The sequence below is a fragment of the Pogoniulus pusillus genome, chromosome 24, assembly GCF_015220805.1.
Source record: "Pogoniulus pusillus isolate bPogPus1 chromosome 24, bPogPus1.pri, whole genome shotgun sequence".
NCBI lineage: Eukaryota > Metazoa > Chordata > Aves > Piciformes > Lybiidae > Pogoniulus > Pogoniulus pusillus.
In genome coordinates this window covers 2,984,216-3,106,111 of record NC_087287.1, presented here as the reverse complement: position 1 = coordinate 3,106,111, position 121,896 = coordinate 2,984,216, and the positions used below count along the sequence as shown (strand labels likewise).

The 121,896-nt window shown below is 44.9% G+C and overlaps 2 long non-coding RNA genes across 2 annotated transcripts; both read right to left on the bottom strand.

Moving 5' to 3' along the window:
• Positions 1 to 540: 540 nt before the first annotated feature.
• Positions 541 to 60,301, bottom strand: LOC135185899 (uncharacterized). Its single transcript, XR_010306681.1, has 4 exons — positions 60,259 to 60,301; positions 59,351 to 59,755; positions 13,001 to 13,153; positions 541 to 678 (listed from the first exon to the last, which is right to left on the bottom strand). It is a non-coding gene; the product is annotated as an uncharacterized LOC135185899 (long non-coding RNA).
• A 6,139-nt stretch (positions 60,302 to 66,440) lies between these two features.
• On the bottom strand, positions 66,441 to 84,734 carry LOC135186299 (uncharacterized). The gene is made up of 7 exons (XR_010306813.1): positions 84,601 to 84,734; positions 80,591 to 80,651; positions 80,438 to 80,506; positions 75,970 to 76,094; positions 72,855 to 72,905; positions 67,261 to 67,360; positions 66,441 to 66,613 (listed from the first exon to the last, which is right to left on the bottom strand). It is a non-coding gene; the product is annotated as an uncharacterized LOC135186299 (long non-coding RNA).
• Between the last annotated feature and the right edge of the window lie 37,162 nt (positions 84,735 to 121,896).

The window sequence follows — 121,896 nt, the reverse complement described above, 5'->3', positions numbered from 1 at the left end:
ATCTGCAAGGAGCAGCAGCAGAATGAGTAACCCAGCACTATGAGGCAGACCACTTCACAGTATCACAGTATCATCAGGGTTGGAAGAGACCTCACAGATCATCAAGTCCAACCCTTAACCACAGAGCTCAAGGCTAGACCATGGCACCAAGTGCCACATCCAGTCCTGCCTTGAACTGCCCCAGGGACGGCGACTCCACCACCTCCCTGGGCAGCCCATTCCAGTGCCCAATGACTCTCTCAGGGAAGAACTTTCTCCTCACCTCCAGCCTAAATTTCCCCTGGCACAGCCTGAGGCTGTGTCCTCTTGTTCTGGCGCTGGCCACCTGAGAGAAGAGAGCAACCTCCTCCTGGCCACAACCACCCCTCAGGTAGTTGTAGACAGCACTTGGATCCCAGTACACAATAAAGCTACAGCCACCACCGTGCTCCCTGTGCAGGTTACGTTACAAACTCCTAACAACTGTGCTGAAATGATGGCTAAAACAGCAGGGGGTTTATTTTTAAGGACTCTAAGGGATGCAATGCAATTATCCAGTAGTTTGCCACAGTGGACTCACCTAAACAGTTCCCAAACATTAAGAGTGCACACAGAACCCACCCCCACCCACACACATTGATGCCTTTTCTGCCCGCAGCAGTTTGCCCAAATCTTATTTGCTTGCAGAGAGCTGATCACCTGCAAGAGTGGATGCAAAGGAGTCGATCAGGTTTTATCAGTTTGCTCACTTGCTAAGGTGGAGAATATATCTGCTAGCTCCAGCCCCACAGCTATCAGCCTTCTTACTTAATGGAGGCTACGAGGCTGTGCCCTTAAAATGTATCAGTTTAGCTGAGGGGAGCTAAAAGCCAGCCAAGGAATGATTAGGTGAAAGAAGTGGCTGGGGTTATTAAACTAAATAGGCTGTCTGAAACTTCACATCTGCTCTACAAAGACCTCAAAAGTTGCAAGAAGCTCTTTGATGTTCTTTCTCTTCGCTGCAGAAGTGCTGCACTGAATAGCTACAGCCACCTCCCGCAGTATCGTGACAAGCAGCTCCTTTCAGGGGTCACCCTTGCAGACGAGCACTGGATTTTAGCCTTCAGGACTGCCATTCCAAACGTATTTTGAGATCAACTTCTAAGTTATGTCACTGCAACATCTTCTACATAGAGACAATGTTAAATAACATTCCTATGTTCAGGTTTGAGTTGCCTTTAAAACTACCTACAGTAACTCCCAGGGCTGTTTTCATGCTTATCACATCCTGCAACCTGGACTCTTTAAATAACAACCACACTAAACCCCAGAGCTCTACCATACTCTTGCAACCCCCTGCATTATAGAATCATAGAAGCAACCAGGTTGGAAGAGACCTCCAAGATCATCCACTCCAATCTATCCCCCAGCCCTAGCCAGTCAACCAGACCATGGCACTAAGTGCCTCAGCCAGGCTTTTCTTGAACACCCTCAGGGATGGTGACTCCACCACCCCCCTGGGCAGCCCATCCCAATGCCAATCACTCTCTGCCAACAACTTTCTCCTAACATCCAGCCTGTACTTCCTCACATTGCTGTAGGTCACCACAGTTACAGGTACTGAGCATCCTTTGACCTCTTTTCTTTTAAAGCATGTTTGAAGTATTTCTCCCCACTGAGAGGAGAAAAAAACAACAACCAAACAGACTTTCTGCTGCCCATTTACAGAAAACTGAAGTAGCCATTCTTTCAGCCAGCTCCTGCTCTTCGCTGGCTCAATTTTCTCAGTATTGCTGACAAATCTACGACTAGGACAAGTATCTAATTTGAAAGACAGAGCAAAACACAAAAGGCTCTCATTTACAGACAGATTTTCTGTTAACGATGCACATTCAAAGCAGAGAAGCAAGTAACAGCCATCAGAACCAGTGACCTACTTTTGCGCAAGAAATAAGGCAGAACAGCTTCCTTCTTCCCCTCCCAAACATCCATCCAGCTAACAAGCAACCCACAGTGGGAGCAGGCATGCCAGGTGCTTTCCATCTAAACCGGGGGTGAACTGGAAAGCTTTACTTAGGGCACGCTGTAAAAGCAGCTTCTCTGCAGGATACATTCAAGAGAGGCAGCAGCCCATTCAACTACGACTACTTTACACAGCTGTTTGCTTCCAAAGCTTTTGTTTATTGTGTGTAGGAGTACTTGATAAAAGGATTTCTTCCTTGGTGTTATTTCTTCAGTTGTTAGACTGTGCTAAATCCTTTTTTCCTCTATTCAGAACTAGGAAATTTAGGTGCAAGTAGCAGATAAATGCAAAGCAATTCTCCTAACACAAGGAAGCCCAAGAGCTCAAGTTGTTTGTGTGGCTCACTGAAAACTCACATGTAGGTTTGCTTCTTCAAAAAGTAAAGAGTACTTTTCCTTGCACTGCAGCAAAACTTCATGTTCCAGGCTGCAGACTGTTCGCAGGCAGAACCAACGTGATTATAGGGAGAGTGACAGAGCCAGCCGAAGCCGGGACAGAAGCTACAAGAGCTCTCAAAACGTGACCTGCAGATGTTAAAGTGCTAACGCTAGCAGTGCACTAGTAAAACACACCAGCGTTTGCTTGAGCAGAAGAATCCTGCAATTACAAGTCTATAAAACCCAATCAACTCAGGGCAAATGGTAACAAAGCAGAAACGGGCATCTGAGAAGCAGTTCACACAGCAGCCCAGCATGGGCAATGCTCAGCCCCTTCCCTACCTGCCTTTCCCTAATAAAAGCATCAAGAAGGGAAATTGTAGCCAGGTGGGGTTGGTCTCTTCTCCCAGACAACCAGCAATAGAACAAGGGGACACGGTCTCAAGTTGTGCCAGGGGATGTCTAGGCTGGATGTTAGGAGGAAGTTGTTGGCAGAGAGAGCGATTGGCATTGCAATGGGCTGCCCAGGGAGGTGGTGGAGTCACCATCCCTGGGGGAGTTCAAGAGAAGCCTGGATGAGGCACTTGGTGCCATGGTCTAGTTGACTGGCTAGGGCTGGGTGCTAGGTTGGACTGGATGAGCTTGGAGGTCTCTTCCAAGATGGTTGATTCCATGATTCCAGAAGGCACATCCCTGTTCCTCAGAAGACAATTTGGTTTACTTTTTATACAGAAATCAGCAACAGCATTTCAGTGAACACAAGGAGGGAAAATCTGTTGACTCACTTTGCAGTATCATTTAAATGCCATTTCAAGCATACAGCTTTTCCAGTTCTGGGATATGCAGAAGGATTAGGGACTCGATTAGCACTTTAGTCCTGATGCAGTGAAGTACTTAACTCATATTTAACTTTAAACACACCAAGAGTCACAGTAATTTATTCGGATCTACTGAAGTGAAATAAGCTAATGACATGCTTAAGCATCTAGTGTCACTCAGAGCTGAACTCTTCTGCTCCTGGTGGGATCAAGCTTCATATCCTTGTCACCTTAAAGATTTCAGAGCTCTCAAAAATGGAAGAGGTGTAGTTTGCACCACTTCTGTGCTGCCTGTAGCAAACTGCTGCTTGCCTATAAAGGTAGCAGGTCTCATGGCTTATTTACAAATGAAGAAACAGGATCTATAGTAATGTTCACACAATGCAGAGCTGTAGAGAACCTGATGCTAAACTGCATTCTCCATAAATAGAAACTACAAGAGCCATTCAGGTAAAAAACAAAAGAACCAGTTTAACCTGGTGGAATTATCATAATTGTATCTTCAACTAGGAGAAAAGGAGACAGATCATCAAGATCTAATGGACATCCACTCACATTTCCTCAAGGAGGTTGCACTCTCAGGTAAAAATCTTTATTTGGGACCAAATTCAATGCTGCTGCAGCAACATTTGGTCTGCTGTGCCTCTGTGTGAGAATGCAGGTGGGAAAAAAATGGCAGGAGGAAACATTTCTGTGTGACACAAAGATGGGCTAGAATAAACCAACTTAAAGATTTTAGTTACCTCATGAAGCAAACATCATGGAATCAACCAGGTTGGAAGAGACCTTCAAGATCATCCAGTCCAACCTAGCACCCAGCCCTAGCCAGTCGTCTAGACCACAACACTAAGTGTCTCATCCAGTCTGTTTTTGAACACCTTCAGGGACAGAGACTCCATCACCTCCCTGGGCAGCCCATTCCAATGCCAATCACTCTCTCTGGCAAGAATTTCCTCCTAACATCCAGCCTAGAACTCCCCCAGCAGAAGTACCTTGATTTGATGCTACAGAACCCATATATTTGCTGATAGAGATGCATTTGTGTTAATGTAATTAGCCAAACTTGATTATATAACAACTTAATGAATGCTGCTGATTTTCCTTGCTGTTTTTCCAACCATAAGTGCAATGATATCACCTTGAGATGAAATACCACCTCTGTGACATGATTTCTGACCCTGCTCTGCTACTGCTGCTGCAATAACTAAACCAGACAAAATCAATGCATGAGGTCAGCTCCTAGTCTCATGACTTTTCTTTAAAAGCTAAGATTTTAACAATTTAACTAAGAAGAATTTAAGGTCCTAAAATTAAGAGTTTTGGGACCTGAAGTGAGACATGGGGAAACTTTATTAGTGTTCCTAGGGGTTCCAAGCAAGCCAGGCAGGCTGATTTCCCTAACTTGAAAGTAACTTGTGGAAAAGTTAATGAAGCAAAAGGGAAAAAAACCAACAAAACCAAAACCTCCTCAAGACCACTTAGCATCTTGGTATGGATTCACACCGAGTCTGCAGGATTTGCAACACAGACTGTGTGAATCATAGAATCAACCAGGTTGGAAGAGACCTCCAAGGTCATCCAGGCCAACCTAGCACCCAGCCCTAGCCAGTCAACCAGACCATGGCACCAAGTGCCTCATCCAGGCTTTTCTTCAACACCTCCAGGGACGGTGACTCCACCACCTCCCTGGGCAGCCCATTCCAATGCCAATCACTCTCTCTGCCAACAACTTCCTCCTAACATCCAGCCTAGACCTCCCCTGGCACAACTTGAGACCATGTCCCCTTGTTCTGTTGCTGGTTTTCTGGAAGAAGAGACCAACCCCACCTGGCTACAACCTCCCTTCAGGTATTTGTAGACAGCAATGAGGTCACCCCTGAGCCTCCTCTTCTCCAGGCTAAACACCCCCAGCTCCCTCAGCCTCTCCTTATAGGGTTTGTGTTCCAGGCCCCTCACCAGCTTTGTTGCCGTTCTCTGGACACTTTCCAGCACCTCAACATCTCTCTTGAATTGAGTGGCCCAGAACTGGACACAGCACTCAAGGTGTGGTCTGAGCAGTGCTGAGTACAGAGGAAGAATAAACCTCTCTCGTCCTACTGGCCACACTGCTCCTGATCCAGGCCAGGATGCCATTGGCTCTCTTGGCTACCTGAGAATTCAGAGGCAGCCTTCCCTGAAAGAGGCAATTCTAGCCACATAGTCACTGCTGAAGACGAGGAGTAACATGATGGCATGTGCAGACTTCCCACTTTTAGAGGGGCATTTATGAGTTTTTCCCCTTGGTTCACACTGGTCTCGAACCTGCTGTTATCGTTACACTGATGATAAGAAATTAGTGACCCCTGGAACGGTGCAGTGGATCAGAATCTAGAAGAGAACAGAAAAACACATAGCCTGCCCTGCTGGTGTGTGCTCAGTTACAGATTTTAGTTTAAGATAGATAAAAGCAAGAGTATTCTTCTAGCAATTAACGAACAGCTGGACCTTCCTGTCACAGGAGGATGCAGAGACACTATCAGGGAACTGAAAAAGGGATTAAGCAAATTCTTGGGCAACCAGATCCAAAAATTGTGAATGCTGTGAAAGCACAAGGGAATGAACCACATAAAATGGTGTTGCTTGCACACTAAATATCCTCTCTCTCTCTTATCTGCTGTTTCCACTGCTGGAGATGTTGTATTAGACTAGAAGGACCATTTTGGTCTCACAGACAGTCAGAGAGAGAATAAACACCATCCTAAACATCAGTTTATTAACATAACAGGGATTTCTGTAGGTGAGGATTTTGAAAGCCATTCATAAGTCATGCATTGTACAGAAAGTCTTTTAAAACAGCAACAATTGCTAACCCAAATTCATTAATTATTGTGAAAAATAAGGGCAGATCACTAATCAAAATATGAATATAGTCAAGGATTTGAGAATATATGAACTTATGCACCTTGAACACTGGAAATTGACCCTGACACTGAAATTCAGAGTAATATCTTTAGTATGCCTGTTCCCCACGACATGCACTTCCCATTTTCTACTCACAATAGCTATTTATATTCCTTCTCCTCCTGTTTGCCTGGCCCTCTTTCCTGGGAATAATAACATGCTAAGACCACAAAAGAAAAGCCAGTTTACAGTGCCTCTCAATCACAGGCTCTGCAGTAATTTCACAGCAAAACTGATCTCAAAATTCATGTGCTCCGCAGAACGACAGAGCCGAGAGAGGTTTTATACCCAGCCAAAGCTCATGAATTCCTCATTCATAAAAAAGGGCTTCTTTACACCCAGTTACCTCGATCTAAGGCTTCCTTGGCTCTTTGTAATCTTCAAAACATGCTGGGGTTTCTGTAAGTAAGCAGTGATTCTTATTACCAAGAGAGCCAGGCACATAGTCCAGCTCTTACCGAGCTCTAGTGCCACAAACTCAACTGATTCTTTTCTCCCCTAGGAATTATCTCTCTACTACTTCATTAAGAATGAAGTACACAGGACCAACATCATCATTTATTGTGGCTGATTGGCTTTTGAGATGGCAAAGCAAACTCAGGTGCCCAGATAATAGAAAAAGGAGCAGATCCTTCAGTAGTTACTGTCCATTTTTGTGTTAGGCAAAGGATGGATTGTTCTCTCTGCCTACATTGTGCTGCACAGATGACACAAAGTGAATTAATTCCAGCCACAGAGCATCTCTCTTTCTCCGGGGACTATGCCAAAAGGTGGGCTGATGCTGAAGACATCATCTCTACAGATTACTTTAAGGAGAATATCTGTCAGAGAGAGAGGCCAGGTATGCTTTCACTGGGGGGATTGTATGCCTTTACCCATTAGTAGGCATATGAAGGGAGGTTGTAGCCAGGTGGGGGTTGGTCTCTTCTGCCAGACAACCAGCAACAGAACAGGGGGACACAGTCTCAAGTTGTGCTGGGGGAAGTGCTGGATGTTAGGAGGAAGTTGTTGGCATAGAGAGAGTGATTGGCATTGGAATGGGCTGCCCAGGGAGGTGGTGGAGTCACCATCCCTGGAGGTGTTCAAGAAAAGACTGGATGAGGCACTTGGTGCCATGGTCCAATTGACTGGCTAGGGCTGGGTGCTGGGTTGGACTGGATGACCTTGGAGGTCTCTTCTAACTTGGTTGATTCTATGATTCTATCTGTATTCTTTCTACGAGCTGCTATGGTGAGTGGATATATCACAGTGCATTGGTCTGATTTAAGCTTCCCAGAGACTCAGATACCAAACAGAACAATGCATTAATAGGATGCTTCCCCCTCTCCTCCTCTTGGGAAGAAAGGAATCAGATGCAGAGAGGAAAAAGGGATAAACCACCCAAAGAATAGCCTTGCTTCCACTTGGAAGTTCAAGGAAAAAACTTTAATAATAAATAAAAGGCATTTAAGGTAGGGGAGTTAAAAAGGTGTAGGGAAGGGAAACAAGATAGGAAAATATATCTACAACCAGACTGATGGCAATGGATGGAGGTAGATTCAGGAAATGGTGGTCCCACCATGTGGTAAGGTGGCCATGTGGCACAAGAGGAGCAGCAGGAACAAAGGTGGTGCTGGCAGGCAGGCAGGGAGGTGAAAAAGAAAGAGGAAGAGGAAGTTCCTCTGTTTTTATGGATGGTCTAGATAGGAAGTGGGCTGTGGGCAAACCACTACACCTGGGGTCAGGTCCAGACCACCCCCAGGGAGGAGTCAGGAAGACCTGGGTTCAGATTCAGATCAGACCATCCCCATGAGGGTTAACTCTTTACACATAGAAAAGTGCCTACTTTTATTAGATACCAGATCTGGTTATATATAAGATATGTATATTTATACTTCTAACATTTACCTTTCATTTTAGCCACATAAATATAATCTCTCCTTAAAAAGAGAGTGTTTTTATCTTCAAGCACAACATATCATTTTTGGAAGCCAGAGGCAAATTGCCAGAGGTGCTCATTTACAGTAATTAAGAAACTGTCTACACACTTAGAGTGAGCAGTAGACTGATTGGTGCCTTGCAGTTTTGCATTCTACCAAGCCCGAGTTCTTAGCCTAAGTTTTGTCAGAAATCCTCCACATTTATTGCAGTAATTATTTGCCCTCTCTAAATGGGACCTTACCAGTTGATATTATCAACAGCACTTAGGATCAACAGCTCTGAAGGTCAGGAGCTTTCTGTCCTGATCAACACCAGAGTTCTGCTTGTACAATCAGCAGCTTTCTCTATCATGTTTGATTAAAAACAAACCTGTTTAGCACAGAGAAGAGGAGGCTCAGGGCAGACCTCACTGCTGTCTAAAACTACCTGGAAGGAAGTTATAGCCAGGTGGAGTTGGTGTCTTCTGCCAGGCAACCAGCAACAGAGCAAGAGGACACAGTCTGAAGTTGTGCCAGGGGAGGTCTAGGCTGGATGTCAGGAGGAAGTTGCTGGCAAAGAGAGTGATTGGCATTGGAATGGGCTGCCCAGGGAGGTGGTGGAGTTGCAGTCCCTGGAGGTGTTCAAGGAAAGCCTGGATGGGGCACTTGGAAAGAGAATGGATTTACATTTTTATCTGGCATTTATTGTTATAATAAAATCAAATGATCAGTGTTCTCATTATCTTACAACTTGTTTTATTGTTTACCACTGGTTGTATGATCGGGACCTTACTTGTATGATTGGGATCTTAATTTCTGCAGCCTTTGATACATTAATTGCAAACATAGAAAAAGTTCAGGTCTTGCAGAATGTATTGAAGCTTTCAAGTTAAGTAGAAGGAAAGAAGCATATTTTGGTTAACTCCTCCCTCTTTATGACTGTATTGTGATGGAGAAAAAGAACCCCCAATTCAAAGACAGAAATGATATAACAGAGAATCATAGAATCAACCAGGTTGGAAGAGACCTCCAAGATCATCCAGCCCAACCTATCCCCCAGCCCTAGCCAGTCAACCAGACCATGGCACTAAGTGCCTCATCCAGGCTTTTTCTGAACACCTCCAGGGATGGTGACTCCACCACCTCCCTGGGCAGCCCATTCCAATGCCAATCACTCTCTTTGGGAAGAACTTCCTCCTACCATCCAGCCGATGCTTCCCCCAGCACAACTTGAGACTGGTTTGCTTAGCAAAATATGAGTAGTGAAAGGGTAAAATCTGCTGACACTCATATTAAAGATTCATAAAGAGAGTGGAACTTCAGATTTTATTAAACATCTCTCAGCATGTGAAATAAAAACCCTTGTATAAGCCTCCAGCTGAAAAATGGGTGATTTACAAATCTTTGTAATATAGGATGTTTACTGTGATCATGATGGCATGAAATTTCATAACAAAGTGAATCTGAACATCCCCTATACAATTTAAAGGAAGAATATTAAAAGAAAAAAGAACCCACAAAATCACCCAAACATTTCTACTTATCCCTTCCAAGAACTCTAGAGGAGAAAGCTAATCATCAATACATATTGTCATTTCAGATTGTGGGCAGATCTCAAAGCCTAATGGTTAAAATTAATAAAGCCAATATTCTTTTCTGCTTGAGGAGAGGAGAGCAATACCAGAAAGGCATCAGGCAAAGCAAGTGACCTTTTACATTTCCTACCTTGGCAAACCATCTAATAACACAGCAGAGCACTTCTCCTCTGTGGCACATATCTGAGATTTTGTTTGAGGTTCACCCTGATTTGATATGCTCAAGGGTATGAATTCCCACTGAGGAAATGGATGTGGCAGAGGCCATGTCTGCCTTCCTTCCTAAAAGTCCCTGAGAGAGAGCCTTTCAGCCTGCAAGAGGCCTTCCCCAGCATCTCTTCCTGGAAGCATTGTTCCCTCTGGCTCCCATTTAGGACTGGTACCTCCAATTTACATTACTATTTGTCCATGGCTGAGAACAGAAATGTGCCTCTGAACGTCAAAGGATGATGACAGCTGAAAAAGCAGCTGCTGCCAGAAATCCTATCTAGAAGTCTGCTGTAGAATCAGCACAATAACTTGTCCTGACAAAAGCACCTCACATGGTATTTTCAGCCCATTTTCAGGTCGGTTGCTTTCCCTAGGGCAATTCTGGAGATGACAGCCACATCCTTTCTGCCTATGGCATCTGGTGCGACGGAGTGACTGTGTGCACAAAACATCTGACACTTGCCAGAAAGGCCTGGATAGCTGAAGGCTGGCTGAACTGAGCACACACTCTAAGGCTGGTCATGTTAGAATCACAGAATCATTTTGGTGGGAAGAGACCTTGCAGATCACAGAGTCCAATCAGGCTCTAACTCTGCCAAGGCTGGGGCCAACTCATGTCCCTTGGCACCACATCTCTCTAAAACACCTCCAGGGATGGGGATTCAACCACCTCCCTGGGCAGCCTGTGCCAGCCTTTGACAACCCTTCCAGAGAAGTTTCTTCTAATGCAACTTGAGGCTATTTCTTATCAGCCTGTCACTTGTTATTTGGGAGAAGAGAGCAACACCTACCTCTCTCCAGCCTCCTTTCAGAGAGCTGTAGAGAGCAATGAGGTCTTTCCTCAGCCTCCTGTTCTCCAGACTAAACCACCCCAGTTCCCTCAGCTGCTCCTCACCAGACTCCTTCACATGGATACAAAGGAATTGGTGGCAGCACCACCCAAGAGCAGCTTCCTGGGCAGATAAACCTCTTCAGCTGTTCAAATATGCTTCCCATCTAGCCAAACTACCTCATTCACTTCGAATAAGTGAAAAGGCTGGGGGAAAACATTCAGATGACAACTCCTTGGCACTGGCATTTAGCTCATTATAAGCTACTAATACTTATCATCATGTAGAAAACACTGCCATTACTGTCACATCTGCTCTCAGTAGGGAGCTAAGATGAAACGAACATGAAAATTGGGATGTGTTTTCTTTTTTTATCATTGCTTTCTTTTAATTATAGTATCTGAATGCTGAACAGTTGCAAAATACTGACAAGCAAGATTATACTCCTACTGCTAAAGGATACCTATTTATAGGGGGATAGCAAATTTCCCAGTTAAATTGAAGAGATTTTCAAGTGGCAGCTTCTGCTGAAAAAGTTTTGCCATAAAACCCAGCAGTAAATAAGTCTGTAAAGGAGAAGTGAAATGCATGCATTGTGTTGTCTTAAAAACTGCAGAGTTTGGAGAGCTAGCAGGGGGGGAAAGTTTGCAACAGGTTGTGTCTGAATTCCTCTACTTTGCATCAGTGAATTGATTCCATTGACCATTAGATCAAGTTGGTTCTTAGTGACCTGTAGCTATTGCCCGTGGTTCTCAAAGTAATACTTAAATGGATCTTTTCTTAAGCTGTGTGGAAAAGTAACAGGATGGGATTCAGTCTTCCAAGGGTTGTTTACAGGAAGAAAGTAGTCTAGATTAAAATGTTAAAGAAGCAAGGCATGAAACAAGACTCTTATGCTTACTAGTACATATTTCAACTGATTCCAGATAATTGCTCTACTCACAGAACTATTTGTAAGCAAGATTATAAGGACAACAAGCTCCTGGCCAAGCTGGCAGCTCCTGACTTGGGTAGATTCACTCTGATATGGGTCAAGAACTGGCTGAAGGGCTGGCCCCAGAGAGTGGTGGTGAATCATGCATCCAGTTGGCAGCAGTCACTAATAGTGTGCCCCAGGGATCAGTGCTGGGCACAGTCCTGTTCAGTACCTTTATTGATGATCTGGAGCATGGGATTGAGTCCAGCATCAGTAGGTTTGCAGGTGACACCAAGGAAAGAGCAGGTGTGGATGTGTTGGAGGGTAGGAGATCCCTGCAGAGGGACCTGGCCAGGCTGGATGGGTGGGCAGAGGCCAATGGGATGAGGTTGAACAAGGCCAAGTGCAGGTATCTACATTTTAGCCACAACAACACCAAGCAGTGCTACAGGCTGGGGCCAGAGTGGCTGAGAGCAGGCAGGCAGAGAGGGAGCTGGGGGTGCTGGGAGAGAGGAGCTGAAGGTGAGGCAGCAGTGTGCCCAGGTGGGCAGGAGAGCCAATGGCATCCTGGGCTGGCTCAGGAGCAGTGTGGCCAGTAGGACGAGGGAGGTTCTTGTGCCCCTGTGCTCAGCACTGCTCAGGCCACACCCTGAGTGCTGTGTCCAGTGCTGGGCCCCTCAATTCAAGAGAGATGTTGAAGTGCTGGAAGGTGTCCAGAGAAGGGTGACGAAGCTGGTGAGGGGCCTGGAGCCCAGCCCTGTGAGAAGAGGCTAAGGGAGCTGGGGGTGTGAGTCCTGGAGCAGAGAAGGCTCAGGGGTCACCTCATTGCTGTCTACAACTACCTGAAGGGAGGCTGTAGCCAGGTGAGGGTCAGCCTCTTCTCCCAGGCACCCAGCAACAGAACAAGGGGACACAGTCTCAAGTTGTGCTGGGGGAAGTATAGGCTGGATGTTGGGAGGAAGTTGTTGGCAGAGAGAGTGATTGGCATTGGAATGGGCTGCCCAGGGAGGTGGTGGAGTCACCATCCCTGGAGATGTTGAAGAAAAGCCTGGATGAGGCACTCAGTGCCATGGTCTGGTTGACTGGCTAGGGCTGGGTGCTAGGTTGGACTGGATGAGCTTGGAGGTCTCTTCCAACATGGCTGATTCTATGATTCTATTCTATGACATGGAAGGAAAAAAAAATGACAATATACCTCCTAAGAGAGGAGTCAGAGCATCAGCACTTAACTGTCTGGGTGAACTTGCTAATTTTTGAAACCCTGTATGCTAATAGGAAGGGAGAAAAGTAGAAATATTAGTGAGCAGGTTAGAAATATTGATGGGATCCCCTCCTAAGCAGAGAAAATTATCAAAGGAGACTTATGTAATGTACATGACAACCTTGGTGGTTACTGGAAAATAATTATAGGAGAGGCAACCATTGCCATACATACCAGGTCAGATGAAAGTCTCTTCTGAGGTTTCCTCAGCCAAGTGTGCCAGGTCAATGTGCCAAAAAGCTGGTCAGTTTTGATCACTGGAACATTCTCCCACTGGCATAAGCTCTCTGTTAAGTCCCATCACTTAGTAGTTGATACATATTCCTCCTGAAATGATATGTATTTCTTGAAGTCAATGCAAATACAGAAGCAGGGATGCATTTCACTCTCATTTTCTAAATGCAGCAGTTTAATGGTGTAAAATACTGACCAGGACTGTAATTTCCACCAGGGACTGCGTGCCCAAAGCTTTTGCAAGTCTACCTGATTTCAGCTCCCTGTAAAATCCAAACTACAGAGTGCAGTGGTGGACTGACACATAAAGCATTATTATACCACCACTATAAAACTTGACAGAAATAATAACCCTATTGTAAAGTATTCTTCTCAATGAGTGGAATGAGAGAGGCCTCAGGGATAGCAGGGACATAGAACAAGCAAAATTGAAAGGTTCCTCTCTGTGTGTCTCTATCCATTACAGAAGATTCACAGATTGCATTGAGTGAGGTTGGAAGGGACCCTCAAAGGTCATCCTGTCCAACTGCCCTGCACTCAGCACAGACATCTCCAACTGGATCAGATTGCCCAGGGCCACATGGAGTCTGATCTTGAATGTCTCCAAGGACAGAGACTCAACCACATCCCTGGGCAACCTGTTGCTGCAATTTACCAGTCTCATTGTGCAGAACTTCCTCCTGATGTCCATCCTAAATCTTCCCTGCTCCAGTGTAAAGCCATTGCCCCTGGTCCTATCTCTACAAGCCTTCTAAACAGAATCACAGAATTTCTTAGATTGGAAAAGACTTCCAAGCTCATCAAGTCCAATTATTAGTTTCACACTGACAAGTCCTAGACCAAACCAAATCCCTCAGCACAACATCTAATCACTATGAATCATTATGGTTGGAAAGACTGGATGAGGCACTTAGTGCCATGGTCCAGTTGACTGGCCAGGGCTGGGTGCTAGGTTGGACTGGATGATCTTGGAGGTCTCTTCCAACATGCTTGATTCTATGATTCTATGAAAGGACCACCAGGATCAGCCAGTCCAACCTTCATCCCAGTCCTTCCTCAGAAGATCCTAGCAGCAAGATATGGGTAGATATTTTTGTGGGATGAATGCTAACCTGTGCTTCACTTCCAAAAGTGACTTAAAGAAAATCCTAGGTAGAAATGAATCCTACACATTAAAGCACCTAAGTTATTACTGGAAACGTAAAGGGAGCTCTTAAATGTCTTAGCCATTGCAACTCAGCATGAAGCAATACCTAAAATCACTTTAACTTCCTGAAGAAAAGTGCAAAAGTGGTAATGCTGTGCTTCAGGTAGCCACCAGAGGATCCACTTTATGAAATGAATCAAGATTTTTCACTTCTGGAATACGTTCTTACAGAAGCTTATGAAGTAGTTTGTTAGAATAATCCCAGTGGCAGCAGTACACAAAGGTTAGCAGTATTTGTTTTGCTCCATGGCTGAATAAACTGACAATACAGTTCTTTAACAGAACTATGCTCAGGTTTCCTACTAACATCTTTCCCATCTCTCTGCAATGGAACAGGTTAAAAGAGGTTTGTCTTGATAAACTCTGTTGACTGACCAGAGACAACCCTCAAAGGCTGGAAATTGCATTTGGACCAAAGTAAGTAGGTTAGAATCATAGAATCAAGCAGGTTGGAAGAGACCTCCAAGATCAGCCAGGCCAACCTAGCACCCAGCCCTAGCCAGTCAACCAGACCATGGCACTAAGTGCCTCATCCAGGCTTTGCTTCAACACCTCCAGAGATGGTGACTCCACCACCTCCCTGGGCAGCCCATTCCAATGCCAATCAGTCTCTCTGGGAAGAACTTCCTCCTAACATCCAGCCTAGACATCCTCTGGCACAACTTGAGACTGTGTCCCCTTCTTCTATTGCTGGCTGTCTGGGTGAAGAGACCAACCCCATCTGGCTCCAACCTCCCTTCAGGTAGTTGTAGACAGCAATGAGGTGACCTCTGAGCCTCCTCTTCTCCAGGCTAAACAATCCCAGCTCCGTCAGCCACTCCTCATAGGGTTTGTCTTCCAGGCCCTTCACCAGCCTTGTTACCCTTTCTGGACACCTTCCAGCACCTCAACATCTCTCTTGAATTGAGCAGCCCAGAACTGGACACAGCACTCAAGGTTAGCAGTAGGGTTGGACTGGATGATCTCCAGAGGTCCGTTCCAACACCTACCATTCTCTGATTCTGTGATTCTATGATTCACTGAACTCTAGAAATCAGTTGAACAAACTCTTATCTCTATTTAGGAAAGAGAAAAAAAAACCACAACCAAAAAAACCCATTCTCTCTGAGTTTCAGGAAGGAATATTACCCTCAATATTTCTCTTCTTTTGAATTTTCCTTCTCTGAACCTAAGTCAAATAGCCCTGGAGCTTTCTTAGACCCCTGGGGGGGTTTCATGGCTTCACTTGCTGACTTCTTGTCCATCAGCTCTGTTGAGTGTTTGTTATGATGCCTTACATTTCTCACATTTTTGAAGCCTTCCATATCAATCTGTGTAGATGGGAAGGGATAAAGTTAATCCCGAGCTGCTTTCTCAGTATGTTTCCTGTGAAATACACCTCTTTAAAGCACAGCTTTAAATCTTTCTGTTCTCTTCAGCATTTAATTAACTCCTTCTGCATATAAGATTATCTTTATGAAGGGCTCTATAGGAAAATCAATAGTGTTCATTTGTCATACAAAATGCAGTTGTAATGCATGCCTGCAGAATCCACTGTGTTTTCCATTTGGCTGTTCTGTAAACACAACCTCCATAGATTAGACAAAGCAAAATGTTTCATTTCATGGAATTATTTCATTTCTTAATAAAAAAAGGTGGAGAAAGAGAATTCTTTGATCTCTAGCTGGAAAAATACTACACAGACATGCCAGTTTGAGGCAAATTGGAATATTTTAAAGAGAAAAAATAGATTAAAGGCTGTGAAAAGGAAAGAGTGGTGCTGTCTACTTCACTCATAGGCTTGCTGAGATGTGTAAAAGCAAAGACACAAACATAAGTAAGACAGTGTGAGAGCCTCTGTCACAGTTGGTGCCTGTGCTGTTCTCCCTGGCCTTTTGCTGTGTAACCCAACTCATCATTCTGCTTCTAACCCCCCCTGCTGATCCTCCCAGCTCATCTTGCTGTATTACCTTTAACTTGTATATTGCTGTATATAGCTGTAAATATTTGTGATACATTGTAAATCTCTGCTTGTAAACTGTGCTAAACTGTGAATAGAAAGCTTCATGCCTTAACTTCCAGCTGGCTGAGTCTAGTCTGGGTGATTTCACAGGAGTAGGGAGGCAGGTGACTCCCAAACCATCACAACAGAATAGGAATTTAACCTTTCAGCACTGCCTCATGGAACCCCTTCAAAGGTAGCAATTGCATAACCAATAAAGTAGAAAAAAAATCACAAAGAACCATTTTTAAAATGAAGTTTTCCAACAACAATAAAACAAAGAAACAAATGAACCCCTCAACCCCCAGAAAACACAACACAACAAGTATATGCAACGACTGAGAAATGGTTTTGTGCAAAATCAGAGCATGCTCCAAGCTGGCCTGTAAGAAAGGCAGACTCTGAAGTTCATTTTGCACTTCAAACAACATATTACAGGGGAAAAAGAAGCCATTATTACATAAAAAGGCTGCATGTGTGCATTAGATGCTTGTGAAAAATGCACAGAGATGACAGAATTTTCATAAATATATATCCTATAGGCTAACAATCAGCCATAATTATCTGGGGAGAAAAAAAACCAACTAAACAAAAAAACCCAACTGCCAAAATACCACCTCCCAACCCAAAAGATAAAGCAACAACAACAAAGGGAATGCCTGTGAGTGGCTGATAGGTTTTGGAGAGACGAAGATAAACTTTGTTCAGCATTAAATTGAGGGATAGTGACAGGAATGGGGGAAATGGAGCAAAGCTGGAGGAGGGGAGATTCAGACTGGATGTGAGGAGGAAGTTGTTGAGCATGAGAGTGGTGAGAGGCTGGAATGGGTTGCCCAGGGAGGTGGTTGAGGCTCCATGGCTGGAGATGTTTGAGGCCAGGCTGGCTGAGGCTGTGTGCAGCCTGCTCTAGGGTAGGGTGTCCCTGGGCATGGCAGGGGGGTTGGAACTGGCTGATCCTTGTGCTCCCTTCCAACCCTGACTGATTCTATGATTCTATGATAGATGCAAAGAGTGCTACAAACAATGAAAAGTGTCTGGAATTAAATGTTTGAAGTTAATTATGTTAATCCCTGTCTGTAGATACATACATGTGTGTGTGTGGGGTGTAAGTGTCTATATATACACATACACACACACATACACAGGTATATATGCATGTCTATATGCACATGTACAAACTGCAGATATTGTCTACACCCTAGACAAAGGGGAAGAAAAAAGGAAAGTATCATCTGGTAGAAGTCTTTGTCTTACTGAAGGCTTTCAGTACCTCTTTTTTCACCCTGGAAAGGTTCTGGTAGTGCCTTTCAGTCCTACCTCTGCAGGGAATTGAGTATAACTGCAGAAGACACATCCCTGCCAACATAGTGGCGCTATGAGGCTAACACCTGGGTTATCATTGCCCACCAGTCCTTCAAGGAAATGGAAATGAGAGAAATTAAGAGATTGGTTTCCTGGAATCATCCTATGAAATACAGCTTTTGAAAGGAGAGAAGTGTTCTTTAAGGGTTTATTTTATCACTCACTATGGAATAGCAAAAAGTTGTTTCAATATGAGCCAATCACATTGACATGGAAGAAATTTCACACTTCTGAAGCATATATCTGCTGGGTAATGAAGTCTCATCCAGACAGAAAAATCTGTGTGGAAAAATACAGGTAAATCAGGTGCTCAGAGACCAAAATACCCAGCTATAAATACTATTAAAGACTGTGATTAGAGATCACAGAATCAGTCAGGGTTGGAAAGAATCATTAGGATCAAACTTCTGACTTCTGAATCACAGGAACATGCAGGTTAGCAAAGCCCCTCAGGAGCACCAAGCCCAACCTAGAACCCTAATCTACAGGGTTCACCTTGAAACATAGCCCTAAGCACCACATCTGAACCACCCTTAAACACATCCAGGCTGGGGGACTCCACCACTTTCTTGCACAGTTCATTCCAGTCTCTGATCATTTTCTCCATCAAAACTTTTTTCCTAATGTCCCATCTAAACCTCTCCAGCCTCAGCTTGAGGCCATTCCCCCATGTTCTGTCTCCAAATACCTGTGAGAAGAGCCCAGCAGCAGCCTCTCCACAATGTCCCTTCAGCTAGCTGTAGACAGCAATGAGGTCTGCCCTCAGCCTCCTCTTCCTCAAACTAAACAGTCCCAGCTCCTATTTCAGTCTGGGGGTAAACTGAAAACCAGAAGTGCTGCAACATTTGACATTGGAATGGGCTGCCCAGGGAGGTGGTGGAGTCACCATCTCTGGAGGTGTTCAAGAAGAAAAGCCTTAGTGCCATGGTCTGGTTGATTGGCCAGGGCTGGGTGCTAGGTTGGACTGGATGAGCTTGGAGATCTCTTCCAGCCTGGTTGATTCTATGATTCTCTGATTTTGCTGCCATCAAGAACATAAGCTGAAAATCTGGGAGAAATTAATTGGATAATCTGTACTGAAATGAACATTTTGCATCCCTGAGGATCTTGAGTCTGAGAGGAGGCTGAGTGCATCCCTGGAGGAATAAAAGACTTCGAATTGCTTCACTGGAAAGAGCACTCAGCATAAGTTATTAAATTCATTACAATCCCTAAGAGATTGTGGTGGTGGAAGTGACCACACCAGTTGGCAAAAGAAATTTCCACTAACAGGAAGTGAAGTTAAATTCCCTGGAAAGTAAGCCCAGGCCTGCAGGGAAATTAAGAAGTTATTTTACACACCATCTATTTTTATATCAGTAGTTTAACATGTTTAATTATTGCTTATGAAAGCAGGAATCTAAGAAGAATGGAGATTGATTTCCTTCATGAACCTACTCAATAGCAAGGAGCTCTGACAGGAGCACTCAGTCTCAAAGGTGCTGAAACAAAGCAAAGAATTAGAAATGAATCAGGCAAACGACCCAAAATGCCTTCATACTCGTCCCTAACATGTGTAATGTGTGTCTGAGTGCACACATCCAAACAACAGAGTTACAGACTGTAACTGTAATTCTTTTGTGAGATCTTGTGCCCCTTGCTGTTGGTTTTCCTGTAAGCCTCAGTAAATTAAGGACTAGTCATTTCCAGTGGGAAATTCCACAGCTCCCAGTGACAACTGTGAAAGGATCCTACATTACTGCAGGTGCTAATTATAGACATAACGATATGATACTGCATCTTTTCCCTTGCAATCTCATTCCCCCTGGGCTTGCCTTGGAGATCAGCTGCTTGCATAAGCTGTAGGAACAGGTCATCTGGAAAGAACACAAGATGGGGGAAAGCAAAAGCCCTTTCTTGACAGCAGGAAATTCTAGCAGGTCTGTCTTCAGTTGCACTCTTATGGTCTCCCAGACACTATTAGAAAAGGTTTTTTTGGTTCCCTCATGGAAAGTCTAAGATGCCATCATAGTCTGCTGACTTCCAGAGGGAACATCACTGATCTTGAGCAGAGAGGCAGCCACATCCAAATGTGAAAGGCAGAAAAAGAGGGGAAATGCAAAAAGTCATAGGGCTGCTTTGCAGGAAATATAGATTTGTGTGCATATATATATATATGTGCGTCAATCATAGAATGGTTTAGGTTGGAGGGCACCTCAAAGCTCAGCCAGTTCCAACCCCCCTGCTATAGGCCTGGACACCTCCCACAAGCCCAGGCTGCTCAAAACTTCATCCAGCCTGGCCTTGAATACCTCCAGGGAGGTTGTGGGGCCTCAACCACTTCCCTGGGCAACCCATTCCAGCCTCTCACCACCCTCATGCTCAACAACTTCCTCCTCATATCCAGCTTTGCACCACTCCCCCTAGTCCTGTCACCCCCTGATATCCTAAAAAGTCCCTCCCCAGCTTTTCTGTAGGCCCCCTTTAGATACTGGAAAGCCAAAATAAGGTCACCTCACAGCCTCCTCTTAGAGTATCCACACTGCAGGCAGGCAGCAAAACAGTGCAACCACCAGCACTTGGCTGAGATAATATTGGAACTGCATTATTGTTACATCTGTTGCTCTAAATGTCATAATAGAATGAATAATAATAACAACAAAAAAGGCAACAACAACAACAAAAAAAAACCCAAACTAAATATGAATGTCACATGGTATTAGCAGTAGCAGCAATTAAAACCTGCTCAGATTGGACTCTTGTATTTATTTTTCCTTCTTTGACATTTTTGACAGCTTGGTTTGTATTGGATGCTGCACAGGACGGTGAGGAAAGGTTAAGTGTGCATCACTTCACTAAAAATCAGTTAGATAACATCCTGAGTGTTTCTAAGCATCTTCAGCCCTCCTCTTGTAAAGTGCCAGCTACTTTTCACATTAGTTTCAGGTGATTCATACAGCTGACACGAACTGGTCTGGGTTGCATTGAGTTTTCCTATGAAATCCCTCTCATTAGAATCATAGAATCAACCAGGTTGGAAGAGACCTCCAAGATCATCCAGCCCAACCTAGCACCCAACCCTGTCCAGTCAACTAAACCATGGCACTAAGTGCCTCATCCAGGCTTTGCTTCAACACCTCCAGGGATGGTGACTCCACCACCTCCCTGGGCAGCCCATTCCAATGCCAATCACTCTCTCTGACAACAACTTCCTCCTAACATCCAGCCTAGACATCCCCTGGCACAACTTGAGACTGTGTCCCCTTGTTCTGTTGCTGATTGTCTGGCAGAAGAGACCAACCCCCACCTGGCTACAACCTCCCTTCAGGTAGTTGTAGACAGCAATGAGCTCTGCCCTGAGCCTCCTCGTCTGCAGGCTGCACACCCCCAGCTCCCTCAGCCTCTCCTCATAGGGTTTGTGTTCCAGGCCCCTCCTCAGCTTTGTTGCCCTTCTCTGGACACCTTCCAGCACCTCAACATCTCTCTTGAATGAAGGAGCCCAGAACTGGACACAGCACTCAAGGTGTGGCCTGAGCAGTGCTGAGTACAGGGGCAGAATAACCTCCCTTGTCCTGCTGGCCACACTGCTCCTGATGCAGGCCAGGATGCCACTGGCTCTCTTGGCCACCTGGGCACACTGCTGCCTCATCTTCAGCTACTATCTATCAGTAGCCCCAGGTCTCTTTCTTCGTGGCTGTTTTTTGGTGTGTGGATTCGATGTACTTGGCTGTGGAAATATCAGTTTATCACCAGTTCACTGAAGGTTCAGGGATATCTCTTGGGGAATTGAGGGCTGTTTTTATAACAAATATAACATATGCAAAACCATTTTGAAATGTTAAAACCGGAGCTGTTCGAGCAATGTGGTTTATGTTTAGTTAAAGGAAAAGTTGATGTCCTTCTTTCTGTCCAGAAGGACAAGTCTTAACAAAAAAACAGGCATTCCAAAGCAAGGAACAGATCCAAAAAACCAGCTCCAGAATACTAAATGTGAAAAAAGTGTTACACAAAGTGACAATGCCAATGGTTTGCACTACAAGAAAAGATTGGATGAGGCACTTAGTGCCATGGTCTAGTTGACTGGATAGGGCTGGGTGCTAGGTTGGACTGGATGATCTTGGAGGTCTCTTCCAACTTTCTTGATTCTATAATTCTATGATACATGGGAGCAGCAACAAAAGCAGACGATAGTTGATGACCACTTCCCCCTGCCAGCATACACAGCTCTGAATTAAGCAGCTCACAGCTCTGCTTTGGTGCAAGAAGCCAAGCATTCTGAATTGAATGCCTTAGAGGAGAACAGGGTTTTTTCTTTCCCCCTCCTTATTTATGTCCCTGGATTTGTGTGGTTGGTTTGATTTATTAAACATGCTGCTGATTATAATCATACCTGACTTGATCTACTATTGATAGGTTTAACTCATTAAAGCTATGGCTGGAACTGGGTCCAAATTCATCTTTGTTGAGGGCAGTTCAGGTATCATTTTTGCTAACAAATAGAGACTAAAACTGTAATGATCCTGGGAAAAAAAAAAGATTGATCTAATTCTACTACTTATAAAAATCATAAGGAAGTTCTTCAGGGAAAAAGCAGAGTTACTACCATGTTAAGTATATCTGAACCCCCCCACACCCAATACCAACTACAGGATGTTTTCTGTAGTCAGTGCACATCATCCTTGCAGAGAATACATAAGGTGAACCTTTGGATACAAATTCCATGTGGCCTTTTCTTTGTCAAAAGGAGAAGTTTATAAGCTAGCAAGCAAGGCAATTACTAAGGTAAAAATCTGTAGCAGTAGGGGAGGATGCAAAGCAAAAGCCCAAGGCCAGGGCAGGGTGAGAGGGGCACTCACATCACCCCTGACACTGCTCCAGCTGCTCCTGAAACCACCTTCTGATAAATCCACCCTCTGTGGTAGAGGATTCTCACTCACATCCCCAGACCTGGGTTATATAGAGAACATGCTACCCATTCAGAGCTCTTCTTATGCTACCATACAATTCCTAAACCAAAGGGGCTTATGCTCAGCTCACCTGGGCACAGGGATGAGGCTGCTGGCTCCACTTGCCCTTCTCCACGAATCCAGGTTCTACACTGCTGTTCTGTTTATCTGAACCCTGTACCCATCTGAGGATTCACTCTGCTTTTTCCAGGCTTTTATCAGTGGCTATTTCTCCATGGATGACTGCTAAATCAGTTACTATTTGCAGTAGGCTGCTTCAGACACATTTTTCTACTCTCCAGACAGAATTCAAGCTGTCCTTTCTCTTCCCTGTCACTCCTACATGTGCTCAGCTCTGTGATCTTCCTCTAAGATATTCAAGGATACAAATTTGACTTTGTAAATTAGTGTACCACAAAGATAAGACTCATCTATGCATAATGCACAGTCCCTGTGCTTCAGCTCACAGATCAAAGGAAAGCTACTCTCTGCATGGCCCTGAGCAATACATCAGGCCCAAAAGAGACCAAACTAAAACCAAACAAAATTCCAGGAAGGGTAGCAGGTCACAAGTACAGAAAATGACAGAAAATGAGCATAATGTCCTGACAGCACTGAGGGTAAAGCTGTGCCTGAAAAATCTGTGTTAAAAAAAAAGGACTGAAATATATGCTTAGAGCTACCAGCATTACCAAATGCCTTCTGGAGTCATGACCATCATAGAAGGATTTGGGTCAGAAGGGACCTCCAAAGGTCATTCAGCCAAACCTCCCTTCAGTCAGCAGGGACATCCTCCATTGCCCAGTGCTTTGTCAAGCCTGATCTTGAATATCTCCAGGCATGGGACCTCAGCTACCTCTCTGGGCAACCTGTTCCAGTGTTCCACCATCGTCATGGTGCAGGACTTGTTCCTAACATCCAATCTAAATCTTGTCTTCTCTCATTTCAAACCATTACCCTCGTCCTATCTCTGCAAGCCTTTGCAAACAGTCCCTCTGCAGCCTTCTGGCAGGCCCCCTTCAGGTACTGGAAGGCTGCTCTTAGGTCTCCACAGATCATATTTAGCATTTTGGGGAGTTTTGACCAATTAATATGAAAACCTAAGTAGGATTTCTCATTTTTTCTACCAAGAGTAACAAAAAAAACCCAAAACAAAACAACCAAACTAAAGTTATTTAGAGGAATGACATTTACTCTCCCCCACAGCTCTGTGTTTCTCTTTTGTGTGAGAAGTGAGACCAAGGAGAGTGTCAGCAGTAAAAAGCAAACTAAGTAAATACAGCTCTGATGGAGGTGGAAGGAACTCTGTCTGAAATAAGTGAGCCACCTGACTGCTGCTATTTCGACTGCAACAGGCTCTTAGTTTCTGTGCTTAACTGTTTCTAGCCATAAAATAACAAACTCTGTATTTCATGGGGTTGCGCAGCCTGGAGAAGAGGAGGCTCAGGGCAGAGCTCATTGCTGTCTACAACTACCTGAAGGGAGGCTGTAGCCAAGTGGAGGTTGGTCTCTTCTGCCAGGCAACCAGCAACAGCAGAAGGGGACACAGCACCAAGTGCCTCATCCAGGCTTTTCTTGAACACCTCCAGGGATGGTGACTCCATCATATTTAAAGTGCATACTTTTTTGTGTGTGAATAAATCCAGTAGCCTCAGAAAGCTGCCATAATAAACACAAGCTATGAATACAAGTGTACAACATCAAGTCTTTAAGAGAAAAACACAAGAACTAAGTTGCAAGTATGTAAAATTGCATGCAAGAGCTCTGGGAATGGTCAGCATTTTGATAGCTAAATGCTTTCAGTATACAAGCAATTAGATTCAAACTTAAAGAGGGAAAGCAGTGCAAGATTTCCTTAGGCAAAAAGAAGGAGGGAAAGTTCAAGGTTTTTAAATGATAATAACTTCATAGTTTGTTGTGAAAAAGTGCCTCACAAACCAGGCTCTCTTTTTTCTGCCCTTTGCAGAGACTTGTCCCTGTAAGCAATGATTAAAAACACTCAGAGAAGCTCTTCTCAGCACCCACTACTGATTTGAATTTACTGTCTGAAGTGTTCTCTCCTTGACAAATAGTCCACCCTTGCTGCTTCTTTCTTTCTAGCAGCATAAGATGACATCTTGTTAAAAGCAATAAGGCATCCTTAAAGGGCTTGAAGACTTAAACGAAAAGGGTTGGAACACAAACCCTACGAAGAGAGGCTGAGGGAGCTGGGGGTGTGCAGCCTAGAGAAGAGGAAGCTCAGGGCAGAGCTCATTGCTGTCTACAACTACCTGAAGGGAGGCTGTAGCCAGGTGGGGGTTGGTCTCTTCTGCCAGACAACCCACAATAGAACAAGGGGGGATAGTCTCAAGTTGCGCTGGGGGAAGTATAGGCTGGATATGAAGAGGAAGTTTTTCCCAGAGAGAGTGATTGGCATTGGAATGGGCTGCCCAGGGAGGTGGTGGAGTCGCTGTCCTTGGAGGTGTTCAAGAAAAGCCTGGCTGAGGCACTTAGTGCCATGCTCTGGTTGATTGGCTAGGGCTGGGTACTAGGTTGGACTGGATGACCTTGAAGGTCTCTTCCAACCTGGTTGATTCTACGATTCTACTTCTACATGCTCACTTCATCATCATTACTTTGATGTGTATCAAGTAATACAAGGCATATGAGGTCAAATTTCTCCCTGATGTGACATTCATTACTTCACTGAATTGCATCCAGAGTTAAATCTAGGAGAGGGAATCAGGGGAAAAAGAAAATAGAGGGGGGTGTGGGGGGGGGAAGGAGATGGAAAAAGAAGAAAAAAGAGAAGTGGTTATATAAAAAAACAAGAGAAAAAAAATCTTTGAAGTAAAGGTTCACCTTGGCTATGAGACTGACAAAAACAAACCTGTGACAAATCAGTGACAGAAAGAGGATTTAAGAAAGAGGATTACTTTGTCAGCATGCTGCGGCACGCTAGGTACAGCCTTCAAATGAGGTTAGAGTACATTTTGGAGCTGATAATATTCTGCTCATTATTTAATTTGGAAAAAAAAGAAAAAGAAAAAAAAGAACTAATTTTTTGCCTCAAGATAATTACACTGATCAAAGGTTTATGCTAATAATCGTCTGCCAGGCCTCCTCTTTTATTTTAATGGAAAGGGGAAGCACTCTAGCAGTGGTAGTTGAGCAAATTCCTAAGTGGGCACAGTCTTTTTATTACAGAAACATAATAACTTCCTATGGTCAATTCCCAGTTCTCTTCAGGAGCTACAAAGATCATCTCTCCTTCAGGAAAGGGGCACAGCATCATTAATAAAACCCAACCAAAGCCAAACCAAATCTATTTGCCAAACACCTGATGACTGTTTTAAACATGAATGCTTCCTTCAGCCAGCCTCAGCTGAGCAGAGCAAGCTGACCTTCTGAAAAGCTGATGGTCCTGTCAAAAATGTGGAAAGCAATGTGACTACATCTTTCTGCAGACAGCTCAGCTGAGCCCAGCAACGTGTTGGTCTGAGGGAGGTTTGAGCTCTCTAGACAAATTCTGCAAGAGGGAGTAAGAGCAAACAGTTACATCTTACATCCATGCAGCTGACAGCTCAACTGTCACTCTCTTCCCCATTCAAGTTCTTCAAGTAGCTGTGGCTTAGAAGAATTAGCACTCAAGCAGCTTTCCTCCATTAATGCCAAGCCCTATGAGGAGAGGCTGAGGGAGCTGGGGGTGTGTGCAGCCTAGAGAAGAGGAGGCTCAGGGCAGACCTCATTGCTGTCTACAACTACCTGAAGGGAGGTTGTAGCCAGGTAGGGGTTGGTCTCTTCTCCCAGGCAACCAGCAACAGAACAAGGGGACACATTCTCAAGTTGTGCCAGGGGATGTCTAGGCTGGATGTTAGGAGGAAGTTGTTGGCAGAGAGAGTGATTGGCATTGGAATGGGCTGCCCAGGGAGGTGGTGGAGTCACTGTCCTTGGAGGCGTTCAAGAAAAGCCTGGATGGGGCACTTAGTGCCGTGGTTTAGTTGACTGGCCAGGGCTGGGTGCTAGGTTGGACTGGATGATCTTGGAGGTCTCTTCCAACCTGGTTGATTCTGTGATTCTATGACTGTTCCCTGCAGAATGCCAAGAATGTGGCTGTCCCTCCTTGTTTTCCCTGAAACGCCAACATCAGCGCACACTGAATCAGAGAGAAAGTCACCTTGTCGATGTGGTTTGCTCAGTGCTAAACCTGCCTGGTGCTCAGATCGATGCTTTAGTAAAGTTGGGCAGCTAAACAAAACAATCTTCATTAAAATGGAAACGCTGCTCAGCACTCTGAGCCTTCCTCCCTCTTCAACGCTGAAGTCTCTCATCCACTCGAGTGGATTTACATCAGATGTCTACAGGAGCAGCTTTACAGGATTAGGCTTCTGGCAGAAAGGTTCGTTTCCTGCTCAGCTTGAACTGCAGAATGGCAATGCCTGGCTGGGGAGGTTCATGCAGAACAGGTCTCCAAGTGATTGTTCCCAGGCTTAAACGGTCCATTGCGGCAGGCCACTGAACTCAGGCCAGCCATTTGCAGGCAGGTTTTGCACACTCTGCAAGGTTCTCTGGACCACACTCCATTAGACACCGAAGCCTACCTTTAGATAATTCCCATCTGGATGCTTAGCAATTTCCTCAGCTTTAAATAGCCATAGAGCTGGTTTTATTAGTCTCTATCAGAATCTCATTTATCACCCAGAGTTACAGTGACCTCTTTCAGCCCAGAAAATTCCCTCTCGCTTGCTGCATTTAAAAACGGTGTGCATGGCCTTCCCTGCCTGAATTCTCACATCTGAAAGACCAAACTGAGCCTAGGAGGCAGGACTGCTCTGTACAACCCATTTTGTGTCGACAGTGCTTTGTCCTGTTAATTACCTTCTTAATCATTTTGAGATGCAAAATATCCAAGATCTTGAAGTTCAGCTGCTATTGTTCTTTCCTACTAATAGCTGGCAAGTTTCAGAGAGCTCTGCTCACCAGTTATGACAGATGATCTCACTTTTGTTTCTCAAGATTACACTACTTCATAAATGCACTCATTTAATTTTAAGGTTTAGCAGCTTGACTGACAGTTTAAGACAATAATGAACTGCAGGGAAATTTTCCTTTAGAGAAAACTCAACGCTAAGTTGCTACTAAGAGGTTCCAATATTTAATTCCTAGCAGTTTCTCAAGCAATAATGTAGCAAAGCAAAAACTGAAAGGTATGCAGGCATGAGAGTTCATCATCAATTCTGATTGTTTCCATAGAGATGTAAAGTGCTTTCAGGAAGGGTTACACTGCAAAGGGGGAAGGCTTTTCTTTATTATTATTGTTATTTTTGCTTGTTAATGCATTATCATTGTGACTACAGTTCAGGAAACACTGTATCCCACCCCAGCTGGAAATGCAGACTGCCTTAAAGGGACATTTAGAATCATAGAATCAGTCAGGGTTAGAAGGGACCACAAGGATCATGTAGTTCACAGAATTGCAGAATTAACCAGGTTGGAAAAGACCTTTGAGATCATCACATCCAAACTATTACCCAAATTATAGAATCACAGAATCAACCAGGTCGGAAGAGACCTCCAAGATCACCCAGTCCAACCTAGCACCCAGTTCTGTCCAATCAATCAGACCATGGCTTTTCTTGAACACCTCCAGGGACAGCAACTCCACCACCTCCCTGGGCAGCCCACTCCAATGCCAATCTCTCTCTCTGCCAGGAACTTCCTAACAACATCCAGCCTGTACTTCGCCTTCAGAAATTAAGGAGGCAATTGTTCCAGGTGTGGTTGATGTTCTGGCAGTCCCACAAATATCAAGACATTGGATCATACATTCTGCCTTCTCCCTTGGGGCAGTATCACTATCAAACAGGAGCTTTGGAAAAGAGACAAAGGAACAGAAGACCAGAGATGCCTGTGGTCAAGATAGATTGTTCCATCTTGGTGAAAGGAAACTGCCATGTGTTAAGGCAAGAAAAGAAAATCAATAATATAAGATGAGGATGGCTCCAAGCTTTATTTACTTAGGAACCTGTGCAATTTAAAGTACCCTCAAAAACCCAAGCAGATAATCAGAACTGTCCATGAGCTTGTACACTTAGATGTGTTGACACAAATGACAGCAGATTGTTATTAATGTCTTCAGTTAGAGTTCATGTTAGCCCCTACTGGGCTCTTTCCTTAGTTATAACTAATTTGTCTCACATTGTGGCTGGCTCTATTTCCTCCCCTCTCTCCTCATTCTATTTACTAAGGCTTCAGGGAGCTGCTTGCCAGGCATATGAATTCTCCTGAGTTAGGGTACATTTAGGAATCTACCTTTTTCTTTGCTTTTACTTTACTTCTTCATCTCTTCTATTTAAAAAGAGCTACCAGCAGTGTGCTGCAATGAATACAGCAGAGGAAAACATGAAATATATATGAAAAGGTGACAGATTCATAGGACTGTACCTATGAATCTTGCACAACTATTGCAAGAAGGCTGTGATTAATCCACCAGTGTTCCTGCCTGGTTTTAGCAGTTGTTGCCTCCTTGCTTTCTTTCTCTCCTATTTAAGCACCTCCAGCTGAGCTAAAGCTCTTCCAAAACAACTAGAAATAAACTGAAACACAGAGATAGCAAAGACCTTAAAGCTTCATCCTGCTACAGCTGAGGGAAAACAAATCAGCTAGTTTAAGGAATTGCACAGTTAGAGCAAGGTAAGGATTTAAGTGAAACTTTTGTTGAGTTTGAAGAACAAAAGCTCACAATTTGGCTCTGCTTTGGCTAGGCACCAAGTCACAGCCCTGACCTGTCTCTCTGCATCCTCAGCTCCATGATAGGCACAGGCAGGAAGCAAAGGTGCTGGAAAATATCCATGTCACACCACTAGGAAGTGCACTCTGTAACAACATAGAAAAAAAAACTAACAACAACAATTCTAAGAGTAACTTGTGAATATTTAATCTCTCCCATTCTAAAAAGACAAGTGGCAAGCCCAGGAGCATTTTAAAGTAGGGACAGAATCAGACTCGTAACGTCACAGCATCAGCTGCTGCCCTGCCAGTTCTAGAGCCTCATCCAGTCAAAGTCTGCACACATATTCAAGAGATTTGACTCCAAACCTCAAGCTCAATCATTTCAATGCAAGTCCTTGTGGATATAAACCCTGGGTTGAGCAAGGCCTCTATCACCCAGGTATCAGAATCAGAATTAATCAGGTTGGATAAGATCTTCAAGATCGAGTCCAACCTATCACCTAACACCTCCTAATTAACTAACCCATGACACTCAGTGCCTCATACAGCCTTCTCTTAAACACCTCCAGGGATGGGGACTCCACCACCTCCCCAGGCAGCCCATTCCAATGCCAATCATTCTTTCTCTGTGATTCAGCCTAGATCTGCCCTGGCACAGCTTGAGGCTTTGTCCCCTTGTTCTGTCACTGTGTGCACGGCAGCAGAGCCCAATCCCTACCTGGCTACAGCCTCCCTTCAGGTAGTTGCAAACAGCAATGAGCTCTGCCCTGAGCCTCCTCTTCTCCAGGCTGCACACCCCCAGCTTCCTCAGCCTCTCCTCACAGGGCTGTGCTCCAGGCCCCTCACCAGCTTTGTCACCCTCCTGTGGACACCTTCCAGCACCTCAACACCTCTCTTGATTTGAGGGGCCCAGAACTGGACACAGCACTCAAGGGGTGGCCTGACCAGTGCTGAGTACAAGGGCAGAAAGGACTTCCCTTGCCCTGCTGGCCACACTCTTCCTGACCAGGCCAGGATGCCATCAGCCTTCTTGGCCACCTGGGCACTCTGCTGCCTCATGTTCAGGCACCTGTCAACCAGTACCCCCATGTCCCAGGCCAGAAAGAGCACAGAGATCCTTCATTCCAAAAATTAGAATCCTCATTTTTTATGGGAAAAGCAGGAGCTTCATCCAAAGCTTACCCACTGAACTAAACATTTCTTCTTCAATTTTAAAGGGCTTTGGCACAAATCTGTTAACGTGGCAGAACGTTAAGAGGATTGAAGGGAGGCTGAGTGACTTCACAAGATCCCTGTCCTAACCAAGAAGGAAAGGTGGAGCAGAGCTTCACGATGGCAGCCTGAAACTAAGAGAAAACATTGGAAAGGAGAAGACAACATGAAAAAGACAGTAGGAAGAACATACTAATGGTGTGCTGCCACCACTCAGCTTGCAACGTGAAACATTTAAGATGAAAACAAAGCCAATCTGTCCAACATGCTGTTAGCATGGCAGGATATCAGGTCCTCATTCTGCACCACTGAGATGAGTGAGTACTTTGGTTCAGAGCACAGAGAACTAAAGGTTTGATTTCACTCTGCTTTGCTGTTAAATGAGTAATGTATACATGAATCTATCAAGAAATGATGTATATATTATTTATGCCACTTAACACATGCGATAGCTGTGAGGAATTAGGACTACTCAAATGCTTCATCTTGCACATATTTAGTCCTTCCCTCGATGAAGCTTTTGTAAATCACTTAAAGTATTGCAGAAATAAGTAGACCACGTAAACAAACTTGGTACTCAGCTAGCTAGAGTAGTCACATTTCACTGTTAATCACAGCATCTAAGCACTTGGGATCAGCTCTGATTGCTACAGGGCAGCAGAACTCTTTCTAGCTGTAAAACTTGGGATTTCTTGATAAGGATCCTGTCCCAGGTACATAATAGAGCAATACAGAAGTAAACAGCGTCAGGCTCAATTCATCTGAGAGTTTCCAAGTAGCATCTAACAATTGTTTCCTAGCTGAAGGGAGGCTGTAGCCAGGGGGGTTGGTCTCTTCTCCCAGGCAACCACCAATAGAACAAGGGGGACACAGTCTCAAGCTGTGTCAGGGGAGGTGTAGGCTGGATGTCAGGAGGAAGTTGTTGGCAGAGAGAGTGATTGGCATTGGAATGGGCTGCTCAGGGAGGTGGTGGAGTCACCATCCCTGGAGGTGTTCAAGAAAAGACTGGATGAGGCACTTGGTGCCATGGTCTGGTTGACTGGCTAGGGCTGGGTGCTAGGTTGGACTGGATGATCTTGGAGGTCTCTTCCAACCTGCTTGATTCTACAATTCTATGATTCTATGCTTAGTTTGTCACAGTGTGCTCCAGCTGTTTTTCTGGCAATTCAGTTTTTGAGAGGAGCTCCTTAGCAGAGGTGTTGTTACAGGCCATCCCAAAACTTCATGCTTCAGATCAAAACAAAGCTATGCGCTTTAAACCTTTAGCCCCTTCTGAGCCCAGTCACAGCAGTGTAGAATTCTGTGTTTTCACACATCATTAAAAAGGTAAAGCTCTGCTCAAGGCCAGGGCAAGAAAATTAGGTCAATCAGAGATCAAACTGGCCTTGCTGGAAAACAAGATTTTGCCAAGAACAAGCTCTCAGTTTGTGATTAGCAAGATTTCATGCTGCCCAAATTCATTTACAGTTGCAATTCTGCATTGGATATCTGGAATGAAATTTAAAGGCTCCGTTTGCAGTCATTCTCGTGGCCAGATGCACTATGAAGCAACAGAAAGATCCCTCACAGCTCCCTCACTTGCTGGTATTTCCACTTTGTGTTTTTTTAATAAAGAACAATTTAGCCACTTCTCCTGCCCCAGGGACAAGTTCTGCTGTGTTTCTCCACTTCTCTTTTGTCAGTCTCCCAAACACATTCATTCCCCAGCAGCCTGTACATCTCTTATTTATCGTAGAAGCTGAACTCTATTAGAATGATATACAAGCTATGGAGCCGAAGAGCAAACGTTAAGGTTTTGGAGGAAATTAGATTGACCTCCTACTAAATCTTTTTGCACAAACATTGCATCCAAATTAAGTGTTTGTGGGAACCATCACTGCTTCATAGCAGCCATGTTGTTAAAGCCACCTGAAGCTTCCCGGGTCCTAGCTGTAACTTGAAGGGTTTAAGGTTTGGGTTAGGAGCTTGGTGAAGCAGCATCACTACTGTGGCATCATTCCCATTAGACAATTGCAAACTCCAGTCTGAAGCATTAATTAGCTAGTTAAAAAAAAAAAAGAAATATTCTGCCTCCTTCTAAAGCACTGAGAGATAGGAGGTGCCATGTGAACCTGAGGAGGAAATTTTTCCCTGTGAGGGTGACAGAGCACTGGAACAGGCTGCCCAGGGAGGTTGTGGAGTCTCCCTCTCTGGAGGCATTCAAGAACCATTTGGATGTATTCCATTGTGATTCGCTCTAGGTGATCCTGCTCTGGCAGGGGGACTGGACCAGATGATCTTTTAAGGTCCCTTCCAGCCCCTGACATTCTATGATAGGAAAGTGATTCAATTTTTTTTTCATCCTATGCATTGATATTTTAGGGCTAGATTCAGCACCACTGATACCAGCAGGAACTGTGAACAGTGAAAGCATCACAGTAGGATTCAGTTGGGGGTTGGTCTCTTCTCCCAGACAACCAGCAACAGAAGAAGGGGACACAGTCTCAAGCTGTGCCAGGGGAAGTATAGGCTAGATGTTAAGAGGAAGTTGTTGGCAGAGAGAGTGATTGGCATTGGAATGGGCTGCCCAGGGAGGTGGTGGAGTCGCCATGCCTGGAGGTGTTCAAGAAAAGCCTGGATGAGGCACTTAGTGCCATGGTCTGGTTGACTGGATAGGTCTGGGTGCTAGGTTGGACTGGAAGATCTTGGAGGTCTTGGTTAATTCTATGATTCTAAAGTGTGGTAATTTCTCAGTTTGAGCTGAGGTCCCAGGCCAACACAGCATACTCATTCAGATAGAACTTGAATGAGTAGAACATGGAGATCATTGATTTAACCTAGAAGGTAGAAGTGAGGAGCTTATGATGACAGTTACAGGAATGAGGGAAGAACCCTTATTAGGGTGTCAGGTTTTAAGCCATAGGAGAAGCTTTAATAAGGGTTTCCTGCTTTAGATGGCCTGCGCCACATCAGCGTTTAATGAAAGGCATCCACGGTAGGTAGGAGTAACAGAAGAAACTCTGTCCTTTGCCTGCAGCTCCACTTAACATGTAGCTTGCATAACTACTTTCAAAAGCCCAGCTGCACGATCACATATGATTACAACAATCTGAGGCATTTTCCATTTGATCCATTTGCCTCTCATAGCTTGAACTATTACTTTCCTGACGTTCCTCATTACTTTCCCATAGTGTTTACCAAGCAACGAACAGAATGTGTTACAGACACCACTCCATCCCATAACTTACACAGAAAAGTATCCTTTTAAATTGTGTTATAACTCATGCTTATGGTAAAGATTTAAAGAGAGTAGCAGAGGGGACAATTTCATCTATTTTTCTATCAGAGGCTTAGGTGAAGAATGATTTCAGGAGAGAGTAATGTTTCTAGGACTCAAAGATATTCAGGGGGAAAAAACACCCTAAAATCTATTGAACTAAATTGCCCAGGGATATCCAAAGATTACTAAATCAAAACTTCACAAACATCTCAGTACTGCAAGATGTCTAAGTCAGCTGCACTCTTCTAATTCTCATTAATCCAACTGAAATTGGGTACCTAAATATCTCCAGATCGAAGCTCAGCATTCTGACTGAATAAAGGAAAGCATCTAATTTGTGAGCAGTCCCACTGATTTTTAACCCTCTGACATTCTGATCTGTCAATAGTGTTAATCTTTGTCAATATCCTCCAGGAACAGTTTAGCTGAACATTCACAGCTTCAGCAGCAAAGTGGTTTGGGTTTTATCACGGTAATTTTTTGTCATTCATGAAGGGATTAAGGTTTTTTTGCCTGTTAAAAGCAGCAAGCGATGCCATGGATTGATCTGAAATGAAGCACTTGGTAAAGCACACCACAGAGTCCCTTCATGCAAATGGGTGAAAGCTAACACATGGAAATTCTGCTCACAAGGACTTGTCTGGGATTGTTTCAATTCATAGAACGGTTTAAGGTTAGAAGGGACCTCAAGGATCATCCAGTTCCAACCCCCAACCATAGGCAGGGACACCTCCACTAGGAACGGGTCACTCAATGCCTCATCCAATCTGGCCTTGAACACCTCCAGAGAGGGAGCAGCCACAACCTCCCTGGGCAACCTGTGCCAGTGTCTCACCACCCTCACTGCAAACAACTTCTTCCTAAATTCCTTCTACTTTGAATCTCCCCTCTGCCAGTTTAAACCCCTTAAGGCAGAAAGCCTCTCCTCACAGGGCTGTGCTCCAGACCCCTCACCAGCTTCATCACCCTGCTCTGGACACATTCCAGTACCTCAACATCACTCTTGAATTGAGGAGTCCAGAACTGGACACAGCACTCAAGCTGTGGCCTGAGCAGTGCTGAGCACAGGGACACAAGAACCTCCCTTGTCCTGCTGCCCACACTGCTCCTGAGCCAGCCCAGGATGCCATTGGCTCTCTTGGCCACCTGGGCACTGCTGCCTCATCTGCAGCTCCTCTCTCCCAGCACCTCCAGCTCCCTCTCTGCCTGGCTGCTCTCAGCCATTCTGTCCCCAGCCTGTAGTGCTGCTTGGGGTTGTTGAGGCCAAAGTATAGAATATATTTCCAGTTGGTTGGTATTTTGTTGTTGTTGGGAGTTTTGGGTGTTTGCTGTTGGATGTTGAGGGATTTGTTTCATTTTGATTTGCTTGTTTCTTTGTGGTTTGCTTCTTTGTTTTTTTTTCCCCCTTGTTTTCCTGTTCTTCTTGGGTTTGGAGTTTGTTTGATTACGTATTTCTTTTCCTTTTTGTTTGTCTGGGTGTTTGTTTTTTGGGCTTTTGTTTTGTGGGTTTGGTTTGGTTTATTTTTAGAGGAAAAGAACCCATTACAAATGAGCTTGACTAGATTGACTAGATCTTAACAAAACTTATTGTTCCTACTGGCAGTAAAAATGTAGTCACTTTGTGTAGAAGTCAAGCATAAGGCATTAAAGACATGAGATTTAATTATCCCTTTCTAGGTAATGTAATTGTGCATTTCTATGTTAATTACCCCTTAGTACACAAACTATGTTTTTGCACACAATTACCATGTAAAGAAAGACAGTTATTCTTACTGCTTCTAATTAGCAGGGCTTTGTCCCAGCTTCCACAGTGTATTACTCTGCTCTTGTGGACCCCCACCTGCAGTACTGCATCCCATTCTGGTGTCCCCACCAAAACAAGGGCACAGGGCTGCTGAGTCATAGAATCAACCAGATTGGAAGAGACCTCCAAGATCAGCCAGTCCAATCTATCCAACCAAGATCATCCAGCCTAGCCATGTCCAATCAACCAGATCATGGCACTAAGTGCCGCATCCAAGTTATTCTTGAACACCTTCAGGCACAGCTTACTCCACCACCATTCTGGGCAGCCTGTGTTCAAGAAAAGCCTGGATGGGGCACTTAGGGCCATGGTCTGGTTGACTGGCTGGGGCTGGGTGCTAGGTTGGACTAGATGATCTTGGAGGTCTCTTCCAACCTGCTTGATTCTATATATATACATATATTTTTTTTTTCCCCTGGGAAACCTTATTTCCATGCAGTTAAGATTCGAGGACACAGCAGCCTGCTTGCAAATATTCCACAGCACGATAAACAGCCAAATTAGTAACCTGAATTATTCATTGCCAATTATTTGCTCTTTTTTTTTTTTTCCCCTTTCCAGGATACACTGCACACCACCTGTAATTGCCATTACACAATTCTCCTCCTAACATTGTTTTTGTGTCTGGGCTTTATTTTTCACTCAGTTTTCCATCCTACCTCATCTCCTCCCTGTATTGCGATGCTATTCCGCTAAAATATCTTTTCACAAGCAAATTCCAAATTGCTTCTGTGTGAAACATAATAGCCACTTTCTCCCACTGTCCAAAAAGGCTCTTTAAATTAAAAAGAAGCGACAGTCACCGTGATCTAACAGAGAAAGACGTGACAAAGGTAATAATGTTGGGCAGTATTCACTGTGAAGGCAAAGAATGAAGGCGCAAAACTAGGCAAAGGAGTCCAAAACTGGAGACTGCAATGAACAGATACAATAGAACAGCATCACTTCACCCATTTGGAAATGCTAATGAAGCTGTGAAGACAAAGCTATATGAGGGTTTCACATTGTATAATGACAAGGCTGTAACAGCTCTATTGGAATGGGAAGAGGCAAACCTACTGTTTCTGCACAGATGAGCAACAGCTTCTGAAAGTGCTTCTCAGTTTTCATTCCAATTGTGGTTTTGCTCTAATTGTCTCTCTGTCTGCATACGTAGTGCTTAATTGACAAAGCCACGTGAAACTGGCCAAATAACTTCTGCCCTCACACTTCCCATCTCACTGAATCACACAGCAGTGGGAGTTAGAAGGGACCTCTAGAGATCAACTTGTCCAACCCCCCCGTAAAAGCAGGTTCACCTCGATCAGGTTGTACTGGAACACATCCAGGTGTGTATAGAGACACCACAATCTCTCTGGGCAGCCTGCTCCAGTGCTCTGTTACCTTCAATGTAAAGAAATTTGTCCTCAGCTCTGGTGTGTACCTGTTACCCTTTGCCCTATCACTGGCCACCAGCCTTATCCTCATAACCTTTAGATACTTCTATGCATTGGTAAGGTCCCCTCTCAATCTTCTCTTTTCCAGGCTAAAGAGCCCCGAGTCTCTCAATCTCTTGGCCTCTCCTTGCAAAAGAGATGCTCCAGTCCCTCGGCATCTCTGCCATCCTCCTTTGTACTCTCTCCAGTAGTTCCCTATCCCTCCTCCTCTGGGGAGCCCAGAACTGGGAACAGTCCTGCAGGTGCAACCTCACCAGGGAAGAATAAATGGGAGGGAGAACCTCCCTCAGCCTGCTCGACACGATCTTCTCAATGCACCCCAGAATACCACTGGCCTTCTCAGCCCCAAGGGCACACCTCCTGATGGCTGAACCTGCCACGACCATTTGCAAGCAATGAGGCTGTCGTGGCCAGCTACTGAGAGGAAAGGGCAAGCCAGAGAGACCACGGAGGAGATGGAGTAAGGCACCTAAATGTGCCAGGTTCATCTCTGTAGCCAGATGAGGTAGCTTTTTTGGGCCAACGGGAAATACTGATCTGTAAATAAAGGTCAAAATATTTTGGTTAAAGCAAATGCCCCCTAATGTTAGCTATAACCTCAGAATTAATAGCTGCTATTACAGCCTCTCTCAATTCTCTCTTCATGCTTTTCCTCCCAGGTTTATCTGTTCACCGCCACAGAAGTAGAAATTAGCATTTTAGGCAAGGAATGAGGTGGAGGAAAGTAGCAGGAGAATATGTAAAAGAACTCCCAAATGGAAAATACTCTGTGATGGAAAAGATTATATCAGTACTTACATTTCCTAGTTTCCCCAGATTTCTTCACGTTTAATTTCTTATTTGATTTTGTCCCTGAAAAGACCTGCTGCCTTTTAAATGAGAGAGAATGATTCTTCACTGCCTGAAACATCATTATTCAGTGCTATTAACAGAGGTGAGGTCCATAGTGCAGAAATGTATTTCTCAACATTTAGATTAATTAGAAAAATCAGATTTATCACATTGGTATGTCCTTTCCCTCCCTTTGCTTTGTATTACTGCTTAGATAAATTATATTTTGTTCATACAGAAGCACAGAGAAAATTAAGCTTGAATTCTAATTACCTCCCTCTATTTTTTTTTCCAAGCAGGGGATTGTATTTTTTTCCCTCCCAAGGCTCTATGCAAAAGGAGAAATAGTAATGCATAGCTCCCAGACCTCACTGTGATTCTCTTCCCACAGGTTTTTCTTTTCCTTTCTTTAGGAGGGTTAAAACTCCACTGGTTATTACTGATCACCCCACATTTTATAGTTCTAAACATCCAAATTGGAGAAGAAAAATGATGTCATTCAGGTGACTGATCATAAAGAGATAATGATGAATAATGAGCAGAGCCCACAGCATGAAACCTGCTTTGACAATCATTATGAATTTTTTAGCTTGCTCACAATCAGAATGGGTCAAAGTGCACCCAAAAGGTACAAAGCCAAAAGCAAAAGTCTAACACAAATTGCTTTAAGGTCTCTTAAACTATATGGTGAGAATTGCAACCAATTAAAGTCAGCACTGAGCAACACAAAAGTGCAAAAGATCATTTTGGAGACCTTGTGACTGAACTGTGTCAGATGCAATGCTCTGAACTCACAGGCCATCCAGCTATCTGACTTGATGGAAAATGAAGAGTACTTAAGTCAGGTACTAAAGCTGTATGGAAGGAAGGAAAAAAACATTGCTTCCCAATGCAAAGGAGGTGTCACTAATCATCACAGGATGTTAGGGGCTGGAAGGCACCCAAAGACATCACTGAGTCCAACTCCCCTGCCAGAGCAGGACCATACAATCTAGCTCAGGTCACGCAGGAATGCATCCAGACAAGCCTTAGAAGTCTCCAGAGAAGGAGACCTCACAACCTCTCCAGGCAGCCTGTGCCAGTGCTCTGGGACCTCTACAGTAAAGAAATCCCCCCTTGTATTGAGTCCCTTGCATTGTTTTATCTCTCCAAGAGTAATGTCCATTGCCCTGGAACATGTCTAGCAGTAAACAGGTTTGCAGCTATCAGATGTCTCAGCTCTCTCCAGCATTTGACCAATATCTAACACATTAATGCTGTGGGTTCAGGATCATAGAGCCCATTCCCTTCCAATGCAAAGTGTTTAGAAATGCCTATGCTTTATTAACTACTCTTGATGATCCTGTTAAAAGCAATGGAAAACCCCTACAACTTTAGCACTGTTTTAATGTGGTTGCTCATGCAATGTAGTGATGCTTGATGGGAGTTGTTAGTTGCACAAGGCTCAGACAGTTCCTTCTCTCACGCTCCCAAGTGACTTCATTTTAGCTTTACCTTACAGAACACAGATTGAATGCCAGAGAGGACCTTACAGACTGCCAACTTCCTTCGTCTGAGAGACACACACACACAAAAACTAATCTGAGCTTGTGGAGTTTTGGCAGTTTAGCTCCCCTGGTTCAACTACAGTTTATTAATAATACCATCTCTAAAAACTCAGATCAGCAACAGCTTTATTACTTGGCAGAGAATGGCAGTATGCAGATGCATCCTCTAATACATAATTTACAAAGCCAGTTATACTCTCCTCATTAATAAGGGGGATGGTAAGCTGTTGGTAACTACACCTGGCATCACAAGGATTATTTAGAACACCTCCTGAGAGTTCTTTCTGGGTTTGATGGTCTCTGCAGTGACCCACACATGTCTACTTTTGCGCTTCAGAATCCAATTTCCAGATCCAAAGCCAGATAAATCTCACAATCTGTTCAGTCATTTCCATTTTCATTCCTTTTGCCATTTTTCAGTTGTAATGAGGAAAAGTTACTGATCATTATTAAACTGCTTTCTTTCCTACCATTTTAAGCAAATGGAATGCTTTGTTTTGATTTCATTTTCCCCTTGCGGTAGTAAATAGATGCTCACAGCAGGGATGGAGATGTTTTGGGGAAGCAGTGACTTCAGCACTTTTTCTAGCCACCCAGGAAGTTAATTTTATAGGTGTAACTGAAAGTGTTATGGTGCTGATGAAAAGCAACTGAAGGGTCAGAAGCCAGTGAGTGACTAACACCAATCATATTTAGCTATCCTAAGGCAAACTGCTCAAGTGACTGCAAACTCAACTGAACTTCAGCTCTGCAATGGCCACATGAGATAGCCCTGTAATAGGAGAGCTGAACTAGTTAACACTAAGCTCATGACTAAACAGTGGGGAAAACACCAGGATGCAGACAGTCTTCCCTGTGGGAATAAGAATGTCAGGCATTTCAGAGATCCTAACCAATGAGCAAAGATGAGTTACTCAGGGAAGGTGGTCATTGTATTTCAAAACTCAGGGCTGCTACCTCTGATGTGTACTAGGCAGTGACTAACCTGCCTAATTTAGCCTGACCTTGTGAAATCCTGATCTGTCCTCTGCCGGACAGGAAGGGAAAACAGTGGTTAGACTTGGTGATCCTAAGGGTCTTTTCCAATCTGAATGTCTCTGGGATTCTGTGATATGCCATCAGCCTCCAATTACAGATTACAGGCAAACCTGAGAGCAGCACAGGGTGTCCTGTAACAGAAATGGGCACTAGAGACTTGCAGTCCTACAGTTACTGTCTGTGACTGCAAAGCCTGATCTTCACTCCAAATCCCAAGAGGTAGGAGGCAGGCATGGAGTGAGAGAATGGCCATTTCATTTTAAAACACAAAAGGAATAAGAGGGAAGAGTTTTCTTTGCTCAGCTCTTTAGAAGAAAGCTCATGGACATCTAGCCTCATATAAGGACTCCAGTCTGTAAATCCAAATTTAAAGAGGTAGAAATCCTACAGGTGCTGACCCTTGACCCCTCAGAAAAGAGCCTGGGAGCAGCAGAGTCTCACAACATGTTTTTTTAAAACTTATTCTCAATTTCTTCCCCTGATTTTGCTCTGCAAAGGGACTCAGGCATCCCAGTTACATTCTAGAGCCAAGTAACTAAAATGCAGGCACTGCAGCAGATAATGCTTACCCATCTAAGTTTGATTGACAACAGCTTTTGATCCCTTCCCAAGCAATCTGAATCATTTACAGCCTTTTCTTGACCTTCATTTAAGCACATGTAAATTTTATGCAGTATCTACCCTACCTAAATCACAGGTATCATCAATATCATAAAAACCCTCAAATGTTGGCAGGGTGCTCTGAGCTCCACCAGTGAATAGTTTCACATAGCGGGGAGGGGGGAGAAATTTATATCCAGGGCTTTAAATTGCTTTGCCAAAAGCAAGCCACATTAAATCTCAGATGCAAAGAGGATCATGTGGATATGGAGAGTGTTAAAGGAAAGCATAAAGTGTCTTCTCTGGAACTGAGAAGTGTACATGCATCTAAAAAGACTCCCTGTGATATAAAGGAGAGGGTGAGAAAGATTCCTAGAGACTATCCCTTGTCTGTGTAGAAGTGTCAGCAATTCTTTCTACTGACATATCATTTATTTCCAACCTATCCACACATGTCACCAGCAAAAAAGCTATGCTGCAAGCCAGACCCAAGGGAAAGCAAAGAAAGAGTAATTAATTCTCAAGAACTTCCTCAACCTGCCTGCAGTAGATCCATCAGAGCTCCTGCTCCAGCTGTCTAAGCTCGAGGCAGAGACAGCAGAAAGGGCCCTGGCTGCACAACCTTTCCCTTAGTAACAGCACTGCCTCTCAGCTGGCTGGCAAAGCATTTCTCTGGTTCTCCCCATCACTGTTATTCACAGCCACACACCAGATGGGAAGCTCAAAAGAGAAAATTAATGCAGCTTTTTGGATGGGGTAAGACAAAGAAAACGCTCCTTAAGGACCCAACCTTTTCCTCAGGCTCCCTTTGCAAGGAAATCAACAATTTCCACATTGATACCAGAGTGCAGCCAGTGGTGTAGCACATCTCCCACACCAGGTTTTATCCTTGAGGAGCATATGGCAGCTGAAGTGTTTGTTTCCACTCACTGCTACATACTGACTTCTCTTGGACCAAAAGATTCAGCACTTTTTTGTGTGTTTGAAGTCCACTCTGATGTAGGAATTTGTGCTGGAAATTTCACCAAGCAGAAGGGACTATTGATATGAGTCTCATACACTGACCTGCTTGAGTTGTCATTAAAAAAACCCACAACTCACAAAACTATTAGCCCCTGGGCTAACATGCTGGAGATTTGTGTCCTGTCAGTTTGGCCATTCTGTACCCTTTTGATTCATGACTGTCCAAGCACGGTCAGTGCAGAAGTCTAAAGAAAAAAGCAAAGAAAACAAAGATTCTGTCCTTGAGATATCAGCTCTTCTCTTTCTCACTCATTTTCACATCATGAGTCTCCACAACTCTAAGTCCACCTTTGTACTACTGAACCAATGGATGAATAAATAAGCAGATACATTTACATGCTGAGAGGAGAGATATCTGCATAAAAGAAGTCACAAAGCAGTGACAGGGGGAAGAATGGGAAGAATGAAATATGATGATAGGAGACTCTGTCAAACCTTGAGTCTAGATTTAAAGGCAACATATCAGGGAGAAAGAGTAGACTTCAAAATACTCGGCACCAAGTGATAAAGCAAGTGGAAATGGCCTGGAATTGCACCAGGAGAGGTTCAGACTGGATGTTAGGAAAAGTACATGCACTGAAAAAGTAGCAAGGCATTGAAATAGGATGCCCAAGAGAGTGATGAAGTCACCTCCATCACGTGGACTTGGCACTTTGGGACACTGTTTAAAGGTCACAGCGGTGTTAGGTCAAATGGTTGAACTTGATGACCTCAGAGGGCTTTCCCAACTGAAACAATTCTATGATTGTTTGAATAAGAGCATCAAGTTTAGCAATGGAGGCAATGCAGTCTGGAGGACTGCATAATCAATATCTAATTAACCAAGATCAAATTTTAACCTGTGTTTACAATCCTGGGCAAGCACTCCAGTTTCTGCATGCTGACCACTGTCCACACAGAGTTAGCATGGCAGAACAGAGAAGCTATGGAGGTTTGGGGATGGCAGCAGAATATAGGTATAGGCTGGATGTTAGGAGGAAGTTCTTCATAGAGAGAGTGATTGGCATTGGAATGGGCTGCCCAGGGAGGTGGTGGAGTCACCATCCCTGGAGGTGTTCAAGAAAAGCCTGGATGAGGCACTTGGTGCCATGGTCTGGTTGACTGGCTAGGGCTGGGTGCTAGGTTGGACTGGATGATCTTGGAGGTGTCTTCCAACCTGCTTGATTCTATGATTCTCCCATTACCTGACTAAGGTGAGAAATAAATAAAAAGGAGACACAAGACAGAAGAGAAGAAAAAACAAGAGAGAAAAACCTAAAATAAGTTTTGTTTCTTTCCAGCTTCACTCTTGTATCCTAAATGTTTACTTTCAGAGAAGACACTGAAATAAGAATGAAGCAGACAGCATAGGAAGTAAGCACATACTCCTAATTAGGAAATAGTATTTTATTCCCAAGACAGGTGACTTTTTGGGGTATTTAATAAAGGGAAACCAAGCAAATGGTTTCAACCATTAATGAGAGCTCCTGGGAAATTAAAAATCATGAAAGAAACAAAATCCCATGTAGGGACAAAACAGAGAAGCTGTCGTGATGGCTAAACAGTTGACAGATTATAATGCAATGCTTTGGCACAAAGTTGCAAGAGAATTTCTAGCAGCAACACATCCTTTGGAGACCCCCTCAGAACTAGCTGCCTCTGCTTATTTTCTGACTTTCACTCTAAATTTCCCGTGTTGAAACAAGAAATTTTGCAGTGGTTAAGAATTAAAGCTCAGGCTAAAAGCAAGTGTTGCAATTTGACTTGCTGCAGGATTTACACCTGGTGTAAAATTTGGTTTTGAGATTCTTGTTCCTGTTGAGCTGTTTCTTAGCCCAAAAGCATTCTTACTGAAAGTAGTGGGGCCAGAGAAAAGGCAGGACCTGTTGTGTCAGCTGAAGGCCAACTTCTGTGTCATCAAAGAGGTTTAGGGTGGTATAAAATAGCAACTCATCCTACTGTATCACTCTTGACTTGAAGCCATATGGCCACAGTGTTTCTTTCTTGAGCTGCACATCCAAAACTGTGACCACTTAGAAACTACAAAAGTAGACCCATTCCTTTTTCTCTTCTCTCTCCAATGGAAAACAACTCCAGAGCTAAAAATTAAATTACAGATTCCTTGAAACGTTTTGATTTACTTTCTGGAGACCATTTGGGTACTTCGTATCCAGCCTCAAGATTCTGAAATAAACCCTGAGCACATTGAACACTTTGGGAATTAGACTGAAGGTCTGATTAAGGATCTCTGGTGCACTCTTGAATTTATCAATGCTTCTCTTTCTGCAGCATGAAAAGCCACATTTCTTCCACTATGTCCTGCCAATGACCTTGCTGAAAACATACAATCTGCTTACAGAGGGAGGCAATGTTTGTCTCCACCTTAACAATATTATTCTCCCTGCCTTTCAGACATCTCACTGCCCTTATTTCTGCATGTGTATATTGACATACATAAACATACAGATACACTTCAGAATGGCTTCTTAATTGCCTGCACTTTCACACAACTTCTACTTTCTTTCCAATTTCATGGCAATTTCCCCCAAAGCTTCCAATTTCCACATTGTTAGTTCTCTCGCTCTTCCTAGAGCAAAACACTGCACAGTCTCCCTTAATTTTGATTGCTCTTTGCACTTCTGAAACCAGTTTCCTTGCCCTTCTCTGAGAATGCTACATTCCCCCCACACACACACACCCAACCTTATTTTACTCAACCACAGCCTTTAGATGAACAATTCCTCCTGCTCACTTTCATTTCTTTCTACACTCTTTCAGCCTATTGCCTACTTGCAGGATCTCTCTCTAGGACCTAGCCTACCTCTTCCCACCTGTGTGGCCTGAAATTCAAAGTTCTGCTTGATTATTTTCCATTCTTTCCCTTGCCCATTATTTCCATTGCCCATTCTTTCCCAGCCTTGCCCTGAATGAAGACTTCAGCAGAGTGCCTACTACCACTCTCAAATCTAGTTCTAAAGTTGTTCAGAACTAACAATTAAGCTTTCTCCTTTATTTACCAGGCAATGAAAGCAGCTTCTTGCAGTCTGGCTGAGCAGTGAGAAGCAGCAGCAGCGCTGTGGTAGGCCTGATGGGTCCAAAATAGGCTTATCCATGTCCTGCCTTGCCTAGGCATGTTTTTCTGCTCTACCAGAGAGGCAAGCACAGGAAACTAACACAAAAGAATCTGGAGCCATTGAGTCTGGTCTGCCAGGGTCCTGTGGTAAACAAGGTGCACACACTTAGCTTGTGCCTGCCTAGTGCAAGGCCTGTGCTCTTCCAAATTTGGGTGAAAGTGAGCCTATGGCTTTGCCTAATATGCTAAGGTTTGGCTAACTGCCACCCTGACTGGCTACTCTGTGTCCAGAGGGCAATTAATCTCAGCCCACACTGGTAAAAGGAGACATGCAGGTATACAACATGTTCGGTCACCTGCTCCTCTGCTGCGCTCAGCCGTGCTCTGCCATTGCCTGCTGCTACTGCACACTGCCTTATTGCTTGCTGCTAAACTCCACTGCTGCAAGTAACCAGGAGCAGACCCTGGATGCCTGCATGCGGTTGGCCTGTGCGACATCGTGCTGAGATCCCACAACATCCTGCCTCTACACCTGAAAGTCCTGCTTAGCAGTCCTGGACACAGAGATCATCCAGAGAAGCCAGGAGTCAAGGTCAGAGATCGTCTGTCTCTTTCCCCAGAATATATCCTGGGAAGAATGAAGTCTCAACATCCAACAAGATAGAGACCCCTGAAAGCATTTGGACACTGTCTGGACTGTGGCTAGCCCCTGCAGGTCAGGTAGTAATAATTTGTGAGAAAATGCTTAGAAGTCTCTTGGTAATTCTCCATTGCCTTCTGCCACAGAGCAGAAAGAGTCTGAGCCCATCTACTGGACAAGAGGCATACTGACCGCAAGCGGCATATTGACTGCAGGAACCTTCTCTTCCAGTTCAATTAATGTTCATCTCTTTTGCTGGTTATTACTAGATCTAGATATTATCCATGGAATGTTTCCATGACCGTGCAAGAACCAAAATATCATTAAAATTAGTGGTGGGGGGGTGGTGAGAGTTCAGCATAGCAAAACTAATAAACAAGATTAGTTTTGGGAGAACATCATCTGGCATCGATTAATTTCCCCTCTGCAACCAGCAGCAGGTCTGCCTTTCTCACGTCTCTTTGTTTTTTGGCCTCTTAGATTGAGGTAGAAATTTAATTTCCCCATCACTGGTTGCTTGTACTCACTATAAGTCTTGGCATGGAGCCATGAAGCAAACACAGAAGTCAAAAGTCAGAACTCTGTTCAGAGGAACTACAAAACTAGAGACACAGATCTGCCCTTCAGCCAAATTTAATGCACTTCTTGCACCAGAGACTGTAAAAACATCAGGACTGTACCAGAGTGTTATGAATTTGACACACTGCTCATGTCCAGTCCTAAGAGCAAACCCCACAAGGGCACTTAGAGCACTCTGTTACAGTGCAGCTTAGAGCTTCAGGTGAAGAAGTACATAAAGACAAAGTACATATAAATGTTCTCCAAAAATTTAGGAATTAAGAAAGGTCTCCTAGAGTCTGGGTCCAAGGTAGATCAATCTTTCTTCTTTTCCTTCAGCTAGACTGCCAGTTGATTCATTCATTTTGAGCAGGACAGAATGAGCATGTTTGTTTTGTGGTGTGTCTCTGGTTTAAGTCCTGAGTAATCTGGTAGATTCATAGAAAGACAGCAGAAAAGAGGCAGATCACTAAATATCTACGTTTTCTTACTCCTTACCCACTGGACAAATTAGTGTCTAGGAACATCTGAACTGGATAAGTGCTCTGCTTCCTCCCCCATCCCACCCTTTGCTGCTGTTTGTCATCTTTGCCCTTCAGCTCTCTCCTCTTCCAAAATGCCTGGAGCAGGAAACAAATCACTGCCCAAAGATACAGATCTGGGTTTACTAACAGGTTGCTTCTTATCTACTAAGTGAAACTAAGCAAAATAAACTCCAGGCAGTTCTCATATGACAGGATACAGATCTGGTTTTACTAACAGGTTGCTTCTTACCTACTAAGTGAAACTAAGCAAAATAAACTCCAGATAGCTCTCATATGACAAGATACAGATCTGGTTTTACTAACAGGTTGCTTCTTACCTACTGAGTAAGTGAAACTAAGCAAAATAAACTCCAGGCAGTTCTCATATGACAAGATACAGATCTGGTTTTACTAACAGGTTGCTTCTTACCTACTGAGTAAGTGAAACTAAGCAAAATAAACTCCAGGCAGCTCTCAAATGACAAAAGGTCTTCTTGCCTTCCTTTCTCACTCAGTTCATTAAGTGTGGTAGCTGATAAGGAGAAGGATTTTTGTCTTCCAAGAGAAGGCAGTGAAGCAACTGCTGTTGCATCTCTGCTGTTTCTTTTTCCCTTCCTATGACCTGCTGCTGCTACACCTCAGTCATTACTATCCCCTGGAGCTTTTTGAAACGTTCTGGAAGGAAGCGTTTCTTGTTCCCTTTACCCTTTCATTCTGCAGTGATGATTTTGGTGTGGGGTCTGTCAGGGATGCTGCAGCACAGCCTGAGACACTGTTTTGAATGCTCTAGGACTTGCCTTTTTCAGGCCAAGGCTTCGTGTTCCCTAAAGAAAGGGCCATGCTTGTGATGATGTGACACTGGCATGCCTTTGGAAAGTGCCATTCCCTGCTCATATCTGTATAATATCTGAAAATTAAAGGCTCAAAAGGAAAAAAATACATCCACAAGTATCACATCTGACACTCATCATAGCAACAGACCTATGGTTTCCTAGCCATAATACCTCTCTTATGTGCATTTTAAATCAAGAGACTGCCTTTTGCACCTGGGAAGCTATCGCTATCCAAGATAAAATATAGAGCCAAGTAGCTGGCAGCATGAATTTAATCGGGAGAGCCTGCAGATTTGTCTCCTGTTGTTCACAGAAGCATTGTAAAAGCTCAGAGAGTTAGAAATAAGCTTACTCCTAGCCAAAGTACAGCAAAGAGGAAACCTTCTTCTTAAGTCATTTCACACAGAGAAATAATTTACCAACTCAAAGAGGTTTGCTACTATTGCGGAAGTAGCAATAACATATGGCTTGTTCTTCTTAGTTGATCTGCTGTCTATGCTCCATTTTAGCCCTGTATCTGCTAAAAGCACCTGTAGGCTTGCCAGCAATGTAGGAATTAAAGCAATGACCATTTCTGATCAAGAGAAAAAAATGTATGTTTAAAAAAATAAATCCATTTCTTTATTATTAGCACATTGCTGCTCCTGTGCCTGGATTCCTGAGAGCTTCCAAATAAGAACAGATATGGAAAAGGCAAACTGAGAAAGAGCTCCAGAGCAGAGCAAAGAGGAGCAGAGGAATAGCTGCAGCAACATGAAAGGTGACTATCCATGATCCTGCTCATGTCTGCCTTTTGTAAACACATCTAAGCTGTTCTAGGAAAGTGTTGACAAATCCCAGGCTGACCTGACCCCACATTCCCCCTGTTCCTCAGCAAGTCTCCACACTGATAGTTATGGAAATGTATTCAAGATTGAATCCAACATTTCTGAATCAACGAGGCTTCAATTCTGTCATGCAAACTGTCATGTTATGGAGGTGGGAGAGGAGAGAGACAGACAGAGTGAACAAGAGAGAGTTAAAAAACATTAAGGGAGGTTGTAGCCAGGTGAGGGTTGGTCTCTTCTCCCACGCAACCAGCAATAGAACAAGGGGACACAGTCTCAAGTTGTGCTGGGGGAAGTATAGGCTGGATGTTAGGAGGAAGTTGTTGTCAGAGAGAGTGATTGGCGTTGGAATGGGCTGCCCAGGGAAGTGGTGGAGTCACCATCCCTGGAGGCGTTCAAGAAAAAACTGGATGGGGCATTTGGTGCCATGGTCTGTTTGACTGGATAGGGCTGGGTGCTAGGTTGGACTGGATGAGCTTGGAGGTTTCTTCCAACCTGGCTGATTCTATGATCTTTCAAGGTCCCTTCCAGCCCCTGACACTCTGCAATTCAATGATCTTTAACTACTTTAGGTCACTCGGAGCACCATCGAGTGTTACCTGGAATGTTTCCAAGGAAGGGGCATCTACCACCTCTCTGGGCAACCTGGGCCAGCATTTCACCACCCTCATCACAAAACACTGTTTCCATTGGATCTAATCTAATTCATGCAGTGCTTACACCCTAAGACTGAAGCTGGCACTACAGAGCCATTGTCCCATCAATTATGCCCAGTTGTACAGCAAATATTGAATGATGCACCCAACCATAAATGATCAAAAGCTTCCAGTGATCCATTTTCCTGAATGGAAGCTGGCATTGTCCCAGAGAAGAGATGGAATAATTGAAACTGACTTCTGCATTTTCCTGGAGCAAAGCCAGGTCTCTCCATAGAATCAGCCAGATTGGAAGAGACCTCCAAGATCATCCAGTGCAACCTATCCTCCAGCTCTATCTAATCAACTAAACCATGGCACTAAGTGTTCATCTGTTCCCATTTTAATTATTTTTTCAAGTCATGCTCACTCTCCACCAGACTTTAATCATCATAGAGGACACCTCTCTAATTGAGAGACTCCAAAGCATAAATAAAAGCAATAAAATCATATTTACTCTTAAATTACTGCCCTTAAGACTTTAATCAATCAATTACCACTGACACAGAACATAATAGACATTGCAAGTCAATGACAGATTAATTGTTTTCGTCTGAGTGCAGGAGCTGCTGTACAGGCATTGCTCTTTCAGAACTTGGGATGTGTGGCATTTGTCTTGATTATGAAAACATATCCCTAGTGTGGTCTGCAGAGAGTATGGAAAAGTAATTGCAAAGTATATGCAATTCAGAGGAAAAAAAAGCACCAAACATAGCTAAAACAAAAAAGACTAAGCTTAAGCTGGTGACAGGTTGAGTTCTGCCCTAGGAAACTGAACGAAACAGTAACTGAACACTTTCAGGCCCTATCCAGCATCCTTCCCAGGTGATTTTGTTATGGACTAAGGCAAGTTGGCTGACAAGGAAGGAACCAGGACCTGTATGATTACTTTACTCAAATACAGAAAGCCAAACCACACTCCAAATCCAACAATTTATCATTAGGATAATGTTCTATCTTCTCAGTTCACACAAAGTGGCGCCACAAGTGGCAAAGGAACAGGTAGGAATTATGTTACATGCCAAGAAAATTTAGAAGTGTGTGGCAGCATTCCCAGATACATATTGCCTTCAAAGAGCCAGTTTAAGTGATACATCCTTACACAGCAGCTTGCACACATATGCACTTCCTATTTTAATGTAAAATGTCTCATTAATTAACACAGAGTAACTGGCCCTCATCAATACCCATGTGCAAATCAACACATGGGTAACAGTACTTGCAGCTGCCAGGACAGATGAGGCACTTAGTGCCATGGTCTAGTGGATTGGCTAGGGCTGGGTGCTAGGTTGGACTGGACGAGCTTGGAGGTCTCTTCCAACCTGGTTGATTCTACGATTTGGGTAATAGGTTGGATGTGATGATCTCAAAGGTCTTTTCTAACCTGGTTAACTCTGCCATTCTGTGAACTAGATGATCCTCGTGGTCTCTTCGAACCCTGACTTATTCTAGGATTCCTAATGTCTGCTTTTTGGTCCTCTCATGGGGAAATCCTCAGTCCCTGGGCAGTGCTGAATGCTCCAAGCAGACTACCCATACCCTTACAGATTCTTCCCTACATCTGGTGCCTCAAGTATTTTCTCCTAGGAGAGACTTTTATGACATCTCCTATATCGTCTTGGTGGCTGCTTTAAGAAAACACTCTCTTGCTAAGGTTTGTGAGCATTTCTGAGGTGCAAGACTGCACAATGCTGTAGGTCTGATTAATTTTCTCTTTAACTGTGTGGCTTCATTAAAAGCAAACAAAATTCCAAGCCTGATGAAACCCAAAGGACATTTACATCTGCCTCTCTGTGCTTTAGAGCGAGCTCCCCAAAACTGATGTTAGCCTCCTTGTTGGTCTCCTTTTGGTGTCTTTTTTTTTTGAACTGCTGCTATTGTGATTGTGCCATTTTTCTACCTCACCCTGCTGCATGTGTTTTTCTCAACTTTCACATGCTTTAAAGTCACTAAGTCAAAATTGTGTTTTACTTCTTCTGTAATGACAAGGCATGCACATGACATGCAAAGCCTGTGAGGTATCAATCACTATTTACCTCTTTCCTCTAAAAGAATTCACCTTGTTCATTCAAAAAACACCCAACAGACTTCAAAGTTGATGCCTTGAACTGAGCAGCTGATGAAATGAATGTCTCTAATACTAATGGATTTAACTAACTAAACAACCAGGGTGGTGTTTAGCCTCCTTAATGTGTTTCTATATCGGATGTCACTAATGGAATTTAGTGGATTTAATTCTCTCCTGCTTAAAAGCTTTTATTTATAATAGGTTTTTGGGGTATTAATGTGGTAAATTTAAATTACAGTAATTAGGGAAGTTTACTTTAATGTCTCATGAGTTCTATTGCTGGTTTTAGTAAAGCAACTACTTTTAAAGTAGGGCTTGAAACGCTGTATAACTGTCAAGACACGAAGCACGGTGGGAGAATGAGCTATCCAAACCCATTACATATCTATTAGACACCACCAGATCGCAAAGGTTACCCAAGGCAGGGAAGAGCTTGTCACCCTCTGTTTGGCAGGTGCAAACAGCCTGGGTGACTTGATAAAACTGAAAAAAGTGTTGAGGGGTTGGCTGATGGAGAACAGAACTGCAGTGGAGAAGCTTAAGCCTTGGACCACTAGGGAAATTACTGGAAAATGTCAACAGTTGTTGAAATCAAGCATTTATCACAAGCAAATACATGTGCTCTTTAGAAACATCTACCCCAGCCACAGCAAATTTGTCTGCACACTGGTCTCAGAGGGACCTACTCTTTCAAAGCAGCTTGTTGAGGACTGGGTAACAGCAAAAAGCAGACCAAAGCAAGCATGGTGCCCCTGCACTCCCTTATTCCTGCTGTGTTGCAGAAACATTCAGCTTTTCTTAGTCTAACTGAAGCACTCAGGATAATGTTCTGGTGCACATAGGCTTGAAAACAAAATTGAAACACATTTCCATTTTCTGATTCATTCCAACCTCTTAAAACAACATGGCTCTTGGCACCTGCTCTGGTGTGTGCCTTTCCCTGTCACCATCTTTGTGACAACACTGCTGCAGGAAAGGGAATACAGCTAACTTAATTGCTCTTGCTTAGATGTTTCTTAGAAAATAGAAGAGCTCTCATTACAAGCATTATATTATATATAGGTTCAAAAAACCCACCCAGCTGATAAATTCTTCCAAAATAGCATAACAAAGCAACACAGAGCTGAGCTGCATGCTTAAAGCATTTCACTACAGCTAAGGAAACACCCAGAGAATTCAGCTCAGACATCCACAAGCAGGATTTGTTTTACCTGAGAGACATTGCCACGCAGGTATTTCAACCTTCTGCTGTATTAAGAAACAACTCAGCTATGTGCTTAGAGCTTTACACAACAATTGCAGCTGACAAAGAATGCTACCTTAATTTTGTATGACCTGCAAAGGTTCGCTCCTGCTTCACAGCATCCTTCCACCATGCCACAACCAGAACAGTTTCTCAGCCACCGCTATTTATTGACCAACAGCTGAGGCATCTCAGTGCCAATTAGCTCAACATGCCAACTTAAGAGTTCATTCTGCTCTCAGCCAAACAAGGGCTACAGCTTAGGAGCTTGCTCTGTCGCTAGCCAGCCAAAGGCTACATCTCCAATTCCCACAACAACCAGCTGCAGGTTCACCCCAGCACATACAGCTCTCATTTTCCTATTTCATTAAGTCACATAAAGAAAAACCAGTTAACTTACTCTGGTGAGTTCCTTGTCATTAGTGGTAGTATCTTCTCTGAGTACTCTGTGTGTGTGTTATCAGTGCAAAATTATCTCTTGAATTAGAGGTCCAGGAAAGAGATGGTTCAGATTAATCTTTTGCCTATGTTCCTGCTCTAGCAGTGTGAGCAGCACAAGGAACACCACACAGCTGTTCCAGTCCCCTTAAGCTCTTGACACATTGAGTTCACCTGAGCATTAGCTGCTTTTGTTGGCAATTCCCTTCACTAACATCTGTGAGATCTGAACTTTCTTTTAGTAGTGGGAAAAACCAACATTTCAACAGAGTTTCCTTAATGAGGCTTTGACCCACATAGTGATTAAGCAGAAATTATAGGTTGTCTTGCCCAAGTGAGAATGGATGTGAGTTTTTGTGAAGGAAGAAAACAATGAACCTCCTGAATTTATGGCTATGTAGGTAACTCCTCTCACATCAGCCTAACAAAGTAAATGTGTGGTACTGTACTAGTTAACCTCATTGGCTAAAGTAGGGCTCAAAATAGAGCTCAGGATTGAATAAGCTTTCTTTATAGGTTTCACCCACAGAGACAATTATAGTGTTCTGTTTTTGGAAAGGGATAAGCAATTTATAGTCTAACAAACCTCCCTTCCTAGGATTCCAGCTCCTTAATTCATTGGGAGCTTGATCTTCTTTATGGTCACCTACCCAGTGCTGCATTTCACACACAGATGAGCCCAGTTCCTCCCTGAGCAAGTTCTAACAGCACTCAGCCCTAAAACAAGCTGTCCTGCAGCCACCTCAGGAAGGCAAAAGGGAGAAGTTATGCTGCCAGGGAGCAGATCCACTCGGGGAGCTTCCAAGAGGGAAGTGTAAAAGCTGATTTCTGCGTACGCAAAGAGCTCTGTCAAATCTGCCTTTTAGGGAATGTGCTGCTGAATGTAATCAAGAGAATATCACACAGAGAAGTCAAACCTAGCATATGGCAAAAAAAAAAAAAATCAGACAATGCACAGGCTGTTCCCACATAAGAAAACAGCCTTTAGGCACAGGTAACAAAATAAACATGCAGCAAACCCAGTCAGAAGCAGAAAGGCAAAGGAGCTCTGAGTAAGTTAGAAGACACTCCTCAAGTATGCAAGGCAAGAAATCAAAGGAGCAAAATGAGTTATCAGTCACCACAGAATAGCAGCTTTTAGCCTAGGATGAAAAAAAAAATTAATCACAAACCTCACAAATAACAATTCACCACAAAACAGAGGGCTTATTGACTTGCTAAATTAAAATCCTTTTATCTGACAGCTCAGGAGATTTAAATGAAGCAAAAAGAGAGAAAGAAACAACAACAAAATCCACCCTAGGACACACTCTGTTTATTTAGTGTGTTTGTGGTAGCTTCTAATTTAAATGAGTTTCCTTGGCAGTTCTGTGGTAGCAATCTCCTCCTGGTATTCATCAAAGTAACAGAGGGAAAATAGGGCTGCAGTGATAGGATGAGGGCAATCATAGAGTCAGACAGTCGGAAGAGAGCTCCAAGTGCATCCAGTCCAACCCAGCACCCAGCCCTGGCCAACCAACCAGACCATGGCACTAAGTGCCCCAGCCAGGCTTTGCCTAAACACCCCCAGGGACTGAGACTCCACCACCTCCCTGGGCAGCCCATTCCAATGCCAATCACTCTCTCTGGCAGGAACATCCTCCTAACATCCAGCCTAGATCTGTCCTGGCACAACTTGAGGCTGTGTCCCCTTGTTCTGTTGCTGGCTGCCTGGCAGAAGAGCCCAACCCCACCTGGCTACAACCTCTCTTCAGGTAGCTGCAGCCAGCAATGAGCTCTGCCCTGAGCCTCCTCTGCTGCAGGCTGCACACCCCCAGCTCCCTCAGCCTCTCCTCACAGGGCTGTGCTCCAGGCCCCTCACCAGCTTTGTCGCCCTCTTGTGGACACATTCCAGTGTCTCAACATCTCTCTTGAATTGAGGAGTCCAGAACTGGACACAGCCAAGGGGTGGCCTGAGCAGTGCTGAGCACAGGGGCAGAATAACCTCCCTTGTCTTGCTGACCACACTGCTCCTGAGCCAGCCCAGGATGCCATTGGCTCTGCTGCCCACTTGAGCACACTGCTGCCTCATCTTCAGGTACTATCCACCAGGAAATTTAGATTGGATGTTAGCAACAAGTTCTGCACCACAAGGGTGCTGGAAAAATGCAACAGGTTGCCCAGGCAGGCAGTTGAGGCTCCATGCCTGGAGATATTCAAGGTCAGGATCGATAGGGCTCTGAGCAAGCTGCTCTAGTGGAAGATGTCCCTGCTCACTGCAGGGGGGTTGGGCTGGATGACCCTTGGGGGTCACTTCCAACTCAGACCATTCTATGATTCCATGACTGGGTTCGAAACATAACCTTATTGCTATTGCAAACAAAGGTTTTGGCTTAGGTTATTCACACTGAGTCTATGTTCATGTGGAAAAAAACAACCATTCAGCTCCACTGCTCATGTGCCATGAAACTTAACTAAGCTGAAATGATTACTTCTGATGATTGGTAAATAAATAAAGCATGCAAAGTAATATGCCAGCTTAACACTCTCCTTTGAAAAGGATTTTATTTCTGGCTCTAGCAAGGTTGATGCAGTTCACCTAGAAGACCTGAAGCCTCTTTAAGACAAGTTCTTTTTAAGGGTCTGGAATTCTAACAGGTTTGAATTAAATTTTCCCTGCTCCCTAGACTGAAATTACTGATCAAAAACGTTCACAACACTAGCTGATGTCTGCCTATCAATTTTTCCTCTATCAGTTTTTCTTCCTGGAAAAATCAAACTTATTTCTACTAGAGCATGCATAATGCCATCTTCAGAAGCAAATTGGAAAGTTAATAGGAATGTGAAAATGTTAAACTGCACACAGTGCTGGGGAAGAAAGCTGATAAAATGGTCAGTTTGCAGCTGTCTTTTTGCAGGCTGGAATAAACCATAACCTCTTTATAATCTTGATAATTTTACTTCAGTATGGTCTTGGAAAAATGGGATTCTTGGCAAAGTGCAATTCAGCCATAATCATGCATTTCAAAAGCCCAGCAAGGCAGTGTTTGAAGCCTCCCAAGCAAGAAAAGGATTACACATTCAGATAGATCATACTGCCCCACTTTCATCAGTCACAATGATGAGAAAAGCAATGGTTGGGCTCCTAAATAGAGCTCATTACAGTTTTCTTTTCGTTCTGCTTTGAAGTTATCCATTACAGTGCTTACTGCCCTCCCGATGAGAAATTAAGTGTAGATGCATTCATCATGCTCAGAGCTAGAAATCAAGGTAAATACTATGCCATGGAGGAACCAGCAAGCTGCAAGAACATCAAAGGTGTTCACATTCTTTGACAGAAGATCAGATATTGTGTGATTTTTATCCAGCCCCTTGTCCTGCAATCAAATTCTTCAGCAGTGGAATATCTAGCACTGACCCTGTGAAGTCTCAACACAAGAACAGAGCTGTAATTAAGGAAGAGGAAACTGCTTATCAGCAGCTAATCAGGTACTGTGCAGCATGGCAGTAAACAGCACTCCAGAACTGACTTCTGCTTCTGCCACAAAATCAAAACTTACGACACTACAGGGTCACAGAATGGCTTGTGCTGAAAAGGACTTTAGGGACCATCTGCTCCAACCTCTCTTCTACAGGGATACCTCTCAACTAGAAGCTGCTCCAGTCCTCATTCAACCCAGCCTTATAAACCCCCAGGGAGGAGGCATCCACAACCTTCCTGGGCAACCTATTCCAGAGTCTCACCACCCTCGTACTGAAGAACTTCTTCCTAAGATCGAGTCTAAAGCTACTCTGTCTCAGCTCTAAACCTATTGCTAGACTCCCTCATGAAAAGTCACTCTCCAGCCCTCCTGTAGGAACCCTTCAGGTATCGGAAAGCAGCTATTGGGTCTCCCTGGAGTCCTCTCCAGGCTGAACAACCCCAGCTCCTCCAGCCTGTCCTCATAGCAGAGGTATTCCAGCCCTATCTGTACAAAGCGGTGCCATACCCACAGGGTGCAGCAACCATGCTGCTATTTTACTTACTGAACTAATCTACTTAGAATAGGCTGCTTCCAGGGTTGCTGGAGACTCAGAATCAAACACAGGTCAAATTCAGATGCTGAAGTCTTCTTATTGCCAAGACACCAGACGGAAGACTGTTGGAGGGATAGAGAGAATGTTAAGCTACATATATTGCTGAAGCTGTTTTGCATGGACTTGTTCTGCTATGTAACTTTACAGACAAAAACTTATCTTACTTCAAGTTCACTAGAAATGAGAAATAATAACTGTAATATCTCTTGTATTAATGCTTTTTTCATAACTATGCCATTGTGTTCCTTTGGGGAGCACAGGATGGATAATGTGATCTGCAATTATTTTAGGTGATTTACTCTTTCAGCCCAAAAAATACAATAAATAATAATGGTTTAAAAAATGTCCTTCAATATTTCCTTTCCAATTTAAATGCAGTAACTGTTAGTGCCTCCTTCCATCAGCTGCATTCAGCATTTCTGGATTGCATGCACAAGTAGGTACCCTTTTTTTTGGATAAAGATTTGCAGGAGATGGAAATATTAATGCCTGCATCTTTATGACATTTTCTAAGTGGAGGAGCTCTAATAGCTTATGCTAGCAGACAGCTGGAAAAGAGCTGCCAAACGTTGCCCTGGAGCTGCTGTAGAACAGCAACTAGCAACAAACTTGATCCACCATCAACTACTGACTTCAGCCACTTAAATATAAACACCAGGGTATGAGTGCCATCACGATTTTGACCCAAAATTAAGAGTAATTGTGTTAAATCAACTCTGCATTTGACAATAGGCCAAAGAAATCTCTGGAATGGAGAATTAATTAACTAATTGTGTCCCTGTCTGAACTTCTCAGAACTTCTTTCCCTAACTTTTTCTACTCTGGGAAAAAAATTAAATGTTGACTCTAATTGTTTTAGTAATTCCAGGTGCTCACTTCAGTACTCTACTAAGCAGAACTATGAGTTGGAGCTTTGAGGTCCCTCCCGACCTAAACCATTCTGTGATCCTGTATTAATTACATAAAAACTACATAGCTACATAAAAAAAGTAAGAGGAAAGCTTTGATTAACTGGTCTGTGCTTTTCTGGGCTGTCCTGGCTGAATTTTAGGCTATCAGGTAGTGACAGGAATAGGGAGGATGGAGCAAAGCTGGAGGTGGGGAGATTAGACTGGATGTGAGGAGGAAGTTGTTCAGCATGAGAGTGGTGAGAGGCTGGAATGGGTTGCCCAGGGAGGTGGTTGAGGCTCCATCCCGGGAGGTGTTTAAGGCCAGGCTGGATAAGGCTGTGGGCAGCCTGCTCTAGGGTAGGGTGTCCCTGCCCATGGCAGGGGGGCTGGAACTAGATGATCCTTGTGGTCCCTTCCAACCCTGACTGATTCTATGAGTCTATGATAATTAATCAAGCCCCTAATTCCTCCTCATTGTTTTGTTGTGTTGGTTTATATGCATTTATTTTTCCACCAGCTCTTTGTCACTTTGGTATGAGATGCTTTTGCTAAATGATTTACAACCATATATGTTATTGCAGGTCAGTAATGCAAGCACACTGACAAGCAGAAATCCTGCAACTCTCTCCTGCACCCATCTCTACTTTTCCCTTCATAAAAAACAAAGTCAAGTCTCCTTATTAAGGAGAAGAGAGTGGAGGTAAATTTAGCTCTTCATGTTCCCATGTTGCTGGCATAGCAGAATGCACAAACCTTACCTTCACCTATGGAAATTGTTCAGGTTTTGGGAGTTCCTTCTGGACAAAAACATCAAACTAAAAATAACAGTGCCACAGTAAAACTGCCCTCATTCTCAGTGCAGTATGTTGAGATCCCATTGCATACATCACTTGTAGGTCACCTTTGGGATCAATGCGTTTCCTAATTTTAGGCTACTTGATGTCACTGTTAGATTGATGATACATAATAGCCAAGGGCAGATGTGGTCAATACTTGCTTGGCATTTTCCTCTCTGAACTCAGGGCTGAAGCAGATACCTTATCCTCAACAACCAGGAGAAAGCAGAAGAGAAGGCACTGGGTCGTTGGTAAGCTGCAGCACAGGCAGTTCTACCTCAACCCAAGGGGGAACTTCTTGACTGTAAGGGTCCCAGAGCACTGGCAGAGGCTGCCCAGAAAGGTTGTGGAGTCTCTTTCTCTGGAGAGTTTCAAGGTCTGTCTGGATGTGTTCATGTGTGACCTGAGCTAGGTTGTATGGTCCTGCTCTGGCAGGGGCTACTCAATGCTCTCTTTGGGTTCCTTCCAACCTCTAACATCCTGTGATCCTGTGATCTTCTGGTAGTGCACGCTTGGCAAAACAGCCTCTTTGTGATGGCTTTAGGCAATTCTGTTCACAGGAGGGTCTCACTCTTTTCATTTTATTAAAGCCCCCCAAACTAAAACTACCTCTCTATCCATAATTTCCTTCCTTTCTATTCCTGCTTTAACACATTCTCATTTTTCTTTGGGAAATACTGATCTTTACAATTACCTGAAAGGAGGTTGCAGCCAAGTAGGGTCGGTTTCTTCTCCCAGGCAAATGGTGACAGAATGAGAGGACACAGCCTCAGGCTGTGCCAGGACAGGTTTAGGCTGGACATTAGGAAGAAGTTCTTCATAACAAAACTGATTGGCATTGAAATGGGCTGCCTGGGGAGATGGTGGAGTCACCATCCCTGAAGGTGTTTAAGAGGAGGCTGAATGAGGCACTTAGTGCCATGGTCTAGTTGATAGGACAGGGCTGAGTCATAGGTTGACCTGGATGAGCTTGGAGATCTCTTCCAACATGGTTGACTGTATGATTATGTTTCTATGTTTCAGTTAATTAGAAGGGTTAGGTGATAGGTTGGACTTGATGATTCTAGAGATCTTTTCCAACTTGGTTCATCCTGTGATTCTGTAAAAGAGAAACAAAAAACCCAAGCAGTATTATTTCAAGCCTACTGCAGAAAAAGCAAGGGGCTTTTTTCTGTTACATATACTGAGTCTTTAGTTCAGGCATTACACCTGCACAGCATTTCATCTAAAAAACAACACTCCCACAAAACCTTCCCCATCACCCATTTTAATTACTTAGCTATCATCATCCAGTAATACCTTTTAAAGCATTTCAATCACCTTCTTTCTCCTCACTGTTTTCCCATTATTTTAGTTTTCCTGCCTTCTGCCACAGGGAACCAGCAATATCACAAAGGTATTAAAGAGTGGGTTGGTAGCTTTTCTTTAAGCAATAAATTATGTTACCTCACAGCCTGTCTAGAATAAAGAGCTTTGTGACTTTACTTCCCTGAATCCAAACTGTGGATAATTTCCATAAGCAACTCAAGAACACTTTGAGTTCTCTCTTTACTAAATTAAACATTGATTTTTTTTTTAATTATTATTTTTTTACATCCTTACCTTCATTTTTTCTTCATTTTCAATAAGGAGGAACCCATTTTCTACTGTCTGAAAAAGAAAACCCACAAAACAAACAATTTGACATATATCACCATTTCAAAAATAAGATTTTCCTGAAGCTTGGCATTTCTCAAGATCCATGATTAAATCCCAGAATAGTCAATGTTTTTTAAAGTGATTTCAGGTAAAAATATTAACAATCATCTACTCCAACCTCCTTACCATGGGCAGGGACACCTTTCCCCCCAGACTCAAGGTCTCATCCAACCCGAGGTTGAACACCTTCAGGGAGGAGGCACTGAAACCTCTCTGAGCAGTCTGTTCCAGGGTCTCACCATTCTCATACTGAAAAGCTTCTTCCAAAGATCTGGTCTAAAGCTACTCTTTCTCAGCTTCAAACCATTCCCCCTTGTCCTGTCACTAGACACCCTTATGAAAAGCCCCTTACAAGACCTTTTGCACAGGTGGGACTCCCCTTATCTTAATGCCAAGGGCAGATACTTCACTGCTTCAGAGACCTCTTTGTGAGCTGTGAATGTTACAGCCTTATCTATCACACAGTGCAAAACTCTCTCTTTGAAGCAAGAGAAGCACGAGTGGCTCACCCATTTCCATAAGCCATATAAACCCCTCTCTCCCTTGGTAAATTAGGAGTTCCTGAAAGTGCTGTGAGGCATTTGCACAGCTTGTAGAACACACTGCTGCGTTGAAATGCCTCGCTCCGAAGCTGCAGGCAGGCAGGCAAGCCCGACAGTTCCAACTGTGAATCTTGGCACCCTTGATAACCAAGGATGCCATTACTGCTCTCAAAGTGCCTTGCAATCAGTGGGGGATGCTTGGGCATGCAGAATGTATAGCTTTCATGGCATAAGGAAGTGCAGTTTAGGTACACAGGCTGGAGAGGTTTCTGAGTGATTTCTGACTTGTTTGGTAGCCAATGTCACAACATCCATAGGAGTCTGCTGACCTCTCTCCCTAGATGATCCATGTCCCTAGGGGGACCTGGACAGGCTGGAGAGGTGTGCCCAGGCCAACCTCAGGACATTCAACAGGGCCAAGTGTAAGGTCCTGCACCTGGGTGGGTGCAATCCCAAGCACAACTCCAGGCTGAGTGGGGAATGGCTGAAAGCAGCTCCGAGGAACAGGCCCTGGGGGTCTGGAGTGATGAAAAGCTCAACAGGAGCCTGCAGCGTGAGTGCAGCCCAGACACAACCCTGTGCTGGGCTGCATCAAGAGCAGTGCGGGCAGCAGGGCAAGGGAGGGGATTCTGCCCCTTGGCTCTGCTCTCCTCAGACCCCACCTGCAGTCCTGGCTGCAGTTTTGCAGCCCCCAGTACAAGAAGGACATGGAAATGTTGGAACCAGTGCAGAGGAGGCCACCAGGATGTTGAGAGGGCTGCAGCAGCTCTGCTCTGAGGACAGGCTGAGAGAGTTGGGGCTGTGCAGGCTGGAGAAGAGAAGGCTTGGAGGAGACCTTGGAGTGGCCTTCCAGTATCTGAAGGGGGCTACAGGAAGACTGTGGAGGGACTATTGACAAGGTCTTGTAATGACAGGATGAGGAGCGATGGGTTTAATCTGGCAAAGAGGAGATTCAAACCAGATGTTAGGAAAGGATTCTTTGCAGTGAGGGTGGTGAGACACTGGCACAGGTTGCCCAGGGAGGTCACAGAACCACAGAATTGATCAAAGAATCAGCCCAGGTTGGATGAGACCTTGAGTGACCTGGTCTAGTGGAACGTGTCCCTGCCTATGGTAGTGGGGTTGGAAGTGGCTGAGCTTTGAGGTCTCTTCCAACCTAAACCATTCTATGATTCCATGATGTGTAAGTGCTGTTCAGCAATGACTAAACCATGCTGTGCTATCAAGGCTACACACACCAAAGCTAAACACCCTGTGAGGAGATCTTGGTAAACAATGTCACTGTCATTTGAAAGCTGCCCTGGCTCCATGTCCTGATGGACCTGAATGCCCACCTCACAACCAGGAGAGAGCATTTCAGCTGTTGCTTGCACCTTGCTCAGTGCTGCAGATGGCTTTCTAACCTGTAAGCACATCCCATTAACACATGGCTTCTGTTCCACTACCTGCCTTGCTGCTACTCAGGGAGGTCTGCAGCCCGTGGAATTTTTACTTGTCAAGGTAAGGAAGGATTTACTGCCATAAGTATTGGTTGAGGCCTTTTGCCTGCACACAGCTTGCCTCTTTAACACAGCTAATACAGAGCACTGGAACACATTGCCTTAATTTGCACTCCACAAAATACAAATATATATGATTATGTCTGACTGCATTAAGTTGCTAATCAGCCTACTCAAGATGGCTGCATGCATATTATAATGAACTCCCATTTGTTATGTATGTGCATGAACTGTACTAAGTCAATACATTGCCTAATTGTGTAGGCAGGAACTAATCTTCCCTGTTATTACACATGTTGCCACAGTTTACTATGACACAAATAGCTTTTACTTTGAATCTTGCTGTAATGGGATAGATTAACAAAGCACTACGATCCCATGAAAGACATCAGAGCACTGGGATTAATCTGCTAAACTAATATTTTTCCTCTTATTAGGGAAAAAAAAAACCAACCCCACTGTGTTAACATTCAAATACCTTGTTTCATCTGCATATCAGTGTGCTGCTGTTGTCACTCACATTTTCTGCACCTCTCAAACCTGCACTCGTAGCAAACACCAATTCATTTTTAACAAAACCCTAACTGTAGCAATTAGTGCTCTAAAGATAAGAATATTGCACTCCTCAGGAGGAGCTGAGGCACATTATGCTAATTTGTTTGTCTCTATATGGGGACACTTGCCTTTAATTAAGTAGATAAGATAAGTTTTAATGAACTCTTTCTCAAATGTGAAAGTTGTGATTTTTGTTTTGGAAAGAGAAAAGTGGATGCAGGGAGCACCCTGGGCAGTGATATTTAGTTCAGAGGCTGTAATGGCTTTTCATTTTAAGCGACAATCTTCATATCATCAGCATATTTACCCTGAAACATTAATCCACGAGAGGAGCTGAATCCCTTTTCAGAAGGTGAATGTAAGCTCCGTGTGTCAGCAAAGTCTCAGGCATGCAGCTATTTTCTGAGCTGGCATTTGGCAGCAAAGAGAACAGAACCCACATTCTATGCAGGCAAAAGGAAGTACTAAAAATAACAGCTCCGAGGCTCAGCACAACTAGTTAGTTTGAATGCACCACTAAACTCATTTCAGTTCCAGAGTAATTTAATTAGGGCTACTAATAGAATCGGACGCCAGGATCTGTGCCATGCTGTGCTGCGTAGTACGGACATTCCTTCTGCTGCCAAGCTCATACCCCAAAATAACCCCCAGCCCAAATGCTGAGAGAGAAAAGAAAGAAATCTGATGAAAACCACGACTGGATGAGCCTGCAGAGACAATTTAAACATCCCTGGTGGTAGGGTGGGGGAATGTTTGAAAGAAAGAAACTGAAAACAGAACAAATGTTACTGCTGCAGTGTCACAGGTATGAGGTAGAGGATACCTGAGTGCAGGCCAGGAGAAGCAGAGATGCTCCAAGCAGGGGAGGGACCATCTGCAAGCCAGAAATGGAGAGAGATGAAATAAAAACATAGACACTCTGGTGTCAAGGATGCAGAGGACACAAGAAGGAAGGAAAGTCCAAGGACAGACGTGATTTGAATAGAGGACAAACAGCATGCTCCATTGCTGCAGCTGCCTGAGGAAGAAACAGCAGCAACACAGAACATTCTTTAGGTGACACAGACATCCAATCAAGAGAAAAACAGTCATGGTATGACTGAAGTAAATCCAAAGAGTCAAAGGGCTCAAACTTGAGGGAAAAGCCACTGCTCCCCTTACCATGTCATCAGGGAAACAACCAACTTCCTAGAAGCTGGATTCCAGCAGCACAAGGTGAACAGAAGGCAGGCACCGTGACAAGTCCTCATTATCTCCAGCAAAATCAGTTGGAAGGTTGCAAAACCCCCACAGTACTAGTGGAAAAGTACTTTTAAAACTACGAAGGGCTGTCAGCATTCATTGTGAGAACCTGGAGTGTTAGCTGCCATTGTGCCACTGGAAAGTACAGCCTAGAAATGGAGTCTCACACATCAGCTTAGCTCTGATGGAGCCAAAGGGTGAATACAGACATTGTGAGCTTTATCTAGTGTGTGACTGACTTCAAGGGTAGCTTTAAATCCATAGTCTCATAGAATTGTTTTGTTGGAAGAAACCTTGAAGGTCATCAAGTCCAACCACGAACTTCATGTCCTTCAGTACTACATCTACTCATCCTCTAAATACCACCAAGGATGGGCACTGCAACACTGCTCTGGCAGGTCTGTTCCAGTGAAAAGAATATTTTCCTAATACCTAACCTAAACCTTCCCTGGCACAACCTGAGGCCATTTCCTCTTGTCTTACTGTTTGATACTTGGGAGACCAGATCGATGCCCACCTTGCCCCAACCTCCTTTCACATAGTTGTAGAGAGAGAGGAGGTTTCTCCTCAGCCTCCTTCTCTTCAGATAACCCATTTCCTTCAGCCACTTCTCACAGGACTTGTGCAGGGATTGAGTCCAGCATCAGTAAGTTTGCAGATGACACCAAGCTAGGAGCAGGTGTGGATCTGTTGGAAGGTAGGAGAGCCCTGCAGAGGGACCTGGACAGGCTGGATGGGTGGGCAGAGGCCAATGGGAGGAGATTTAACAAGGCCAAGTGCAGGTATCTACATTTTAGCCACAACAACCCCAAGCAGTGCTACAGGCTGGGGCCAGAGTGGCTGAGAGTAGGCAGGCAGAGAGGGAGCTGGGGGTGCTGGGAGAGAGGAGCTGAAGATGAGGCAGCAGTGTGCCCAGGTGGGCAGGAGAGCCAGTGGCATCCTGGGCTGGCTCAGGAGCAGTGTGGCCAGTAGGACAAGGGAGGTTATTCTGCCCCTGTACTCAGCACTGGTCAGGCCACACCTTGAGTGCTGTGTCCAGTTCTGGGCTCCTCAATTGAAGAGAGATGTTGAAGTGCTGGAAGGTGTCCAGAGAAGGGCAGCAAGGCTGGTGAAGGGCCTGGAGCATAAACCCTATGAGGAGAGGCTGAGGGAGCTGGGGGTTGTTTAGCCAGGAGAAGAGGAGGCTCAGGGGTGATCTTATTACTGTCTACAACTACCTGAAGGGGACATTGTAGCCAGGTGGGGGGTGGCCTCTTCTCCCAGGAAACCAGCAATAGAACAAGGGGACACAGTCTCAAGTTGTGCCGGGGTAGGTATAGGCTGGATGTTAGGAGGAAGTTGTTGGCAGAGAGAGTGATTGGCATTGGAATGGGCTGCCCAGGGAGGTGGTGGAGGCACCGTCCCTGGAGGTGTTCAAGAAAAGCCTGGATGAGGCAATTAGTGCCATGGTCTGATTGACTGGATAGGGCTGGGTGCTAGGTTGGACTGGATGATCTTGGAGGTCTCTTCCAACCTGGTTGATTCTATGATTCTATGACTCTATGATTCTACAAAGTATTGTAGTAAAATACACAGGCAGACTGATTAAATACCTTCCAGTGTGGGATCTGTGCAAATCCATAACTACTGAGAACAAAAAGAGATCACAGCCTGCTCCTGACAGCTGAAGACAGATTAGCAGCTTCAAACTGCCCACTGGTTTGTGGTCAAGAAAGAAACTGAATGCAAACCTCCTCCCAGAAGTTACTAGTGGCTGCAAATGTTGCAGGAAGAGCACATGGCCCAGATTATGTCACAAGGGGCAGCAGGAGAGAAAAGAAAACAACAAACCAAGTTTTTTAGCATGCCATCTAGTTTTTGTATTTCTGATGGATCTGTTAACTTTTGCATTAGCACAACTGTCTAAGGCTCAGGCTGACACTCTAGGCCCTGCCACTGTCTTTAAACAAACCAGCAAACAAAGCAGGGAGTCACAGGAGATGAGTTCCTTTCAAGATAGCGATGTTGAAAAGGTCAATTTCCCTGCAAAGGACTGAGGAAAATGCAGCAGGTTTGTGCTGCAGCATCAGGAGAAAATGAAACTTCACATCTGAAGACAGAGAAAGGCCAGAGACAAATGAAGGTTTGTGTCTTTTGGCAGGTCTGATCAGTTCAAAAGTGGAAGGTGTGCAATGCTTCAGAGATGCCATTTCTTTCCCACACCTCATAAATAACAGAAGTGTATTACCTAGCCATGGCTCACCTTTTCAAGATGGTTTTCCCAGCAGGATGGCTGTGAAGGATGTTTGGCAAAGTGCTCTACATCTCATGGGGCTGTAAGATGTCTTCTGCCTTGCTGAATTCACCTGTCAGGCTTCCATTCAGATTTTCAAGCTGCAAGTGCAGCAGTCCGATGATAGGACAAGCAGCCACAGGGACAAGCTGGAGGAGAGGAGGTTCCATGTGAACATAAGGAAAAACTTTTTCACTGTGAGGGTGGCAGAGCCCTGGAGCAGGCTGCTCAGAGAGGTTATGCAGTCTCCTACTCTAGAGCCATTCAAAAGTCGCCTGGATGTAGTTCCTGAGTGACCCTGCTCTAGTAGGGGGAGCTAAACTCTAGGATCTTTCGAGGCCACTTCCAGCCCCTGACATTCTGTGATTCCTGTGACCTGCAAGTGCAGGCTGTTTGATGTTTCAGCCAAAACACATCACCAGTAAATAACTAACTAGAACTAGAGAAGGTTGCTGCTGTGGGACATAGCTTTATTTAACTTTTCACCAGCAAATCTGGAGCTTACAGAACAGAGATTGATAACTGCATAGGGGAATTCTGATGCATAGATAACTTCTACCAGCTACACTCAAATGAAAGGACTTCCCTTCTGTGTTCAAAATGCAGGCAACTACAAGTGCATTATCTATTTTCCTTGTGAAAACTAATCCCAAATTAATGGAGTACTCTTAGATTTCAATTAACTAAGCTACTGGATAAAAACAATTCAGCTTCATTTACTAAATACCCCCAACCTACTCTTTGAACACCACAGCAGTTGGAAGACTTTCAAGTTGTCTAAATTTACTCCACTTACGTGCTTGCTTTTAAGCAAAACTTGAAGTACAATAGCCTTGTGAAGCCAGCAGGTGTGTTTTGTCTCATGTTCATGTGTTGCAATGGTGTGCAGAAATTCCCTAGGAGAAAAATGAGACAGGCATCAGAGCATTTGAAGTTTATCTTCACAGGCTTTCTTCAGTTGAAAAAAAAAGGGTTAAAAAGCAGAGAGTTTAATTTGCATGTTAATTTGTTGTTTTGAATTCCATAGGATGTTGGAGTAAGCAGAGACATCCTTATTAGTGCTTTGAGTCACCTAGGGTGAAGAACCTGTAGGGTTGGTCCAGCATCAATGCTGGGCAGCAAGGGTTGTTTTGAGCTGTCCTCAGGCCACAGGCAGGCAAGTTGTGGGGGTTTACTCCTGCTTAAGCATGGCAGTTTGCTCTGCTCTCCTTTTGCTAGCAGTTAGCCCTGGGATCCCTGTGTTGCTCTCTTGTCCCATCTCTGCCACGGTGCTAATTTTGGCCATGGAGAACCAATGGTGGCCCTGTGCCCCAGCAGTAGCAACTGCCTGTGTGACACCACAGCTGGGTGTCAGCTCACAGCCCATCATCACTGGGCAGTAAAATGATGTGCTAAGCTTAAACCTCATACTGGGGAGGAGTGGGGAAGCAGGTACATACCAAAGAAAGCAGCATAGTTCAGTGCTTCCCCAGCTATGGCTGGGGAGTATCATCTTTCCTCTCCCTACATCCAGATTTGGAGATTGGGGCTGCCCAGCGCAGGCAAAAGATATCAGTAGCACCCAGAACATCCCTTTTGCTGCAGTTCATAGTGTGAGCTTGGCATCCCTCCCAGTTTCAGATCCACTGGGAGTATAGACTTGGAAGAGGAACAAAGTACTTAGGGCAAAAGGGGGAGTTCTGTCTATGAAGGTGGAGAAGGAACTGGTTTAAGTATACATGTTTCACTTAGTATGCACCAGGTCATTTGCCACAGCTCAGCCGATGGGCAGTAACTGCTTGAATCACAGAATCAACCAGGTTGGAAGAGACCTCCAAGATCGTCTAGTCCAACCTAGCACCCAGCCCTAGCCAGTCAACTAGACCATGGCACCAAGTGCCTCATCCAGGCTTTTCTTGAACACCCCCAGGGATGGTGACTCCACCACCTCCCTGGGCAGCCCATTCCAATGGCAAATCTCTCTCTTTTTTCCTCTATGTATCAATAGAGAGCCAGAGCTTACACCGTGTGGTACTGCAGGTAGATAGTTATGAGCCAGTTTAAACATAATCCCATGTATTCTTTACTTGTTTGCTTCTGAAGGCTCTAAAGTAGCATTAAATATTTTTTGCTTTGAAAATTCTAACGGAAATTTTAAGCAGCCTTAAATAACAGGACCTGCCACAGGAGTTAAATGAGCTCTCAAGGGTACACCTAGGAACTCCATCAGTCCAGTCAAGGAACTTAACTCTTAACAGGTTCTTACAGAGACTAATACTTGAAAGATGTCTAAAGCAAGTTACAGAATCATAGAATCAACCAGGTTGGAAGAGAGCTCCAAGCTCATCCAGTCCAACCTAGCACCCAGCCCTAGCCAACCAACCAGACCATGGGACTAAGTGCCTCATCCAGGCTTTTCCTGAACACCTCCAAGGATGGCAGCCCATTCCAATGCCAACCACCCTCTCTGGGAAGAACTCCCTCCCAACATCCAGCCTATATCGCTCCTGGCACAACTTAAGACTGTGTCCTACAAGAGACCAACACAATAGTTGTGTCTTGCTTAAAAGGGACCTGTGAGTTAGTAGCTCATTTCCCTGCTTCTGCCAATGACAAGGAAAAGAGGAGATGATTTGGGACCTCGCTCCTGCAAGAACTGACACACACAAAACATTGCAACACTTGAGCCACAAAATCACTTTGCCAGAAGATGGGGCAGTGAGGTGCACTCTATGCTCTGTGAGGGGCAGAGGAGAGTATCTGCTGTGTTTCCACAATCCTTGGGCATTTGCAAAGCTTTAGGAAATTTTACTGCAAATTAAATAAAGATTGCTTCAGTCATTACTGAAACGTCCAGGAACAAGCACTGCTGCTGGGGTAAAGGGCAAATACCTTTTAGCAATGCACAACACAAGAGCTTAGGAGAAAAATGAGGAATATCTTTTCTAACAGAAACTAGTGAAGAATTTTTAAGCAGGTGGAATTCAATTATCCAATTGAAATTAAGCCATGACATTGCAGCTTTCACCTCTGCTCTTGAAAAAAAAAAGTGCCATGAGATCTGTTAAATAGCTGCAGGTAGCCAGGACCTCACTTTTATATCTTATTCAGAAGCATGGTGGGAAGGGATGTCAACTCAGCAGTTAAAAATCCCATTTGGTTTACATGTAGCTTGGGAACATTCAAAAAATTTCTCCTTTTATTGGTATGTTCTTAATACTCAGGGTGCAGGTGCAAAATAGATAAATGGTCTCTCTGCACAAGAGAAAACAAAAATCACACTGGTAAGAAGAATGCAAAGATCCCAAAATATTTGTGTGCTAAAATATATCTAAAACGCACAAGGGATAAGGAAAAAAATAAAGCAATTGGAAACTTTGGTGAATATTCACTCACAGTGGCCTGACCAATTAGTGCTTTCAGCTTCAGGTTTTATCTATGCTCTGAAAGACTTTCTTGCTCCTGTAATAACAAAGAGTGGGAAGTTGAGCACTCATAGTATGGAGTTGCAATCTCCTCATTAACTCTGCTCACCTCTACTTGCATCTTAAAATATTAATGCCATCAGCACCAGGAATAGCCATAAATTAATGTAGCATATAGCACAAATAGACTGGAACACCTTCAGGAGCTGCAGGCTTACTTCATAAAAAGATATGCATAGCCTTCCCTCTTGCTTTGATCTTAACTGCAAGCCTAAGCTTGGTGTTCTGAAGCACTGCTTGCTCCTGAGACTTGAAGATTGATGCTCCCTCCAGCTACTGTAACCTGTCTGTCCAGCTTGTAAGATGGGTCAGTCACTTCACACCTTGATACAACTCAGGATCTGGCATGCAAACTAATCATAGAATCACAGAATCAACCAGGCTGGAAGAGACCTCCAAAATCATTCAGTCCAACCTATCACCCAGCCCTAGCCAATCAACAAGACCATGGCACTAAGTACCCCCACCAGGCTTTTCTTGAACACCTCCAGGGACAGCAACTCCACCACCTCCCTGGGCAGCCCATTCCCATGCCAATCACTCTCTCTGCCAACAATTTCCTAACAACATCCAGCCTAGACCTCCCGCAGCACAGCTTGAAATTGTGTCCCCTTGTTCTGTCGCTGGTTGCCTGGGAGAAGAGCCCAACCCCACCTGGCTACAACCTCCCTTCAAGTAGTTGTAGACTGCAATGAAGTCACCCACGAGCCTCCTCTTCTCCAGGCTAAACAACCCCAGAAACGTTTTTACCTTACCTGTTTTAAGCACTGTATAAAAATTTGCTAATTCCAGTTTACAGTGTCTATGACCAATGCTCAAAAAGCAGACCAAAGCTCTCTCCCACCTTCAATCCCCTGAGCCTACTGGGTGTAAAAGTTTTGTAAGTGAAAATACAGATTTTCAGTCCCTCCTTGCTCTTAGAAGTTGGAATAAACTAAAAGTGATCATAGAAGCTTTCCTAACGTTTGCTGAGGAGGCAAGATCACACCAGTGAAACAAATCAGTGGTCTCCATTAATCTCCTACGCTACTCTATGCTTTACCATGGCTTCTGCTTCACTAATCCTTCTGTTCCCAGAGGTGATGACTCAGCCAGGTTTGCTTTCTTTTTGAAGAACTCTTCTCCTTCTGACTAACCAAGCATCAGATTCCTGTTCCAACCTTTATACAGTGTGCACAGGAAATCTCACCCCATTCTCAGCAGAAATAGCTCCGTGAATGTAATAAATCCACCTGCATTGGCATTACAGCTCAGCTCTGGAGCTCACATGGAAGCAAAGATCTCAGTTTACTTTCTTCACTGTGGATTTCTCTCTCTAGAGCTCAGCCTCAGAGCACACAACTTTTATTTCCTTTTGGATGTAACGAAACTGGAAGGTGTGAGGTGTGCTCCACACAGAGTGCTTAGCTCCTAAATACTTGTCATTATTTTCCTGGAGTTTCTTCCAGGCAGATAACACAGGAGTGATCTTTCAATTTCATTACTGCTTTTAACTCTGACAGATTTAAGTTTTTATTGTCTGATATTGCAAGGAAAATAATCTGCAATTGGTTTACTCTCAAAATGAACATCGTTCTAGTTTCTCTTCAGCCTACACTCTCCTTTGTACCTCACAGCATGTTTGCATGATGAAAAAAAAATGCATTTGAAATGAAATCAAGTCCTCCTAAATGAAATCTCTCTGGAATAAGAGTGGCAAACTCATGTGGTGATTATTGCCATGAAGCTGCACTCCACAAGAAACAAAGAGTGGGGATTTGTGTGTGTATACAGGCACATATTTCAGACAGTAACTTTTTGAACAGAGTAGAAATGCCTGCAAGAAACCTTCTAGCATTGTTGTCTTAGTGCCTACAACAAACCTTCTAGCCTTGTCTTCTTATCCAGAGAGCAAGAATCCTGTTAGCAGGATTCTGTGCATTTTTGAACCTCTGAGTAAGTTTTCTGGTGAGTTTTGTTGTTAATAAACAGTTTTCGTGGTTATTAACAGTTATCACCTGGATATCAAAATGAAGATCACCCAGCCCCATCCAATCAACCAGACCATGGCACTATGTGAGGGACTGGAGCACAGCTCCACTATCAACCAGGACATTTTTCTATTCAAAATAATGACACAGAGGTGTAAAAAACAACCCCATGCTCTAGGGACTTTAAATAGAACTGGCAGTCACACAAGTCAAGCACCAAGCAATGCTTGATTTCCAGCCCACCTACCTAGTTGGGGTCTGGAATGAAAACAAAATTATTTCTTGTCTCCAAAAGGACCAAAAAGCATGGAATTGGGCAAAGTGAAACTTACCACAGGATTTTCTAGCTCCCCTCACTTTACCTTCAGCTGTTTCTAGTTGCAAAGAGCTTAACTGAGACAGAGCTGCACTGCACAGAAACTGAATTTTGAATTATCTTTCATATTCAGGTGGACTTGGCTAGATTGGTATACCAAGACAGTAATAGCTCTAGCAACAGAAGCCATATTGCAACCTCACAGCTTAGCCTAACAGATGCCCTGTGCCTTAGAGCTGCAAAATAGCATCAGGTCACCTGAATGTTTGACCACGTACTCTTTGGAATATCACTGTGCACTTATTCTGGGAAGTAATATATTCCAGTCTTGCATCTTTCCATTGAACTCTTTCTGCCTTCTCATCCAAGAGCTCCTCTGCTTTGGCTGTGGTGATGATTCGATTGGGTTTGAAGCAATAAATGAACCTTTAGGGGATGATAAGATCTCTCAGCATCAGCAGTTAGAAGAGCCAAGCCCAAACAAATTGAATCCCTTCCTAAAATTACTAAGTGCCACTTGAGTTCAGTCATAATTCCTGGACTCAACACATATTGTCATTAAGTGCTTTTAACAGGCACTGCTGCCTCTCTGGAAGGGGAAAGCAGAACAGTTATTGAAGAGAAATAGAAATATGCCTACCTCTGTAGTGGGGCACAAATCTTCAGTGACACATACAGAGAGACCAAAAATCTGGGGAAGGATAGAGTGAAAAAGGTGAAAGTTGGTTACAAATCAAACTCAAAGGCTTTGTTCTTCACATGCCAGGTGGGATAGCTGTGACACCTCTTGCCAGTGGGGGCTGGGACTGCCATGATAACAGGACAGATGTCAATTCAACAGTCACTAAACACATCAGAAACCACAGCTAACCCAGCAGGTTCCTGGAGAGGAAGCCAGTTGGCTGCTGCAAGATCAGTGAAGGAGTTTCCCTTTTTCTGTGCTTTCTTGCAATTCCCTGAGCCCTTTGCCATGGTAAGAGTAGCCTCCATTGGTCTCACAAATAGCTACCATGTCCAACTCATCCCTGTGTTCTCAGTCTTCCATACAAAATCATGCACAAGCTGCCTAATGACTCCATTAAAAATGCCACTAAATAGTCACTGAAAACCATCAAATGAAGCACATTCCACCCTTCAAAGCCACTTGCAATTACACAGCACTCTGTATGCTTCCAGACTGCAAAGAAATCAATCACCTTCCAATGGTTGCTCCTAATGACCACTTACAAAATGAGGTGTTTAAAGCACACTCTCCCTTCAAAGTCCAGCCCCTTGGAGGAAGCCAAAGGTGGAGTAATATCTAGTTTAGGAGAAGTGGCTAATTTAGCTGAGGAACTAAAAGACTGCTTATTGACAATATGAGAGACAAGTAAGGGCCATAAGATTTAATGGTGGTATTACTGCTCTGATCCCTGGTGCTCAAAGCAGTAATCCTGCAGTTTTAAAATTCAAGTGCTTGACAGAAACTCTGAAAGCTCAAGTGGACTGTAAAGCACAATTGGTAAAAGTAGATCTTTAATTAGACAACAGCTTTACAGGAAATTTCTTTTCTGAATATTAAGGAGCTTTGAAAAACTTTCACAAGTTGTTTGTAAAAGGCAGACAGCTCAGGGTGTTTTCTCCTGGGAAATCCCATGGGAGGGGAAAAATGGTGTGTCTCTTTAAACAGTCATATAGCACCTGCACATCTACCACACACATGGAATCGTTTAGCTTGGAAGGGACCTCAAAGTTCAGCAGTTCCAACCCCCTGCCATAGGCAGGGACACCTCCCACTAGGACAGGTCACTCAAGGCCTCATCCAACCTGGCCTTGAACACCTCCAGAGAGGGAGCAGCCACAACCTCCCTGGGCAACCTGTGCCAGTGTCTCACCACCCTCACTGCAAAGAACCCTTTCCTAACATCTGGTTTGAATCTCCTCTTTGCCAGATTAAACCCATCGCTCCTCATCCTGTCATTACAAGACCTTGTCAATAGTCCCTCCACAGCCTTCCTGTAGCCCCCTTCAGATACTGGAAGGCCACTCCAAGGTCTCCTCCAAGCCTTCTCTTCTCCAGCCTGCACAGCCCCAACTCTCTCAGCCTGTCCTCAGAGCAGAGCTGCTGCAGCTCTCTCAGCATCTTGGTGGCCTCCTCTGCACTGGTTCCAACATTTCCATGTCCTTCTTGTACTGGGGGCTCCAGAACTGCAGCCAGGACTGCAGGTGGGGTCTGAGGAGAGCAGAGCCAAGGGGCAGAATCCCCTCCCTTGCCCTGCTGCCCACACTACCCTTGCTGCAGCCCAGCACAGGGTTGCTGTCCAGGCTGCACTCACGCTGCAGGTTCATGTTGAGCTTTTCATCACTCCAGACCCCCAGGGCCTGTTCCTCAGGGCTGCTCTCAGCCATTCCACACCTAGCCTGGAGTTGTGCTTGGGATTGCTCCCACTCAGGTGCAGGACCTTACACTTGGCCCTGTTGAATGTCCTGAGGTTGGCCTGGGCACACCTCTCCAGCCTGTTCACGTCCCTCTGGATGAATCCCTGCCCTCTAGCAAGTTGACTGTGCCACACAGCTTGGTCACCTGCATACTTGCTGAGGGTGCACTCAATTCCTCTGTCCATATCACTGACAAAGATGTTAAACAGCACTTACAAGCTCACTGAATTAAAGACTCAGGACATGTGGACACAGTGGGTTGAGAGTAGCTCTGATGAAAGAGACTTGGGTGTGTCGATGGATGGGAAGCTCATCATGAGCCGGCAGTGTGCTCATGGATCACAGAAGGCAAATTGTGTCCTGGGCTGCATCAAGAGGAGTGTGGCCAGCAGGGCAAGAGAGGAGACTCTGCCTCTTCACTCTGTTCTGGTGAGACTCCCACCTCAAATACTGTCTCCAGTTCTGGCGTCCCCAGCATAAGAACAGAGAGCTGTTGACTAAGTTCAGAGAAGGGCACAAAGATGATCCAAGGGCTGAAGCACCTCTGCTGTGAGGATAGGCTGAGGGAGCTGGAGGTGTTCAACCTAGAGAAGACTCTGGAGAGACCTTAGAGCTGCCTTCCAATACATGAAAGCATCCTACAGGAAGGCTGGAGTGGGATTTTTCACAAGGGTGAACAAGGGAGAATGGTTTGAAGATGAGGGAGAGAGGAGGATTAGACAGGATCTTAGGAAGAAGTTGTTCAGTACAAGGGTGGTGAGACTGGAATAAGCTGCCCAGGGAGGTTGTGGATGCCTCCTCTCTGGGGGTGTTCACTGCCAGGCTGCTTGAGGCTTTGAGCAGCTGAGTCTAGTTGAGAGGTTGGAGGAGATGATCTCTGAGCTCCCTTCCAGCCTAAGCCATTCTGTGTTTCTATGACATGCACTAAAAGTGACATTGGTCAAAAATCCCCCCTGACCCGGAGCACCTGTAATACATGGAACACAGTGTTACAATTTGTCATTTAAAGGTTAACTGTGTGTTTTTTTTTGTCATTTCACATCTCAGCTTTTTCCTTCTCTGACTCAGTGTTTGAGCCCAGCACACTGCTTTTCACGTGTCATTTCAGGCACCCTGTACCTCTCCCTTGCCTCACATTGCTCAGCACTCTCCCATCTGCTCACGATTCATTGCATGGGATAAACCTGCCCAAACACTGAGAATTGGCAGCCAAACCCAAGTGGTGGTAAACACTCCAGATACAGTTATGTTCCAGACAAAAATAACTTGTTCCAGACATATATATCAGCTTTCACCCTTCCCATCCCCATTGTGTTCTCAGGATTATTTTAAATTACTTGCTGGTTTCTTGAATCCTTGATGAAGGACAATTTATTTCTGGCCAGGTGAACAATCATCAGTTGGATTAACTTAAAGGGATTTGCTGGTTTTCTCCCATGGCCAAGGGAAGCTGACTTGTTTCCTGAAGAGAAAAAAAAGGATGACTGTTAAAACAAGCTAGAGCTCTGTTGGAAGAGTCACGAGCTACTGCGCACAGGGGTCTGCATTTCATCCAACATACTAAATGAAACGTTCAGAGAAGCTTCAGGCTTGGTTTTCTGCAGCACTATGCATTGCTGCTGAAGAAACAGCAATATTTCCTCTGAAGGAAAAAGGAGATATTTAATTTACCCAACACTCCCTAGTTTCCACGCATGCACACACCCTCCCCACTCCCCCAAGTCCACTCATTTAAAATCTTCCTCGTTGTGAACTTGAACATCAACCCAAAAGTTATAACCCTGATTTCCTGAAGCTAATCTGCAGTTGGGAAATGAGCAATGCATTATTGGATTTCATGTATCCCATTTTTCCCTGCTAGAAATGCTATCTGCTAGAAAAGTTGTAAATAATACCAGCAGCAAGGGAAAATAAAGATAAACTCCACAAGCTGAGCTTTCACTTTGCTATATGACCAGTGCTGTGTGTCTGCCAGAGAACTGCATGCCCAAGTTATTAATTGCTCTTCTTAGCAAGGAGAGATAGAAATAGAGAAGTAGAAATGTTCCTGTTATCTGCTTCTTGGTTTATTATCCTTTTCTCTACTGGTCTGTACTAATAATTGTTATTTATCTCAGGTGGCATAACCTGTAACCAGTACAAGCTTTTATCCCATAACAACCAAACTGCCCCTTCTTCCTTTCTTTGTTTGCTAGGTCTCTGGTTTATACTTATTAAATATCATCTCATCTTCTTTTCTCCTCTTTCTTGCTGTGCACCAAGCAACATCTGAAGGGGACTTCCAGAAAGGCTGGGGAAGGACTGTTTACAAGGAAGTGTAGCAATAAGATGAGGAGCTTTGAGAGCAGGGTAAATTTAGGCTGGGTATAAGGAAGAAGTTCTTTACAATGAGAGTGGCAAAGCACTGGAACAGGCTGCCCATGGATGTAGTGAAGGCCCTGTTCCTGGAGACATTCAAGATCAGACTCAGTGTGGCCTTGGGCAGGCCAATGGCTGAACAGGTCCCATTTGGACATGTCTGCTGAGTGCAAGGGGATTAGACAAGATGACCCTTGTGGGTCCCTTCCCACCTAACACAATCTGTGAAGCTGAGAAATGGAGACATCTCCTCTGTAGCTTTCACTTTTTTTCTTTGCCCTCTAACTTTTGGTAAATTAACTCCCAGGAAGCCACTGGGGTTTAGGTGTATGCAAAAAAGCAATCTCCTTACTGCAATCTGTTTGTAAGCTGCTATCACTTTAGCATCAGCATCTTTCAGTGCCTAAAATGCATTTGTCAGCTGGCTTGATGCAGGGCCAGAGTAACTCATGATACAGTCAGACAAAGCAATGCCTCAGAAAGAAATGGCAGGCTATTTCTGGAAATGAACTTCTCAGACTACCTGAGGGGGCATTGTGGTACCTGGAAAGTCTTCAATGCTTTTCACAGCAGCACTGGCTATAGTCATCAAAAGCATGCATCAACTGTGGTTGTATCTATGGCTTTCTTGCTCCTACCCTGAACAGTTTGTCTTTTTAGCTCAGCTTTTTGCAGGTACTTGCCTGTATTAACTGCAGCTTTATGCTTTTCTTTCAAATTGCCATTCAGTCTGGCAAGCAACATGCTGATTCCTAGCTCAGGTTAAATTGCAAATCTCCAGGTTGCAATACCCTTCAGTAGATGTTACGTGACAATTGTCATGAGGATCCGTTCATTCTCAGCCACATCATTTTGTAACAATGCTCCCTTTTACCCTGATTTAACAGAAGTTATCATCTCCTCCATCTCTTCTTCTCAGAACTGATCAGCAGTTCAGTTTATTAGTCCAACAGATTTTTATGATGCTGTGTATGTAGCAGTGCCACTAGTGTTTGTTCTCTACTCATCACAGAGCATGATGCAACAGTTATCATCCTCCATCCTTTTCTGCACAACCCACTTTAGCTCGGAGGTGTGCTACTGCAGATAGCCCCAGTGTCTCTCTCTGACCATCTCTATAGAGACTGCCTTGGTGATCCAGAAAGCACTTCCTATCTTTTGTAGCAGAGCAGTAGAGAAACATTCAGTACTGTCCTTCATCTGCAGAAACACAGCTCGGTTCATTTGCTTGGATCCCATCCATTCAGCTTCAACCTTTGTTAACTGCAGGAAGTTGTAGCAAATACATTTGAACTAGAAGGAGTTTATCAGCAGAACATTTCCTTTTTCTTCCTCAATAAAGACAATACCAGCTGCAGCTGTTTCTTGATACACAGGATACTTTGTAGGAACAGAATAAAACTGACTGCAGCAGAAACATTTTCAACAAGCTTTCACACACCCAGGAGTGGTTTTGTCCTAGACCATGGGACTCCTTGAAATCCACATATCCATCTGCCTCCACTGCCTTGAGACTTATACACTGCGCCATTAGCAGTTGACTCTGCTGAGGGTGTGAGTATCTGGTGCAAGACTGGCAGAACTCACAGTGTCTGGCTCTCTAGGGCCTCAATCCTGGATTTTTCACCCACAGAACTATACCTCTGCAGGTACATTGTAAAAGAAACCTGTGCAAACTGTGGCTGTTTTGTTTGTTTTCCTTCTAATCAAGAAATAATATGCATAGGGTTATTTTTTTCTTTAAATGCTCATTAAGTTGAAAATCATGATGAATGGCAGATTGTTTAACCTGGAGAAGAGTAGGCTCAGGGGAGACCTTATTTCTGTCTACAACTACCTGAGGGGTGGTTGTGGCCAGGAGGAGGTTGCTCTTTTCTCTCAGGTGGCCAGCACCAGAACAAGAGGACACAGCCTCAGGCTGCACCAGGGGAGATTTAGGCTGGAGGTGAGGAGAAAGTTCTTCACTGAGAGAGTCATTGGACACTGGAATGGGCTGCCCGGGGAGGTGGTGGAGTCGCCATCCCTGGAGCTGTTCAAGGCAAGATTGGATGTGGCACTTGGTGCCATGGTCTGGCCTTGAGCTCTGTGGTAAAGGGTTGGACTTGATGATCTATGAGGTCTCTTCCAGCCTTGGTGATACTGTGACACTGTGATCTCTGCCTCTCTGAAGTCAGTCTTACACTCTGCTGCCACTTTACCCAGGAGCATTGACTCACCCCAGGGTTACAGACACAGATTACTATTGCAGACACTTTTTGCTCCATCGTGCTTTCTGCACGTGGAAACAAAAGCAGTCTATGTATTACAAAGAAAGAAAGAGACAAAAAAGAACAAAAGAACATCCACACTCTGCATATGGAAGAAACAATACCTGCCTTTTAAATCTAGTTTTGACTTTTCGGTGCCATCAAGGTGGAGAAAATCGTATATGAGCCACCCCCTGAGGTCCAATGCATGCTTATTCCACCTCAGGGATGTGGATATTCAGCTTCACCAGAGTTAGAGTGTTACACAATGTTTAACTCAAAATCAGAGCTGCTCTGCTAATTCAAAAAGTCCTTCACGAAGAAAAATGTGGGTTTGAGTTTTGACAAGCGTAGAAAATCCCATCTGCTGAAATGAAGGTTTGGATTACCTGGAAAGAGGTCTTAAAATGGAAAACTAACTCCATCTACAAGAAGATCTGTTCTGTCCAGCACAGAGCAGACATTACCTTCAAACTGAACTACTGCAATTAAAATGATGACACTTTTAATTGATACTTATGTCACAATAATTATGCATAACAGGGCCACAGAAGTTAATAAATACATTTTAATAGCCCGTGGCAATTTCTCATCATACATCTGACAGCAGCTAACAGATGTGTCAAGAAATTTCCTTCTGCATAAAGAGCTTCACTGGGAAGAGCTGCTGAGTATGTCACTGCACCATTAATTGCTTCTCTTCCCCTCGTTCTGAAACACCCTCTAGGTCTAAAAACTACTGGCTAATGAATTGCAGGTGCAACAGGTTGAGAGCCTTTCAGATTGTTCAGTTGAAGGGCTAGGGAGGAAGTAGCCTCCATGTATTGATGTTATCCTGAGGACAAAAGTTGCCAAAACTGCACGTGCAGTGCCTTCAGCCCCTGTCTGGTGCCATAGGAAATCATCTTCTCCATCAGACAGCAGCAGCAGGTCCAGTTCATGTGGTGAGTGCAGAGTCTTGCTACTACACCAACTGTCGAGCTGGCCACAGAAATTACAGGGGAGTTTTACCCCTGGAAGCAAACTGAACAAATTAAGACAGATCTTTTCAGAGCACAGCTACAATTTAGCTGACAGATTTCCTCAGGACAAAAAAGTGTTTCCAGCTAAGTGGAAGTCTGTGGAGCTCACTGGGGCTCTGAGCATCTTCAAGTATTGAGTTGTAGGACTGGGGTAAAAAAAAAACTGCTCATGGACTCACCACAGGTTACTTCAGCATCCCCTCTGCCATAAACTCAGCAGACATCCAGCATGGTGAATGTTGTCAGCTCTGATGAGACAAAAGCCAAAGGTGGAGCAATTCTATAGACTTCTAATTTTAAGAAACCACTATGGGACCATCAGGCAAGCACACCTGGGATATTTTGCTGCTGTATTTGATGCAATCCTTCAATACTCCTTAGTGATGAGTTTTCCTGTTGGAGTAAACAAGAAAAGTTGGCAGAAAGACTTTGTTCCAGCAAAATAAATAAACAAATCATTTTAATTTCAAATTAAACCCAAAGTTTTAAAGCAACAGAGTTTCAAGGGAGAGCCAGAACAGACTGGAATCAAGTTTTAATCTGAACTCCTTCCCTGCTCCATGTGGAATTTGAGGCTACCAGCAAATTTTCCACAATGTTTTTTTTTTTGATGTTCTTTTATTTTCCAGAACCTGTGTTTTCAAAGAGAAATCCTGGTCCCACCACATCACAACACTAAGGATGCATAATTTATTTGTGTTCTACTTCTTAGGCAAAAGGACTATTACAAATAGTCTCCTACAAGAGTTGGGGCTCTTCAGCCTGGAGAAGAGAAGGCTTTGAGGAGAACTTGTAGTAGCCTTCCAGTATCTGAAGGGGGCCTACAAGAGGGCTGGGGAGGGACTATTGACAAGGTCTGGTAATGCCAGGACAAGGGGTAGTGGGTTTAAACTGGCAGAGGGAAGATTTAAACTGGATGTTAGGAAGTTCTTTCCAGTGAGGGTGGTGAGACACTGGCACAGGTTGCCCAGAGAGGTTGTGGCTGCTCCCTCCATGGAGGTGTTCAGGTTGGATGAGGCCTTGAGCAACCTGTTCTAGTGAAAGATTTCCCTGCCTGTGGCAGGGGGCTGGAACTGGATGAGCCTTGAGATCCCTTCCAATCTAAACCATTTTATGATTCTATGAAATTCAAGTCACAAGCATTGAAAGGTGATAAGGTTGAATGAAAGACAGAGACAGCAGGAGAAGAGTTAAAGCAGACAGCAGTTAAATTTAAAGCTGCAAATGACATAATAAATCCATAGTGTATACTGCAAAGAGATCAACATTCTCATCATATGCAGTTTGGGTTTAGGATTTGTGTTAAGTGCAGTGCCTGAAGCAAGAAAAGAAACAAAGGCATGCAGAGGTCTTTTGAAAAGCTGCTGAGCTGGCAGCAGCATTCTGGATTTCATCAGATGTAGTAAAACAATTGGAATGGCCACAATCACCACTCAGTCAAGAATTTTCCAGCATCACTTTAAACAAAGACAAATCATAGTAAAATTCAGGTTGATCATCAAGTCCAACCATCAACCCAACACCACCATGCCCACTAAACTGTGTCCTGAAGTGCCATGTCTTTGAACACCTACAGAGGTGGGGACTTCACCACCTCCCTGGGCAACCTGTGCCAGTGTTCCACCATTCTCATAGCAAAGAACTTCTTCATAACAGCCAATCTAAATCTACCCTTCTCTAGTTTAAAACCATTGCCCCTTGTCCTAATGCTGCATGCTCTTTTATACAGCTTTTTTGTAGATCCTCTTCAGGTACTTTTGGTACTTTAGGACAGCCAAAGAACCACCAAATAGGACCAAGAGTAACAATTAAAGGCTTAAAGTTCTGAATTAATTTTTTGGGGGGAGGGAGACTTGGCTCAGTCTCTGCTTCCCTCTACCTCTTTGGGGTTTTTTGCTGTATTTTTAAAGCAGTTTGCTTCATTTCAGTGATGTCTAATTTTTCATCTTTCGAGCATGATCTCACTTAACACTGTTACCTATTTAATTAAACTCTTTGTTTTTCATGGTTGAGGTCCTTGATCAATTGCTTTACATCCTGCCTTGTCCAAGAATGAAATATAGTCCATAAATATGTACTGGATTATTTGTCTTCTTTAGAGGCACTCTGGAAGTCCTGGAGAAATGCTCTATTTAGTGAGCTTCCTGATGATATTTCATACTTTCTGCATATTTAACAGTCTATATTGCTAACCAGCAGGTACATGCAGAATTAACTCCTCTTTTTCCTGATTACTGAATTATCTTTATAGGTTTTCCCACTCACAGAGAGAATAAGTCTACAATTAGTTTTGTGCCCTTGGCACAACCTGAGGCAATTTCCTCTTGTTCCATCAGTTGAACAGTCTGATTCCCATCTCTCTACCATCTTCTTTCAGGGAGTTGTAGAGAGCAATGAGGTCTCTCCTCAGCCTCCTCTACTCCAGACTAAACAATCCCAGCTCCCTCAGATGCTCCTTATAAGACTTGTTCTCTACAATCTTCACTAACTTCATGCCCCTTCTTTGGACATACTCTAGTGCCTCAATGCCCTTCATGTAGTGGGGGGCCCAAACTTAATCCAGTCTCTGAGATGTGTCCTCACCAGTGCTGAGTAGAGGGGTAAGATCACTTCCCTGTTCCTGCTGGTCACACCATTCCTGGTAGAGGGAGGGTGCCACTGACCCTTTTGGCCACCTGGGCACACACTCCCTCTGCTGGTCACACCATTCCTGGTAGAGGGAGGGTGCCACTGACCCTTTTGGCCACCTGGGCACACACTCCCTCTGCTGGTCACACCATTCCTGGTAGAGGGAGGGTGAGACTGACCCTTTTGGCCACCTGGGCACACACTCCCTCTGCTGGTCACACCATTCCTGGTAGAGGGAGGGTGCCACTGACCCTTTTGGCCACCTGGGCACACACTGCCTTATGTTCAGCTGGCTGAACATCAGCACCCTCAAGTCTCCCTCTGCTGAACAGCTCTCCAGCCACTGCCAAGCCTGTGGTGGTGATGGGAGCTGCTGTGGCCAAAGTGCAGAACCTGGCATTTGGCATAACTGAAACTTGTACAGTTGCTCTTAGTTCGTTGATCCAGTCTGTCCAGGGCTCTCTGCAGAGCCTCCCTACCCTCTAGCAGATCAACACTTCCATACAGCTTGGTATTGGCTGCAAACTTATGAAGGCTGCACTCCATACCCTCACCCAGACCACTAGGAAAGATGTTAAAGGAAGAGAGAAGAGCACTTCACTATGGCTCTTGTTTAAGAAAATCTTGTTATTGGCAATGCAAAATAAGGCTCCTGCTTTTTTTGCTCCCAGCACAGGATAAGACACAACACATTTGTGCACTCTACCATTTGTGTGCCTTAAGAATACACTACTAATATTAAAAGAAAACTTATTTTCACTAACTGACACACATTGACACAGGTGGTGAACATATTTCTCTCAGTTCAGTGGTCTCACCATGCAAGTTGGGGCTTGCTGTCAAAGCCTAGTTTCACTCACAGGCTAACGAAGCTTCACCTCTCCTGCAACACACTCCAACATGCTTATCTGTGCATGCAAATAACCCTTAGAGTCCAGCAGTCAGCACTGTTTCACTGCAATCAAAAATGATAGTGCAAATACAAGATTATGATTTCAAGGTCAGAAAGAGCAGGAAGGGGACTTGAACTTGCTATAGTCTTATAAAAAAAAAAAAGGAAAAAGGGAAAGGAAAAGGAGAAAAAGGAGAAAAACAGAAAGGGAGCAAGGAAAGAGAAAGGGAGCAAGGAAAGAGAAAGGGAGCAAGGAAAGAGAAAGGGAGCAAGGAAAGAGAAAGGGAGCAAGGAAAGAGAAAGGGAGCAAGGAAAGAGAAAGGGAGCAAGGAAAGAGAAAGGGAGCAAGGAAAGAGAAAGGGAGCAAGGAAAGAGAAAGGGAGCAAGGAAAGAGAAAGGGAGCAAGGAAAGAGAAAGGGAGCAAGGAAAGAGAAAGGGAGCAAGGAAAGAGAAAGGGAGCAAGGAAAGAGAAAGGAGAGCAAAGGAAGAGAAAGGGAGCAAGGAAAGAGAAAGGAGAGCAAAGGAAGAGAAAGGAGAGCAAAGGAAGAGAAAGGAGAGCAAAGGAAGAGAAAGGAGAGCAAAGGAAGAGAAAGGAGAGCAAAGGAAGAGAAAGGAGAGCAAAGGAAGAGAAAGGAGAGCAAAGGAAGAGAAAGGAGAGCAAAGGAAGAGAAAGGAGAGCAAAGGAAGAGAAAGGAGAGCAAAGGAAGAGAAAGGAGAGCAAAGGAAGAGAAAGGAGAGCAAAGGGAGAGAAATAGAGGGAGGAGTGGAAACCTGGGGAGAATGTAAAACAAGCTGTCTCTGACAGTAATGCTTCTGAGTTACCTGGGAAGCACTGGTCTGGTTCCCATGTATGCCTTATCATGCCAAGCCAGGCTGCAGAAGGAACAGTCCACAAAGAGCTTTGGAGGGATTATTTTCTTTTGTTTTACTCCACTTCTTTCCTCCAGGCCTTTCTGGTAGCTCTTATCAGGACATGCTGCATATGAGATAAGTAATTTTTCACACAGAAAGGTAATGTGCCACAGGCTAGCAGCCCCAAAAACTTTAACACAGCCAGAGGTTAGGATGCTGGAGAGAAGGAAGGGCTGGCAAGCACCATGAAGGCTTCCAAAACCAGTATAGCTCTGCCAACACACTTGAGCACTTCCCCAAATAAACCTTTTCAATCCTGCTCCCCCACAGACCCACAGTGACCAACTGCAGCGAGCTGCTGGCAATACCAGAGTGGATGCCAGCACAGGAGCTGGCACAAGCACCACAGCCTTAGTCATCTGTGGCCTCATTAGCGTCTGTACCTGCATCACCTACGGAAGAGATTTCTACAGCAGGCTCTTCTTCCCTGCTGTGCACAGCCACACTTGCAGCCCTCTCAATTACAGGTGAAAGAAACAATCACAGAAGCACCCCCTCGGACTGGCCATTTTCCACAGTTCAGCTGGTGGCAAATAGAGCAGCTGCTGGTAGCTCATAAATCTCTGTCAATCTCAACACACAGCTTCCCTTTCAAACAGTTGTCATTCAGGCAGAAGAGGAGTGTCCTGCACGTCCACATCACCAAGCTCTTGGTCAGGCAACAATCATTTCAGACAAAATGAAGCCTTGTGCAGCTTCTGGGGCCACAGCACAGCACTAGAGCCTGCCCCTCTGCCCCTAATGCACTGCATGAAACTCAGCCTCTACATCCAAACTGCTTGAAAGTGGAAAACCGTTCAACCAGCTTAAGAGGTGGCTCCTGGAGTGGTGCTTTGCAGTATGAGTAGGCTGAACATCAGCCAGCAGAGTGCCCAGGTGGCCAAGAGAGCCAATGGCATCCTGGCCTGTATCAGGAGCAGTGTGGCCAGCAGGACAAGGGAGTGCTCAACACTGCTCAGGCCACACCTTGAGTGCTGTGTCCAGTTCTGGGCCCCTCAATTTAAGAGAGATGTTGAGGTGCTTGAACATGTCCACAGGAGGGCGCCAAACCTGGGGAGGGGTCTGAAGCACAGCCCTGTGAGGAGAGGCTGAGGGAGCTGGGGGTGTGCAGCCTGCAGAAGAGAAGGCTCAGGACAGAGCTCATTGCTGTCTACAACTACCTGAAGGGAGGCTGTAGCCAGGTGGGGTTGGGCTCTTCTCCCAGGCAACCAGCAACAGAAGAAGGGGTCACAGTCTCAAGTTGTGCCAGGGCAGGTCTAGGCTGGATGTTAGGAGGAAGTGGCCATGGAGAGTGACTGGCATTGGAATGGGCTGCCCAGGGAGGTGGAGTTGCTATCCCTGAAGGTGTTCAAGAAAAGCCTGGATGAGGCACTTAGTGCCATGGTCTAGTTAATTGTCTAGGGCTGGGTGCTAGGTTGGACTGGATGATCTTGGAGGTCTCTTCCAACTTGGTTGATTCTATGACCACTGTATTGTTTGGTAAGGAGCAATTTGTAATCTCTACCACCAGCAACAGCTCATCTTCTACTGTTCAGTAATGAGAGTCTGATCCCATGATGGGTTTGGATCAAGCTTTGTAGGAGTTTAAGCCATGTTTAAATATCTCCAGAGCAGTTCAGTGTTTCTTCTTGAAGAACAACCCCCACCAGTTTTCACTCTTTCTGCCTACAGACTTAGCAGTTTTATCCAAATCCTCTTCCTCTGTTGTCTTCTGGGAATATTTTCATCCCAAACCCATTGGATTTTCTCTGGCTTTGAAGGATAGCTTAGCATAAACCCAAAATGAGAATCACATTTCACTCCTATGGAAGTGAGTCCATCAGAAGGCAGCAGGAGGACCGTGAGAACCCACTTTGTGTAAACCAGCCCTTCCCCCCTCTTACTGGGGATGTGTTTTTCTGCTGCTGAAACATCAAAAATCATGACTGCTCTCTGTCAGCCTCCTGGAAAATGGATGTGGTGTGAAACAGCCATAAATGCTGTTCAGGATGCCTTATTTGGGCTAAGTCGTCATAAAAATCAATGTGCTGACAAATCCAGAAAGCTGCATAAATAAAAATGCAATGAAACATCACATCATTCAGAACAAAATCTTATGCCCAGGCACGCTGCACACTTGACAGTTTGGAGCCAGCAGCTGAAGCTTCACTTATCACAACTCACAAATCCATTTTTCCTCTTTTTTTTTAACGGATTCTAAGGCCAGAAGTAGCTGCAGAGGTAGTCCAGGTCCAGCCTCACCTTCCCACAGAATGCAAATTGCAAACTAATCATTACTGACAAGGCGTTTGGAGGGGTTAATATCTTTTTTCTTTTCCTCAGTTGTGTGCTCCAGGCTTGCAGAGTCCCAGAGATCCCTCCATGGTCAGCATAACGAAGCTTTCCAGAGCTCTTACCTGGGGCTACAGTCTTCACAGAATCATAGAATCAACCAGATTGGAAGAGACCTCCAAGATCATCCAGTCCAACCTAGCACCCAGCCCTAGCCAGTCAACCAGACCATGGCACTAAGTGCCTCATCCAAGCTTTGCTTCAACACCTCCAGGGATGGTGACTCCATCACCTCCCTGGGCAGCCCATTCCAATGCCAATCACTCTCTCTGCCAACAACTTCCTCCTAACATCCAGCCTACACCTCTCCCGGCATAACTTGAGGCTGAGTTCCCTTGTTCTGTTGCTGCTTGCCTGGGAGAAGAGACCAACCACACCTGGCTACAGCCTCCCTTCAGGTAATCATAGACAGCAATGAGGTGAGACCTCTGAGCCTCCTCTTCTCCAGGTTAAACAACCCCAGCTCCCTCAGCCTCTCGCAGTTGTATCTGTCACCAAAACAGGCAGAAAAGTCCTTGTTGTGAAAACAAATTATCCAAGAACCTAACTTGCATTTGTATCCAGACAGATTCATAGCCTGACCAGAAAAGGCAGCATGAGGAGTCTCACCAGGAAATGGCTTTTCAAATGCAGGTTTTTTTCCCCCCTCAGAGAAGCAGCTTTCTGGTACCATGAGCGAGAGTGAACATTTCCCAGCCCTCCTTGAAACTCACAATTATTACAATCGTTATTTCTCTGAATTCATACAGGAGGCAAAGAAACAAAGAAGCCAAATTGTTTTCAAGGGATGTGCTGGCATCCATTAGTTCCTTACTGCTCTTTTTAGAGAAACTGTTTAAATGCTGCTTGCTACTTCTGCATGCATAAACATTTCTCTCATGCTGACAGTTACCAACAATTATCCTTAATCATGCTTTTTTTTGCTGTGTCAGGGTACAAATCACGTTCATTACTTATGTTGTGCAGAGTTTAGTGTGCATCCTCGTTTATATGGTTGGGAACATCATTTGGGAACTGCAGCTTTTGCTCCCCAAGTGAAACAGGCTCTATAATGCAAAACCAAAAAGGTCACAATGACCTACAGGAAATCTTCAGTTTAATTTAAAAGCCTTCTCAGCAGTTAGAGGGCAAAATGTTGCAGCACCTGAAGATCCCATAGCTTAAGACTCACACAAAGCACAACAAAAGCAAGTCTCTCATGGGATAAAAACACATCTGCAAGCCCAGAAAGTAATAAGAGAGAAGATGGCTTTATAGTTGAGGTTTTGAATTCAGAACAGGGGTTTGATGCTGGGGAAAGCTGAGCTAATGTATTTTTCCTGCCTTTTCTTTTCCTCGCGGTGTGGACCGAACAACTGCAACAAGCATGTAAGAGCAGAAAGCATAACAGCTTTATGTAAATGCTTTGTAGCTAGATGTCTGAGGAAATGGCAGTGGCAATTTATGTCTCACTTCTTTGAAAGAGAAAAAGAAAATAAAGTGTGCTGCATACAGACATCTGCTCACTTATTTATTTATTTCCACTGCTCGGTGCACAAACGCAACCAGTAAAGAAAACAACGCAGCTAACAAAGCACAAACCCAGACTCAGAGGGAAGCCACGTTCTGTTTTGCTCAGTATGTTCAGGGACAAGGTGGCAACGTTTTTATACTTTTGTAGCACTTAGATTTTTTTGTTTGGTTGGTTGAATTGCTGCACCAAAATTGCAACAGAGCTGAAGAGTTATTGGTCACTCCCTGTGCTCTTCCGTTTCTCCCGGCACTAAGTGCAGTTCTCCCCTGCCCACTCCCTTTTTGTGTTGTGGGATGCAACTGACAGAGCCTTAAAGGAAGCAAAAGACACATTTAAGAAAAGAAAAACCATAGAGGGAATAGTGTTAAGGCATTTCCTGGAGATGATTCTTTCTGTTTCACTGGCAGAGAAGGGGAAGGGCAGGCTTCTTTTCTGTCTGCCCGACTGTCCCTTTGGGGAGACGACACTGATGAAATGGCACCAGGACTCCACCGTACTGAGAGTTTCCTTTCTATTGATGTGCAAGCATTTCAGAATTGAAATCCCCCAAGCCACAAGTGCAATATCAACAATGCCTTTCCCTTTCCCCTTCTAGAGATAGGTGCAGATCAGACTGGCAGTGCTTTCACAGCACTGATTACCCTCAGAAGTCTCTTTTACTACCTCTGCAGCCCTCCAAAAGGTTTCTGTGAACCATCTGTTTTCCCTTCTTACATTTTGTTTATTTTTAGGATTCATTCCTTCATCTATTCCCGTTGACAGTGCTATTCCATTAATATGACTGGGAAGGGATAAACAGTTTGATTACTTACCTTGAGCAGTAAAAACTGTAATGTGCTCCAAGTTACCATGAGGTTGTTTAAAAAACAGACACAGGATTTCAGCTGCTTTCTTCTCACTGAATACTGTCAGCTGAGGCACCAGGGGCCCAGGGAGATCCAGCTCTGGGTTTCTTTGGGGTCACTCCATGTAGGGGACCTGTCTGAAGCAATAAGCATAACGTGAGAGCCTTGCACTCCTGCTATCTCTAATGCAGGGAACAGTTTGCTGTGTGCCTTTCTTTAGGATACAATCTGAAGGAGGTTTTTAGGCAGTTCACATTTGTTCCAGCAGTTGAAGACTTCTAGACAGCCCAGGGAAATCAAGAACAGGAAGTTCTTCTTTCTCTCAGGTCCTATGCCTCACCTTTCGCCTGACTAACTTGAAGATTACAGAGCCCGAGATCAACTGCCTGGGCAGCAGGTACAGGAACTCTCTCAGACAATCTATTTTTAACTAGCTGTGAGTAAAGACCACTGTTAGACAATTACTGCTCCCTCATGTTGTCAGAGATGTTACTATTTCTGCTAAATACATGGAAAATACCTTAGCATCCTGCTCTAGCAGGGGGGCTGGACCAGATGATCTTTCAAGGTCCCTTCCAGTCCCTGACATTCTCTGATTCTATGCTCCTTGCTGTATCACATTGTGGTAGCTCTAAAGAAAAGTTGATTTCTTCCATCAGAATCTGTTCTGTGCACTTGGGTCATCACTATGTGGCTGTCCCCTAAAAAGGGACCAGTCCATTGTGGAAGTTACTCCCTTTTATGAAGGGATATTTTTGGCATGTGCACCAAAAATTTAATCTAACCTTTTGCACTATAGACACACTTAGCTGAGGAACAACCTTTCAGTTGTATCCTGCTGCTTCTAGTGATGTTTCTGTCATGCCATTAACACTTGCAGAGGTTACACTTGCCACAGGGAGGCAAGTGAAACCTTGGCATGGCCACCAGTATTCACTCCAACACAGTGAGTCAGTTACCACCAGATCATCATGCCTCAATATCCCCTTCACTCCCTGGTGAGGGAAACAGTAACTTTAGGGTTTTATCTTCCACCTTTCCAATTCTAAAACAGAACCAATTAAGTTTTACATTAATAAGAACCCACAAACCTTGCTCCAGGCAACGCTTCTGTCTCTGTTCTAATTTAAATCCCCAGAGACTCAAATATATTTGCTAGAACCAATAACAACATATAGAGTGCCCTTCTCTCTTCCTCCTTCTTTCCCAAGAGAAAGGAATTAGATGTAGAGAGAGGAAAAGGTAAGCACACCCTAATCAATAATCCCACTCTGATTTGGAAGTTCAAAAGAAGCAAAGTTTAACAATAAATTAAAAAGTTATCTGAGGTAGGGAAGTTACAAAGGTATAGGGAAGGGAAAACAAGTACAAAACGTGTAACTACAACCAGATTTTTGATGGTAAGGGGTTTGTCTGCCTCATGGGTGATGGCCACGTGGTAAAAGAGAGAACCAGGAACAGGATGGTGATGCTGATAAGCAGGGAGTGCAGAGAGAGGACAGTAAGTCCTCCTGCTATTATAGACCTTTAGACAGGAATGGAGAGTGGGCTAACCATGAATCACCTGGGGAAGGGACAAGGCCACCTAGGGTCAGGTTCAAGGTCACTGCCCCTGGAGGATTAACCCTGTACAGCTTCAACCCATAACAAAAAGAAACAGATGACCACAAACATTTCAACACCCTACAGAGCCCACTTGAAAGGCTTTCTATAGCACAGAAGAAATGTGACATATCATGTGATGGAATGCATCCAACTAAATGTGTCATGCTGTGATGTTTAGGAGAACCAGAGCGTGGAAGTCACCTTCTCTATGACTTTAGAACAAAACCATAGTTTCTGTTGCAAACCTAAACAATCTGGCAGGCATCAAGAACAAGACAACAAAACCTTTCCATCAGAGGCACACACTGTTAATGCAAGACTTTTTTTCAGGGTCAGATAAATGTATTTGCACATTGGAAGTTTCAATATAATTACATGTGAAAGTTTTGTATTTCTCCTCCCTGGTATCTAAATGCCATCTGCAAATACAACCCCAGGAAAGGCAACTGGAACCCATGTGGGCTCCTGTAGGTGCAGAGAAAAGGTAAAGCAGCTGTGAATCTGCATCTGTTTACCTCCAATCCAAACTTTGTGGCTGGACTTCAGGCAACTGATTTAGCATGGCTGAAGGCTGTTAGCATGCCTTGAAAACACATTGTAATTTGTCTTTCTTCCCTTGCATAAGGACATAATTCCAGGGGAAAAGCTCTCTAACTGCAGAAATGAGCTAAGCATAATTCTGCTAACGTGTGTTGAGATTTGTACAACCCAGAGTGGCATAACATCAAAATGTAAATTGAAGGGGAAAAAAAAGAGGAAAGCTACAGTGTTTTCTCTAATGCAACTCACTGCTCACATTGGTAGGCAGATATACTTCAGTGAATCTACCACCTCCACTTTAGAACACCTGAAGCTTCAGCACCTGACTACTAATAGAGTTCAAATACTCTCTTCAATTCAAAAAAGCACTGCTTGAGAGACATCTGTATTTGCCAAAACAGCAGAGAATTACTGATCCCTGGCAATACAGCTGGTGTCTCCAGAGCCACCGAGCCCTCAAAGCATCCTTTCTAAGTATAGGATCCCAAAGACACTGTCAAGGAGCTCCACACACATTGCTGCATGTGCAAGGAGGCCATGGTTTGGGATATCAAATCAAATGGCACAGATTGCCCAGGGAATGTGATCTTTGATTCTGTGATCCACAACCTCCCTGGAGGTGTTCAGGACCAGGCTGAATGAGGCCTTGAGAGACCTGTTCTAGTGGGAGGTTTCCCTGTCTATGGTAGGGAGATTGGAACTGGATGAGCTTTGAGGTTCTTTCCAACCTAAACCATTCTACGATTGTGCTCCTTCCAGTCTTTTAGGGAAAAGGAAGAGAAGGAGTTGTCATAGAATCACAGAATCATAGAATCAACCAGGTTGGAAGAGATCTCCAAGATCATCCAGCCCAACCTAGCACCCATTCCTGTCCAGTCAACCAGACCATGGCACTAAGTGCCTCATCCAGACTTTTCTTGAACACCTCCAGGGATGGTGACTCCACCACCTCCCTGAGCAGCCCATTCCAATGCCAAATCACTCTCTCTGTCCAAAACCAGCCATTGAGTATAACACCAAAAAAGGACTGAAAGCCTGGATGCAGTGGCAGTTCCCAGCCAGCTGTGCTCACCACACCAACTCACCAAGCCAAAACAAATGAACACATTTTCAGTTTCAAAAGGCCCTGCTGAAATTCCATCACTCTCGTTGCAAAGAAATGCTCAACAGCTAAATATTCATTCATACTTCTCTTTAGGCCTTCAAAAACCTCATCAAATCAACTTCAATTTTCCCTTCCACCATCAAAAATTCCAGAAATACACTCCAGAATTTCCTTTCCATTACCAGGTTGTTTTATCTTGGAAGTTGAGCTTTGAGGAACAATATTCTACATGACAGTGTAGCAGCTGGGGTGTCGCTCGTTGGATCTGTCATCATTTCATTCATGTCCCTATTGCCTTCATTATGACAGAGAATTAAAATCAAATCTGAAACCTGCCATAATGATTAAAAAAACCCCAAATATATTTTCAGGAGGGGATTCTCTTCTGAAAGACTAAAAAAGCTGGAGAAACATCCAATCAACAGAGCATATGTTTGTTACAGGAAAATCACAGTCCTAGGGCAATGCCCTTAAATTCCTGCTTAATCCAGCAAAATGAAGAAGAGCAGCAATAATCCACTTTGCAGGTGACAAACAGTGCCATGGGCTATTAGATTTTGTAACTCTGCCAAATGAATGAATGCAGCTTCGTTAAGCCATGGGCACGTGCAGTGACAAACTTGCCAGGTAATCTAAATGCATAGTCTCTGCTTCAAAATCCTGTTTGAGAATCAATCTTGAATCATACAATCCCACCCTGTCCTTCTCATGTGGTGAATCCTGAGAATTAGTCAATCTCTCCACAGAGTAGTGGCTTTTGGAATGTTCAACATACTACTAAAAAGTGCAACCCTCCAAGGGATCATCGTGAAGTAAATTGAGTTGGCCAAAACACAGCAGTTCCATCTTGCCTTTATAGCCTGATTATGCTCTTGCAGCCTTCCAGTATCTCAAAGGAGCCTACAGGAGGGCTGGGGAGGGACTACTGACAAGGTCTTGTAATGACAGGACGAGGGGCAATGGGTTTAAACTGGCAGAGGGAAGATTCAAACTAGATGTTAGGAAAGGGTTCTTTGCAGTGAGGGTGGTGAGACACTGGCACAGGTTGCCCAGGGAGGTTGATCCACCTCAAAAGATCACCTGGACCAGCCCCCATGCCAGAGCAGGATCACCTAAAGCAGATCACATTGGAATGCATCCAGACAGTTCTTGAATATCCTCCAGAGAGGGAGACTCCACAACTCCCCTGGGCAGCCTGGTCCAGTGCTGCCACCCTCACAGGGAAAAAATTCCTCCTCATGTTTAAATGAAACTTCATATGCCTCAGCTTCCATCCAGAGCCCCTTGTGCTGTCACTGGCATCATCCAACAGAGCCTGGCCCCAGCCTCCTGGCACTCACCTTTACATATTGATAACCACTGATGAAGTCACCTCTCATTCTCCCCTTCTCCCAGCAGCACAGCCCCAGCTCCCTCAGGCTCTCCTCATAACAGAGCTGTTCCATTCCCTTGATCTTTGTGGCTCTGTGCTGGACACTTTCAACCGGTTCTATATCCCTCTTGATCTGGGGGGCCCAGAACTGGACACAGTACTCCAGATGTGGTCTCAGCAGGGCAGAGTAGAGGGGCAGGAGAATCTCTCTCGACCTACTAACCACAGCCCTTCTGACACACTCCAGAAGGGCATTGGCCCTCCTGGCCATGAGAGCACTTTACTGGTTCATGGTCAACATCCCACCAACTAGGACCCCCAGATCCTTTTCCCCTTCACTGCCTTCTGGAGGTCTCAGAGATGCCTCACTAAATGCCTTTTTTTTTTTATTATTTTGTTTTGGTTTGTTTTTTTTATTTTAATTTCCCCAAGAATTTCCTCCTAAACAGTCAGTCACAGAGCTCTACAGATACTCATTTTCTCTTCACCTCAACCAACACCACAGAGCAATATCACTGAAACCATTACTGTAAGTCTGAAGTTGAGGAAGAACTCTTGAGTTTTCCCTGGCATACAGATAAGCTGGATACTTTCAATCCTTTTAAATCCCCAAATGAAACACGGTGGCAAATATGGATACACTTTATATACACGTCAATCAGAGTAATCCATTTCAACAGGCTTTTTGGCTCTAAGTCTGTTTGTATTTGCATCTCTTACATATGTTTAGCCCACATGAAAGAGAGAAAAAAAACCAAAACCCCAACCAAACCCAGCAGTTTCAACTTTCCAACATTTCCAGACTAAATGGCTCCCCAGGGGTCAGTGCTGGGCCCAGCCCTCTTCAACATCTTTATTGATGATCTGGACAAGGGGATTGAGTAAGTTTGCAGATGACAGCAAGCTAGGAGCAGCTGTGAATCTGTTGGAAGATAGGAGAGCCCTGCAGAGGGACCTGGACAGGCTGGATGGGTGGGCAGAGGCCAATGGGATGAGACTGAACAAGGCAAAGTGCAGAGTTCTGCATTTTAGCCACAACAACCCCAAGCAGCACTACAGGCTGGGGCCAGAGTGGATGAGAGCAGCCAGGAAGAAAGGGGCCTGGGGGTGCTGATAGATAGTAGGCTGAAGATGAGGCAGCAGTGTGCCCAGGTGGCTGAGAGAGCCAATGGCATCCTGGCCTGCATCAGGAGCAGTGTGGCCAGCAGGACAAGGGAGGTTTTTCTGCCCCTGTACTCAGCACTGCTCAGGCCACCCCTTGAGTGCTGTGTCCAGTTCTGGGCTCCTCAGTTCAAGAGAGATGTTGAGGTGCTGGAAGGTGTCCAGAGAAGGGCAACAAGGCTGGGGAGGGGCCTGGAACATAAATTCTATGAGGAGAGGCAGAGGGAGCCGAGGGTGTGCAGCCTGCCGAAGAGGAGGCTCAGGGGTGATCTCACTGCTGTCTACAACTACCTGAAGGGAGGCTGTAGCCAGGTGGGGTTGGGCTCTTCTCCCACGCAACCAGAAACAGAACACGGGGACACAGTCTCAAGTTATGCCAGGGGAAGTCTAGGCTGGATGTTAGGAGGAAGTTCCTGGCAGAGAGAGTGATTGGCATTGGAATGGGCTGCCCAAGGAGGTGGTGGAATCACCGTCCCTGAAGGTGTTCAAGAGAAGCCTGGATGAGGCACTTGGTGCCATGGTCTGGTTGACTGGCTAGGGCTGGGTGCTAGGAAGTATTAAACACATCTTGAATTATTACATTAGAAATCAAGGGTTTTTTTTTTCTAAAACCCCTGGAAGCAACTCTTCCCTAATGACATTTTCCTCTTCAGCAAGTTGCAACTTCAGCAAAGAAAGTTTCAGCCAGAAGCTGCTGCCCAGTGCAGTTCAGCAGCACCAAATCCCTGTCTCCCAGGATAAAAGCAAGAGCCTAATTATCACAGCTCGTCCTACCTCAAGGCAGCTTCTGAGCACCCCAACTTCCACAAAGCTTTCAAATAGCAAGAACATGCAGGAACTGAGCACTGAAGCACAAAGCAGACTGAAAACCCTGTTCAAAAGGAGCCCAGAAATTAATCTTTCCTCAAACCAGTGGTTTCTGTCACAGGTGAGGTCCTCTGTACTCACAGAAAAGATGGCTCTGTGTTTTGATTTGCTTCAGCATAGGTCCACAGCTTTCATGAGGCTTGATGGCTCATCAAAAATGCATTCATCTAACACCCTTCTGAGGAGCTGCTCTGTGGACACTCCCTTCTTCTCCAACGCTTTGTAGAACAAATGGTTCCTCGCTAATGAGGTCACAAATGGAGGCAACGTGACTGAGGCAAGCAGACAGGTAGGACCTGCACTGCTACCTTCCATTTTCATCCCTGCTCATTCTGGAAGCCTACACAAATCATAGAATGGCTTAGGTTGGAAGGGACCTCGAAGTTCAGCCAGTTCCAACTCCCTGCCACAGGCAGGGACACCTCCCACTGGAACAGGTTGCTCAAGGCCTCATCCAACCTGGCGTTGAACACCTGCAGGGAGGTTGTGGAGCACAGAATCACCCAATGTGATGAAAGATCACATTGGGTGATTCTGTGCTCCACAACCTCCCTGGGCAACCTGTGCCAGTGTCTCACCACCCTCATTGCAAAGAACCTTTCATAACAACCACTTTCAATCTCACCTCTGACAGTTTAGATCCAATGCTCCTCATCCTGTCATTGCAACACCTTGTCAATAGTCCCTTCACAACCTTCCTGTAGGCCCTTTCAGATACTGAAAGGCCACTCCAAGGTCTCCTCCAAGCCTTCTCTTCTCCAGGCTGCACAGCCCCAACTCTCTCAGCCTGTCCTCAGAGCAGAGCAGCTGCAGCCCTCTCAGCATCTTGGTGGCCTCCTCTGAACTGGCTCCAGCACTTCCATGTGCTGCTTGTGCTGGGGGCTCCAGAACTGCACCCAGGACTGCAGGTGGAGTCTGAGGAGAGCAGAGCCAAGGGGCACAATCCCCTCCCTTGCCCTGCTGCCCACACTGCTCTTGCTGCAGCTCAGCACAGGGTTGTGTCTGGGCTGCACTCACACTGCAGGCTCCTGTGGAACTTTGCATCAGCCCAGACCCCCAGGACCTGTTCCTCAGGGCTGCTCTCAGTCATTCCACACCCATCCTGGAGTTGTGCTTGGGATTGCACCCACCCAAGTGCAGGACCTTACACTTGGCCTTGTTGAATGTCCTGAGCTTGGCCTGGGCACAGCTCTGCAGCCTGTCCAGCTCCTTCTTCACAGAATGTAGCAAGTCTGCATTCTTGCTTCCATCATAAACCTGGCACTGCTGAGGCTTCAGCCTTCTCTCACCTCAAGTTAATTGAGTTTTGCCATTGACATCAGCTGGGTCAGCTCCAGACATAACTTGAAAATACCTTGCTGGGTGTGGGTGGGTGGGGGATGAGCTCTGCCAGGTCTCTCTTGACAATTCCCACTTACTGCATTTGCATGGAAAAAAATCCTCACCTCCTCTGAAATGCTGTCAGAGCCTCCCTACCTTTAGTTGATGTGAGCAAAATGAACTCTTAGGCATGCAATTACACTTCTGTAAAGGAAGAGAGGCAGATTGCTCTGAAACTAATGAAAAATACACTTTATATGGAATCGAATTACGTCAAGTACACCATGTGAGTTTCTGGTGTTACACAGAGAGACTCTAACAGTTAAGACAGAGACCTTAATAAAGAAGCTTCTTCTCTGCTGTGGGGTTTTTGTTGTTTGCTTGTATCAGGCATATGAAAATTGAAGGGCTCTTCAGTACATCACTCAAGTGTTTACGAGGCACTAGCCCAACACCTGAAAAGCTCCAGTTTCTCTTCACATATCTTTGCTGTCTTTTCGCCAGCACAGTCCACTGGCTGACAACTTCATGAAGACATTACAGGCCTCTTTACAGATTACAGATTCAAGAGAGATGTTGAGGTGCTGGAACATGTCCAGAGAAGGGCAACAAGGCTGACAAAAGGCCTGGAACACAAACCCTATGAGGAGAGGCTGAGGGACCTGGGGTTGTTTAGCCCAGAAAAGAGGAGGCTCAGGGGTGACCTCACTGCTGTCTACAACTACCTGAAGGGAGGTTGTAGCCAGATGGGGTTGGGCACTTCTCCCAGACAACCAGCAACAGAAGAAGGGGACACATAGAATCATAGTCTCAAGTTGTGCTGGAGGAAGTATAGGCTGGATGTTAGGAGGAAGTTGTTGGCAGAGAGAGTGATTGGCATTGGAATGGGCTGCTCAGGGAGGTGGTGGAGTCACCCTCCCTGGAGGTGTTCAAGAAAAGCCTGCATGAGGCACTCGGTGCCATGGTCTGGTTGACTGGCTAGGGCTGAGTGCTAGGTTGGACTGGATGATCTTGGAGGTCTCTTCCAACCTGGTTGATTCTACGATTTTGTTTGGAACCTCAGCTTCTAAGTATCAGTGGTGGCAACCTCAGGGCTCATCTCCCACCTCTGTGTTTTGTATTGTATTTTCTGCAGCCACAGCACCGCTGTCTGGAGCATAGTATGAGACACAGAGATCCCACACCACTGATGCTCAGGCATCATCATGCACAAAGCAAAGACAGAACCAGTTCCATGACTGTCATCATATAGAAGAGGACAAGCACAGTTGTGGTTTCCATAGTGTTGCTTGCAGGCCAGCAATAAAGCCAAGGAGAAATTCCTCTGCTTGTATCTTAAGCTGCCCTCCTGTTCCACATATTCAGAAACAAGAGAGGAATTCAGAGACTTGGGCTAACTAAACTCTACCCCTGTGAACATAAGCACAGAGATGGATCTCCAGTCAGAGAACAGATCTTTGGTCTGGCTAATAGCTTCCTCTCTGGCTGAAGTTCTCAAACCAGGGCAGGGCAGACAATGATATAGATCTCGCCACAGCTGCTTCATTTCACAGCATTTTCTATTCATCCTGAAAATCCACAATGTCTCTTCTTTAAGGGCTGGCTCTGTGCCACCCCCAAGTGACAGAGTAGCAAAGGCTCGAGTCAGATGTATCTCAGTGAAGCGTATCAGAACCGCATTTAGTACCTTCCCAACAGACAGGCTTAATTTCACTGGCAGGCTTTCCACAGCACCTCGTCAATACCTGGATGAACACAAATTCTCTTTGATCTCTTCTGGCTAATACCTCCTTTGGGCTGTTCCATTTCCCTGATTAAAAAGCCATCTTCTTGCCATAGGAGCAATCTCTGCCTAGTACTGACAGCAGCAAATGCAAAATTTCTTCCAAGATAGAAGGAGCTAAGAGGGAACCACCAGAAGACAGCTCATTGGGAAAGGCAGAACACACTTCTGCTGGGATCAAAGCAGCTGGGAAGACATCTCTGGGACACTGGGTGTGCTTCCCACATGAGGTGGCTACATAGCAGCCACCCTGCCCTGTGCTACCTCGTGCTGGGAGCACCTATTGCTCCTCCAGGAAGGTCCCTAAGGAATGTGTGGGAGTTTGAAATATCATAGAATCAACCAGGTTAGAAGAGAGACTTCCAAGCTCCAACCTAGGACCCAGCCCTATCCAGTCAACCAGACCATGGCACTAAGTGCCCCAGCCAGGCTTTGCTTCAACACCTCCAGGCACGGCAACTCCACCACCTCCCTGGGCAGCCCATTCCAATGCCAATCTCTCTCTCTGCCAGGAACTTCCTCCTAACATCCAGCCTAGACCTCCCCCAGCACAGCTTGAGGCTGTGTCCCCTTGTTCTGTTGCAGCTTGCCTGGTGTTACGAAGGGGACGAGTTGAAATCGGAGTTTGGGGTGAAACTCAACGAGTTCAAAGTTACTAAATAATTTACTAATAGACACAAAATAATCCCCCCAAACTTATTTCCAACTCCCCACACAAGTTCTCGGATGTGGTTAGCAGAACTGTGTTACAGCATCTCTCTGTACCATGGAATTCTGAAAGGTTTCAGAAAGTGTCTTTGATAGAGAGTCTGGAGGCTTAATTCAATTCAAGAAAGATGTTGAGGTGCTGGAACATGTCCAGAGAAGGGCAACAAAGCTGGTGAGGGGCCTGGAGCACAAACCCTATGAGGAGAGGCTGAGGGAGCTGGGCCTGTTTAGCCTGGAGAAGAGGAGGCTCAGGGGTGATCTTATTACTGTCTACAACTACCTGAAGGGGCATTGTAGCCAGGTGGGGGGTGGCCTCTTCTCCCAGGCAACCAGCAACAGAACAAGAGGACACAGTCTCAAGTTGTGCCAGGGTAGGTATAGGCTGGATGTTAGGAAGAAGTTCTTCACAGAGAGAGTGATTGGCATTGGAATGGGCTGCCCAGGGAGGTGGTGGAGGCACCGTCCCTGGGGGTCTTGAAGAAGAGACTGGCTGAGGCACTTAGTGCCATGGTCTGGTTGATTGGTTAGGGCTGGGTGCTAAGGTTGGAGTGGATGAGCTTGGAGCTCTCTTCCAACCTGCTTGATTCTATGATTCTATGATTCACCGCTTGTGAGGCGGATTAAAATCCTTTAGCAACGAGGACAAAGAGTTAAGAATACTCACTGGTCCTAATGTCTGTGGCCCAAAACGTAGGCAGGAAAAGATTCAACAGAAATCCTGTGGTGAATTCCCCCTGGGCTGCAAAGTGGAGCCAGCTGCTGGCTGAGGCGAGGGGCGGGCGGCAGGTGGGTGAGGAAGGAACGAGCAGGCAAGCTCCTTATGCACCTCTTCACCCCCATTTATAGGGTAATGGCCGAGCCTAATGGTCTCGCTGGCCACACCATCACCCAAACACCTCTGGCAACCACCCAAGTACACCCAAACAAGGCAGAGCCCACAGGCTGTTCCCCTCTAAAGATGGGGGCGCATAGGCCTTGCACGCCACAGGGGCGAGGGCCTCAGGAAACCCCTCTCAGGCGACCGGATTGAACCGGACTGGGCTGCCTGGGTTCCTTTGTCCTGTCCTGCCGCCTCTGGCTGCAGTGCAGACAGGCAGGTAAATAAGACAGGACATGCTCAGCCCATTTCATGCCCTTTAGGACTATTCACCGCACCTGGCAGCAGAGCCCAACCCCACCTGGCTGCAGCCTCCCTGCAGGCAGCTGCAGGCAGCAATGAGCTCTGCCCTGAGCCTCCTCTGCTGCAGGCTGCACACCCCCAGCTCCCTCAGCCTCTCCTCACAGGGCTCTGCTCCAGGCCCTGCCCCAGCCTTGCTGCCCTTCTCTGGACACCTTCCAGCACCTCAACAGCTCTCTTGACTTGAGGGCCCCAGAACTGGACACAGGTGTGGCAGGTGGCAGCTACCTAGTGGCAAAGCATGAAGTCCTCCTGAGCAGAAGCACAGCCTTCAATTTATTACAACCCCCCTACACACACGTGTGGAGGCCTCACTGTTGCCCTAATCCCTACGGAAGGAGTAAAAATGTCTAACATGTTTAATGTAAAGATCCCTAGTTCTGTGCTGCACCTCTAAGACTCAGTTCTCTTTTTTCCCCTGTCTCTCAATTCAAGAGAGATGTTGAGGTGCTGGAAGGTGTCCAGAGAAGGGAGACAAAGCTGGTGAGGGGCCTGGAACACAAACCCTATGAGGAGAGGCTGAGGGAGCTGGGGGTGTGCAGCCTGCAGAAGAGGAGGCTCAGGGTAGACCTCATTGCTGTCTACAACTACCTGAAGGGAGGCTGTAGCCAGGTGGGGTTGGGCTCTTCTGCCAGGCAACCAGCAACAGAACAAGGGGACACAGTCTCAAGCTGTGCCAGGGCAGGTCTAGGCTGGATATGAGGAGGAAGTTCTTCCCAGAGAGAGTGATTGGCATTGGAATGGGCTGCCCAGGGAGGTGGTGGAGTCACCATCCTGGAAGTGTTCAAGAAAAGCCTGAATGAGGTACTTGGTGCCATGGTCTGGTTGACTGGATAGGGCTGGGAGATAGGTTGGACTGGATGAGCTTGGAAGTCTCTCCCAACCTGGTGGATTCTATGATTCTATGATTCTCTCATTTCTCTTGTGCTAACCAATCAGCACATTTTTAATTCTTATGGTTTTAAAATGCGACTTTGCCCTGTCGAAGTTTCTTCCCCCTGTAAGTGTTAAAGGTATTTTAAAAGCAGAATTCCAGAGCTGGCAGCATGAAGGGAAAAGCAGCTTACATTAGTTAGTGATGACAGCAGGAAAATTTAAGATGTGCTACCCAGAACTGAGAAATATAATCCAGATTTAGTCACTTAAATAAAAAGGATATTAACTGCCAGTGGTGCTAAGCAGGAAAGCTTCATTTCTGCTCCAGCCTTGCTCAGAGCTTGCTGTATAAACTAAGCTGACTTTCTCCACTGCTTTGAATCCCACCTGCTCTGCTCCTCACAGCACAGTCACGTTGCTTCTTCTCCCAGAAGTGTTTGCCCAGGGCTAACAAAAGCCCTCTGCTTAGAGAAGTCATGATTTCCTAAGCTGGGTATTTCCATTAGCTGCTGCACTTCAGCTCAGCCAGAAAGATCTTCCCAAACCTTTTAAATGTTGTCATCCTGAACAACAAAATAAAGAACTGTGTGACCCAGGTGCCTCTTCTGAACGAGATACAGCACAGGCTGCTCTAACAGCTTCTGTGGTAGGAACTCCTGCTCTCTGAATGTGATTGCTGCTTGGACACAAAACTCAGGAATTCTGCTCAGCAAAGCGGCAGGAATCGCACACAGCCTGCAGCAGACCTTTATAAGCAGCCTGCAAAAGTCAGCTCTGTAAATAAATCCACTTGGGCAGATAAGAGAAGGCTACCAGAGAGGTGGAGTTCTGCTGGTTTAATTTGCCTGGAAGAGAAGAAACCAAAGTGCTGCGGGGCTGCTCGCTGCCACCTGCCAATTAAGGCAGACACTATTTAGATGAGATAAAGAGGCACCCAGCAGCTCTGAGCGCTGCCTAGCGGCGCTCTGTATGCTCCATTGCCTGCCATGGGTCACCCTTGCCAATGCAGTGAAGCACAGCAGTGGCTTGAACACTCTCTGAACTAATACGCATAGAGCCAGACTCTTCTCAGCGGTGTCCAGTGATAGGACAAAAGGCAATGACACAAAGTGGAGCACAAAAGGTTCCAAGTAAACATAAGGGAAAAAAATTAAACTGTTCACTTTAAGGGTGACAAAGCACTGGAAAAGGCTGCCCAGAGAAGCTGGAGAGCCTTCTCTGGAGGCATTCACAACTTCACAACCCACCTGGGCATGATCCCATGTGATTTACCCTAGCCAAGCCTGCTCTGGCAGGAACTTGGACTAGATGATCTTCAGAGGTCCCTTCCAAGCCCTGCCATTCAGTGTGCGTGTGTGAACATAACTGCAGGGACAGGGCCTGCTGCTTTGATCTGGTGGAAGCAGTGGAAGGAATGCACACAGCAGTGTGGTAAACACAACAGACTCCCTTTACATACACAAGGGAAAAGTATTCCAGGGAATTTGTCCACAACTACCTGAAGGGAGGCTGTAGCCAGGTGGGGTTGGGCTCTTCTCCCAGGGAACCAGCAACAGAAAAAAAAGACATAGTCTCAAGTTGTGCCAGGGAAGGTCTAGGCTGGATGTTAGGAGGAAGCTCTTCACAGAGAGAGTGATTGGCATTGGAATGGGCTGCCCAAGGAGCTGGTGGAGTCGCTGTCCCTGGAGGTGTTCAAGTAAAGCCTGGATGGGGCACTTAGTGCCATGGTCTAGCTGACTGGACAGGGCTGGGTGATAGGTTGGACTGGATGAGCTTGGAAGTCACTTCCAGCCTGGCTGCTTCTACGACTCTACAAATTTCCCAAGTTATCTTATGCAGTCCCATCAGTAAGCTAATTTTTGGTTTGGGAGTGCTTAGCAATGCTCTGAAGGAGAAAAGGGGAGTGTCATGATGGCAGTGCTGTGCTTTTAAGCTTTCTCTATTTCTAGGCCTGAGCTTGGTGTTTCTCCTCACATGCACAGCTGCAAAAGCCTTTGTTTGCAGGCAACCCTGCCATATCTCAGCTTTGCTGTCATACATTCAGCCACTTCATTTTCTCCTCTGGAGTGGACAATGAGCATCTATGTTGACACTCATTTTAAATATTTACTGTGGATCAAAGTATCATCAAGTAGGGATTTAAAGCCTAAAGTAGTTGCCTGATGATTAATTTAGGCTCCTTGCATTGCTGATTAACGACTCATTTTACTTAAGAAGGATTCTCTAAAGTTAAGTAGCTGCAGACCTCCTCAGAGAAGAAGATTTTACACATCTTTAACATCTAATTAAAATAAGCAAATGGTTTCACTTAGTATTCTTTTAAAGAATTTTCCTACTCCTTACTTTTACTTAGAGCAAATAAACCTGTCAGTAATGAAGCTTCTCCTATTTATTAACATTCACCCTCTTCATTTTTCTGAGACATTAAGCACATTAAGTTTTATCCTGCACAATCACAAAAAAAGAAAAATACCTAAATCAAAGCTCTCCTGGTGTGATAAATCCTTGCTGGGTTGAGGTTTGTTTGAGATTTTATTCTCTGTTTGGTTTTTTTTAACATGCAACTTTAAGTATTTTTTCAGGCACACTAACACCAGAAAACTTTGCTTCTAAAAATACTTTATCTTGCACTTCAGCTGTGTTGATTCCTGTGTTCCATTTCTTCAACCAAGCACAAGTATTGCATGGATTTTTGTCTTTTCCTATGCATCATATCTCCAGGCAGGACCATGTCACTGACTTTGGCTGGCCAGGTCTATAACTACATGCTAAGAGGAATCATAGAATCATAGAGGAATCATCGAATCAACCAGGTTGGAAGAGACCTCCAAGATCATCCAGTCCAACCTAGCACCCAGCCCTGTCCAATCAACTAGACCATGGCATGCATATTCTTCAGGAGATGCTTCATAACATCTAAGCTTTAGGCTTAATTTCTGTCAAAAGAGTATCTGGAAAACATGGATGAATTTTTGGCTTTATCCACGGATCACAACTGTGGCTTTCTTATTTGCTGCTATGGAACAGTGAGCCAAAAAGGAGGAGTAAATCCAATTTCCAGAGCTTTTGCAGCTTCCTGGTTCTTGATATCTTCATATCAAGAGATGACATTCTCTTGTGAGCCAGGTTCATAAGAGGCATTAGCACCTGAAATGCAGCCTTGGCACAGCAGGAACACAACCGAAGTGTGATGTTGCTGTGTAACTTGCCCTAGGTGATCCTTCTTCGGCAGGGGTTAGATTCAATGACCTCCAGAGGTCCCTTCCATCCCCTCCCATTCTGTGATTCTATGAAATTAGATGGTGGTATTGCCACAGAAGACTTAATCTTTTCAAAAGCAGATGTTGGAGGCAAGCTCCACTTTCCTGTGGTATTTGTTCACCCTGAACTGCTGTTCATGGCCACTGCAGAGCTATCCCCTCACCACCTCCCTTCCTCCACGTTCTCTGTCTCAGTATCACCTGCCAGCTCTCTGAACTATTGCCACAGCTTTGCTACACAAACCAGTTCAATTCAATACTCTTCTGTCTAGCACAGATTTAATGCCCAAGGAAATTTCCAGGGAAAAGATTTTTTTCCCTTCTATGAGGTTATTTTCAGTGGGTTCCAGCAGGTCCCCTATGACTTAAGCACAAAGTTCTTTCCTTTCTCGTTTCCTCTTTCCTTTCTCCTTTCCTTTCCTTTCCACTTTCCTTTCCCTTTTTTTTGTTAGTTCTGCCAATAAATTGCAGTGTCTCCTTTGTCAAAGTAGTTTATTAGTGGCATGGAGATAAAAATGCTTAGCTTGCTGTTGCAGAAATACCTGCTCCAGATAAGCAGCACATTCTTATTACATCTGCAGACCCTACACTGTGAGCAGGAAGTGATGAATGTGAGATTGCTGAAACCAGAACTGGCCAAATAATATGATGAACCCAGAGAGAAGAAGAAGCACCACCAAAAAAACCTCACCAAGATTAATTTCCTAGACTGCAAACCAAAGTTTCATAAGCAAGAACTGAAGGAGAGAAAAGAAGATGGAGCATGGGGATTTAAACTCCAAACTACTACTAGCATTCCACTTTGGATTTTACCTCTCTCATACCCCTGTTGTGGTGTTCTTTCAGAAAGCACAGGGCATCAGTTTTAAGAAATGAATTTTAGTTATGGTATTCTGAAAGCTAAGGAGATTAAAAAAAGCTCCTATTGATTTTAACTTCAGACAGAAACTCAAACCCAAAGCAAGGTGAAGTGACAATGTTAATAAGAAGCCAAGCCACCACAGCAAAGTACAACAGAGCAATTTACTTGAGTCCTTGAAGCAGCCCATTGCAATGAGGCTGTGCTGAAGCCAGCAGCAGTTGAGGATTTTTCCAGTTAAACTCCTTGGCTCACACAAGGTGAACAAAAGCTTACCCTTGTAGTCAGGCACCTCAAGAGCCATGAACTGAACTTCTGTCTAAGGATTTTGCTAAATCCTGTGATAAAACCTGATCCTAATTCTGATAGAGCCAAGAGAAAAAAATCCACCTACTTTCACAATGTCAGGCCCCTGAAGCATTATGTCAGAAAATCACTTTGAGTTCATACATCCATCTCCTCTTTTGCAGAATTGAGGGGGAAAAAAAGATTATAGCTGAGCTTCTGCTGCTGGTGGAGATCACAAATATTACCAGGTTCCAAAGTTTAGGAAATGCACCTTAAGGACGTGCATTGCGTTTGTTGTAAGAACCTGTAAACTGCACAGTTTTCTAGCAGTCTGAACTCAGGAGCCCTTAAAAATCGCTTCTCATGTCTACAGCTGCCTGAAAGGACATAGTGGAGAGGTTGGTGTTGGTCTATTCTCACGGGGAAATAGTGATAGAACAAGAGGGAATGGACTCAAGCTGCCACTGGATAGGTTTAGACTAGATATTAGGAAATTTTGTTTCCCAGCAAGAGTGGTCAGGCATTGTAATGAGCTGCCTAGGGAGGTGATTGAGTCATCAACCTTGGATGTGTTTAAAAGTCACTTGGATGTGGTGTTGGGGATATGGGTTAGGTTGCACCTTGAAGAGTAGGGTTAATGGTTGGACCTGGTGATCCTGAGGGTCTTTTCCAACCTGAATGTTTCTGTGATTCTGTGAACTGATGGCTGGGTAGTTCAGAGGAGAATGATCTTTGCTTTCAGGAAAGAGGAAGCAAAGGAGAATACCTGTATGAAAATAACTCAGTTCTCCTGTCTCACAGTCCAGTAATTTTAACAGCTCACTGCTTTTTGGAACAAGTCAGTGCTTCAAAAGGGCAGCAAGGTGTGGTCATCTGTTGAAAAACAACTGCAAAGAGCCCTCCAGCACATGAAACAGCATGGACTCGCTCCAGCCTGTCTGATACCCACATCATCTATTTTCCATAGATACCGATAACAGCCCCACAGCTGCAAATGGTATCATAAAACATTCTCACACACCTCTGCTCAACAAAATAACTCAGCTCCAAGTCAAATCAATATTCTAACTACCAGCACCAGCTCAGGCACAGGCTCCTCTGCTTTTCTGGACCAGAATCGCCTCAGAAGCTCTTCTGGAGCATTTCCATCAAGTCCTAATCAAAGTGCTTGCAAAAAGCACATCTTATCCGGGTGTAAAAACCTCATTCTAAGGTCACATCAATGAACTAAGGATCAGTTAAAACAGTTTGCAAGTAACCTGTAAGAAAAACAACCCTCATTAGAAAAAAAAAAAATAAAGAAGAAACAACTCCAAACAAAAATCCTCCTAAATCACAGACTGCAAACAATTTGGGAACAGAAAGAACACATGTATAGATATTTGAATCTGTTAGTCACCACAAGTTCTCTCTGTGCTCCTGCTGTAATTGTTTGTTTTTCACACAAAAGAGCAAATGAGCTCTTCCTGCTGTCTGCTCTGCAGAGCCAGACTGGCTGAAGAAGAAGGGGCTGGCCTCCTTGCTTTTTAACAGGGTTATCAGAACTACCAATGCTTCTGCCACAGTTCTTATCATCATCGTTAATGCATAATGCCACAAAGTCTGGGGACTGATTCCTAGAGTCAGGTGAAGCTCACAGTTAAAACACAATGTCATATTTCCTGTATTGTAATGCAATAGATTTTGTCTGGGAATCAGTGAGGGAGAATAAATGGGAAGGACTGAAGTGATGCTTTCCTTCAGAGACTCACTCCTCAGACAAGTTGTACATGCAGAAGGGTTTTCATTCATCATGATGAAAAATGGCAGATCATTAATATTAACACATCTCTGAAAACCTCAAGGTGCACACTCCAGTAGTGCTGTGTTGAATTAATGGCCCAGTTGCTTGCCCTAGGATGGCTCCTTGGCTGCTTGGGCAGCAGACTGAATGCAAAGCCCACTTAAGCAGCACTGCTCTGGATAGTCTGAGGGGTACTGCAGTGAGCCCCAAAGCTTAGTAGTTAGAAGCAAAAAGACCCCAAGTAGACACTTCTCTTTTTCCACAGCAAACAGGCTGAGGACTGGCATTCATGTGGAAAAGCCTATATACATCCCCCAGTTGTTTTTTTTCCCCAACTCATTTTGGGCAAAGCCAGAACTTTACCCCACTCAGCCCACGCCACTCTGCCTTGATTTGCCCATTTCTGTAAGTGATACACCACAAAAAGTGGTTGCCCATTTCTGTAAGTGATACACCACAAAAAGTGGTTTGCAATTCCTCCATAAAATTTAATCAAACATAAAATCATAGCATGCACTGAGGTCAAAGAGACCTTTAAAAGCCACCTAGACCAATCCCCCTGCAGGAGCAAGGACATCCCCAACTAGAGCAGGTTGCTCAGAGCCCTATCAAGCCTCACCTTAAATGTCTCCAGGGACGGGGCCTCCACCACCTCCCTGGGCAGCCCATTCCAATGGCAAATCACTCTCTCTGTGAAGAACTTCCTCCCAAATCCAGGTGCTCCAACCCTCTGACACATGCAGTGTCCTTTTTCAGAAGCACAGTCAGAAATGTCATCCATTAAATTAATACAGGAGGAAACATTCCAAAGGCTGTTCTCAATCCCCAGAACTGTTCATTCATAATGAAAATCAACACTGCTTACAATGGAAACTTGAAGTAGTAAGTTGAAAATGGAAAACTGAGTGTGGAAGCCCCGGGGAGGGTAGGGGGAGCAGGGGAATACAACAGAAAACCTTTTAAATCTCTTAAATTTCAGACCCATCAGACCAAGACATTACTTGAATGCTTGCCTGCAAATCTGTGGATTATTTTAACTGTCAGTCACATTAGTCTGGAATGCTCCCATGTGTGCACCGATGTCTCAAATGCCACAGGGATCTGTGAGCAAAGACAGCAACGTTTCACTCCCAGTTTCGCTACACACCTCCTATGCAACACCACAAAGGATGCTTCGCTCACCTCTGCCTTGCTGTTCCCACCAGCTAAATGCTGCTTCTAACCACCCTCCAGCTCTCTGCAGAGAATACAAACTGTTTGCAAAGTTGTCAAGAGGAGCACAAATAAATACACATCTCTGGAGCACAAATGGGTCCCTTATATCACTGGAGGTGGATGAGGAGGCTGTTTTCTCCTGATGGATGAATATAAGAGATATAGAGAAAATCAAAGCATATATTGAGTTTGTGTCTTCTGTGTCTGAGAGTAATCACATAAATAGAAATGTTTTTCTCAAGATGCCAACCCATTTAGACTCACTTTCCTGATCCTGGTGATTTACAAACAGTAGCACCCAAATACTCATCAGGATACTCATGCCAAATGTGAGAAAGCTGTTACAGGTGTTCTGAAACACCTAGCCTGTCCCATTACCTCCAATTTCTGTGTCTCATTCCAAAACCTGCAAAGCTGAATGATTCTCTAGTAAGCATTGATTCAGGCTTGAAAGGCTCTCTGTCCACTAATTTCTTATTTGCTCCTCCTCCTCCAGGTTGTCCTGCAAGGCTAACAGGCCTAAAATATGTCCTGGCTTGCCACACTGTTATGCTGATGGGGGAAGCAAGGGCAGGGGGAAAACAAAGGCTTGGGTGGTTATGTCCCCTCCCAAAATGATAAACAGGTACCCACAGGGGTTTAGGTACTTGTAGTGTCTTCCCAAATAAGGGTGAGCAAGGCCTGGTGTCACCTAATGTGGTCAGCTTGGCAAATGCCATTCTGATTGGTGAATCTCTGTGGCCAAAGCAGCCACTGCACTCGGGCAAATGATAGAAACTGAGCCAAGTTGCAAGCAGTTGTGCTGCTGCTGCCTCTGCCTCACTGAGCTGCCTCAGTGTGTGCTGCTCTGCTCTACAGGTTCTGCTCTGCCTCACTGCTCTCGGCTTGGACGTGTTCTGCTCTGCTTTGTGCTTCAGACCAGTTTAGTCCTGATGTTTTGGGCTTGAAATACCAGGAAACTTCAGTGCCTCAAGTTTCCCAGGAGAAGGCAATAAATGCCTCATGCCATGGTCAGAAGTGCCACTGGCATTGTGCTCTCTGCACATCTGCAAGAGCTCCTGCCTGCACCTCTGCAAACCTCCATGCCAAATGGAACCAGGATTAGATCAGAGATCCTCTGCCTCTTCCCCAACACCCTGCTAGAGGCTGGGAAGATCTAAAAGCCTCTCAACAGCTATCAAGATGTTGAGCAGTTCCAACACTGCCACAAAGGAGTCAGGGAGTACCTTGAAATTCCTCCTCCACTGCCGTGAGTAGAACAGATTTTCCTTAGGCTGCCTATTTATAAGGGGCAAAGCCATTTTGTGGCTAAACCTTTCCAACCTTCTGATTCTCCTCGATTAATGAATTGCCCATAAGCATCCTTGGGAAGAATTTCCTGACTGAATTAGAACCCAAATGTAACTGCTTTGTAGAGAGTTTGTGGGCAGAGCTTTTGGAAATAAAATAACTACATGTTTTATAATTCCTGCCTCGTTAATTGCCCCAACTAAGTCACAGTTATTTAATGGCACCAGCTCACAGAGATACAAGTGTTCAAGGGTAGCACAGGTTCACTGTGGTCTTTGACTTCACAGGCCTGGCTCCAGACATGACATAGCACAGGTGCATCCCTACCTCCTCCCACCCACTCTCTTCTGGGCAAGGGCTCCAGCAAGACCCCAAGCTCCTGTGCATGGTCACTGCCCCAGCCTTGGGGGTTTACTTCTTTGCTCCTGCAGATTCTGCATTTCATCCTGCCACCATCTGCTCTGCCTCTCTACGCTTTCACCTCGACATGCTCAGATGAACACCAACAAACACAGAATGCTCTCTGCAGAGAGGTCAATGCCGAGCAGCTGCCTGCTGCTCTCAGCAGTCCCTCTGCAGTCTTCTCAGCCATGCCCTGCACAGGCTTTACATTAATTTCTCAGTAGTTCTCAGTGTACTGTAATTGTAGCTGCACTTCAGTTTTCAGTAGGCCAACACAGCTGTTCCTCCAGTTCTTGCCTGCCTGCTTGTCACAAGGGAGAAAACTTTTTCAAGCCTGAGTGTCTGAAGATTAAAAAGTCTCAAGACAAGGAGAAAGGGCTCTTTTGCTTGTGTTTTTCCAGTTACCAAACCTTTCCCCCCCCTTTTTTTCTTTCCAGACACAGAAAATCTCCCTTTTCTTTAGCTGCCAGAGCAATAAAGGACTCTGATCGCTGCATGTTTTGCATACACTCTATGTCCAGTTTCTCCTCCATTGAGTTCAGAGCATCTCTTCAGTTTCTCTTTAATCTTAAGCAGTGTGACTTCATTTATTAAAAAACCCAATGTTTTGCATATTAAAAAGGTAAAATAAAGCAACTGTTTGATGACCAAGGGACCAAAAGAAAATATGTAACATTAGTGATCTTCCTTGCTGAAAATCTCTCTCTTTTCCTCTTCCTCTCAGTGTTATAAAATTTCTCCATTCAAAGCTGATGTTTTGTCTTTACAACTGAGCTGGACCTCATAAAGCAGTTTGGGATTGCTGCTTTGTTCCAGATAGTAATTTTTGTGCCCTTTTTTAATGCATGGTAGAGGGGTACTGTTACTACACATCTGTTGCTACTTTCACCTCTTTTGCTGAACCCAGATTATTAACCTGAAAACAAAATTTACTTCTGCTTGGTAATCTAGATGGCATTCTTCCCTGTAGTGCCATTTCAAATGATTACATTCCAGGACAGGTCTTCTCTGGAAATACAGCAGAGACTTCCTCTTGATGAGCCTGCAGCTTTTCACTATCAGCAGCTCTAGCATCCTTCTCTCTGGCCAGTTTTGCCTCACCATCATCCCTGACACTCCAAATAAGAGTGGCTATCATTCCCAAAGCAGGACCGAACCACTGCAGGGTTTGGTAGCCATTTCTGTAGTGGTTTCTCCAATAGCAGATAGTTTGCTGATATCTACTTTTCAGTTCTGAACAAATAAAATAACAAAGAAAGAAATAAACATAGTCCAAATATGGCCCATTCTTATCAAAATCATTACTGATTTTCCCACAGCCCAAAACATTCTCTTCTCTCCTGGGGTACATTAAAAGTGTGTCCAGCAGGTCTAAGGAGGTCCTCCTCTCACTCTACTCTGCCCTGATGAGACCACACCTGGAATACTGTGTCCACTCTTGGGCTCAATTCAAGAGTGAGATCTGATGGAGAGAGTCCAATGGAGAGCTACGAGGATGACAGGGGATGTCAACATCTCTCCTATGAAGAAAGACCTGGGGCTGCTTAGACTGGAGAAGAGAAGGCTGGGAAGGGATCTTCCAACACCTATAAATATCTTAGGGTTGGGTGTCAGGATGAAGGGCACCAGGCTCTTTTTGGTGGTGCCCAGTGACAGGAGCAGGAACAATGGATACAAGCTGGAACACAGGAGGTTCCACCTCCACATGAGGAGCCTCTCCTCTTCACAGAGAGAGTGATTTGCCATTGGAATGGGCTGCCCAGGGAGGTGGTGGAGGCACCATCCCTGGAGGTGTTCAAGAAAAGACTGGATGAGGCACTTAGTGCTGTGGTCTGGTTGACTGGATAGGGCTGGGGGATAGGTTGGACTGGATGATCTTGGAGGTCTCTTCCAACCTGGTTGATTCTATTCGATTGTCTCTACTGTGAGGCTACTGGAGTCCTGGAGGTACAAGCTGGAACACAGGAGGTCCCACCTCCACATGAGGAGCTTCTCTACTGTGAGGCTGCTGGAGCCCTGGGGAGGGCTGCTCAGAGAAGTTGTGGAGTCTCCTTCTCTGGAGACTTTCAAAACCCACCTAGATGCATTCCTGGGCAGCCTGCCCTAAGTGACCCTGCTTTGGCAGGGGGGAGATTGGAGGCCACAGTCTCTGGAAGTCCCTTCCATCCCTTATCATTCTGTGATTGTGTGCTCATCCTAAATAACCATAGCTCCACTTGGGATCTGAAGAAAGTATATTAAATATAGACAAAAATAAAGCCTGTGTTAAGTCTGTTCCTGATAGTGTGCAGTAAGGCAGCAGTAGCTATGAAGAGCCACTGAATGTTTCCTCTGACAGAATAGCTGTGTATACTATGAGTCTGAGTAGTCCTGCAAACACCACATCTGCTATCAGATAATCTGCTTTAACATCATCTAGAAGGAAAACTCCCCAGTGTTAATGCAGCTATGATGTGATTTTGGAATATTCATAAACACTTTTGCAACATTTTGCCAGAAACAGTGTTGCCCTTTACTTGCCTCTACTTATCAGAGTGCTCCGATTAATGAAAGGTTTGCTGTTTCTGTAATCAGTTTCCATGGAATGTCTAAACAGTCATCTGTGCCTAATTAATGTTGTAAAGGGCAGCAACAATTACAATGCTATTACTTCATTTAGCCATAGCTGAGACTGAAATCTCATCTCCAATCTTCATATAAAGAACTGCACCCAAAAAGTGGCTGTCAATGCCTCCATGTCCAAGTGGAAGACACTGACAAGTGGAGTCCCTCAGGGATCAGTCCTGGGACCAGTCTTGTTCAGCATCTTTGTGGGTGCCATGGACAGAGGCATTGAGTGCAGCCTCAGCAAGGTTGCTGCCCACACCAAGCTGTGTGGTGCAGCAGCCAGGCTGGAGGGCAGGGATCCATCCAGAGGGACCTGGCCAGGCTGCAGAGGTGGGCACAAGCCAACATCAGGAGGTGCAACAAGACTGAGTGCAAGGTCCTGCAGCTGGGTCGAGGCAATCCCAAGCACCAATGCAGGCTGGGCAGTGAGTGGCTGGAGAGCAGCCCTGAGGAGAGGGACTTGGGGGTGCTGCTGGAGGAGAGGCTCAACAGGAGCCAGCAGTGTGCACTTGCAGCCCAAAGAGCAACCAGAGCCTGGGCTGCAGCAGCAGAAGTGTGGCCAGGAGGGCCAGGGAGGTGATTCTCCCCCTCTGCTGTGCTCTGCTGAGACCCCACCTGGAGTATTGCATCCAGTGCTGGTGCCCCCATTACAAGAGGGATGTGGAGATGCTGGAGAGTGTCCAGAGAAGGGCCAGGAGGATGCTCAGAGTCTGCAGCAGCTCTGCTGTGAGCACAGACTGAAAGAGTTGGGGCTGTGCAGGCTGGAGCAGAGGAGGCTCCCAGGTGACCTTCTTGTGGCCTGCCAGGATCTGAAGGGGGCTACAAAAAAGCTGGGGAGGGACTTTTGAGGCTGTGAGGGAGTGCCAGGACTGGGGGGAAATGGAGCAAAGCTGGAGGTGGGGAGATTCAGGCTGGACATGAGGAGGAAGTTCTGCACCATGAGAGTGATGAGAGCCTGGAATGGGTTGCCCAGGGAGGTGGTTGAGGCCCCATCCCTGGAGATGTTTAAGGCCAGGCTGGATGAGGCTGTGGCCAGCCTGATCTAGGGTAGGGTGTCCCTTGGCATGGCAGGAGGGTTGGAACTGGCTGATCCTTGTGGTCCCTTCCAACTCTTACTGACTCTATGAAATGATCTGTGTGGTTTTCAAAACTGCTTTCTCACAATAAAGCATCTCTTATGCCTAAAACATTTGAGGCAGAACAAATTACAAACCTGCCATGAACTATTCCTTTCATGGGGGTTTTGCTACCAGGAGACTTTCTTTGTTGAACTGCTTTGGTTTGCTTACAACCATTTTCTTTCAGAGTAATAGCAGGAAGAAATATGTGGGATGAAAAAGTTCAGTCATAAACCAAGACAGCTCATCCCAACTCTACTCCATGAGATTACTCCACCTAGCTTCATTTCCTGTGGTCCTAACTCACTTCATATTGCTTTTGCAGGTCACAGAAACTGAACCTCTTGAATCACTGTGTGAAGAATTTCAATCCAAAAATTAGGGGACAACAGAGCTCATTTAGATATCTCTGCTAGAAATTCCAGAAAGAGGAAAGTACATCCTGTTCTGCTGATTAGAACAGCAGATTTAATTGAATTTCAATCATTTCAAAGCAGATGAAGCTGACCTTTATGTTCAGCACACTGTGTCTCAAAAAAGTCATGAATAAAGATTAGGTGACTGTGAGGATTTCTCCATCAGCTGCTCTTCAATAGCATCTTAAGAGAACACAACCCCAGTGCCAATTTACCACAGAAACATTCAGGCTGGAAAAGACCCTGAGGATCACCAAGTCCAACCATTAACCCTACTCTACACAGCCCTCAAACCATATCCCTAAGCACCACACCCAAATGACTTTTAACACATTCAGGGTTGGTGACTCCACCACCTCCCTGGGCAGCTCACTCCAACACCTGACCACTCTTGCTGGGAAAAAAAAGTTCCTAATGTCTAGTCTAAACCTACCCAGTGGCAGCTTGAGGCCATTCCCTCTTGTTCTGTCTCCAATTACCTGTGAGAAAAGACCAACACCCACCAACCTCTCCACAATGTCCTTTCAGGTAGCTGTAGACATGACAAGTGATTTTTAAAGGCTCCTGAGTTCAGACTGCTAGAAAACTATGCAGAGTCTACAGGTAGACAGTGATGAGGTCTCCCCTCAGCCTCCTCTTTCTCAAACCAAACAGCTCCAGCTCCTTCCATCTCTCCTCATAAGATTTATTCTTATGTCCTTCAGTCTTCTCACTGAAGCTTCCTCAAAATGACAAATGCACCAGTGCAGATTTTTCTCCAAACACAGGAATTGTACTGCTTTTGTTACTTGGATCCCAAAGTAATTTTACTGAGGGTTTTCAGCTGGAAATACAATTACAAGCAGACCTGCTCTCACTTTGTGCCTTTGTAAAACTGTACTTCCCTACTATTTAATGACAATACAGATATTGTAATGCTTTAAATGGCTGAAGGGAGGTATATTTTACTTGCTTTGTACCAGCAGCTCAGTAACCTGTTTCAAATAGTGCCAATGACAATGCATAAGGAGAAAGAACATAAAATAAATACTTTTTTTTTCTTAAGCTGCTAGGTAGGACAGCCTGACCCATTCTATTTTCTTGAGGAAAAAAAAGAAAGCCCTATTTAATATTTCTCTTGCAATGATATCACAGAATCAAGCAGGTTGGAAAAGACCTCCCAGATCATCCAGTCCAACCTAGCACCCAGCCGTGGCCAATCAACCAGACCATGGCACTAAGTGCCTCATCCAGGCTTTGCTTCAACACCTCCAGGCACGGCGACTCCACCACCTCCCTGGGCAGCCCATTCCAATGCCAATCACTCTCTCTGCCAACAACTTCCTCCTAACATCCAGCCTAGACCTCCCCCAGCACAACTTGAGGCTGTGCCCCCTTGTTCTGTTGCTGGTTGCGTGGGAGAGGAAACCAACCCCACCTGACTATAATCTCCCTCCAGGTAGTTGCAGACAGCAACGAGGTCTCCCCTGAGCCTTCCAAACTGGTTGATTCTATGAATCATGTCAGTACATGAATTAAACCAAAAGGTGTCCAAATGTATTGTTTATTACAGACACACCATGTTCATTCTTATCTGTTCTTTACCCATTGCAGAAGAGATCCTTAAACTGAAAGGTAAGAAGAAAAGGTACCTCTGTCTTTTTCAAGAGGCATCTCCCCACAGGAATGCCCCAATCCCTCCTAGCTAGACAGATGGTGACACATTAAAGCAAAGAGCTTTTTGCTGATTTTTTCCTTCCTAAAATAAATTTGGAGGGAGAAATTATTTTGCTGAGTTAGTAATCTAAACAGGAGAACAGTTTATAATATAATATTATTTCAGCTAATTAATATAAGTGCAATTAAAGCCATAAATGAAGTTTGATCCTCAGCAAAGCTAATTAGGACTAGGACATTCCAATCTACTTTCACCTGCAATCACTGGAAATGTCATTATTCTTCTCCTGGAAGAAATAAGCTTTGAAGAAAATCACTTAGCTTCCAAGGGTTGTTTTAATCAATACAGAGTACCTGTTCAGCCTTCATTTCAAAGCTGTTTCCAGTCAGAATCAGTGTTTATCGTGGAGATGTGCACCTTAATGTGTTCATAAATCTCATCCCGTGCCACAATTACTTTTGCATTGTAATAAATGCTCCCTGAAACTGTTATTATTACATTCATTAATAAAGAGTTAATGGACAGCTCAACAAAACACAAAAAAAAAGGCAAGTGGAAAATGTTAAAGTGTTATTGAGGCAAGGCAATTCTGCACTTGGGCCACAACAACCCCAAGCAGAGCTACAGGCTGGGGACAGAGTGCCTGAGAGCAGCCAGGAAGACAGGGAGCTGGGGGTACTGGCAGATAGTAGGCTGAAGATGAGCCAGCAGTGTGCCCAGGTGGCCAAGAGAGCCAATGGCATCCTGGGCTGCATCAGGAATAGTGTGGGCAGCAGGACAAGGGAGGTTATTCTGCCCCTGTACTCTGCACTGCTCAGGCCACACCTTGAGTGCTGTGTCCAGTTCTGGGCTCCTCAATTCAAGAGAGATGTTGAGGTGCTGGAAGGTGTCCAGAGAAGGGCAATAAAGCTGGTGAGGGGCCTGGAACACAAACCCTATGAGGAGAGGCTGAGGGAGCTGGGGGTGTTCAGCCTGGAGGAGGCTCAGGGCAGAGCTCATTGCTGTCTACAACTACCTGAAGGAAGGTTGTAGCCAGGTGGGGTTGGTCTCCTCTCCCAGGCAACCAGCAACAGAACAAGGGGACACAGTCTCAAGTTGTGCTGGGGGAAGTATAGTCTGGGTGTTAGGAGCAAGTTCTTCCCAGAGAGAGTGATTGGCATTGGAATGGGCTGCCCAGGGAGGTGGTGGAGTTGCTATCCCTGAAGGTGTTCAAGAAAAGCCTGGATGAGGCACTTAGTGCCATGGTCTGGTTGACTGGCTAGGGCTGGGTGCTAGGATGGACTGGATGATCTTGGAGGTCCCTTCCAACCTGTTTGATTCTATGATTCTAATGGAAGTCCCTCAGAAATCTCTTCTGGAAGCAGTTCTGTGCAAGAGAAGGATAGGAGGACAGAGATGCAGTTGCTGTAAGCTTTGGAGGTGACACCCAAGTAAGCAGGGACTGATTTCCCAGGAAACCTCACACTGCACAGTACGTTCAGCTTTGGTCAAAAAATGCTCTGAAGTGCAGCTCAATGCAAATTGGTGCAGTAACCAAGGATGTATATCACAGGTAAGCTGAAGAATTCACAAAGCACAAGATAAAGAATAGCCAAGTACAAATAAAATGCTGGGACAAAGCAAAATGCAATCCTTCAATGAGCCCCAGCAGAATATCAAACAAAAAGACTGTTAGTGCTATGACATCTCATTACTGAGATGTTCTCGGGGCACTGCATGCAATTGCTAACAACTTCAGATTCATCCAATCTGAAATCAATTTTGGATTTCTAAAAACTGTTGAACAGAAAGAAATGGGGCAGTGTCTCTTTAGTGCTCTACAGTTATGACAAGATCTGGCTGCTTCTTAAAAAGCACATGGTAAATCAAGTGAAATAGTATGCCTGACAGCATAGCAAAATTAGATCTTCTGTATTCTTCAGCTCACTCCTCCTTGGCTGTTTTTTCTCCCCAGGCAATGTAACACTTCGATACCTCTAAGAATTTCAGTCTGCCAGGTTTATTAGGGACTGCAGGTTACTGGGAGCTTGGTTGTGTCAAATGAGCTCTGTGGTTGAAGCCTCGTGTTAATTATTTATGAGCACTGCTCCCCAGAAATTATTTTGTTGGATATACCAAAATGAAACAAAGCCAAAAAAACAACCCAAACAACCCAAAAACTGAGAACTGAGTTGTGCTTGACCAGGCTTAGGCTTCTCTGATAATCCCCCTTTCTGTAAGTCATTAGTGAATTTTGGTCCTTGGTGGTTAACCCCAAGACACAGAGTCACATCCCTCTCACAAGGACAGGCTGAGGGAGCTGGGGCTGTGCAGTCTGCAGAACAGAAGGCTCCAGGGAGACCTAACAGCAGCCTCCTAGGACCTGAAGGGAGCCTACAAGAAGCCTGCAGAAGGGACTATTAGCAAAGGCCTGGAGTGATAGGACAAGGGCCAAGGGCTTGAAATTAAAGAAGGGATTTAAATTGGATGTTAGCAACAAGTTCTGCACCAGAGGAGGTGTGGAAGACTTGGACATGATGTCCAGGGAGGGAGTTGAGGCCCCTTCCTTGGACATATTCAAGGTCAGGCTTGACAGAACTCTAGTGGAGGATGTCCCTACTTACTGCTGGGGTGTTGGACTAGATAACTTCTGGAGGCCCCTTCCAACCCAAGCCATACTCTGGTTCTATAATTTCCAAGAGCCAGCCACAGTAGTGCCCATCAGTTACCAAAGAGCGAGCACCTACAGAGCAATGCGATGCTTTGGTGCCACATAACCAGGAGCAGTGGTCTGGGAACAGAAAGCACATGGTCAGGCTGCCTGATTTACTTTCCTTCTGTGCATAGTGTTGCTAGTACACCTCAGCCACCTCTTTTTACATGTGGATATACTTTTATATATATATATGTATATATACAGCGAGAGAAATAGAGAAAGCAGATGCAGAGACAAACACACACTGCCTTTACATTAATCTTTTAGAAGAATTAATAATTTAGAAGGATGAATTATTACAGAAGCATTTGGTCTTTTTAAGAGCACAGATGGCAGGGAGGGGGAAAAAAGCCATGCAACACAGAAGCCTTGAGTAGAAGGCTTCACCTAGAGAATACCTCAAGCAGCTAAGGAAGATGTGATACATATCATTCAAGGAGAACATGGAAAAGCTGCAGTTTAATGGAAACCAGCCTAGAAGAGTTCAAGCTACTTGGAAGCAAAGACTAAAAGATGAGTGCCAGTCAGTCTGGGGCTCCATGTGCTTGGTATAGGCTGGATATTAGGAAGAAGTTCTTCACAGAGAGAGTGATTTCCCATTGGAATGGGCTGCCCAGGGAGGTGGTGGAGGCACCGTCCCTGGGGGTCTTCAGGAAAAGACTGGATGAGGCACTTAGTGCCATGGTCTGGTTGATTGGATAGGGCTGGGTGCTAGGTTGGACTGGATGATCTTGGAGGTCTCTTCCAACCTGGTTGATTCTATGATTCTATGAATGACTCAAAGCTGACTGGAAATGAGAGATATTTGCAAATACTCCAGGCACTTCAGGTGGTTAGCCTCAGCCTGAGTTATAGCACATCTCTCCTCACCACTGCTCTGGAAGTTAAAAATCAAGTTCAAATGTGCTTATGGTATATTCATCCACCCCTGAACTACAAATGAAGGTGGCCTGTCAGTTGCCAAACTTTCAGCTCTTCAAAAAGTCACAGGAGCTGGTTTTATTCTCAGTTTAATTTGACTGGAAGGAGGAGTTGCTGCTTCCAAATGAAAGGAGGACTTGAAAGATCAGCAAGAGACCAGAGCTAAAAAACCACCAACCAACCAAGAAAAACACCCCACAGACTTTAAACCTTGGAAGTCACAAACACAGGGAAAGAGATAAAAGAACAAGTTAGGAAAGGAAAAAAAAAAAGTCATCCTTATAAGTTAAATTTAAGCAATAAAAAAAGGCAACAGACCAAAGAGTGCATCTCTAGATACTCTCTGAATTCTTGCAGCTTATAGGTATCCAGCAGAGCTGGCAGGAGGGATTTGAACATTTAGAGGCTGGAGATATAAGAGATAAGATGGCATATATGTGAGAACCCAAGCAAGCTTCAGATGAGCCTTGTATCAGTGAGCAGAGAGAGACAGAAAGAAGATAATAAAGAGAGCCTTCAAACAAGACATCAAGGGTACCATGGAGAGAAAAGAAACATCTGGAAACTCTTTTGCTGTGAGTGTGACAGAGCTCTGAAACAGGCTGCCCAGAGAGGCTGTGGAGTCTCCTTCTCTGGAGGCATTCAAAACAGATCTGGATGCATTCCTGTGTGACCTACTCCAAGTGATCCAGGAGGGTTGGACAGGATGATCTTTCGAGGTCCTTTCCAGCCCCTGACAGTCTATAATTCTATGATTCTATATTAGGGCTTAGGAAGGGACCTCAAAAGCTCATCTGGTCCAGCCCCCCTCCAGAGCAGGATCACCTACAGCAGATCACATTGGAATGCATTCAGATGGTTCCTAGGTATCTCTAGAGAGGGAGACTCCACAGCCTCCCTGGGCAGCCTGTTCCAGTGCACTGTCACCCTCACAAGGGAAAAATTCCTCCTCAGGATCACATGGAATCTCTTATACCTCAACTTCCACCCACTGCCCCTTGTCCCATCACTGGGCTTCACAGAGAAGAGCCTGGCTCCATCTCCTGGCACTCACCCCTTACATATTTGCAACCATTAATGAGGTCACCTCTTAGTCATCTCCTCTCCAGACTAAAAAGCCCCAGCTCCCTCAGGTTCTCCTCATACGGAAGATGTTCAGCTTCCTCAATCATATTTATGGCTCTGTGCTGGACTCTCAAGCAGCTCCCTGTCCTTCTTGAGCTGGGGGGGGGGTCCAGAACTGAACACAGTACTCCAGATGAGGCCTCACCAGGGCAGAGTAGAGGGGCAGGAAAACCTCCCTCGACCTACTAACCACAGCCCTTCTAATACATCCCAGAATGGCACTGACCCTGCTGGCCACAAGAGCACACTGCTGGCTCACAGCCACCCTTCCATCCACCAGGACTCCCAAGTCCTTCTCCCCTTCACTGCTCTCTCCAGCAGGTCAGTCCCCAACCTATACTGATCCATGGGACTGTTCTTTCCCAAG